This window comes from Rhinolophus sinicus, chromosome X (assembly GCF_036562045.2).
Source record: "Rhinolophus sinicus isolate RSC01 chromosome X, ASM3656204v1, whole genome shotgun sequence".
NCBI lineage: Eukaryota > Metazoa > Chordata > Mammalia > Chiroptera > Rhinolophidae > Rhinolophus > Rhinolophus sinicus.
The window spans coordinates 1,582,161-1,706,283 of record NC_133768.1 but is presented as its reverse complement, the minus strand read 5'-3'; the positions used below and the strand labels follow the sequence as shown (position 1 = coordinate 1,706,283).

At 36.3% G+C, this 124,123-nt stretch overlaps 1 protein-coding gene across 1 annotated transcript; it reads left to right on the top strand.

Moving 5' to 3' along the window:
- Positions 1-24,058: 24,058 nt before the first annotated feature.
- Positions 24,059-115,501, top strand: LOC141569645 (membrane-bound transcription factor site-2 protease-like; the record flags this gene model as incomplete). The annotated part of the gene is made up of 11 exons (XM_074323777.1): positions 24,059-24,146; positions 24,819-24,867; positions 35,028-35,049; positions 44,999-45,102; positions 46,599-46,726; positions 70,186-70,304; positions 71,428-71,608; positions 92,520-92,614; positions 92,980-93,169; positions 103,484-103,559; positions 113,005-115,501. Coding segments are annotated over 11 exons (1,275 nt in total), but the record flags the coding sequence as incomplete, so codon positions are not given.
- Between the last annotated feature and the right edge of the window lie 8,622 nt (positions 115,502-124,123).

Below are 124,123 nucleotides of genomic sequence, written 5' to 3'. Positions count from 1 at the left end.
ATGTAATTGACATATTCTTTGAGTTTAAGGTTTATTTGATACATTTATATATTGCAAAATGATTACCACCATAATATTCGCTAATACTTGCATCATGTCACAATGAGAATATTTAAGATTTAGCAACTTTTAAGTATACAATACAGTATTAAACTATAATCAGTATACAACATGTAAGATCTTTCAAACTTACTCATCTTTTGACTGGAAGTTTGCTCTATGACCAAAATCTCTTTTCCCCACTCTCCAGGTGACCCCATTTTACTCTGTTTCTATGAGTTCTTTTTAAGATTCCACATATAAGTGAGGTCATACTGTATTTGTCTTTCTCTGTCTGATGTCACTTAGGACAAATTACCCTGAAGATCCATTCATATTGTTGTAAATGGCACTATTTCATCTTTTCTTATGGCAGAATAGTATTCCATTGTGTATATATACCACATTTACTTTATCCAATCTTCTATTGAAGGACACTTTGGTTATGTCCATGTATGTCTTCGCCACCATAAATAATGCTGCAGTGAACATACGGGTACATATATCTTTACAGATAATTTTTCCAGAGTTTTTTTGGTAGATAACCCAAAGAGGGATTGCTGGGTTGTATGGTATTTCTAATCTTAGTTTTTTGAGGAAGCTACACACTGTTTTCCATAATAGCTGTAACAATTTATATTCCCATCAGCAGTGTATGGAGGGTTCTTTTTTCTGCACAACCTCTCTAACGCTTGTTATTACTTGTTGTAATCATTGTAACAGTGTGAGGTGGTATATGTCATTGTGGTTTTGATTTTCGTTTCCTTGATGATTAGCAATGTTTACATGTACCTGTTAGCAATTTCTATGTTGTCTTTGGAAAAAAGTCTATTCAGTTCTTCTACCAATCTTTTATTAGATTGTTTGAGTTTTCGCTATTGAGTTGTATGAATTCACATATTCTGGATATTAGCCCCTTATCAGATAAATTGTTTGTAAATATTTTGTTCCATTCCATTTAGATTGGTTTTTCATTTTGTTGATGGTTTCCTTTGCTGTGCAGAAGCTTTTTAATTTGATGTAGTCCCACTTGTTTATTTTGCTTTTATTCTTTGCTTCTGGTGTCAAATCCAAAAAATGATCACCAAAGTGATGTCAAGAAACTGAACCCCTGTTTTCTTCTTGAAATTTTACTGCTTCAGGTCTATATTCAAGTCTTCACTACATTTGGAATTGATTTTTGTGTAAGATGGGGTCCAATTTTTTTATTTTGCAAGTATCCATTTTTCTCAACACAATTTATTGAAGAGACTGTCTTTTTCTTACTGTGTATTCTTAGCTCCTTTTTAAGTAAATTAATTGACTATAGAAACCCATGGATTTATTTCTGTGTTCTCTATTCTGTTCCATTGATCTGTGTGTCTGTTTTTATGCTAATACCATACTGTTTTTATTACTATAGCTTTGTAATATAGCTTGAAATCAGGCAGTGTGATGGTTCCAGGTATGTTCTTGCTTAAAATCACTTTAGCTATTCAGGTTTTTTGTGTGTTTTTTTGTGGTCTCATACAAATTTTATGATTCTTTTATTTCTATTTCTGTGAAAAATGCCTTTGGGATTTTGATAGGGATTGCATTGAATCTGTAGATTGCTTTGGGTAGTATGAGCATTTTAACAGCATTGTTTTAACCATGAACATGGACTATCTTTACCTTTATTTGTATCTTCAATTTCTTTCATCAGTGTCTTACAGTTTACAGTGCATAGATCTTTATATTCTTGGTTAAATTTATTTCTCAGTGTTTTATTCTTTTTGATGTTATTGTAAATGGAATTGTGTTCTTAATTTCTCTTTCTGGTAGTTCACTATAAGTGTATAGAAATGCAGCTGAATTCTATATATTGATTTTTCTATTATGCATCTTTACAGAATTAATTTTGTGGTTCTAACTGTGTGTGTGTGTGTAATCAAGGTTTTCTATATAATATGTCATCTTTAAATAAAGACAATTTTACTTCTTTCTGATTTGAATGTTGTTGTTGTTGTTTTTTAATCCTTTTCTTGCTTAATTGCTCTGGCTGGGCTTCATGTACTATGGCATAAAACTTGCAAGAGAACTCATCCTTGTCTTGTTTCTGAGCTTAGAGGAAAAGACCACTTTGTACTGCTGAGTATATTAGTTGTGAGTTTGTCATATATTACCTTTGTAGTGTTGAGGCATGTTCCTTTTTTTGTTTTAATTAAAATTTATTGGGATGACAGCAGTTAATAAAATCACATAGGTTTCAAGACTTACAATTCTGTAATATCATCTATATATCCACTCTGTGTTCACCACCCAGAGTCAGTTCTCCTTCCATCACCATATATTTGATCCCATTTATCCATATCTATTACCCCTCCACACCATTTACCATTTGGTAACCACTAAACTGTTGTCTGTATCCTCAAGTATGAGGTTTTGCTTATTTGTTTATCTTGTTTCTTTGTTGCTTTCAGTTTTATATCCCATATATCAATGAATTCACACGGTGAGGCATGTTCCCTTTATGTCCAATTTGTTGAGAGTTTTTATCATGAAAGGATGTTGAATTTTGTCATGCTTTTTCTGCATCTAATGGGATAATCATGATTTTTAACCTTCATTTTATTAATGTGGTATGTCATATTTTTGATTTGCAGATGTTGAACTATCCTTGCATCCCTTGAATAAATCCTGCTTGATCCTGGTGTTTTTAATATACTGTTGAATTTGGTTTGCTAATATTTTTTTGAGGATTTTAGTATCTGTGTTCATCAGGGATATTGGCTTGTAATTTACTTATAGTGTTCTTGTCTGATTTTTGTATCAAATTAAGTTTAGAAGTGTTCCCGTCTTTCATTTTTTAAAGCAGTTTGAGAAGAATTGGAGTTAACTGTTTTGTAGTTAAATGTTTTGTAGAACTCATCAGTGAAGGCATCTCATCCTTGACCTGTTTTTGTTAGGAGATTTTTGCTTACTGATTCAATCTACTTAGTAGTAATTGATCTCCATATTTTCTTTTTTTTTTTTTTTCACTTGTGCCCACTATTCTCATTTTTTTTTTAATTTGTTTTTTTTTAATTTATTGGGGTGACAATTGTTAGTAAAATTACATAGATTCCAGGTGTACAATTCTGTATTACATCGTCTATAAATCCCATTGTGTGTTCACCACCCAGAGTCAGTTCTCCTTCCAACACCATATATTTGACCCCCTTACCCTCATCTCCCACCCCCCAACCCCCTTAATCTCCATATTTTCTATTCATGATTCAGTCTTGGAAGATTATATATTTCTAGGAATTTATCATGCTTTTTTTTTTTTTTTTTGGCCATATTGTCTAGTTGTTCACATACAATTGTTCATAGTAGAATTTATGATTCGGTGTATTTGTGTAGTATAAGTTTTAATTCCTCCACTTTCATTTATTATTTTGAGTCCTTTCTTTTTCTTCGTTAATCTAGCTAAAGGTTTGTCAGTTCATCTTTTCAAAACACTAGCTCTTAGTTTCATTGATCTGTGCTATTGTGTTTTCAGTTTTTACTTCATTTACTTCTACTCTGATCTTTATTTCTTTACTTTGCTACCTTTAGGCTTTATTCTTTTCCTAATTCCTTGAGGTTTAAAGATTGGATTGTGTACTTGAGATCTTTCTTGTTTCTTAATGTAGGGTTTTATTGCTATAAACATTCTTAGAACTGCTTTTCTTGTATCCCACAAGTTTTGGAATTCTCATTTATCTCAAGCTGTTTTTTTGACTTCTCTTGCTTTTAACCTATTTCTTATTCAGGATTATATTGTCGAATCTCTACCTATTTGTGAATTTTTCATTTTTCTTCTTGTAATCGATTTCTAGAAGTTTCATACTTTTGTGGTGGGAAAAGATGCTTGATATGATTTAAATCTTCTTAAATTTGTTAAGACTTACTTTGTGGCCTAACATATGATCTGTCCTGGAGAATATTCCATGTGTACTTGAGAAGAATGTATATTCTGCTCAGACTGAGATGGAATGTACTATAATTGTTTCAGTCCGTCTGATCTAACTTGTGGTTTAAGTCCAGTGTTTCCTTATTGATTTTGGATGACCTATCCATTTTTGAAAATGGAGTATTAAAGTCCCCTACTGCTATTTTATTGCCGTTTATTTTTCCTTCAGGTCTGTTAAAAATTTGCTTTATAAATTTGGTGCTCTTATGTTGGGTGCGTAAACATTTACAAGTGTTACATCCTTTTGATGAATTGATCCTTTTATCATTAATAATGATTTTCTTTGTCTCTTCTTATAGTCTTTGGTTTAAAGTCTATTTTTGTCTCATAAAAATATAGATACCTCTTTCTTCTTTTGGCTTCTATTTCCATGGACTGTCTTTTTTTTATTCTTTATTTTTAAATTTATTCAGGTGACAATTGTTAGTAAAATTACATACATTTCAGGTGTACAATTCTGTATTACATCATCTATAAATTCCATTGTGTGTTCACCACCCAGAGTCAGTTCTCCTTCCCTCACCATATATTTGATCCCCCTTACCCTCATCTCCCACCCTCCACACTCCTTACCCTCTGGTAACCACTAAACTATTGTCTGTGTCTATGAGTTTCTGTTTCTCATTTGTTTGTCTTGTTCTTTTGTTGTTTTTGGTTTATATACATTTGCTTGGAGTGTCACTTTCCACACTTTCACTTGAGTCTACACTTGTGCTTTTAGCTGAGATGTGTCTCTTGGAGATAGCATAGGGTTGGATTGTAGGTTTTTGATCCAGTCTGCTACTCAATGCCTCTTTCTTGGTGAGTCAGTCCATTTACATTTAGGGTGATTATTGATAGGTGAGGATTTCCTGTCATTCTATCTTTAGTTTTCTGTTAAAGCTGTGTCTCCATTGTTTCTTTGCCTTTTTGTTGATGTCTACTTTTTTTTTTTTTCTGTTTTTAATTTTTTTATTTTTTTTTTATTTTATTAAATTTATTGGGGTGACAATTGTTAGTAAAATTACATAGATTTCAGGTGTACAATTCTGTATTACATCATCTATAAATTCCATTGTGTGTTCCTCACCCAGAGTCAGTTCTCCTTCCATCACCATATATTCGATCCCCCTTACCTTCATCTCCCACCCCCTACACCCCACCCCCCTTACCCTCTGGTAACCACTAAACTATTGTCTGAGTCTATGAATTTCTGTTTCTCATTTGTTTGTCTTGTTCTTTTGTTGTTTTTGGTTTATATACCACATATCAGTGAAATCACATGGTTCTCTGCTTTTTCTGTCTGAATTATTTCGCTCAGCATTACACTCTCAAGATCCATCCATGTTGTCACAAATGTTCCTATATCATCTGTTCATAACACCGAATAGTATTCCATTGTGTATATATACCACAACTTCTTTATCCATTCATCTATCGAAGGACATTTTGGTTGTTTCCATGTCTTGGCCACCGTAAACAAAGCTGCAATGAACATTGGAGCACACGTGTCTTTATCTCTAAATGTTTTCAGATTTTTTGGGTAGATACCCAGGAGAGGGATTGCTGGGTCATATGGTAATTCTATTCGTAATTTTTTGAGGAACCTCCACACTGCCTTCCATAACGGCTGCACCAGTCTGCATTCCCACCAACAGTGTATGAGGGTTCCTTTTTCTCCACAGCCTCTCCAACATTTGTTACTATTTGTCTTGTTGATGATAGCCATTCTGACTGGGGTGAGGTGATATCTCATTGTGGTTTTGATTTGCATTTCTCTGATGATTAGTGATGTTGAGCATTTTTTCATATGTCTATTTGCCATTTGTATGTCCTCTTTGGAGAAATGTCTCTTCAAGTCCTCTGCCCATTTTTCAATTGGGTTGTTTGTTTTTTTGTTGTTGAGTTGCATGAGTTCCTTGTATATTCTGGATATTAGGCCCTTATCGGAGGCACTGTTTGCAAAAATCTTCTCCCACTCAGTTGGTGGCCTCTTTATTTTGTCAATGGTTTCTTTTGCTGTGCAGAAGCTTTTAAGTTTCATATAGTCCCATTCGTTTATTTTAGCTTTTACTTCCATTGCCTTTGGAGTCAAATTCATGAAATGCTCTTTGAACCCAAGGTCCATAAGTTTAGTACCTATGTTTTCTTCTATGCAGTTTATTGTGTCAGGTCTTATGCTTAAGTCTTTGATCCATTTTGAATTAACTTTGGTACATGGTGACAAATAGCAGTCCAGTTTCATTCTTTTGCACGTGGCTATCCAATTCTCCCAGCACCATTTATTGAAGAGGCTGTCTTTGCTCCATTGTATGTTTTTAGCTTCTTTGTCAAAAATTATCTGTCCATATTTATGTGGTTTTATTTCTGGGTTCTCAATTCTATTCCATTGGTCTATGTGTCTGTTTTTCTGCCAATACCATGCTGTTTTGATTATTGTAGCCCTGTAGTACAAGCCAAAGTCAGGAAGTGTGATACCTCCATTATTGTTCTTTTTCTTAAGATTGCTTTGGCTATTCGGGGTCTTTTGTGGTTCCAAACAAATCTGATGATTTTTTGTTCTATTTCTTTAAAATATGCCATTGGGATTTTGATGGGGATTGCATTGAATCTGTATATTGCTTTGGGTAATATGGCCATTTTAACTATGTTGATTCTTCCAATCCATGAGCACGGAATGTCTTTCCATTTCTTTGTGTCTTCTTCAATTTCTTTCAAAAATGTCTTATAGTTTTCAGCATATAGGTCTTTCACATCCTTGGTTAAGTTTATTCCTAGGTATTTTATTCTTTTTGCTGCAATTGCAAAAGGAATTGTTTTTTGTATTTCTTTTTCTGAGATTTCATTGTTAGTATATAGGAAGGCAATGGACTTTTGTGCGTTGATTTTGTAGCCAGCGTCTTTACTGTATTCATTGATTGTTTCTAATAGCTTTTTGGTGGAGTCTTTAGGGTTTTCTATATATAGCATCATGTCATCTGCAAAGAGTGATAATTTAACTTCTTCATTCCCAATTTGGACGCCTTTTATTTCTTTCTCTTGCCTGATTGCTCTGGTAAGGACTTCCAACACTATGTTGAAAAGCAGAGGTGATAGGGGACAGCCCTGTCGTGTTCCTGAACGTAGAGCAAAGGGCTTCAGTTTTTCTCCATTAATTATGAGATTAGCAGAGGGCTTGTCATATATGGCCTTTATTATGTTAAGGTATTTTCCTTCTATACCCATTTTATTAAGTGTTTTAATCATAAATGGATGTTGTATCTTGCCAAATGCTTTTTCTGCATCAATTGATATAATCATATGATTTTTGTCCTTTATTTTGTTTATGTGATGTATCACATTGATGGATTTGTGCATGTTGAACCATCCTTGTGCCCCGGGGATGAACCCCACTTGGTCGTGATGAATAATCTTTTAATGCATTGTTGTATTCAATTTGCTAGAATATTATTTAGGATTTTTGCATCGGTATTCATCAGAGATATTGGTCTGCAGTTTTCTTTTTTTGTGCTGTCCTTACCAGGTTTTGGTATCAGGGTAATGTTGGCCTCATAAAATGAGTTAGGGAGTACTGTCTCTTCTTCAATTTTTTGGAAGAGTTTGAGCAGGATTGGTATTAGATCCTCTTTGAAGGTTTGGTAGAATTCACTAGTGAAGCCATCTGGTCCCGGACTTATGCTTTTGGGAAGGTTTTGGATCACTGATTCAATTTCGTTACTGGTGATCGGTCTGTTTAGATTTTCCAGTTCTTCATGGTTCAGCCTTGAAGGCTATATGTTTCTAAGAACTTGTCCATTTCTTCTAGGTTGTTGAATTTGGTGGCATATAGTCCTTCATAGTATTCTTGGATGATCCTTTGTATTTCTGTGGTGTCCGTGATAACTTCCCTTTTTCGCTTTCTGATTTTGTTAATCTGTCTTCTCTCTTTTATCTTAGTGAGTCTAGCCAAGGGTTTGTCAATTTTGTTAATCTTTTCAAAGAACCAGCTCTTTGTCACATTAATTTTTTCTATTGTCTTTTTGTTCTCTATTTCATTTAGTTCTGCTCTAATTTTTGTTATTTCCTTTCTTCTGCTGACCTTGGGTTTTACTTGTTCTTCTTTTTCTAGTTCTTTAAGGTGTAACATGAGGTTATTTATTTGGGAGTTTTCTTGTTTCTTGAGATAGGCCTGTAATGAGATAAATTTCCTCTTAAAACTGTTTTCGCTGCATCCCAAAATTTTGGTAGGATGTATTTTCATTGTCATTTGTTTCTATGTATCTTTTGATCTCTCCTCTAATTTCTTCTTTGACCCAGTCCTTCTTTAAAAGTATGTTGTTTAATCTCCATGTATTTGTGTTTTTCCGCTTTTTTGCAGTTGATATCCAATTTCAAAGCCTTGTGATCAGAGAATATGCTTGGTATGATTTCAATCTTCTTAAATTTGTTGAGACTGATTTTATGTCCCAATATATGGTCTATCCTTGAGAATGTTCCATGTACACTAGAAAAGAATGTATAGTCTGATGTTTTAGGATGAAGTGCTCTATAAATGTCAATTATGTCCATTTCATCTAATGTGTCATTTAGGGCTGCTATTTCGTTATTTATTTTCTGTTTGGATGATCTATCCATAGCTGTCAATGATGTATTTAAGTCCCCTAGTATAATTGTGTTTTGGTCAATTTCTCCCTTTAGTTCTGTTAGTAGTTGCTTGGTATATTTCGGTGCTCCTGATTGGGGGCATAAATATTGATGACTGTTATGTCTTCTTGTTGTACAGTCCCCTTCACCATTATGAAATGTCCATCTTTGTCTCTTGTTATCTTTTTCACCTTGAAGTCTGTTTCATCTGATATCATTATGGCTACACCTGATTTTCTCTGGGTACCATTTGCTTGGAGTGTCAATTTCCACCCTTTCACTTTGAGTCTATGCTTGTCCTTGTAGCTGAGATGTGTCTCTTGGAGACAGCATATGGTTGGGTTTAGTTTTTCGATCCAATCTGCTACTCTGTGCCTTTTTATTGGTGAGTTCAATCCATTAACATTTAGGGTGATTATTGATATGTGAGGATTTCCTGTCATTCTATCTTTAGTTTTCTGGTAAGACTGTGTCACTGGTGTTTCTTTGGCTTTTTGTTGTTGTCTATTATTTCTGTGTGGTGGTATTCTATGATGTTTCCTCTGTTTCTTCTTTTGTTATAGTATATATTTCAGTTCTGGATTTTTAAAAATGGTTACCCTTAAGTTTATGTAAAAGAAAGTTTGATATTTAGAGTATTCCATTCTCTTCAGCACGCTTACTTTCTCCATTCCCATATTCCGGTTCAGGCCTTTACTCTCCCCCGTTTTATGTTTTGGTTGCCACAAATTGTCCCTGTTGATGGTGGTCGAATAGCCTCCTTTAGTATTTCTTGTAATGCAGGGCATGTATTAGAAAATTCCCTCAGCTTCTGTATGTCTGGAGAGGTCTTTATTCCTCCTTCATATCTAAAGGATATCTTTGCGGGATATATTATTCTTGGCTCATACTTTCCCTGTTTCAGTAATTTGAATATTTGGTTCCAATCTCTCCTGGCTTGTAGAGTTTCTGCTGAAAAATCTGATGATAATCTAATGGGCTTTCCTTTGTAGGTTACCGTCTTCTTTTCCCTGGCTGTCTTGAAAATTCTTGCTTTGTTGTTGATTTTAGACAACTTGAATACAATGTGCCTTGGAGAAGGCCTGTTGGGATTTGGTAATTAGGTGTTCTATTTACTTCTTGTATTCGAGGATCCAGGTCTGTCCACAAGTTTGGGAAGTCTCATCAACAATTTGTTTGAATATATTCTCTGTTCCCTTCTCTCTTTCTTCTCCTTCTGGTATGCCCGCTATTCTTATATTGCTCTTTATGATGGAGTCAGAAAGTTCTTGTAGAATTCTTTGATTTCTTTTAAGTCTCAAGTCTCTTTCTTCTTCCATCTGTGTAATTTCCAGGTTTCTATCTTCGATGTCACTGATTCTTTCCTCCATCTGGTGAACTCTACTACCTAAGATGCTTAATTCATTCTTTTTTTTTTTTTTTCTTTTTAATAGAAGTGTGGAATCTTTAATGGGGGAATTGACAATCCTATCCATTCCACACTGGTCTGACAATACCTACCATACTGTGTTCAGGTCTGGGCTTCACATTTTTTTTTTTTTTTTAATTAGTTTCAGGTGCACAAGACAAAGCAAAACTTAGACGTTTATCATTTATATCCCTCACACTGTGTGAAACCCCCTCCCCCCATCCACTATCCCTCTGTACGTTCCCAAAACCTCTCACCTTCCCCTTATCCCCACCCCCCCGCCCCTCTAGCAACCCTCTGTTTTTCCTCCATGTTTCCAAAACTGTCTCTGATTAGTTCATTCACTTATTCTTTTCTTTAGATTCCGCATATAAGTGAGATCATATGGTATTTGTCTTTCTCTTTCTGACTTATTTCACTTAACATAATGTTCTCTAGGTCCATCCATGTTGTTGCAAATGGTAAGATTTCTTTCTTCTTTATGGCTGCGTAATACTCCATTTCTTCTATTGAGTTCTTAATCTCCAGAAATTCTATTTGATTCTTTTTTAAAATTTCAATCTCTTTTGTAAAATGCTCATGCTTTTCTTTGATTGTGTTTCTGATTCATTTAACTGTCTATTTGTGTTTTCTTGCATCTCGTTGAGTTTTTTCAGAACTGCAATGTTGAATTCTCTGTCATTTAATTCACATATTTCTGTATCTTTAAGTGCCTTTTTCTGGAGACTTTTCACTTTCTTTCTGAGCTATCTTTTTGCCTTGGTTATTCATGGCAATTACTGATTTATTATTTCTCTTCCTAGACATCTACAGAAGTGGCCTCTGCAACAGGTTGATTGGAAGAGGTATTTCTTTTGCTTTCCAGTACTTGTTGGTAGAATGTTTTATTTCTTTTCTCCAACTGCAGCCAATTTTTATTCTCCCACACAGTAGTGCTATATTATCTCTGCACTATTCCAGCTTGTCACACAATGAGGGGATTCCCTGGGAGACGGTCTTCTCCTCTGTTAATAGTTCGTCTAAGTCACAGTGTCCTGGTGGGTGTGCGGAGAGCCTTTGAAGTTCCAAAGCTCTTCCTGCACCAGATTCAGAGCCCATATGTTTCAGCAGTTCTGTTTACTCCTGCAGGGATCCGCCTAGATAGGTGGGGTCAGGGGCGGGGTTAGTTGTGGAGGGGGCCCAGAGCAATGGCGGCGACCACCACCACTGCCGGTCCTACTTCCAGAGGTCCCTCCCCTTTTCCCGAACTAGTGGGCTGCGAATCTGTATCTGTGGTCCACAGATCTCAGAACAGCAAATATTCTATTCTTTTGATCTGGCACTGCTATTCTGTTTCTATCAGCAGGCAGGTGGGGGCGGGGCGATCTCTGGGAGGGTAGGGAGGGGGCGGCTAGTCTCAGTGCCTAAGGCTTCCGTTCTCTGCCCGGCAGTGAGGGCTTAAACCACCATTTTCAGCCTTCTTCCCTCAGTCTTTTCTCCGCGGTCTCTGCCATGAGCATTGGATTCAGCCATTTTATATGCTGCCCCCTCAACCCTGTTGGCCATAATTGGAGCCCTAGCAGTCCAAGTTCTTCCCTTTCCCCCAGCTGCAGTAGTTCCGGGATGCAGTGAGCTCTGGGCACTGAGCTAGTTCTGCGTCCTGCGCCCCGGGTACTCCGTCTCCGCACTTTTCCTTTCTTCCTCCCCCACTCGCACGATTTGCCGAACTGTAGGTGACTTCAGTAGTGGGCCTGTTCGTCTTGATTCTCTGCTGTGCAGGGAGTCCTTTGTGGAGTTATTGTTGTTCAATTTGTTGTAAATTCCAGGGGAGCTTTACAGAGGCTCACCTGACGCCACCATTTTGATGACGTCCGATGGATGTATTTTCATTCTCATTTATTTCTACGTATCTTTTGTCTCTCCTCTTGTTTCTTCTTTGACCCTGTCATTTTTTAAAAGTATGTTGTTTAATCTCCACATATTTGTGGATTTTTCCGCTTTTTGTAGTTGACATCCAATTTCAAAGCCTTGCGATCAGAGAATATGCTGGGTATGATTTCAATCTTCTTAAATTTGCTCAGGCTTGTTTTATATCCCAATATATGTAGTCTATCCGTCATGTACAATGTGAAAAAATGTATTGTCTGATGATCTAGGATGAAGTGCTCTATAAATATCAATTATGTCCATTTCATCTAATGTGTCATTTGAATCTGATATTTCTTTACTGCTTTTCTGTTTGGATTATCTATCCATAGCTGTCAATGATGTAGGTCCCCTATTATAATTGTGTTTTGGTCATTTTCTCCCTTTAGTTCTGTTAGTAGTTGCTTGGTGTATTTCGGTGCTCCCTGATTGGGGGCATATATATTAACAAGTGTTATGTCTTCTGTTTTGTCACCTTTATCATGAAATGTCCATCTCTATCTCTTGTTACCTTTTTTATCCTGAAGTCTATTTCATCTGATATAGGTATGGTTACACCCACTGTTTTATAGGATACCATTTGCTTTAAGTGTTAATTTCCTCCCATTCACTTTGATTCTATATTTGTTCTTGTAGCTGCGATGTGTGTCTTGGAATCAGCATACGGTTGGGTTTTGTTTTTGCATCCTATATGCTGCTCTGTACCTTCTTATTGGTGAGTTCAGTCCATTTACATTTAGTGTTATTAATGATATTGAAGATTGTCAATATCCATTTTGTCTTTTGTTTTCTGGTATCTCATTGTCTCCATTGTTTCTTTGCCTTTTTATTGCTGCCTGTTATTTTAGTGTGGTGGCATTCTATGATTTTTCACTCTGTTTCTTCCTTTTTTAATGTTATATATATATATATATATATATATATATATATATATATATATATATATATATCATTAATGTTATATATATAACATTATATATATATAATCCATATATGCATATATATTTGGATTATTTTTGAGTGGTTACCACTAAGTTTATGTAAAAGAAAGTTCCATATATACAGTAGCCCTTTTTCTTCAGCATGTTTATCTCCATTCCCCTTTGCAGATTCACACATTTACTGTCTCCCCTTTTATGTTTTGTTGTCATAAGGTATCCCTACTTATGCTGTGAATTGATTTACGAGTTGCAATAGCAGTTTGTGCTTTTCTTCCTTTTTTCCTTTTTTTAAATGTGTTTTTCTTTTACTGTTTATGTTATGTGTAAGTGTATAATGCCCTATTTTGTGACTTGGTTGCCATTTCCTGCTTCCGTCTGTCTGTTCATAATGCTGCTGATTGTTTTGTATTCTTTTGGTTTTTAGTGTCAGGCTGAATAGTCTCCTTCATTATTTCCCATGCATGTTGTGTGTTAGAAAATTTTCTCAGCTGCCGTATGTCTGGAAAAGTCTTTATTCCTCCTTCATATCTAAATAATATCTTTCCAGGATATATTAGTCTTGGCTCATATTTCTCTCTTTCAATAGTTTGAATGTTTGATTCCACTCCCTACTGGCTTATAGAGTTTCTGCTGAAATGTCTGGTGAGATCTAATGAACTGTCCTTTATAGGTTTCTGTTTATCATCTGGCTCCTGGAGAATTCTTTGTTTGTCATCAATTTTTTTGTTTCTTTATTAGACTAAAAAATATAATTTATTTCATAAAGATTAATATTGTTACAATAGGGATGTTAAACATTATTTATAGGTTGTACTTTATAGAATAAATAGAGGTGGGATTGGGGCCATTCCTGCAGCCCTGCATTTCCCAGGAATAAAACCATGTCTACAGTCCAGGCAGGGAGTGCAGCCCTTTGCCTCCAGGAGAGATGCTTTCTCACCCCAAGATTCTGATCACCTCCCCTCAGAGGGCCTGCTAATGGACCTAGCTCAGCTGCCTGGTTGCTGGGGGAAGGTGACCAAAGGGCCCTGGATCATTCAGGAGAGGGGCACCCTGATGTGTCCATGGAAAAAAGCACACGTATACACACATGTATACATGCATGCACATGCGCGCACACACACACAGGCAAACACACCTGAGATGAGAGCACAAACACCCATGTGAGGGCTGCCATGGTTGGTACCTAACCTTCTGCTCTCAAGGTACATGGGCCATGTGGTGTTGCCTGTCAGGCTTCAGTAGGCGAAATCTCAATCCCACCCTGAGGCGGACAGTGTGTGGATGTAGTCACAGTAGCCTAGGCAGATTGACGAAGCAAGGAAACCCTTTCCTGGCTTTTCTTATAAATCTGAACAGTTTGAACGCCTCCCCCCACCCCTCCGCCCAGAAGCCTCCAGATAAGTATTTCTGTGTTCCAGGTCCTAGTACACAATTTCGGGATATCAGATTAGAAATGGTCTCTGGGTGTTTTGTTGTTGTTGTTGTGTGTGATTAATTTTTTTATTAGTTTCAGCTGTACAAAACAATGTCATAGTTAGACATTTCATCCCTCATAGACATTGTATACAGCTGCTACAATTCTATTGACTCTATTTCCTATACTGTACTCCATGTCCTGTGACTACATACCTATTAAATTATAGTTGACATTCAGTATTATTTAGCTTCAGCTTCAGGTGCACAATGCAGTGGTCAGGCATCTACATCATCCCTGAGGTGGTCTCCCTAATAAGACAAGTGTCCATCTGACACTACAAAATGTTTACATTGTTGATTATATTACGCAAACTGTCTTTTGTATACCTGTGACAATACTGTGGCTACCAATTTGTGCTTTCTAATCCCCTTACCTTCCCTCTTATCCCCACTCATCCTCCTATTGAGCAACCCTGTTTTTTCTCTATATCTCTGAGACTATTTCTGTTTAGTTTGCTCATTTATTCTGTTCTTACATTCCATATATAAGTGAGATCATATGGCATTTGCCTTTCTCTGTCTGACTTATTTCACTTAGCATAATTTTCTCTAGGTCCATCCATATCGTTGCAAATGGTAAGATTTCATTCTTCTTTATGACTGAGTAATACTCCATTGTATAAATGTACCACAGTTTCTTAATCCAGTCATCTACTGATGGGCATTTCTGTAGTTTCCATGTCTTGGCTATTGTGAATAGTGCTGCAATAAACATAGGGATGCACATGTTTTTTTGAATTAGTGTTTTGGATTTCTCTGGATAGATACCTAAGAGTGGAATTGCTGAATGTGCCCGATCTCGTCTGTGATTAATTTTTGACTGGTTCAATACAATGTGCCTTGGAGAAGGCCTACTAGGATTAACATAATTAGGTGTTCTGTTTACTTCTTGGATTTGAGAATTCATTTATTTCTACAGATTTGGGAAGCTCTCATCAACTATTTGTTTGAATATTCTCTCTATTCCCGCTCCCTTTCTTCTCCTTCTGGTATACCCATTATTCTTATGTTGCTCTTTCTGATGAAGTCAGAATTCTTGTGGAGTTCTTTCATTTCTTTTAAGTCTCATATCTCTTCTTCCATCTGTGTCATTTCCAGATTTCTATTTTCGATATCACTAATTCTTTCCTCCATTTGATCAGCTCTATTGCATAAGCTGGCTATTTCCTTATTTATTTGTTTTATTGAGTTCTTCCTCTCCAGAAGTTCTGTCTGGTTCTTTTTTAATTTTCAATTTCTTTAGTGAAATATTCATTTTAGTTTTTTTATTGTTTCTGACTTCGTTAAACTGCCTGTGTAGGGAGCTGGAGCATTAAGGGTTAAGAAAATGTAACTACAAGCAGAGGTTGGGAGGATCGCTAAGGGGAACTCCGATAAGCATAAAGAACAAACAGACACCAGCTGTTCTGGGAATGGGACAATATCAAAAAGGTAAAGGCAGTCAGGGTCAAACTTTGAAAAAGCATAACTAATCTGTACTTGCTGCCTCAGCCACTCTATGTAACCTTCTTGTTTCTGTGTGTATAAAAGAAAGCTGGAAAATAAAACAGGTACAGCAGTCTAATTAGAACTGCTCGCCCTCCCGATCCCATCTTTGTCTCTTGTCTATTTTTTTCTCAATCCTCACTCCCCACTTCAGGGACCGTTCGTCTCGTCGGCAGGCTCCGACAAGTGGCGCCCGAACAGGGACCTGAATACTGGGGAATCAGTGAAGGACACCGCTTGCAAATGAGACGCGTCGAATAAGGTTGGTGAAAGCGGTGAGATACCATTGTCGGGAGTAAAATAAAATGGGACAGGGGAACAGTAAAAGGCTGTTTACCCATATGTTAAGGAGCATGCTAAAAACTAGAGGAATTAAAACCAGTGAAGCACAGTTGCTTCGATTCTTAGAGTTTGTAATACAAATATGTCCCTGGTTCCCAGAAGAAGGGACTTTAAACTTAGAAACTTGGGAAAAAGTAAGAGAGCATTTGCAGGGATATTATGATGCTCATGGACCCTCTGAAGTACCAGTAGACACTTTTTCCTTATGGAATTTGGTTAAGGATGTGATCGATCCTAGACATAAAGGAATCAGATACTCTGAAAATGATCAACCCAAACTGGATCCCCCTTGGAAGCAGAGGTGCAAAGATTACAAGCTGCACTCACTTCCCTCTCTGTTCAAATGCAGTTAGTTCAGGCTCGACAGACTGGGCCTTTATTAAAAGCTCAATCAGAATAGAAGCCTAGGTTACAATGAAGCTCTCCTCCAAGTGTAGTTGCAGGGCTAGATCCACTGCCCGAGGCCCCTATCAACAGAAAAAGATTCAAGCCGCCAAGCTGCTAGTACAGGAGCAAGTTAAAAAGGGACACATTGTTCCCTCCAATTCTCCCTGGAATTCTCCCATATTTATTATTAAGAAAAAATCTGGTAGATAGAGATTATGACAAGATTTACAAAAAGTTAATAAAACCATGAAATTAATGGGAGCCTTACAGACAGGCTTGCCCTGTCCTGCAGCCACACCAAAAAACACATATAAAATTGTTTTGGACTGAAAAGATTGTTTTTATACTATACCTTTAAATCCTAATGACTGCCCTAGATTTGCTTTCAGTGTTCCTTCTGTTAATTTACAAATACCTTTTAAGAGATATCATTGGCTAGTGCTACCTCAGAGAATGGCTAATAGCCCTACATGATGTCAAAAATTTGTATCAGCTGCTATAGAACCTACCCGAAGGACATTTTCAGATATTTACATCATCCACTACATGGATGACATACTTCTTGCCCACTCTTGTGAACCAAAGTTGCTTGCTGCTTTTGCTCATTTACAAAAGAAGCTCCACAATTATGGGCTAGTTATAGCCCCAGAAAAAATTCAGCAAGTGCCTCCTTACTCTTATCTGGGATATTGTTTAATGCCTCAGGCCATTGTGCCTCAAAAAATACAAATCCGGCGAGATTGTTTAAAAACATTAAATGATTTCCAAAAGCTACTGGGAGACATTAACTGGATTAGACCTCAGTTGCGGTTGACAACCGGTGAATTACAACCTTTGTTTAAAATATTACGTGGGAAAGCTGATCCTACTTCTCCCCGCGAGATAACATGGGGAAGAGGCTTTGCTTGTATTTCTCCAGGTCCGGAAGAAAAACCTTTGTGAATTCCTGGTCGGTGTTAAACCATACCATGAACAACAGCCCACAGAAGAGAAGACATCTATAGATACCCATCCACGCCCCTAGGGTGTGGGAAAGCTCACTTTCCGCAGCTGCAGAAGGACTTTCCACTTCAGACCCTGTTAAATGGATAAAGACTTTGGGTAGAGGGTTTGCTGGGGATATTGCTATTCTGTTTATTGTTCTGTTTGTTTTACATAGTCCTCAGATGTGGACAAATAGCCCTCCAACGGGCTGTAAATGAAACAACTGCACGTTCTGTGTTTCTCATGCTTCAAAAACAAAAAAGGGGGAGATGTAGTCACACAACAGCCTAGCCGACTGTCCCCCCATGTCTTTCCTTAAGGAAAGAAGAGTCTGTAAGACTGTGCCTTTCTGGAACTCTGTTCCATCCTTGTGTTTACACCTCATGTCTCTCTGTCTGGTCCCCAAAAGATGGTTTGCAGCCAAAGACGGGTAAGATATCTCACGGGAGATACAACCTAAGCCAGGCGGAACCGAGTGGGGACCCCCAATGAGCTGCCTTAGAAGATCCAAAAAGGAGCCTTTCCTCCCCTTCCCCCTGCCTGGGAAAAGCCATTGCTGTCTCTGGCTTTCCTCTCTCACCTGATTGTGAGAGAAGTCATGAGGGCAATGAAGATCAGTTCTCTCCACTTATCTCAACAGAACTGTTACAATATGAGTGACTTGACCCTGAGAAGGTAAGACATCATGGGACTTTATGCTTCGGCTGTTAACAGACAAAGGGTGATTGGAATAAACATTTTTCTGCTATGAGGTATGAGTCTCACAGACCGTGTAAGAAAAAATGTTACTCTTGATCTTATCCAGTTTCATAAAGAGGTCTTGACACTACAAGAGACCTCTCCTTTAAATACTGATATAGATGAGACGCTCAACAAACTTGTCTCTAGCTTTCACAATGTATTTCCATCATACTCTTCAATGCTTCAATTTATGGCCCCCCTTGTAATTCCACTTGTTGTGATCCTCCTGATACTGTGTTTCCTCCCCTGCATCACAAAAGCTGTGATGGGGATAGTCACAGATATTTATGGAGAAATTCACAAAATAAGGCTCCACATGGCTAATAAACCAAAAGCCACTGCCCCTGTCTAACCCCAAAGGAGATCGGTAGCCAATGACGGGTAATGATCAGTAAGCGTTTTTACAACCTAAGACAGGAGTCGATCGCTTTGATGATCGATATCCAATGACGGGTAAGTGAGAATGTCTGTACTGACTACCTAAGCCAGACACGATCTCAAAAAATAAAAATAAAAAAGGGGGATATGTAGGGAGCCGGAGCATTAAGGGTTAAGAAAATGTAACTTCAAGCAGAGTTTGGGAGGATCACTAAGGGGAACTCCGATAAGCATGAAGAACAAACAGACACCTGCTACCCTGGGAATGGGAAAATATCTAAAGGTCTAAGAACAGTCAGGGCCAAACTTTGAGAAAACATAACTAATCTGTACTTGCTGCCTTAGCTGCTTTATGTAACCTTCTTGTTTCTGTGTGTATAAAAGAAAGCTGGAAAATAAAACAGGTGCAGCAGTCTAATTAGAACTGCTCGCCCTCCCGATCCCATCTTTGTCTCTTGTCTATTTTTTTCTCAATCCTCACTCCCCACTTCAGGGACCGTTCATCTCGTCGGCAGGCTCCGACATGCCTGTCTGTGTTTTCTTACGTCTCACTGAATTTTTTCAGAACAGCAATTTTGAATTCTCTGTCATAGAAGTCATGTATTTCCATGTCTTTAAGTTCATTTTCTAGAGACTTTTCATTTTCTTTCTAAGCCGCCTTGTTACCTTGGTTATCTACAGGAGTGGATTCTGCAGCAAGTTGATATGAAGAGGTCTTTCTTTTCTTCCCATTGGATGATGCTAGAATGTTTTATTTTCTTTCCTGCTGCAGCCTTTTATTTTCTCTTACACTGTAGTATTTTATTTTGTCTTGTGCTGTTCCAGCTTCTCACATGATGGCATGTTTCCTGAAGGTGGGCTTTTCCTGAAGCAGGTCTCCAGGGGAGGAAGTGGAAGGTGATAGAGTTCTGAGCTTTTGAAATCCCAGTGCTGCCCCTGCAGTCAGATACAGCGCCGGTGTGTCTCAGTGGCTCTCATTGCTACTGCAGGGATCTGCCCAGAAAAGCGGGGGTAGGGTGCACTGTGAGAGGTGGCTGGTGTGTTTGTGGCTCTGAGCAACGGTGACCATGAGCCCACAGCTCTCTTTCCCCTACAGCTCTTTACCTATCGCTGGAATTAATCACATGTTGTGCATTTGTGACTGTGTGAATGTCATTCCTGTTCTCAGGACTATAGGTTCTATTCTTTATCTGACACTGCAACCATTTCTTCTGGGGCCCACTTCTAACACTGGGAAGGTCATGGGGGAAGTTGACCAGGTTCTGTGTCTTTGTTTTCTATTTTCTGCCTGGCAGTGAGTGCTTAACTGCATTTCTCACCTGTGCCCCAAACACTGGGTTCAGCCATATTATACACTGATCCCTCAAGCAGGATTGTGGGCCACAGGTGGTATGACTGCAGCCACAATATTGCCACAGGGATATGACAGTTTGAGGAATATAATCAATAATGTAAAGATTTTGTAGGGTGGGCACTTGTCTTATTAGGGAGACCACTTCATGGATGGTGCAGATGCCTGACAACTACGCTGTACACCTGAAACTAATATAAAATAATGTTGAATGTCAACTATAATTATATATACATATATATGTATACCTATACATATATATACATACATATATACATACATATATATACATATATATATACATATATATATATATATATATGATGTAAAGTACAGCATAGGTAATAGAGCCAATGGTATTGTAATAGTTATGTACAATGTCAGACGGGTAGTAGATTTGGGGGAGTTACCACTGTGTGAGGGGCATAAATGTATAATCATGATGTTTTATACATCTGAAACAAAAAAAGTAACATAATATAATATAATATAACACCAAAGGTTAAATACAAAGAGAGAATCTTAAAAGCAGCCAAGAGTTACTTATAAAGGAGCTCCCATAAGACCATCAACTGATTTCGCAACAGAAGGTCAGGAGGATTGGCACAAAATAGTCAAAGTAATGAAAACCAGGGAACTACAACCAAGATTACTCTATCCAGCAAATCTATCAGAACCGAAGGGCAGGTAAAGATCTTCCCAGACAGAAAAAGCTAAAGGAGCTTATCACCACCAAACCAGTGGTACTATGAATGTTAGAGGGACTTCATCAAGACAAAAAAAAATTTAAAAATTAAAAATACGAATAATAAAATGGTAATAACTACATATCTATCAACAATTACTATGAATGTAAATGGATTAAATGCTCCAATCAAAAGATGGGGGGCTGAATAGAAAAGAAAACAAGACCCTTACATATGCTGCCTACAAGAGACTCACTTCAGATTGAAAGACACACACAGGCTGAAAGTAAAGTGATAGAAAAGATACTTCATGAACATGGAAACAAACAAAAAAGCTGGGGTAGCAGCACTTATGCCACACATAAACTTTAAAACAAAGACTATAGCAAGAGACAAAGAAGTACCCAGTAATCCCACTTCTGGGTATTTACCCAAGAAATCCAAAATGCTACTTCGAAGGGATGTGTTCATCCACATGTTCACTGCAGCATTATAGCCAAGATATAAAGGCAATGGGCATGTCCCTGAATGGATGAATGGATAAAGAAGAGGTGGTATATATTATAATGGAATATTACTCACCTAAAAAAATGAAATCTTGTCATCTGCAACAAAATGGATGAACGTAGAGGGTATTGTGCTGAATCTAGTAAGTCAGAGAAACACAAATGTCATAAGATTTCACTTATAAGTAGAATCTAAAAATCAATATAAACAAAGAAAACAGACATGAACTCATAGATATAGAGATCATTTTGATAGTTTCCAGATGGGAGGGTGTGGTTGAAAAGGGAGTGAATAAGAAGTACAAATTGGTTGTTACACAGCGGTAATGGAAATGTAGGATATAGCATAAAGAAAATAGTCAATAATACCATAATAACTATGTATGGTGTCACTTGGTATTATATCTCTCAAGGTACTAGATGGGAGGGGGGTTGGGGACAGGGTGAAAAAGGTGAAGGTACTAAGAAATGCAAATTGATAGATATAAAATAGTCATGGGGGTGTAAAGTAAAGCATAGGGAATATAATAAACAATATGGTAATAACTATGTATAGTACCAGTGAGGGGGATCACTTCATAAATTATATAAATTTCTAACCACTGTGCTGTACATCTATAAATAATATAAAATAATAATGAATGTCAAAATAATAAAATGCAAAAAAAGAAAGAAAACAAGACCCTTACATATGCTGCCTGCAAGATACTCACTTCAGATCAAAATACACACAGACTGAAAGTAAAGTGATAGAAAAGGATATTTCATGAAAATGGAAAACAAACAAACAAAAAATCTAGGGTAGCAATACTTATACCAGAGAAAGTAGACTTCAAAACAAAGGTTATAACAAGTGACAAAAAAGGACCCAGTAACCCCACTTATGGGTAATTATCTGAAGAAACCGTATTTCAAGAGGATGTGTGCATTCATATGTTTACTACAGCATTGTTTACAATAGCCACGATGTGGAGGCAGCCAGGGTCAGTGGATGAATGGATAAAGAGTAGATGGTGCATACGTACAATGCAATATTGATTGGCCATGGAAGGGAATGGGTTCTTGCCATCAGCAGTCATACATGAACCTGGAGGGTACTGTGCTGAGTGAAGTCAGATTGCGAAAGAGAGATGCAGTGTGATTTCACTTATATGTGGAATCTAAAGAACAAAATAAACAGACAAACAAAATAGAAACAAACTCATAGATATAGAGAACGTTTTGATGGTGACCAGATGGGAGAAAGGTTGGAAATGGGTGAAAGAGGAGAAGGGATTAAGAAGTACAAATTTGTTTTTACAAAGTAGTCATGTAGTCATGCGGATGAAGGATTTAGCAAAAGAAGATAGTCAATAACATTGTAATAACTATGTATAGTGCTAGGTGGGTGCTAAACTAGTCCGGGGGACCACTTCTTAAATTATATAAATGTCTAACAACTGAATGCTGTACACCTGAAATTAATATAAAATAATATTGAATCTCAATTGTAATTGAAATTTTTAAAAAGGGGTGCAGTAAGGTGAAGGGGAATTAGAGGCTCAAATTTCCAGGTATAAAACAAGTCATGGGATGTAATGTACAGCATGGGGGACATAGTGAATAATATGGTGGTACAGTGATAGCATAGTACAATGTCAGATGGTTGCTGGACTTACGGTGATCACCTCTTTAGGTACATAAATGTTGAATAACTATTGTGTATACCTGAAACTAATGTAACATTGTATGTTAGCTAGATTTTAATAAAAATCTTTAAAAAGGAAAAACTATGATGTACACCTGAAACTAATATTGTGTGTTAGGTATATATTTAATAAAAATCTTAAAAGATATGTCAAATAAAACTGATAAAAAAATATACTGCACAATTGCATTTATATAACCTTTAAAAATTGAAAAAATCTGAGATGAAATAAATAGAAACAATGATAGTAAGTAAAGACCGATTGGATAAGACATGAAGGAATTTACCACAGATTAAAAATGATTCTCTATGTTAACTGGCTGTAACAATGGTGTATAGGTTTACCAATATACATCAAACTGCAGTAACTTTATGCTTTTCACTATTCTTAAAGCATACTACGTGGTAGTACATGAAGGCCACCCAAATAAAAATAAGAATGGTCATTTACTGAGAGCTTGCTATAGCAAAAGTTTGCTACCTTCACTTGTGTTTGGCAGAGGGCTGAAAAGCCTTACAGTGGCAATAAGGCAAAGTTGGGCATCCTATGTGACTGGTTAGGCGTGCGTACTCGCGTTGCTCTGGTTAGTTCTAAATTTGAAGCAGTACAAAACTTAGAGAAGCTGTCGGTTATTAATCTATTAATTTTTACAGGCCCTTCAGAGCTCATTACTATAAGTGTTATTGTTTAGTTTCCTGGGCTGGCTGTTAGAGACAATGAACTGAATTCTTGATAGCAGGCGGACTTTTCCAGCTGGCTGCTGCAGATTGTTGTTCAGAGTGCTATTTTCATATTTTAAAAGAATGAACAAACTAAATAAACAACAAATATTCCAACAAGGTCAGGAAGACAGAGATGGTTAATATTTTAGGTGACCTCGAACCTTCAGAAGATTAAAAATAATAGAATAGTACTCATCACAGCCTAATCAGTGAGCATAGAAAGCAGACAGCCAGGAGCATCAAACCTGGAGAAACCTCTACGTAGTTAATCGCTGGACGATAAATCCACGCCTCTTTTTCAGTACACTCACGTCCGTCCGTGTGTCCCCACACAAAGGGTCCGTAGGGAAACGGCGCCATCGCGGTAAAGAACCGGTGACAGCTTGGTTTCTGCGCAGATATTCCGGCTGTAGGAGTCCTGGACTGGTTTAGTTGCGCATCGCGGGGTGAAGACTTTAACTCTGCCGCCTCCATGATTCCTGTTCCGTTGCTGGTGGTGGTGGTGGGTTGCTGGACTGCGGTCTGCTTAACCGATTTGATGCTGAAGGTGAGGTCTGAGACCCATGAATGCGCCGCACAATGCCAGTCTTCAAGGTCCTGTGTATTGGGAGGCCTGCTCTTCCCCTGCCTGCTTCATTGTAAAGGTGTGACGCAGCGCTTGGCGTTGCAGGCACTGGAGCTTTTGGGATCTATCCAGGAGGCGACTGGGGTGGGTTCGGGAGGGCAGAGTGAGGGAAATAAAATGTTCGCGTAGCAAACGCGTTGTTTTTCCTCATCTTTAAGGTCACAACTCAATAGAGACGCCGGTATTAGAATGAATAAAATCAAGGTGTAATTTAGAGCACTGTTCTCAAGCTTTAATGTGCATAAAATAATCTGGGGTTCCAGTTAAAAGGCAGATTTTAATTTAGCAGGACAGCAGCGGGGTCTAAGGTTCTGCATTTTTAATAAACTCCCAGGTACCACCTTAAATATCAAGTAGACAACTCGTTTTTTAAAAATAAAAAAATACATATTTATTGAGATATCACTGACATAGTATTTAGCTTTACATTTTTAATGTGCACATATTTAATATATACAATTTCATAAGATTTTACGTATTTATAGAACTTTAAAACTGTGCACATCAACATACTAAACATTTCTGTTATCCTCCAAATTTCTTACTGCTTCTTAGTAATCCCTTCACCCAAGCTTTTTATCCCTCCATTTTCAGGCCATCTTTGCTCTGCTTCCTATCTAGTGGACATCTTACAAGATTTTAGGTAAATGGGATTAATGTTATTTGTACTTTTTTGTGGGGGGTGCTGGATTCTTTCAATGATTGGGATTCAATACTTAATTCCATTTTATTGCTGGGTAGTAGTAGACTCTCAGATAGATATACCAATTTATTCTTTCATCTGTTACACATTGGGGTTATTTTCAGTTTTTTGGTAAATGTTTTTGGTGGGCATCATTTTATTATTTTTTTTTTATTTTGGATAAATTCCTAGGAATTTAACTTTATAATAAATTGATAAACTGTTTCCAAAGTGGCTGTACTATTTTAGAATTCTACCAGCAGTGTATTAGAACGCCAATGGTTTTACATGCTCATCAATACTTCGTATGGTAAGTCTTCAATTTTACCTATTCTAATAGGTATATATCGTTATGGTTGTACTTTACGTTTACCTAATGACAAGTGATATTGAGCACCTACTGATATGCTTATTTGCCACTTTATATCTTCTTTGGTCCAATCTTTTGCCCTTTTAAAACAATTAGTTGTTTCATTTTAAGAATGTATTATATTTAACAATTCATTATTTACCTTGCAAGACATTTTTCCACAATCTGTGCCTTGTGTTTTTCTTTTCACAACACTTACTTTTGAAAAGCAGAAGCTTTTTTATTGTGATGAACTTCCATGTATACATTTAGTTTTTGGGTTTTTTAAATAGAGATTATCAGGGTAACAAATGTTAGTAAAGTTACATAGATTTCAGGTGTACAATTCTGTAATACATCATCTATATATCACATTGTGTGTTCACCACCCAGAATCAGTTCTTTTTCCATCATCATGTGTTTGACCCCCTTTACCCTTATCTACCACCACCTTCCCTCTCTTACCCTGGATAACCATTAAACTATTGTCTGTGTCTATGCGTTTTTGTTTCTTCATTTTTTTTGTCTCATTCTTTTGTTGTTTTCAGTTTTATAGACCACATATCAGTGAAATTATATTGTAATTGACTTTGTCTGTCTGACTTATTTCACTTAGCATAATAATCTCTAATGGCACTATTTCATCTTTACTTATGGCAGACTAGTATACCATTGTGTATATATACCACATCTTCTTTATCCAGTCATCTACCGAAGGACACTCTAGTTGTTTCCATGTTTTGGCCATTGTAAATAATGCTGCAATGAACATCGGAGCAAATATATCTTTACAGATAAATGTTTTCAGATTTTTGGGGTAGATACCCAGCAGGGGGATTGCTGGGTCATGTGGTAGTTCTATTCGTAATTTTTTGAGGAACTGCAACACTTCCTTTCAGAGAGGCTGCAGCAGTCTGCATTCCCACCAGCAGTGTATAAGGGTCACTTTTACTACACAGCCTCTCCAGCACTTGTTATTAGTTATCTTGTAGATGATAGCCATTCCAACTGCTGTGAAGTAGTATCTCATTTTGTTTTGTTTTTTCATTTCTCTGATGATTAGTGACATTGAGCACTTTTTCATTTGTCTGTTTGCCATCATTACTTCCTCTTTGGAGAAATGTGTATTCAGGTCCTCTGTCCATTTTTTCATTCAATTGTTTGTGTTTTGGTTGTTTAGTTGTATGAGTTCCTTATATATTTTGGATGTTAGCCCCTCATCAGAGGCGTTGTTTGCAAAAATCTTCTCCCCTTCGGTTGGTTGTCACTTTGTTTTGTTGATGGTTTCTTTTGCTGTGCAGAAGGTTTTTAGTTTGACATAGTCCCATTCATTTATTTTAGTTTTTACTTGCCTTTGAAGTCAAATTCATAAAATGCTCTTTGAACCCAACATCCATAAGTTTAATACGTATGTTTTTCTCTATGTTTCAGATTTTATATTTAAATCTTTGATCCATTTTGAGTTAATTTTGAAACTTGGTGATAGCTAGCAGTCTACTTTCATTCTTTTGCACATGGCTTTCCAATTCTCCCAGCAACATTTATTGAAGGCTGTCTTTTCTCCATTGTATGTTTTTGGCTTTTTGTCAACAACTATTTGTCCATATTTATGTGAGTTTATTTCTCGGTTCTCAATTCTATTCCATGGTCTGTGTATTTTTCTGTCAATACTATACTGTCTTGATTATTGTTGCCCTGGAGTTGAAGCTGAAGTTTGGGAATGTGATATCTCTGGCATTGTTCTTTTTTCGTAGAGTTGCTGTGGCTATTCCAAGTCTTTTTGTGGTTCCATACATTCTGATGATTTTTTTGTTCTATTTATTTTTTTAAAAATGCCATTGGGATTTTGATGGGTATTGCATTAAATCTATATATTGCTTTGGATAATTTGGCCATTTTAACAATGTTGATTCTTCCAATCCATGAGCACGGAATGTCTTTCCATTTCTTTGTGTGTTCTTCAATTTCTTTTAAAAAATGTCTTAAGTTTTCAGTGCATAGGTCTTTCACATCCTTGGTTAAGTTTACTTTAGATATTTTACTCTTTTTGTTGCAATTGCAAATGGAATTGATTTTATAATTTATTTTTCTGAGATTTCATTGTTAATATATAGGAATGCAGTAGACTTTTATACTTTGATTTTGTAGCCAGCAACTTTACTATAGTCGTTTATTATTTCCAATATCTTTTTGGTGGAGTCTTCCTGGTTTTACATATATATATATATATATTGCATCATGTCATCGGCAAACTTTGAAATTTAACTTCTTCACTCCCAATTTGGTTGCCTTTTATTTCTTTCTCTTGCCTGATTCCTCTGGCTAGGACTTCTAATACTATGTTGAAAAGAAGAGGTCATAGGGAACAGCCCTGTCATATTCCTGAACATAGAACAAAAGGCTGCAGTATTTCACCATTAATGATATCAGCTGAGAATTTGTCATATATGGCCTTTATTGTGTTAAACTATTTTCCATCTATATCCATTTTATTGTTTTAATCAGAAATGGATGTTGTATCTTGTCAAATGCTTTTTCTGCATCTATTGACATAACCACATGATTTTTTTCCTTTATTTTGTTTATGTGCTGTGTCATATTGATCGATTTGCATTTGTTAAACCATCCTCATGACCCTGGCGTGAACCCCACTGGTGTGACTTTTAATCTTTTTAATGCATGGTTCCATTCAATTTCCTAGAATTTTGTTTAGGATTTTATGTCTGTATTCATTAGAGATATTGGTCTGTAATGTTCTTTTTTGTGTGTCATCGTTACCCAGTTTTGGTATCAGGGTAATGGTGGCCTCATAAAATGATTCAGGGAGTATTGTCTTGTGTCCAATTTTTTGGAAGAGTTTGAGTAGGACAGGTATTAGTTCCTCTTTGACTGTTTGGTAGAATTCACTAGTGAAGCCATCTGGTTCTGGACTTTTGCTTTTGGGAAGGTTTCGGATGACAGGTTCAATTTCCTTACTGTTGATCGGTCTATTTAGATTTTCCAGTTCTTCGTGATTCAGCATAGGAAAGCTATATGTTTCTGAGAACATGTCCATTTCTTCTAGGTTATTGAATTTTGTGCCATATAATCTTTCACAGTATTCTTGGATAATCTTTCATATTTCTGTGGCATCCATGGTAACTTCTCTTTCATTTCTGATTTTGTTTATTTGTGTCTTTTCTCTTTTTATCTTAGTGAGTCTCGTCAAGAGTTTGTTAATATTATTTGCAAAGAATCAGCTCTGAGTTGCATTAATTGTTTTCTATCGTCTTTTTGTTCGCTATTTCATTTAATTCTGATGTTTTTTTTATTATTTTCTTCCTTTGCTGACTTCTTTAGTTCTTTAAAGTGTAATGTTAGCTGTTTATCTGGGATTTTTCTTGTTTTTTGAAATAGATCTGTAGTGATATAAATTTCCCTCTTATTACTGCTTTCACTGCATCCTAATAATTTATGATAGGATATATTTTCATTCTCACTTATTTCTGTGGTAGGATACATTTTCATTCTTATTTATTTCTGTGTATCTTTTGATCTCTCCTCTTATTTCTTCTTTGATCCAGTCATTAAAGAATGACCCAGTCATTCTTTAAAAGTACGTTGTTTAATCTCCACATATTTGTGGGTTTTTCTTTCTTTTTGCAGTTGACATCCGATTTCAAAGCTTTATGGTCTAAACCTTATGATTTCAATGTTCTTAAATTTGCCGAGGCTTGTTTTATATGTTCTATACTTGAGAATGTTCCCATGTACACTAGAAAATAATGTATAGTCTGATGATCTAGGATGAAGTGCTCTATAAATGTCAGTTATGTCCATTTCACCTAGATGTGTCACTTAGGGTAGATATTTATTTATTTATTTTCTGTTTGGATGATCTATCCATAGCTGTCAATGATGTATTTAGGTACCCTACCAGAATTGTGTTTTTGTCAATTTCTCCTTTTAGTTCTCTTGGTAGTTGCTTTATATATTTAGTGCTCCCTGGTTGGGGGCACGAATATTGATGACTGTTATGTCTTCTTGTTGTATAGTCCCCTTTATCTTATGAAATGCCCATCTTTGTCTCTTACTACCTCTTGTATATACTGAAGTCTTTTTCATCTGATATCAATATATATCTGCTTTTCTCTGAATACCATGTGCTTGGAGTGTCAATTTCCACCCTTTCTCTTTGAAGTCTATATTTGTTTTTGTAGTTGAGATGTGTCTTTTGGTGGTGGCATATGGTTGTGTTTAGTTTTTTGATCCAATCTGCTACTTTATGTCTTTTTATTGATGAGATCAGTCCATTTATATTTACAGTAATTATTGATATATAAGTATTTGCTATCATTCTGTCTCTTGTTTTCTGATTGGATGGTGTGTCCATTGTCTCTTTACCTTTTTGTTGCTGTCTATTATTACAGTGTGGTGGTATTATATGATTTTTTTCTCTGTTTCTCCCTTTTTTATATTAGGTATTTCAGTTCTGGGTTTTTTTGAGTGGTGACAATTAAGTTTGTGTAAGAGAATATTTCATATTTAGAGTATTTCATTTTCTTCAGCATGCTTCCCTTCTCCATTCCCTTTTGCCAGTTCAGACCTTTACTCCTCCCTTTTTATGTTTTTGTTGTCACAAATTATCCCTATTAATGCTGTGGGTTGATTTCTGTGATGCAGTAGCAAGTTGCCTGTTTCCTCTCTTTTTTTTTTAATGTTTTCTTTACTTCTTTACCCTTTACGTTATGTTTAAGAATATAGTGTCCTATTTTGTGTAGGGGTGGCCATTTCCTGCTTTGTCTGTGTGTTTGAATACTACTCATGGTTATGTATTCTTTTGCTTTTTTATTACTGGTCTAATAGCCTCCTTCAATATTACTTGTACTGCAGGTTGTGTATTAGAAAATACAGCCTATGTCTGTCTGGAAAGGTCTTTATTTCTCCTCCATATCTAAAGGATATCTTTGCTGGAAGTATTATTTTGGGCTCATAATTTCTCTCTTTCAATAGTTTGAATATTTGATTCCACCCCCTCCTGCCTTGCAGAGTATCTGCTGAAATATCTGATGATAATCTAATGGGCTTTCCTTTATAGGTTACCATCTTCTTTTCACTGTCTGCCTTGACGATTCTTTCTTGGTCATTAATGTTTGACAGCTTCAGGACAATGTGCCTTGAAGAAGGCCTATTGGGATTGAGGTAATTAGGTGTTCGATTTGCTTCTTGCATTCAGGATCCAGTTCTTTACACAAATTTGGGAAGTTATCATCAACTTTTTGAGTATACTCTTGATACCCTTCTTGCTTTCTTCTTTTTCTGGTATGCCCTTTATTCTTATATTGTTCTTGTAAGTTCTTTCATTTCTTTTAACTCTCAAGTCTCTCTCAGCTTCCATCTGTGTCATTTCCAGATTTCTGTCTTTGATGTCAGTGATTCTTTCCTCCATCCTGTCAGGTCTACTACTTAAACTGGCTATTTCATTCTTCATTGCTTGTATTGAGTTCTTAATCTCCAGAATTTCTTTTGGTTCTTTTTTTAATTGTCAATCTCTTTGGTGAAATGTTCATTTTCCTCTTTGATTGTGTTTCTGAGTTCAGTAAACTGTCTGACTGTGTTTTCTTACATCTTGTTGAGTTTTTTTAAGAACTGTTATGTTGAATTCTCTGTCATTTAAGTCACATATTTCCATGTTTTTAAGTTCATTTCCTGGAGACTTTTGATTTCTGAGCTGACTTGTTACCTTGGTTATTTATGGCAGTTAATGAACTATTGTTTCTCTTCCTGGACATCTGCAGGAGTGGGTTCTGCATCAGGTTGATAGGAAGAGATCTTTCTTTTGCTTTCTAGTATGTGTTGGTGGAATATTTCATTTTCTCTCTGACTGCAGCCTTTTATTCTCTCTCACGCTGTAGTGTTTTGTTTTCTCTGCACTGTTCCGGCTTCTCGCACCATGTGGGGGAGAGGAGGGTGGTTCCCTGGAACTGGGCTTCTCCTCTGTGAGCAGGTCACCTGGGTTTCAGGGCACCATCCATGGGGGGGATGTGGAGAACTTCTAAAGTTCCAAAGCTCTTGCTCCAGTTTTTGGGTCTGTCTGTTCCAATGGCTGTGTTTAACCCTCCAGGGATCTGCCCAGAGGGTTGGGTGCAGGGACTGGGTGGGTTGTGAGAGGTGTCTCTGAGCAATGATAGTGACCACCAGTACAGCCAGTTCTGCACTCCCCCTTTTTCCAGAACTATTAGGGGCACACGTCCTGCAGTTCTCAGAACTGCAAATATTCTGTTCTTTTGATGACAGAATGACACTGCTACTATTCTGCTTCTAGCACTGAGAATGTATGGATGCGGCGAGCATTGGGAGGGTAGGGAAGGGTTGGCTAGGCGTTGTGTCTATGTCTTTCATCCTCTGCTTGGCAGTGAGGGCTTAAACCTATGCTTTCAGCCTTCTTTCCTCAGTCTTTGTTCCGAGGTCGATGCTGTGAGAGTTGGGTTCAGTCGTGTTATATGCTGATCCCTCAGGCAGGATTGTGGGCCATAAGGAGAGCGATAGCAGTCCGAATTCTTACGTGTCCCGACTGCTGTTGCTCAGGAATGCAGGGAGATCAGCACTCCAAGCTTGGTGTGCGTTCTGTGGCCTGTGGGGCGTTCATCTCTGCAGTTCCCTCTTTTCCTCCTCTCCCATTCACCCAATCTACTCACCGTTAGAGAATTTCAATTGTGCATCTCTTAGTCTTGCCTGTCTGGGAGTCCTTTGTGGAATTATAGCTGTTCAATTTGTTGTAATTCCAGGGGAGATTTCAAGAGGCTCACCTTAGACCACCATTTCTATGACATAAATGACCTTAGCAATTTAGTTTGTGGATGGAATTTTTATGTAATCTAGAATTTCAAATTTTTTCTCTTTTGTTTTTTTGTAGAAATTTAATACTTAGATTTTACATTTAACTCGGTGACTCATTTTGAATTATGAAGTTCAAATTATTGTATATGAATATTCAATTTTTGATCTAATAAATGTCCTTGGTCCACTGTATTTCTTTGCACATTTGTCAAAAACTAGTTGTATATATTCATGTGGATTCTTTCATCTCATGCTATTTTAATCCAATAGCTTTTTAATTCTTGAATCCAGGAAGTTCCTCCAATTTTCTTTTTCTCTTCCTCTTCTTTTTCTTCTCCTTCTCCTCTTCTCCTCCTAAGTTATTGTAGCTAGTTGAAGTCCTTTGCATTCTTTTTGAGTTTTGAAATTAGCAGATTTTCTACAGAAATATTCTGATAGGGCTTTTACTTAGATTCTATTCACACAATCACATCAATTTGGGAAGAATTGACACCTTAATATTTGACCTTTGAACTAGATTTATTTCTCCCATTACTTGTCTTCTTTAATTTCTCTCAGTGATATTTTGTAGTTGTCAGTGTATAACTTTTCTCATCTTTTGTCAGTTTCTTCCCTAAATATTTCATAATTTGAATTTCTTCTTACTCGTTACTAGCATATAGAAATACAACTAAATTTTGTATATTGATCTATTTACTGCAGCCTTGCTGAACTTACTATTAGTGCTAGTAGCTTTTTACCTGTTGTATCAGATTTTCTTAATAATCATGTCATTTGCAAACAAATTTACCTTTTCCTTGCCAATCTGTATGACTATTGTTAATTTTTCTTACCTAATTGCAATGGCTAGAATAAGAGTGGTGTGAGTGGATAGCTTTGACTTACTCCTTATTTTGGAGGGAAAGAAACATTGTCTCTTACCATAATGAAGTTAGCCATCAATTTTTTTCATTTTTCCCTCTACTGGTAAAAGAAAGTTGCCTTCGATTTCTGGTTCACTAAGATCCTTTATTTGGAATTGTGGACCCTGAGAAAGAAGATACCTACTAAGAAGGTCTCCTGGTGGCAAACAGGTTATTTTTTCTTCTTCAGTGATCTTTGATAGTAATTGTGTCTCTCATGGAATTGGTCTATACAATCTAAGTTGTCACATGTATTGTCATGAAGTTGGTTTTAATAGCTCATTATTATTTTGATATTTATAGAGTCTGTAGTGATGTCACTGCTCTCATCTGTTATTTTTAGTTTGTGCCCTTAGTCCAACTAGAGGTTTATCAATTTTATTGATCTTCTCAAAAATCAAATTTTAGTTTTATTAATTTTCCACTGTTTTTTCTGTTTTATTGATACCCCTTTGATCTTTATTATTTTCTTTTGCATACTTTGGATTTAATTTGTTCTTCTCTATTTACTTAAGGTGACTTCAGATCTTCTTTTTTAATGTGTGATATATCCCCCTTTAGTACTATGTACTCCCTTAACCCCAAGTACTGCTTTAACAGGATTTTTAAATGCTAATAAAGTGTGCTTTCATTTTTATTCATTTCAAAATTCCTTCTAATTCCCTTTAGACTTCTTTTTTGATCCATAGGTGTGGTAGTCACAATAAGATACCCATGCTCTAGTGTGATTAATTTACTGATGTTGGGTCATTGAGATTATTTTGTATTATCTGGATTGCCACTCTAGTCATAGGAGATCTTAAAAGGACTGTGGTCAGAGAATCTTGTAATGACCTAAGAATGGTCAAAAAAGATGCAACACTGCTGCTTTGGAAGATAGAAGTAAGGACATAATAAAGATAAGGAGAGAAATAATTGAAATACAAAACACATATGCAAGAGAAAATCAGAAAAGCCTAAATTGGTCCTTTTAAAAGATTAAATAACAATAAACTCTCTAGCATGATTGATCAAGAAAAAAAGAAAAGTAGCCAAAAATCAGAATAAAAAAGTAGACATTACTATAGATTCCTTAGGAATTAAATATAATAGGGCTATTATGAACAACTGCTAATACTTTGGAAAATTACATGAAATTGTAAGTTCATTGAGAAACATAACTTACCTAAAGGTTAATAGAAAATGTAATAGGTTATTCTGAACCATAGAAGGATAAGAATTATTAAATCAATAAAGGAAAGAAATTATCACTACATTTTACCATGTTAATAAACGAATAAATATCTCCCAAAACGAAGATAAAATAATATGGGATCAAATATATGGTCATGGAAGGAAAACTGACTCTGGGTGGTGAACACACAATGTGATATATAGATGATATATTACAGAATTGTACTCCTGAAACATATGTAACTTTACTAACAATTGTCACCCCAGTAAACTTTAATTAAAAAAAAAAAAGATGAAATAAAAATGTAAATAATAGAATAAGTAAAAATAATGTCATGTTGACAGAGCCTTTATAAATATTTGAGAACAGAATGAAAACACCAATATGTAAATGAATAAAAGCTATAAGAGTGAACCTAAACAGCATTTTTTTAAGTTGGAAATAACATTCAGCTTCTTCAGCTTTTTTAAGTTGGAAATAACATTCAGTTATCATAGAACTGTAAATTGCTAAAATTATTTAAGTAGGTTAGTGCAAATTCTTCAGTCAGATACCTGAAGTTCAAGTGGGTAGAAGAAGCAGAATTATTGAAATTTTTGCCAATCTTTTGAGGCTATACAGTGTAGCTGATGTATTTCTTAGTATTTGAATGATGAGGAATTGTACATTAATGTGATTTTCCTTTTGACAGGTTCAACTTTGGAATGGTGTTTGGAGTAATTGCCATGTTTAGTTCTTTTGTCATTCTTGGAAAAACACTAATGATGACTTTGGCACAAATGATGGCTGACTCTCCCTCTTCTTCATCCTCTTCCTTCTCTTCTTTTTCTTCTGCCTCTTCCTCTCCTTTATCTTTTTCATCCTCCTCAACTCACAGTGAGCAGGTGCTACAAGTTGTGGTAAGTGCCCTTCTTTTAAAAAGGGAAGTTTAACTATAGATGATAAATGTTACCCTATGTGGTACAACTCCTATTCATAATAAAAATGTCAAAATAAATTATCTCACAGTATTGCAAATTATAAGCTTTAAGATAAGCATTATAGATTTATAGTAAGACTATAGTAAGAATTAATAAAAATTGTTGCAGTGTTAAGTAGCAGTAGAAGAAATGGACCAGTGTTCACACTGCTAGTAATTAGTAATAACCAACTTAATTCATACTGTCTTCTTGATACGTTAAAAGATTGAAACTGGTTCCGGATCAAAATGGCGGCATGAGGTGAGCCGCTGTAAATCTCCCCTGGAATTTACAACTAAGCGAACAACAATAACTCCACAAGGGACTCCCTGCACAGCAGACAGGCTGGATGAAGAGGCACACTATTGAACTCACCTAAAGGTTGGGGAATCGCGCGAGCAGGGGAGGAGGGAAGGGAGAAGTGCGGAGATGGAGCTGCGCTGGCACAGGACGCAGACCTTGCTCAGGGCTCCGAGATCGCTGCATCCCGGAACTACCGCAGCTGCGGGAGAGGGAAGAACTCGGACTGCTAGGGCTCTGCTTATGGCCCACAGGGCTGAGGAGGCAGCATATAACACGGTGGAACCCAACGCTCACGGCAGAGACCTCGGAGAAAAGACTCAGGGAAGAAGGCTGAAAACAGTGGTTTAAGCCCTCACTGCCGAGCAGAGAACGGAAGCCTTAGGCACTGAGACTAGCCACCCGCTCCCTACCCTCCCAGAGCTCGCCCACCCCGACCTGCCTGGTGCTAGAAACAGAACAGTAGCAGTGTCAGATCAAAAGAATAGAATATTTGCTGTTCTGAGATCTGTGGACCGCAGACACAGATTCGCAGCCCACTTAGTTCTGGCAAAAGGGAGGGAGCTGTGGAAGCAGGACCGGCTGTGATGGTGGTCAACATTATTGCTCTGGGCCACCTCTCACAACTCACCCTGCCCTTGACCTCACCTATCTGGGCGGATCCCTGCAGGAGTAAACAGAACTGCTGAAACACCCGCACTCTGATTCTGGAGCTGGAAGAACTTCGGAACATCAAAAGCTCTCCGCATACCCACTGGGACACTGCGACCTGTAACCTAGACGAACTATTAACAGAGGAGAAGCCCGTCTCCCAGGGATTCCCCCCATTGTGTGAGAAGCTGGAATAATGCAGAGATAATATAGCACTACCATATGGGAGAAGAAAAAGAAGCTGCAGTCAGAGAAAAAATAAACCATTCTACCAACAATACTGGAAAACAAAAGAAAGACATCTTCCTATCAAGCTGTTGCAGAAGCCACTCCTGTAGATATCTAGGAAGAGCAATAGTAAATCAGAAATTGCCATGAGTAACCAAGGCAACAAGATAGCTCAGAAAGAAAGTGAAAAGTCTACCGAAAAGGCACTTAAAGATACAGAAATATGTGACTTAAATGACAGAGAATTCAAGAGTGCAGTTCTGAAAAAACTCAACGAGATGCAAGAAAACACAGATAGGCAGTTAAATGAACTCAGAAACACAATCAAAGAACAGCATGAGCATTTTATGAAACAGATTGAAATTTTAAAAAAGAACCAGTAGAATTTCTGGAGATTAAGAACTCAATAGAAGAAATTAAGAATGAAATAAGCATTTTAGGTAGTAGAGTTGACCAGATGGAGGAAAGAATCAGTGACATTGAAGATAGAAACCTGGAAATGACACAGATGGAAGAAGAAAGAGACTTGAGACTTAAAAGAAATGAAAGAACTCTACAAGAACTTTCTGACTCCATCAGAAAGAGCAATATAAGAATAATGGGCATACCAGAAGGAGAAGAAAGAGAGAAGGGAACAGAGAATATATTCAAACAAATTGTCGATGAGAACTTCCCAAACTTGTGGACAGAACTGGACCCTCGAATCCAAGAAGCAAATAGAACACCTAATTACCTCAATCCCAACAGGCCTTCTCCAAGGCACATTGTATTGAAGCTGTCTAAAATCAACGACAAAGAAAGAATCCTCAGGGCAGCCAGAGAAAAGAAGTTGGTAGCTTACAAAGGAAAGCTTATTAGATTATCCTCAGATTTTTCAGCAGAAACTCTACAAGCCAGAAGGGAGTGGAACCAAATATTGAAACTATCGAAAGAGAAATTATGAGCCAAGAATAATATATCCAGCAAAGATATCCTTTAGATATGAAGGAGGAATAAAGACCTTTCCAGACATACAGAAGCTGAGGGAATTTTCTAATACACGACCTGCACTACAAGAAATACTAAAGGAGGCTATTCGACCACCATCAACAGGGACAATTTGTGGCAACCAAAAATTAAAAGGGGGAGTGTAAAGGCCTGAACTGGAAGATGAGAATGGAGAAAGTAAGCGTGCTGAAGAAAATGGAATACTCTAAATATCAAACTTTCTTTTACATAAACTTAAGAGTAACTACTCAAAAACAAATCCAGAACTGAAACATATACTGTAATAAAAGAAGAAACAGAGGAAATATCATAGAATACCACCACACAGAAATAGTAGACAACAACAAAAAGGCAAAGAAACAATGGAGACACAGCCTTACCAGAAAAGTAAAGATAGAATGACAGGAAATCCTCCCATATCAATAATCACCCTAAATGTAAATGGACTGAACTCACCAATAAAAAGGCACAGAGTAGCAGATTGGATCAAAAACTAAACCCAACCATATGCTGTCTCCAAGAGACACATCTCAGCTACAAGGGCAAGCATAGACTCAAAGTGAAAGGGTGGAAATTGACACTCCAAGCAAATGGTACCCAGAGAAAATCAGGTGTAGCCATAATGATATCAGATGAAACAGACTTCACGGTGAAAAAGATAACAAGAGACAAAGATGGACATTTCATAATGGTGAAGGGACTATACAACAAGAAGACATAACAGTCATCAATATTTATGCCCCCAATCAGGGAGCACGAAATATACCAAGCAACTACTAACAGAACTAAAGGGTGAAATTGACCAAAACACAATTATACTAGGGGACTTAAATACATCATTGACAGCTATGGATAGATCATCCAAACAGAAAATAAATAACGAAATAGCAGCCCTAAATGACACATTAGATGAAATGGACATAATTGACATTTATAGAGCACTTCATCCTAAAACATCAGACTATACATTCTTTTCTAGTGTACATGGAACATTCTCAAGGATAGACCATATATTGGGACATAAAATCAGTCTCAACAAATTTAAGAAGATTGAAATCATACCAAGCATATTCTCTGATCACAAGGCTTTGAAATTGGATATCAACTGCAAAAGAAAGCAGGAAAAACACAAATACATGGAGATTAAACAACATACTTTTAAAGAACTGGGTCAAAGAAGAAATTAGAGGAGAGATCAAAAGATACATAGAAACAAATGACAATGAAAATACATCCTACCAAAATTTTGGGATGCAGCGAAAGCAGTTTTAAGAGGGAAATTTATATCATTACAGGCCTATCTCAAGAAACAAGAAAACTCCCAAATAAATAACCTCATGTTACACCTTAAAGAACTAGAAAAAGAAGAACAAGTGAAACCCAAGGTCAGCAGAAGAAAGGAAATAACAAAAATCAGAGCAGAACTAAATGAAATAGAGAACAAAAAGACAATAGAAAAAATTAATGTGACAAAGAGCTGGTTCTTTGAAAAGATTAACAAAATTGACAAACCCTTGGCTAGACTCACTAAGATAAAAAGAGAGAAGACACTAACAAAATCAGAAATGAAAAAGGGGAAGTTATCACGGACACCACAGAAATACAAAGGATCATCCAAGAATACTATGAAGGACTATATGCCACCAAATTCAATAACCTAGAAGAAATGGACAAGTTCTTAGAAACATATAGCCTTCCAAGGCTGAACCATGAAGAACTGGAAAATCTAAACAGACCGATCACCAGTAACAAATTTGAATCAGTCATCCAAAACCTTCCCAAAAGCAACAGTCCGGGACCAGGTGGCTTCATTAGTGAATTCTACCAAACCTTCAAAGATGATCTAATACAAATCCTGTTCAAAGTCTTCCAAAAAATTGAAGATGAGACAGTACTCCCTAACTCATTTTATGAGGCCAACATTACCCTGATACCAAAACCTGGTAAGGACAACACAAAAAGAAAACTACAGACCAATATCTCTGATGAATACAGATGCAAAAATCCTAAACAAAATTCTTGCCAATCGAATACAACAATGCATTAAAAAGATTATTCTTCACGACCAAGAGGGGTTCATCCCTAGGGCACAAGGATGGTTTAACATCCGCAAATCCATCAATGTGATACATCACATAACAAAAAAAAGATAAAAGTCATATGATTATATCAATTGATGCAGAAAAAGCATTTGACAAGATACAACATCCGTTTATGATTAAAAAACTTAATAAAATAGGTATAGAAAGAAAATACCTTAACATAATAAAGGCCATATATATGACAAGCCCTCAGCTAATTTCATAATTAATGGTGAAAAACTGAAGCCATTTGCTCCGCTTTCAGGGACACGACAGAGCTGTCCCCTATTACCTCTACTTTTCAACATAGTGTTGGAAATCCTTGCCAAAGCAATCAGGCAAGAGAAAGAAATAAAAGACATCCAAATTGGGAATGAAGAATTTAAATTATCACTCTTTGCAGATGACATGATGCTATGTATAGAAAACCCTAAAGACTCCACCAAAAAGCTATTAGAAACAATCAACGAATATAGTGAAGTTGCCGGCTACAATATCAACGTACAAAAGTCCATTGTATTCCTATATACTAACAATGAAATCTCAGAAAAATAAATACAAAAAACAATTCCTTTTGCAATTGCAGCAAAAAGAATAAAATACCTAGGAATAAACTTAACCAAGGATGTGAAAGACCTATATGCTGAAAACTATAAGACATTTTTGAAAGAAATTGAAGAAGACACAAAGAAATGGAAAGACATTCCATGCTCATGGATTGGAAGAATCAACATAGTTAAAATGGCCATATTACCCAAAGCAATATACAGATTCAATGCAATCCCCATCAAAATCCCAATGGCATATTTTAAAGAAATAGAACAAAAAATCATCAGATTTGTTTGGAACCACAAAAGACCCCGAATAGCCAAAGCAATCTTAAGAAAAAAGAACAATACTGGAGGTGTCACACTCCCTGACTTCAGCTTGTACTACAGGGCTACAATAATCAAAACAGCATGGTATTGGCAGAAAAACAGACACATAGACCAATGGACTAGAATTGAGAACCCAGAAATAAAACCACAATAATATGGACAGATAATTTTTGACAAAGCTAAAAACATACAATGGAGGATAGACAGCTTTTTCAATAAATGGTGCTTGGAGAATTGGATAGCCACGTGCAAAAGAATGAAACTGGACTGCTATTTGTCACCATGTACCAAAATTAATTCAAAATGGATCAAAGACTTAAGCATAAGACCTGACACAATAAACTGCATAGAAGAAAACATAGGTACTAAACTTATGGACCTTGGGTTCAAAGAGCATTTTATGAATTTGACTCCAAAGGCAATGGAAGTAAAAGCTAAAATAAACGAATGGGACTATATGAAACTTAAAAGCTTCTGCACAGCAAAAGAAACCATCGACAAAATAAAGAGGCAACCAACTGAATGGGAGAAGATTTTTGCAAACAGTGCCTCTGATAAGGGGCTAATATCCAAAATATACAAGGAACTCATGCAACTCAACAACAAAAAAACAAACAACCCAATTGAAAAATGGGCAGAGGACCTGAAGAGACATTTCTCCAAAGAGGACATACAAATGGCAAATAGACATATGAAAAAATGCTCAACATCACTAATCATCAGAGAAATGCAAATAAAAACCACAATGAGATATCACCTCACCCCAGTCAGAATGGCTATCATCAACAAGACAAATAGTAACAAGTGTTGGAGAGGCTGTGGAGAAAAAGGAACCCTCATACACTGTTGGTGGGAATGCAGACTGGTGCAGCCATTATGGAAGGCAGTGTGGAGGTTCCTCCAAAAATTACGAATAGAATTACCATATGACCCAGCAATCCCTCTCCTGGGTATCTACCCAAAAAATCTGAAAACATTTAGAGATAAAGACACATGTGCTCCAATGTTCATTGCAGCTTTGTTTATGGTGGCCAAGACATGGAAACAACCAAAATGTCCTTCGATAGATGAATGGATAAAGAAGTTGTGGTATATATACACAATGGAATACTATTCGGCAGTAAGAAAAGATGAAATAGGAACATTTGTGACAACATGGATGGATCTTGAGAGAATGATGCTAAGCGAAATAAGTCAGACAGAAAAAGCAGAGAACCATGTGATTTCACTGATATGTGGTATATAAACCAAAAACAACAAAAGAACAAGACAAACAAATGAGAAACAAAAACTCATAGACACAGACAATAGTTTAGTGGTTACCAGAGCATAAGGGGGTCAGGGGTGGGAGATGAGGGTAATGGGGATGAAATATATGGTGATGGAAGGAGAACGGACTCTGGGTGGGTGCTGAACACACAATGGGATTTATAGATGATGTAATACAGAATTGTACACCTGAAATCTATGTAATTTCACTAACAATTGTCACCACAATAAATTTGGAAAAAAAAAAGAATTGAAACTATGGAGAAATAAGCCTACTGATTCAAAATCATTGTAATATGTAAATGGCATTTTAGTCCCATGCAAAATGCTTGCCTTTTCTCTTTGTGGTTTTCAGAATTGTAAGTAGTTATTTATTGTTACATAATAAGTCACTTCTAAACTTAGAGGCTGAAAACACAGAGCTTCTGTGAGAAGTCAGAACTTATTCAGTCCTCTTCAAGTTCTCATGATTTTGACCCATCTTCTGCACTGTTATCTGAACACTGCTAGGGTAGGATCTGCTTTGAAGTTTATTTAATGGTTGTTAGCAAAATTTGGTTACTCGAGAATTCATAGACTGAGATGCTCATTTCCTTGTTCATTGTTGACTAGAGAGCATCTTCAGTTTCTTGTCCTGTAAATCTCTCCTTTGGAAACCTGGCTTCATCAGAACTTGTAAGCCACAGGAGAATGCCAGCAAGGTGGAAGCAACACTTTTTTATATCCTAATCACAAAAATGACATTTCATCACTTCTGCCATATTTTCTTTGATAGAAATAAGTCATTGATGCCACTCAAGGAGAAGGAGACTGGAGTCATTCATTGAGGGTCATCTTTGTGTGATGCTTACCATAGAATCTAAACAATGGTATCCTTTTATTTAAAGATATGAGATATGAATGGACATTGTGATTTTGTGGTGTAAATAATAATGTCATAAGTCAAACTAAATTGTAAGCTTTTGTAATAATTCTTTAAAACACATGTGTTTACTTATAGCTATTTTAACACATTTCCAGAGTCTTGAAAGTGTTCTCATATTGGCTAACTTTTACTTCCAGTTTTTACATTTATACTTCCCACTTCAATGAGTCATGGATGTTGTGTTTTATATTAGTTATTAATGTAAAGCACTATTAAATGTTAGTAACAGACTTTTTAAAACTCATCGGTTGTGGCCTCTATTCAGCTAGGTCATGAGGCTATTTAAAAGTTAGTTGAAGAAAACAGATATACCATGAAGAAGGTTTTCCATGGTAGTGATGAAAGTGAACTGGCATCTTAAGTGCTTAACCATAGAGCTGGGAGGACTATCGGTGGAGCTGGGCCCCTTGTTGACTCTGTAGTCGTAACTTCCTGTTAAACTTTGTGGTAACTTCCTGGGAGGAAGGGGCGTTTATTATGCTAATAAATAGCCAAGAATAGAATCTTGGAACCCGGGTATTTTTATTTTTCTTCTTCAAGTTGGTAGCCGGTTGGAGCCCTGGGTTGGAGGTGTGCATTCGTACACCGTGGTGGTGGTATTTGTTTCTTTTTCCTTTTCCCGAATGTGAACTGTTTTTCTTGTGGATTTTTCTGGAGAGGTATTTTTGCCAGTCAACAGTAGTATCTGTCAGTGCCTACAACATTCTCTGTGAAAGGCATCAGAAGAGATGTTTTTTTTCCTTCAGTAAACATTTATTGATGGTACACTAGTCATTTGCTGAAATCTGCTTATATGAGGGGAAAAATCTAATTGTAGCCCTCATGGAGCATTTACTATAAAAAGCTGGTATGATAGTGCTACCTTGGATTTGACACAATGTCCTGTGAGAATAGAAAGAAAGGAGTCTGTGTATGCCTGCCCTTGGAAAAGTATAAAGGGATCTTAAAGAGAAGAATGAGAAGAGTCCACATATGCTGGAAAAAGAAAGTGGAGAAAGAACCCTATAATGTGGAAAGATGGAATAATAATAGTAACAATAAAAACTAGGCAGTGCTTTCTGTGTAAGGATTGTGTCCCTATTTTATTTTATTCTTGCAATAATCCTAAGAAAAGTGTTGTTCTCCTTGTTTTATAGATGAGACTATCAAGGCACAGTGATGTTAAATAATTGCCGGTGGTCACAACTGGTAAGTGGTGGGTCTATCAGTCACCCACCACAGATCTCAGAGTTGGAAATAAACAAATATACTGCATATTTGAGGAAGGGTTAAATTATGTGGTTGTCATTCAGTGCAATATTATGCATACATTAAAAAATAATTAGAATGATTAGTGTAATAACTAGGAAAAGAACTTTTGGAATTACTGGAATTTAGAAAGTGATCCAACCAAGTGGCATTGCTTGAATTTCCTCATCACTTATTTAAGGAGGACAAAGGTAAAACTCTTCTGTTTTACACAAAATGAATACCAATTGAATTAAAATTAAAACAAAATCATAAAAGAGCTTAAAAGAAAAAGGTTACTATTTATATGAAATCAGAATAGGGAAGACATAAACAGAAGTAATGCTAGAAACTGATACATTTGATTTGCCTACATAAAAATTTAACATATTAAAAATAAAGCAACATATTTATAAAATCATATAAGAGAAAAGGTATATGTAATTTATATCAGTGATGACTGATGTGCCTACTTGGCATGATTTATAGAATCATGGTCTTCTAACTGATGGCATAATTGGGAGTGATTATCTTATAGAAAAAATGTTGGCTGTATGAAAAAAAGTACAGTGCAGCTGTTACAATAGCCAACTTCACATGTGTATACAATGATATACACACGCAAGCACTTTAAGAGAATATGTTTGCCAGGGAACTCCCATTTCTTCATAAATGTGCTTAACACAACTATATGTTCCAAATCATTTATATTCTGCTTTAAATTTTAATTTGAATGTAATATCTCTTTGATACTATTTTTCTGCCAGTGGATAAGCTGACAAGATACATAAAATGGAGAGCATTTTGTTCCACTTTATTATATTAGCTTTAATTATCAATTTTATAACTTGGGACTATTAAAATGAACCATTTGGTTAGTGGGATAGGTTTTTCTTTATTATACTGGATAACTACTTTGAGCTTTGTAGTAATAATTTAAAGAAAGATTTAGGAATTTTAATAAGAATTCCAAAATCAGGCTCCTAACACAGAGAGCACATTAGTTACTGACTCCTTCACTGCATTCTGCATTTTTTTGATGCTTTGATAGGCTCTCTAATTATTTCCCATAATGAAGACCTCAGTAAGCTACATTTTTCGTTATTAATCTGGTGTTTGCTGTTCTCTTTAGGTTGGTGGTGTTCTGTTAAAGAGAAACTATCTAGTTCAAAAACCTGACTAGTGTGTTTGCTTTTTATTATGTAGAAAAGGAGAAGCTGAATTGTTATTTATACTACTTTAGATTATGGAACATTCAGCCAGAAGGTTTAATCTTTAATATAGAGTAAACATCATCCTCTCTTTGTGCCCAAGTGTGTTTTTATCATTCTGTCTATGAACAGGTTCCTGGTATCAATATACCCATCAATCAACTGACCTATTTCTTTGCTGCAGTCCTCATTAGTGGTGTTGTACATGAAATTGGACATGGGATAGCAGCTATTAGGTAATGATATTTACCTTTCTATTTATTATACATGCAATAAAGATTTTAATTTGGGAAGGCTTATTATTGAAATATGCTGCATTTGTTTTTATATTTTTCATTTCTTTGGATATTACACAGTGCATAGTCACTGTTGGTACTGGAGGTAGATCTTTTATAGAAAAGATATACCAGAGTATTTAAGACTCTACCCAACTTCTGAAATAGTGATTTTGGAGAGAGCAAGTTATAACTTCTGTGGCCTTCACTGAGAATTACTGTCATAATAACCAGGTGTACTTATAGAAATGTCTTTTATGCTTTGGATGTATGGGCCAAATAAAAGGTTAAGAGTCACTGTTTTGGCAGAGAAGATTTAATCAGAACAAGAGATTATTGACTACCTATAAATCATGATTTTGATAGCGCATATACATCTATGTAGATGTACACAGTAGTTAAGTGGACATCTTTTATTTTCTTTCTCCCCTTTGCTATAACATATTAGCTTTGTGGCTTTTAGGGTTTTCCATATAGAAGCATGATTGATTATTTATAGTTTAATCAGTGAAATCTATTTGTGAAATAATTTGAACAATTTCTGTTAGAATCCTAGCTGCCAAGAAAAGTGATTTTTACAAATGTCTTCCTTTGGACATTCAGAATAAATGACTATAAAACAGTGAAGTGATTTGGGGAGAAGGGGGCAGGTACAGAATACACTGCCTTTATACTTAGTTATGACAATACTATAATTTTCCTCATTTTACACTTCATATTAGGCACTTTTTGTTTTCTTCACAGGATGTTTCCTTCATTTTTTTATTCCTAAATGCTAGTTTTATAAGAACAGTGGCCTTAACCCTTTTTCTTCTCTTCTGCACACTCCTTTCTAGCAAATTACATTCACTTCTATTGCATCTATTAGTTGATAAATTCTATTTCTACCTAAGATCTTTCTCCTGAATTTCATACCATGCATAAAACTTAGCATCTCAATATATACATACATAAGGAACAAAACTGACCCATAAAAAATTGAACTCATCCTCTTTGCCTTCTCACCCCCCAGTATCAGCCTCCTACTTCTTTCCATTGTTTATTAGATGATATTATTTGCCTAACAGAAATCTGGAAGTCATCCATGATTTTGTTAATCTTTCTCACACATTTCAACTCAAATACCAAGTCATACTTTCTAAAACGCATGCACCTTTAAATCTGTCAATTTTTCTCTATTTTACACTTCTGGTCCATTAACTCTTATCTAGCTTATTATAATATCATTGTTTTAAAGAATTAGATTCTACAGGTACCCAAATCTATTTAAATACTGTTAAAAAGTGATGTATATGTGTAAGTATGCTCTAACTTGGTTTTCGTTTGGTTTACCCAGAGAAATACTTTGTTTTTTTAATCAAGAATTTGAATTACAGTAAGAAGTCTTAAGACTGTGTATCCTTAGTTGACAGATGCAATTGCATTAGTAAAAAAATTTTTCTTATGTGATTTTTCAGGGAACAAGTTCGATTTAATGGCTTTGGGATTTTTCTCTTCATTGTTTATCCTGGAGCATTTGTTGATCTTTTCAGTACTCACTTGCAACTTATATCACCAGTACAACAGCTAAGAATATTTTGTGCAGGTAACAGATTTTAAATTATTTTTTAATGTCTATGTATATGTTATTAGTGGTTTTATGGAAAGCATGCTTACAACAAATGAAAATGACATGATTTTTTTGATAAATTCATTTTATTAGACTTCAAGTTGAAAAGGCCAAATTAAAACATTTATTCAGCTTAACCAGCCAAATATAATTAATGAAAATAATTAATCAGCTGAAATGTCATGAAATTTGTATCAAACCAAGGAAAAAAACACCAAGAGAAAATCAAGGAATGAATCAAAATAATTCAGGAATGAAGATGGCAGAATAAGCGAGGATGAGACTTTCTATAATTGTGGCTTGTGCAAAGAAGCAGAAGTACTAAAAAAAATTTAACACATCTAAATACACATAGTATATACATATACTCAATTTAGGTGTTTCATGTCATACAATTGTTGTGGCTATGTAGAGGCTATTGTTTCTATGTCTCATTAAAACCTGAATTTTTCAGGACAGGCAGCTAAGAAGGCAAAATAGATGTTAACTGGGGGCCATAGAGCTTTTCTGGAACTCAGGAAGAAATACTATAATTCTTTTATAGCTCCTATGACCTGCAAGTCTTTCATTTTTATGATGAGGGTATCTTGCAAGAGAATTGGGAGTTATTCCCTACTGGAGTAGCTAAACACATATCTGGTCTGGAAGTTGGAGAAGTTGAAGGAGGGTCTGCAGGATTTGAAAACTGGGTTTAGCTGCTCACCAACCAATCCAGTGACCCAATAGATAACAACAATTGTATGTCTATACAACAGCATTGTTCTTACTTCCTAAACATATATAGATCACAACTATTTCATATTCATCCTTACAAATATTATACAAAATGTCTGTTATGCTAATGCTAAATGAGATCTATGAAGATAATACAATTCTGGATTGTTCTAGTTTAGCTAAGTTGATACAAGACGAAGTCATCATATTCCTGTATCTATCTGAAACAACTAAGATTAAATAAGTGTAGGATTGAATTCTTTAACACATTACATATACAATAAAAGCAACAAAAATGTGTTGTTGGGTCAGAATATCTTATGATTGTATCATGATAAATATCATGATTATTTAAAAAATAGAAATAGCTGGATACTTCTGAATAATAGAACACTCAGAAGCATTCCTACTAAGATGCAGATGACCATGCTCATAAAGAACCAAGTATTACTGGTACTACATGGTAGCCTAGAAGTATTAGTTTAATTAAATAAGAGCAACTATGAGAAGTATAAATATTAGAAAGGAAAGAGTTCTGGAAATATGGCGGTGTGAGGTGAGCCTCTGAAAAGCTCCCCTGGAATTTACAAAGAATCGAACAACAAAAACTCCACAAAGGACTCCCTGCACAGCAGACAGGCAAGACGAAGAGGCCCACTACCGACTGAAATCACCTACACGTGGGAGATTCGCGCGAGTGGGGGGAGGAGGAAACGGAGAAGTACTTGGAGACGGAGCTGCACGGGCGCAGGACGCAGACCTAGCTCAGTGCGCCGAGCTCGCTGCTTCCCGGAACTACCGCAGCTGCGGGAGATCGGACTGCTAGGGCTCCATCAGGGCTCCACAGGGCTGAGGGGACAGCATATAACACGGCTGAACCAACGCTTACGGCAGAGACTTCGGAGAAAAGACTGAGGGAAAAAGGCTGAAAACGGTGGTTTAAGCCCGCACTGCCGAGCAGAGAACGGAGCCTTAGGCACTGAACTAGCCGCCCCCTCCTCCCCTCCCAGAGCTCGCCCCGCCCCAACCTGCCCAGTGCTAGAAGCGAAACAGTAGCAGTGTCAGATCAAAACAACAGAAAATTTGCTATATTTGAGAACTGTGGCCCACAGACACAAATTCACAGCCCAACTAGTTCCGGCAAAGGGGAGAGAGCTGTGGAAGTGGAACCGGCTGTAGTGCTGGTCGCCGCCATTGCTCTGGGACACCTCTCACAGCTCACCCCGCCCCTGGCCCCACCTATCTGGGTGGATCCCTGCAGGAGTAAACAGAACTGCTGACACATGGGCTCTGAATCAGGAGCTGGAAGAGCTTTGGAACATCAAAAGCTCTCCGCATACCCACCAGGACACTGCGCCCTGTGACCTAGACGAACTATTAACAGAGGAGAAGCCCGTCTCCCAGATAATCCCCCCATTGTGAGAGACGCTAGAGTAGTGCAGAGAAAACATAGCACTACCTTGTGAGAGAGGAAAAAAAAAGACTGCAGTCGGAGAAAAAGTAAAACATTCTACCAACAAGTACTGGAAAACAAAAGAAAGACATCATCCTATCAACTTGTTGCAGAAGTCACTCCTCTAGATGTCTAGGAAAAGAAATACTAAACCAGTAATTGCCGTGAATAACCAAGGCAACAAGATAGCTCAGAAGAAAGTGAAAAATCTCCAGAAAAGGCACTTAAAGATACAGAAATATGTGACTTAAATGGACTGAACTCACCAATAAAAAGGCACAGAGTAGCAGATTGGATCAAAAAACTAAACCCAACCATATGCTGTCTCCAAGAGACACACCTCAGCTACAAGGACAAGCATAGACTCAAAGTCAAAGGGTGGAAATTGACACTCCAAGCAAATGGTGCCCACAGAAAAATCAGGTGTAGCCATAATGATATCAGATGAAACAGACTTCAAGGTGAAAAAGATAACAAGAGACAAAGATGGACATTTCATAATGGTGAAGGGGACTGTACAACAAGAAGACATAACAGTCATCAATATTTATGCCCCCAATCAGGGAGCACCGAAATACACCAAGCAACTACTAACAGAACTAAAGGGAGAAATTGACCAAAACACAATTATACTAGGGGACTTAAATACATCATTGACAGCTATGGATAGATCATCCAAACAGAAAATAAATAACGAAATAGTAGCCCTAAATGACACATTAGATGAAATGGACATAATTGACATTTATAGAGCACTTCATCCTAAAACATCAGACTATACATTCTTTTCTAGTGTACATGGAACATTCTCAAGGATAGACCATATATTGGGACATAAAATCAGTCTCAACAAATTTAAGAAGATTGAAATCATACCATGCATATTCTCTGATCACAAGGTTTGAAATTGGATATCAACTGTAAAAAGAAAGCGGGGAAAAACACAAATACATGGATACTAAACAACATACTTTCAAAGAAGGACTGGGTCAAAGAAGAAAGTAGAGGAGAGATCAAAAGATACATAGAAACAAATGACAATGAAAATACATCCTACCGAAATTTTTGGGACGCAGCGAAAGCAGTTTTAAGAGGGAAATTTATCTCATTACAGGCCTATCTCAAGAAACAAGAAAACTCCCAAATAAATAACCTCATGTTACACCTTAAAAAACTAGAAAAAGAAGAACAAGTAAAACCCAAGGTCAGCAGAAGAAAGGAAATAACAAAAATTAGAGCAGAAATAAATGAAATAGAGAACAAAAAGACAATAGAAAAAATTAATGTGACAAAGAGCTGGTTCTTTGAGAAGATAACAAAATTGACAAACCCTTGGCTAGACTTACTAAGATAAAAAGAGAGAGGACACTGCTTAACAAAATCAGAAACGTAAAAGGGGAAGTTATCACGGACACCACAGAAATACAAAGGATCATCCAAGAATACTATGAAGGACTATATGCCACCAAATTCAACAACTTAGAAGAAATGGATAAGTTCTTAGAAACATATAGCCTTCCAAGGCTGAACCATGAAGAACTGGAAAATCTAAACAGACCGATCACCAGTAACGAAATTGAATCAGTCATCCAAAACCTTCCCAAAAGCAAAAGTCCGGGACCAGATGGCTTCACTAGTGAATTCTACCAAACCTTCAAAGAGGATCTAATACCAATGCTGCACAAACTCTTCCAAAAAAATTGAAGAAGAGACAGTACTCCCTAACTCATTTTATGAGGCCAACATTACCCTGATACCAAAACCTGGTAAGGACAGCACAAAAAAAGAAAACTACAGACCAATATCTCTGATGAATACCGATGCAAAAATCCTAAATAAAATTCTAGCAAATCGAACACAACAATGCATTAAAAAGATTATTCATCACGACCAAGTGGGGTTCATCCCCGGGGCACAAGGATGGTTCAACATACGCAAATCCATCAATGTGATACATCACATAAACAAAATAAAGGACAAAAATCATATGATTATATCAATTGATGCAGAAAAAGCATTTGACAAGATACAACATCCATTTATGATTAAAACACTTAATAAAATGGGTATAGAAGGAAAATACCTTAACATAATAAAGGCCATATATGACAAGCCCTCTGCTAATCTCATAATTAATGGAGAAAAACTGAAGCCCTTTGCTCTACGTTCAGGAACACGACAGGGATGTCCCCTATCACCTCTGCTTTTCAACATAGTGTTGGAAGTCCTTGCCAGAGCAATCAGGCAAGAGAAAGAAATAAAAGGCATCCAAATTGGGAATGAAGAAGTTAAATTGTCACTCTTTGCAGATGACATGATGCTATATATAGAAAACCCTAAAGACACCACCAAAAAGCTATTAGAAACAATCAACGAATACAGTAAAGTTGCTGGCTACAAAATCAACGCACAAAAGTCCATTGCCTTCCTATATACAAACAATGAAATCTCAGAAAAAGAAATACAAAAAACAATTCCTTTTGCAATTGCAGCAAAAAGAATAAAATACCTAGGAATAAACTTAACCAAGGATGTGAAAGACCTATATGCCGAAAACTATAAGACTTTTTGAAAGAAACTGAAGAAGACACAAAGAAATGGAAAGACGTTCCGTGCTCATGGATTGGAAGAATCAACATAGTTAAAATGGCCATATTACCCAAAGCAATATACAGATTCAATGCAATCCCCATCAAAATCCCAATGGCATATTTTAAAGAAATAGAACAAAAAATCATCAGATTTGTTTGGAACCACAAAAGACCCCAAATAGCCAAAGCAATTTTAAGAAAAAAGAACAATAATGGAGGTATCACACTTCCTGACTTTGGCTTGTACTACAGGGCTACAATAATCAAAACAGCATGGTATTGGAATAAAAACAGACACATAGACTAATGGAATAGAATTGAGAACCCAGAAATAAAACCCCATAAATATGGACAGATAATTTTTGACAAAGAAGCTAAAAACATACAATGGAGCAAAGACAGCCTCTTCAATAAATGGTGCTGGGAGAATTGGATAGCCCCATGCAAAAGAATGAAACTGGACTGCTATTTGTCACCATGTACCAAAGTTAATTCAAAATGGAACAAAGATTTAAGCATAAGACCTGACACAATAAACTGCATAGAAGAAAACATAGGTACTAAACTTATGGACCTTGGGTTCAAAGAGCATTTTATGAATTTGACTCCAAAGGCAATGGAAGTAAATCTAAAATAAACGAATGGGACTATATGAAACTTAAAAGCTTCTGCACAGCAAAAGAAACCATTGACAAAATAAAGAGGCCACCAACTGAATGGGAGAAGATTTTTGCAAACAGTGCCTCCGATAAGGGGCTAGTATCCAGAATATACAAGGAACACATGCAACTCAACAACAAAAAAACAAACAACCCAATTGAAAAATGGGCAGAGGACTTGAAGAGACATTTCTCCAAAGAGGACATACAAATGGCAAATAGACATATGAAAAAATGCTCAACATCACTAATCATCAGAGAAATGCAAATCAAAACCACAATGAGATATCACCTCACCCCAGTCAGAATGGCTATCATCAACAAGACAAATAGTAACAAATGTTGGAGAGGCTGTGGAGAAAAAGGAACCCTCATACACTGTTGGTGGGAATGCAGACTGGTGCAGCCGTTATGGAAGGCAGTGTGGAGGTTCCTCAAAAAATTACGAATAGAATTGCCATATGACCCAGCAATCCCTCTCCTGGGTATCTACCCAAAAAGTCTGAAAACATTTAGAGATAAAGACACGTGTGCTCCAATGTTCATTGCAGCTTTGTTTACGGTGGCCAAGACATGGAAACAACCAAAATGTCCTTCGATAGATGAATGGATAAAGAAGTTGTGGTATATATACACAATGGAATACTATTCAGCGGTAAGAAAAGATGATATAGGAACATTTGTGACAACATGGATGGATCTTGAGAGAGTAATGCTGAGCAAAACAAGTCAGACAGAAAAAGCAGAGAACCATGTGATTTCACTGATATGTGGTATATAAACCAAAAACAACAAAAGAACAAGACAAACAAACAGAAACTCATAGACACAGACAATAGTTTAGTGGTTACCAGAGGGTAACGGGGGCAGAGGGTGTGGGGTGGGAGATGAGGGTAAGGGGGATTGAATATATGGTGATGGAAGGAGAACTGACTCTGGGTGATGAACACACAATGGGATTTATAGATGATGTAATACAGAATTGTACACCTGAAATCTATGTAATTTTACTAACAATTGTCACCCCAATAAATTTAGTAAAATTAAATTAGAAAGAAATATTAGAAAGAAATATGTGTTTTTCATCTATGACTATATATTTGAGGGCAGTAAAATTAATTTTATCAGAAGTTAAAAATGTAATGAAGAGGCTGGTTACAAATTAATATTTGAAAAACAACAATTTGTCTATGTAAAAATCAATTATGAACTCATAATGAGAAAATGTGAAAGAAAACATTAATAGCAATAAAAATAACATCAAATAATAAATAAAGGAATGGTAATTTGTGATGGGCAGACAACCCATTGACTCTGGTTCTTGATGAGGATGTAAAATCACATGAAAATGAAATTTCACTAAGTGTAAATTTTGTGTTTGATTAATCCTGAATTTTTTTCAGTGTTTTTCTGTACTAATAAAATGGTTCAGTACAGTCCTCAGCGTAGACAAGTGAAGTTGGCTTATATCGTTAAACTACTACAAGGATGAGCAAAATAAAAATTGTAACAGAGATTCCTCAGGTTTACTTGCAACAGATCATTTAAGAAAAATTTGTCTCAATGAAGGAAATATGTGTGCTTTGCCACCCTCAGTGCCACTGAGCCTTGATGGGAACAGCTTAAATACAAAGGAATGATCTGTTGTTGACTGCATGCCTCACACCAGAAATAGGAAAATGCCCAGAGAGTCCAGGATCAGTATGGTTGGTTCATGTATTATTTCTGTGTCTGTTGTTTTAATAATAAGAACATAGTGTGAGGAGAGGTCACCCTCAAGAGAGATGGATATTCAGGGACAGTCATTTGAGCAATCCTAAAAAGACAGAAAGTCTCCACAAGTATGTAGAAGATATAAACAAGAACTGAGTAAATTGTAGATATGAAAAATGCAACAACCAAGATAAAAGATATTCAACTGACTTAGCAGTTGAGCTTCATTATTTTTTTCTAAATGATTGTTCTCCTAAAATTCTATAAAAATTGGTAATTTACTAGTCTCCTTTATATTTCTTTTAATGAAGCTATGAAAGCAAAAGGAAATAATGTGCATATGGTGTATAATCTTGAAGTGGGAAAAGTTTGACACAAGGGAATAATTTAGGAAAATATTGCTAAATTGGACCACACCAATATTTAAGTATCTGTAATTAAAACCCTAATACAAACTAGCCAATAAGCCAAAAGGAAGATTACATATCTGTTACAAAAGAATAGTTTCCTTTTTTATTATTACTAAATTTATTGGACTAACATTGGTTGATAGCATTATATAAATTTCACGTATACAATTCTGTTATATATCTGTGTATTGCATTGTGTGCTCACCACACAAGTCTAGTCTCAGTCACCATATATCGGACCCCCTTTACCAACTTCACTTTCCCCCATTTCTCCTTCCCCTGGTACCCACTATATTCTTGTCTGTGTCTGAGATTTTGTGTTTGTTTGTTTGCTAGGTTTATTGCTCATTTGTTACTTTTTGTCTTATATTGCACATAGGAGTTTCTTCAATGTATAAAGATGCTTATAAATTGGTAAACAGATGCTCCAGTAGAATGGGTAGGAGCAGACAGTTCACAGACAAAAAAATGTAAATAGCCTTTAAGTAAACATGGAAAATGTACAACACTCATAATTAAAGAAATAGAACTCAAAACAATATTATATCACTTCTTACCCAACAGATTAACAAAATAAAATTTGTAGCATTTACTGTCATCTAGAGGCTGGGGAAATGGACATTCTTATATGCTGATATTGGGAACATAATTTAATACAAACTATTAGAAATTTGTCACAACTGAGAAACATTTTCTTCACTTGAGATACAATCCAGTAACACAATTCACAGAGTGTATAAGTCATTGGTTTTGGTACCTGTACAACATTGTACAACCATCACCTCAATTGAATTCCACAACGTCTTTTTCTCTTCATAAATAAACCACATGGACATTAGCACACACCATATTCCCACCCACTGGCAATAATTAATCTGCTTTCTGTCTCCATAAATTTATCTAGTCTGTATATTAATGTAAAGGATTCATATAATATATAACCTTTTGTGTCTAGCTTTCATTTAGTATAATAATGTTCATCCACATTATAATATGTATCAGTGCTTCATTCTTTTTTTTTAATTAGTTTCAGTGTACACAACAATGTAATAGACGTTTATACCCCTCACAAAGTCAGTACTTCATTCTTTTAGGTAGTTGAATAATACTCTGTTGTATAGGTATACCAGTTTGGTTTATATATTCATGTATTGATGGACATTTGGGTCATTTTTACTATTTTGCTATTGTGAAGAGTGCTGTTTGAACATCTGTACATATATTGATTAAATATCTGCTTTTAGTACTTCTAGTTACGTGTCTAGCTAGGCATACAATCTTGCATGTTGTGGATCACAATTTTAATACACATGATTTTGATCAAATCATTTCTAGGTAATGTCTACATCCTCCTGACAGCTTTGTAGTCATTTAGAGAAATTTCAGTGTTAACAGAACTATACATTGCCTTTTTGATTGTTGTAAATGCTACAAAATGATAAATTAAATGATACTTAGTAGGGAACTTGACAAGTAAGTTCATATATTTATCAGATATATGACTCTGTAGCAGATAAAGTAAGTGGAATTGATATAAATGTACAAGGAGGAAAAATGTCCAGAATATGTAAAATGCAAAGCAACTAATAGAATGTAAAAATTTGATACCATTTTGTTTTTTCATTTTATTTTTTATTTGTCTTTTTAAGATTTTTAAAACATATAGCCAACATACAATATTATATTAGTTTCAGTGTATGCAAGGTATGATCAAAGAATATGGTGAATGTTTAAATTTTAAAAAATTATTATAGTAAAAGACACATTGCCATTTAATTCCCTCAAAATACTCCCCCTTGCTTTGAACGCACTTATCCCGTCATTCTTGCCACTTTCTGAAGCAGTTCTGGAAGTCCTCTTTCGTGAGTGTCTTTAGTTGCCCTGTCATGACTACCTTGATGTCCTGAATCAATTCAAAACAATTACTTTTTATGGCCATTTTACTGTGGGGAAGAGCCAGAAGTCACATAGTGCCAGATCCGGTGAATAAGGTAATGAGGACACACCGTAATGTTTTATCTGACACAAATTGCCATGCCAGAAGTGATGTGTAACACAGAGCATTTCCGTTGTGATAAAAAACTATGGTGAATGCTGGTGCTGAGTGACATCCAACGGAAAGGGAAGCAGCGTGTCGAACCTTAGTAACATTGTGTGACGAGTTTCAACTTGTTCTGTATAGTCAGTCGGGTGTGAGCTATGGTTGAGAGAAGGTGTGTTTTAAAGTGTGCTATAAGTCATAGAAACAACGAGTGTCCTTCAATAAATGATTGGATAGAGAAAATATGATACATACAATGGAATACTATTCTTCCATCAGAGAAGATGAAATGCTAAGCGAAATAAGTCAGACAGAAAGAGTCAAGAACCATACGATTTCACTGATATGTGGGCTATATTAATAAAACTGAAAACAACAAAGAAACAAGACAAACAAACAAAAACTCAGACATAGACAATAGTTTAATGGTTACCAGAGAGTAAGGGGGGAGAGAGGTGGTAGATGATGGTTAATGTAATCAAATATATGGTTATAAGAGAACTGACTCAGGGTGGTGAACATAATGTGATATATAGGTGATGTATTACAGAATTATATACCTGAAACCTGTATAAATTTATTAACCATTATCATTCCAATAAACTTTTAATTAAAAATAAATAAAGTATGACATCATTCATCATGACCATGTTCCATGTCACTATTCAATTCTGGTATATGACAATTTCTATAAAATAAAAACATTATGGTGTGTCTTCATCCACCTTATTCACCAGATCTGGCACTGTGTGACTTCTGGCTCTTCCCCAAAGTCAAAATGATTAAGGACATCGAGACAGCCATGACAGCGCAACTAAAGACAGTTAGGAAAGAGGACTTCCAGAACTGCTTCAGAAAGTAGCAAGAATAATGGGATATGTGTGTTCAAAGCAAGGGGGAATATTTTGAGGGGCATTAGCGGCAATGTGTGTTTCACTGTAATAATTTTTTTATTTAAACATTCACTGTATTTATTGATCACGCTTTATAACTCATTTCCTCTCCTGATGTCCCTGGTGTTTTTCAAGCTGCTGTTCCAGTACTGGAGCACAGAGTGAATAAGTCTATCAGTGAATAAGTCTATACATTGGCCCTTTAAGAAAGGAATCTAGGACTTCAGTTACCCTCGTCTCACCCAGCCACAACCTCCAATGGTTTTCACAAACAGAAGTTATGGGAACTTCTTTCCCTGGCAATGAAATCATGGGTTAGGGAGCCTGGTATGGAGCTGGGATTCCTCACTCCTCAGGGGGACCTCCACAGCAGAGATATCCCTCCCAATTTTTAATGGTCATACACGGGAGTGGAACCAGTCCATTCTGCATCCACCTCTCCTACCAGTCTCGAGGTGGCTTCTTCATTTGTTCTTGTTGTAGGGCTTCTGTTCGACTGGACTTAAGGCAGTTTTCAATGATGATTGTTCTGTAGTTCAGTTGTAATTTTGATTTGGTCATGATAGGAGGCATCTTGTTATCTTGATCAAAATATTTTTTTAAATGTATATCTGTAATAGAAAAGTTTGTTTACTTACTGTGTCCTGGGCCTGATCCACTCTGGATTTTTGTAGAACTTAAACATACTGAATTAGAATTAAAGCAATGTGGAGGAACATTTTGCAGTGAAAAATGTATTAGGCAGGATGTCAGTTTGGCTACTATAACAAAAACTAAAGATAACTATGGCTTAAACTCTCAGTAGATGTTCCAAATGTAAATAAGTAGTTCAGTGAGCTGTGATTTTGGGACCCAGACTCTATCTTGTTGAATCTGCTTCTCCCAATGTACAGGTTTTATGTCATGCATTCATGTCTAGCTCCACTTGCCACTATCATAGCGGCATTGTAGCCCAAAGGAAAAAGTTACCCCATCACTTCCATCACTTCCTATGACTATAGTTCATTGTTATGGCCATACTCAAGTTAATGAAGTCTGAGAAATATCTTTAGGTTAAATTTCTATCTTTATAGGAGAATAATTCTCAAGTTGAGAGATCACCCTCTGGGGGATATTTTGATGTGTGAGATGAAGGTGTTTATTGTTGTCTGGTACTTGAGAGTAATTACGGCATTTAATGGCAGAAAACCAGAAGTACTAAAGATCTTGTAATATAATGGACAGATATGTTCAATAAAGAATTGCCCTACGTACAATGCTGGTAATCCAACCCTTGCCACCAGTCACCACTGATCAGTTTGAGAAACATTTCAATACAGTAAGGTAAAAAATGATATTATTGGTATTTAACTAACTCACTCTACCATAGGATGGAAGATTTTAAGAAATGAATGTGTAAACTATAAAATTATGTCTCAGACAACCTCTGTGTGTGTCATTGTGTAGGGTGTGTGTGTGTGTGTGTGTGTGTGTGTGTGTATCTCTAGGCAAATAACCAAGAACCATCTGCGTGTTACTCACCACAATAAATCATCCTTCTGTTATTAGTCATTTTTTTGGTTGTTTGAGTAATTTTTAATACATAATCATCTTTAAACTATTTAAAACAATTTATATATTCAGAATACTTCCTGTTTTACACCCTTGAATAAATAATATATGTGTATGTATTACTCATATGTACGCTGTGGATTGTGGTGCTGGTGGTTGGGGAAGAGTATTTAAGAATTATTAGGTTTACTTTTATAATTTCTATATGTTAATTTTTTTTACAATAGGCATTTTATTTTGTGTCAGACTAAAAACAAAATAAATGGGGTTCCCCCCCATTATTCATAAATGTTGTCCAAAACCAAAACCAAGAAAGTTATATGCCTCACATGGTAACTACTCTTCCTCAAAACTAATCATTTGATACAGAACTGATCTGCTACTTGAATCATCACCTAGCCCACCAGTTTTCTTCCTACTGTATAGAAGATCTTGAGGAGAAAAGGAGAGACTTAGAGTTGTAGATTATTGGACTAGTGGAAATTCAGTAGCTTTATATGCTTTCCTTTTTTTTTTAATACCTGATCTGTTTATTAAAAAGTGACTAGGAACTGAACACACAGTCCAATACATAATATGCAAGGAATTCCAAGAAATCTCACAAATGGTTCAATTTAGTTAAACATATATATATTGAAATAATTTCATAAATATTTATTGAATTTTTATTTTCAAAAAATACAGAGAAAAAAACAGTGCTTGCCTTTAAGAAATTCAGTCTAAAATGTTGGCTAAAGAAGTAATCAAATAATTAAAAGTAATTTGGAAAACATATAACCCAGGACTATGCATTATATTAAAAAGTAATATTGAAGAAGAAATAATAAAATCTACATGTATCAGGAGTAAGGGAAGGTTATTAAAGGATGAAGGTGGATCTCCCCTGTAGACCAGAAAGGGTGTTTCAAGAGAGTAAACAGGAAAATCACTCAGACTAGAGACAGTAGGATGTGTGCACCAAAATTATTCTATATTGCTGTAGAATAATGTTTAATGGAAAATGGAAAACGACAAAGAAAGTGATGAGACAAGTAATGAGTTAACAGGAGTGGTTTCTGAGCTGGCAGGATGGGAGGCAGAGTTAACAGGAATGAGCTAAACATTAACTGTTTGGCTCTGACTCCCCTGGCTAGCACTGCACCTGCAAGCTGACAACAACCTTACATCCATCACAGGTAGGAACAGAATAGTTCCCCATCGCAGCAACCCCCTGCACACTAACAAACACCCATCATAGGTGGGAACAGAATGGTTCTCAATTGCAACAGCAACTCCCTGCAAGCTGATATTTATTATAGATGGGAACGGGACAGTTCTCAGGAGAAGACAATTGTAAGAGCAGCTCCCCTGAAAGCTGACAAGCACCCTACATCCTGCATGGAAAAATATAAAACCCCAACACTCCTTCTCATCCATGCAGCTGTCCCCCATCGGACTCTACCCTGGCCAAACTCCATTTGCCAGTATCTCTCTTATACCACTCTGTCTCTGCAGCTATCCCTATTGGGCTCTGTCCTGGCAAAACTTCCCTTTGCTAGAACTGCTTCTCACTTTCACTTTCAATAAATTTTTGCTTAGTCTTGTAGAGTCTCATTAATTCTTTTACACTCTGCGAATGACCACGGGTTAATTCCACGCCAAAAAAGTGTAATAAAAACATTTAAGTCCTTGCTAAAAAGCTTTAAATCATTAGCAAGTTTATTAGGAGTCTCTAAGTTTGAATGTGTCCCATCAAGGGATTGTATAAGGTAATTATTTGGAATGAATGCCTGAAGAAAAATACTGTTTTATGATTATATTGATCTCATCTAGTTTTCTATTTTTGTATATATTTTATAATTCCTGCAACATAGTTGTTCATGGATATAATTTATAAATAAGGAAACATAAGTGTCTTGAAGGAAGGTGAAGATGATAGTAATAGAAGGTGAAGAATTGTGCAAAATAGGAAGGTAATAAAATCAGGTATTTGCTTTGAAATGATACTTTGAAACACTTAGGATAGAGAAAAAGAGACTAGTTATCATACTAGAAGAGTAATACAGGAGAACTAGCCAGCACCTGGAGTAATTTGGTTTAATAGAGATAGAGATAAAGTATCAGATTCAAGAAATGATTGGGTGGAGGGTGGGAAGGGGGGGAAATGTAACCTTCTTTGAATAATTGGTGAACACATATTAGAAGTCAGATACTGTGGCCTCAGATCGCTCACATAATCCTCATAGCAATGAGTAGGTGATCATTCTTATTTTACTTGTGAGAGCAAGATGAAACTTAGGAAGTTAAAAATTTAATTAAAAGTATATACCTGGAAAGTGGCAAAACTTGACTTTAAACCTGAGTTAGTAAGACTCCAGGGTCAAACTGTTAACCATTTTCAAAAGGGAAATTAGAGGCAGGAAGATGATTCAGAGGAAAGGAGTTGGTGAGAGATGATGATTTACCCAAAGCTTCCCATTTGGCACCTTGATAAATAGTGTTGAGTGGTAATAAAGTACATTATCCAATTGATAAACATTTTCATTCACCTAATGATTTTTACATGCATCAAAAAATCCAGATCATTTAAAAATTCTGTTATATTACTTGTACATCACCAACAATTATGAATTCTGTATTTACTTGTGTCAGATCCATAAAACGGTCAAGAATTCAATAATGTAACAATTGAAATTCTGAAAAAAAAAATCTACATTGGGAAGCACAATCCTAATAAAAATAATTAGAACATAATTTGAGAGATGTATGATTATGTAATAATTTCCAGTTCTTTTGGGGGGGACGTTAGTAATTAATTATAAATTAATAAAAATGTATCAACAGCCTACCAATTTATTGGACCATCATTTTCAAGCATTATGCTACAGCTTTTCTTATTGCTGAACATAAAGACTAAGCAGAATATTGGAGTTATTCCCACTAGCTTTTTTTTTTTTTTTTTTTTTTTTTTTAGAAATTTAGATATTTTCTAATTTTTTAAATTAGTTTCAGGTACACAACACAAAGTAATACTTAGATGTTTAGCATTTATATCCCTCACACTTCCCCCCATCCACTTCCCCCCATCCACTATCCCTCTGACATCGCACAGAGCCATTATATTTCCACTGTCTCTATTCCTAATGCTGTACTCTGCTTCCTGTAACCATATACATACATATATATACATACATATATATATACATACATATATATATTTATATATATATATACATACATATATATATTTATATATATATATATATATATATATATATATATATATATATATATATATATAAATTATAGTTGGCATTCATTATTGTTCAGCTTCAGGTGTACAGTGCAGGAATCAGGCATTTACATCATCCCTGAGGTAGTCTGCCAAATGGGACACGTGTCCATCGGATATCCTACAAAATCTTTCCAACATTATTGATTACATTCCCCAACATAATTTTCAGAACCCCATGGCCATCATGTGGTTACCGACAGTTTTCTAATCCCCTCACCTTCTCCCTTATCCCCACCTGCCCGCCCATCTAGGAACCCTCAGTTTTTCCTCTATGTCTCCAAAACTGTTTCTGATCACTTATTCTTTTCTTTAGATTCCACATATAGGTGAGATTATATGGCATTTGTCTTTCTCCGTCTGACTTATTTCACTTAACATTCTCTAGGTCCATCCATGTTGTTGCAAATGGTAAGATTTCTTTCTTTATGGCTGCGTAATACTCCATTGTATAAATGTATCACGGTTTCTTAATCCAGTCATCTACCGATGGGCATTTCGGTTGTTTCCATGTCTTGGCTATTGTGTATAGTGCTGCAATAAACACAGGAGTGCATAAAGATTTTTGAATTGGAGTTTTGGATTTCTCTGGAGCTACCTAGGAGTGGGATTGATGGATCATAAGGTAGTTCCATGTTTAGATTTTTGAGATACCTCCATACTGTTTTCCATAGTGGCTGCACCAATCTGCATTCCCAACAACAGTGCACAAGCGTTCCCTTTTCTCCACATTTTTGCCAGCACTTGTTGTTTATTGATTTATTGATGATAGCCATTTTGACTGGAGTGAGGTGGTGTTTCATTGTGGTTTTTATTTGCATTTCTCTGTTGGTTAGTGAGGTTGAGCATTTCTTTCTTTTTTTTTTTTTTTTAAATTTATTGAGGTGACAATTGTTAGTAAAATTACATAGATTTCAAGTGTACAATTCTGTATTACATCATCTATAAATCCCATTGTGTGTTCATCACCCAGAGTCAGTTCTCCTTCCATCACCATATATTCGATCCCCCTTACCCTCATCTCCCACCCCCCACCCCCCACCCCCCTTACCCTCTGGCAACCACCAAACCACTGTCTGTGTCTATGAGTTTCTGTTTCTCATTTGTTTGTCTTGTTCTTTTGTTGCTTTTGGTTTATATACCACATACCAGTGAAACCACATGGTTCTCTGCTTTTTCTGTCTGACTTATTTCGCTCAGCATTACACTCTCAAGATCCATCCATGTTGTCACAAATGTTCCTATATCATCTTTTCTTACCACCGAATAGTATTCCATTGTGTATATATACCACAACTTCTTCATCCATTCATCTATCGAAGGACATTTTGGTTGTTTCCATGTCTTGGCCACTGTAAACAAAGCTGCAATGAACATTGGAGCACACTTGTCTTTATCAGTTGAGCATTTCTTAATATGTCTGTTTGCCATCTGTATGTCGTTTTTAGAAAAATGTCTCTTCATGTCCTCTGCCCATTTTTTAATTGGGTTGTTTGTTTTTTTGGAGTTGAGTTGAGTTTATAAATTTGTGATATTAACCCCTTATCAGATATATCATTGGCAAATATCTTTTCCCGTTCAGTAGGGTCCCTTTTTGTTTTATTGATGGTTTCCTTTGCTGTGAAAAAACTTTTTACTTTGATGTAATCCCACATGTTTATTTTTTCTCTGACTTCCCTCGTGTGAGGGGATGTGTCAGTAAAAATCTTTCTCCGGGTAATGTCTGTGAAGTTTCTTCCTATATTTTCTTCTAGGAATTCTATGGTTTCAGATCTTACATTTCAGTCTTTAAGCTATTTTGAATTCATTTTTGTATATGGCGTAAGGAGGTGGTCCAGCTTCATTTTTTTGCATGTGTCTGTCCAGGTTTCCCAACACCATTTATTGAATAGACTGTCTTTACCCCACTGTGCATTCTTGCTTCGATTTCGTAGATTAAATGGCCATATAGGCATGGATTTATTTCTGGACTCTCTATTCTGTTCCATTGATCTATGGGTCTGTTTTTATGCCAGTACCATACTGTTTTGATTACTGTAGCCTTGTAGTATAATTTGATGTCAGGTATTGTTATACCTCCCACTTTGTTCTTATTTCTCAAGATTGCTGAGGCCATCCGGGGTCTTTTATGGTCCCATATAAATTTTCGGATTATATGTTCTATTTCTGTGAAAAACGTCATTGGTAGTTTGATAGGAATTGCGTTTAATCTGTATATTGCCTCAGGCAGTATGGAGATTTTAACTATATTAATTCTTCCTATCCATGAACATGGTATGTGTTTCCATCTATTTGTATCTTCTTTCATTTCTTTCTTCAGTGTCTTATAATTTTCTGAGTACAGATCTTTTACTTCTTTGGTTAAATTTATTCCCAGGCATTTTATAGTCTTTGGAGCAATTGTAAATGGGATTGTTTTTTAATTTCTCCTTCTGATGTTTTATTATGGGTATATACAAATGCAACTGATTTCTGAATATTAATTTCGTATCCTGCTACTTTACTAAATTCATCTATCAGCTCTAATAGTTTCTTGGTGGAGTCTCTAGGTTTTCTATATATTGTATCATGTCATCTGCATATAATGACAATTTTACTTCCTTCTTACCGATTTGGATGCCTTTTATTTCTTTTTCTTGTCTGATTGCTGTGGCTAGACCTTCCAGCACTACATTGAATAGAAGTGGAGAAAGTGGGCAATCTTGCCTTGTTCCTGATCTTAAGGGGAATGATTTTAGCTTTTCCCCATTGAGTATGATGTTAGCTGTGGGTTTATCATATATGGCTTTTATTATGTTGAGATATGATCCCTCTATTCCCACTTTCTTAAGGGTTTTTATCATAAAAGCTGCTGGATTTTATCAAATGCTTTTTCTGCATCTATTGATATGATCATGTGATTTTTATTTTTCATTTTGTTAATGTGGTGTATCACATTAATTGATTTCCAGATGTTGAACCACCCTGGCTGCCGTACCAGGGATGAATCCCACTTGATCATGGCGTATGATCTTTTTAATGTATTGCTGAATTCAGTTCACTAATATTTTGTTGAGGATTTTTGCACCTATATTTATTAGAGATATTGGCCTATAGTTTTCTTTTTTTGTGTTGTCTTTGTCTGATTTGGGGATCAGGGTGATAGTGGCTTCGTAAAAAGTGTGAGGCAGTCTTCCCTCCTGGATTTTTTGGAAGAGCTTGAGGAGAATAGGTGACAATTCTTTTTTGAACGTTTTGTAAAATTCACCTGTAAAGCCATCTGGTCCAGGGCTTTTGTTTGTTGGGAGATTGTTGATTACTGATTCAATTTCCCTGGTGGTAATCAGTCTATTCAGGTTATTTATTTCTTCTTAAGTTAGCCCTGGAAGGTTGTACGCCTCTAGAAAATTGTCCATTTCTTCCAGATTGTCAAATTTGTTGCCATATAGTTGCTCATAGTAATTTCAAATTTTTTTTGTATTTCGCAGTGTCTGTTGTCACTTCTCTTTCATTTCTGATTTTATTAATTTGGGTCCTTTAGCTCTTTTTTTATTCAGTCTGGCTAAAGTTTTGTCGATTTTGTTTATCTTCTCTAAGAACTAACTCTTGGATTCATTGATCTTTTGTATTGTTTTTCTGGTTTCTATTTCATTTGTTTCCCCTCTGATCTTTATTATTTTGTTCCTTGTACTCCCTTTTGGTCTTATTTTGCTGTTCTTTTTCTAGATCGCTTAATTGTGAAGCTAAACTGCTGAGTATTGATGTTTCTTGTTTCTTTAGGTAGGCCTGCAATGCTATGAATTTCCCTCTTAGGACTGCTTTCACAGCATCCCATAGATTTTGAGTCGTCGTGTTTTCATTTTCGTTTGTCTCGCGATATCTTTTGATTTTTTTCCTTGATCTCCTTGTTGACCCATTCATTATTTAGTAACATGTTATTCAGCCTCCATGAATTGGTGTGTCTTCCAGTTTTTTTCCTGTAGTTCATTTCTAATTTCATAACACTGTGGTCAGAGAAGACAATTGGTATGATTTCAATTTTCTTAAATTTATCAAGACTTGTTTTGTGGCTTACATATGGTCTATCTTGGGAAATGTTCCATGTGCACTTGAAAAGCACGTGTATCTGCAGTTTTGGGGTGAAATGCTCTCAAAATATCTATTAAATCCAAGTGGTCCAGTGTGTCATTTAAGGCTGTTGTTTCCATATTGATTTTCTGTCTGGAAGACCTGTCCCTTGTTGTCAGAGGTGTGTTGAAGTCCCCTAGTATGATAGTGTTACTGTTGATCTCTGTCTTTATGTCAGTCAATATCTATTTTATATATTTAGGTGCTCTTATGTTGGGTGCATAAATGTTTAGTAGGGTTATGTCCTCCTGTCACATTGATCCCTTTATTATTATATAGTGTCCATCTTTGTCTTTTAATATATTTTTCATTTTAAAGTCTGTTTTGTCAGAAAAAGTATTACAACTCCAGCTTTTTTCTCATTTCCATTTGCATGAAATATCTTACTCCAATCCTTCACTTTCAGCCTGTGTGTGTCTTTTGATCTGAGGTGACATATACAGCATATATTGTTTTCCATCACTTTAAGTATCTTCTGCCACTCCTTCCTGGCCTTCAGTGTTTCTGCAGAAAAGTCATTTGATAGTCTTATGGGAGTTCCCTTGTATTTAACCCTCTCTCTCTCACTTGCTGCTTTTGGGATTCTCTGTTTGTCTTTAACCTTTGCCATTTTAACTTTAATGTGTCTTGGTGTGGGCCTGTTTGGGTTTATCCTGGTTGGAAGTCTCTGCACTTCCTGGGCTTGTATGTTGGTTTCCTTCATCAGGTTAGGGAAGTTTTTGGATATTATTACTTCAAATATGTTCTCGATCCCTTGCTTCCTGTCTTCACCTTCTGGTATTCCTATGATGCGCATGTTGTTGCGCTTGATGTTATCCCAGAGGTCTCTTAAACCATCTTCATTGTTTTTAATTCTTTTTTCTTTCTATTGTTTTGTTTGGGTGATCTCTGCTAACTTGTCTTCTAAGTCGCTGATTCGATCCTCTGCTTCATCTAACCTGCTGTTAATTCCTTCAAGTGAATTCTTTATTTCAGTAATTGTGTTCTTTAGTTCTAACTGGTTGTTTGTTATGATTTCTACATCCTTCTTTATGTCATATCTAAGCTCCTTAAACATTCTTATCATCAGTGTTCTGAACTCTGTCTCTGATAGGTTGGTTACCTCTGTTTCATTTGGTTCCATTTCTGGAGGTTTCTTCTGTTCTTTTATTTGGGACATGTTTCTTTGTTTCCCCATTCTGGCTGACTCTCTGTGTTTGCTTTGATGTATTAGGTAGATCCCCTAGAGTTCTTAGTTCTTGCTGGGTTATCTTATGTAGTATGTGTCCTTTATATTTGACTTGCACTACTTCGTTCTTCTCTGCGTGTGCTCCAAAGGTGACTCTTGTGTTGTGTATATTGTCCTGTTAAAGAAGATCTTTAATTGCTTTTCGCTTGTGAGTAGGTGGGGTTAACTCCTAGGCTGACTAGTTGTGAGACTGCTCTGCCCACTGCAGGGTGTTCTGCTGCATGAGGGTTGACCACTTAAGTGTGGTTTGTCCTCTGTGGGGTCTTGTGCCTGTAGAGAATTACCTTTGGGTGTGTCACTTGTAGGTCAAACCCAGTAGTACTCTGGTTTGGTTGGAGTTGGCCTCTGGGTATGTTGAATCTTGTGCTTCATAAGTTGGCCCTGGTTTAGGGCAATTTCAGAACAAAGCAAATCACCAAGCACAACAACAATGAAAAAATCAAATACCTTCACATGTAAAAACAACTGACAACCCCCACCCAACACAGGCAAAGATATCAAAGATATAAAGACAAAACTATATAAAACATAAAGCAGTACCAGTCTTGGCTTAAGCCTACAAAGTAATCTCCAGGTTGTCCTCTGTGTATTGTGCAGGCAGAGCCGGTCACCTGGTGCCCAGAGTGACGTTGGGACTACAGAGTTAGATGCGTGGGGCTGAGGGGTCTGGATGGTAGTTTCTACAAAATCAGTGCAGTTTCTGCTCTTGCCTGCACATATGTGCACTGAAAGTAGCACCACTAGCCCTGTGTCCAGTTCTCCTAAGTCTTAGGGCACTTCTTCTGTGTGTGTGTGTGTGTGTGTGTGTGTGTGTGTGTGTGTGTGATTTTGGTGTCATATCCAAACGGAAAATCACTGGAAGACCCATTCAAAGAGTGTCTTTATGTCTTTTTCTATAAATTTTATGGTTTCAGATCTTATCATTTTAAGACTTACAGTTTAAGTCTTTGATCCATTTCAAGTTAATTTTTGAGAGTTCTATAAGATAGGAGTTTGGTTTCATTTTTCTGCAGGTGTTTATCTAGTTTCTCCACCAGTCATATGGTAATTCTGTTCTTAATTTTTTAAAGAACTCCCACACTGCTTTCTATTACAGCTGTACCAATCTGCATTCCCACCAACAGTGTATGAGGGTTCCTTTTTCTCCACAGCCTCTCCAACAATTGTTACTATTTGTCTTGTTGATGATTGCCATTCTGACTGGGGTGAGGTGATATCTCATTGTGGTTTTTATTTGCATTTCTCTGATGATTAGTGATGTTGAGCATTTTTTCATATGTCTATTGGCCATTTGTATGTCCTCTTTGAATGAAGGCAGTGTGGAGGTTCCTCAAAAAATTAGGAATATAATAATCATATGACCCAACAATCCCTCTCCTAGGTATATACCCCAAAAATCTGGAAACATTATTCCGTAAAGATATATGCGTTCTGACTTTCGTTGCAGCTTTATTTATAGTGGCCAAGACATGTAAATAACCGAAGTGTCCTTCAATAGATGATTGGGTAAAGAAGATATTGTGTATATATACACAGTGGAATACTACTCTGCAATAAGAAAGATGAAATAGTGACATTTGCGACATCATGGATGGATCTTGAGGTTATTATGCTAAGCAAACTAAGTCAGACAGAAAAAGTCAAGAACCATATGACTTCACTCATATATGGGATATAAAACTGAAAGCAACAAAAGAACAAAGACAAATAAATAAAGAAACAAAAACTCATAGACAATAGTTTAGTGGTTACCAGAGAGTAAATGGGGAGGGGGGTAGTAGATGAGGGTAAAAGAAATCAAATATATGGTGATGGAAAGAGAACTGACTCTGAGTTGTGAACTCACAATGTGATATATAGATGATGTTTTACACAATTGTACATCTGAAAGTTATGTAACTTTACGAATAATTGTCATGCCAATAAACTTTAATTTAAAAAAAATAAGAAGTTTGGCAAGAAAAAAGAAATAAAAGCAACAAAGAACAAGCCAAACAAAGAAACAAAACTCATAGATACAGACAATAGTTTAGTGGTTACCAGAGGACAAGAGGGGAGGAGGATAGTAGAAGTAAAGAGGATCAAATATATGGTGATGGAAAGAGAACTGACTCTGGGTGGTGAACACACAATGTGATATATAGATGATGTATTACAGAATTGTACACTTGAAAACTATGTAATTTTACTAAATGTTGTCACCGCAATACATTTTCATAAAAAAAGAAAAGAAGAAGCATTGAGACAATTTTAATAAAAATGCCATATAAAAAAGCACATTGTTATTTTATATTTGTGATATACTCGTAAGACATGTACATAAGTTGTTTCACAAGAACTAATCTTGATAATAATTTAACAACTAAGATGAAGCAACCGTTTTTTCCAAGCACCATTTGGGTTTACTCACCACAGTTCAATTTTCAAATTGCTATTAAATTTTGTTTGACTGTATGTAGCCTTGAAGTTTTTCCAAAGATCACTCACTTGTTTAAATTAATGATATATAAATTTTCTGAAATTAGTGATACAGTTAATTGATTATATGACTTCTATTAGTGTTAAATTGTATTAGCATGTGGTCTTCCAAATATGATTGATAATAGTATGCTCATGTTTTAATTTCAGTATTTGAGATAACAGAGGCCTCCCTGTACATCTATCTGTTGCAGCTAATAGGCAGATTTGTCTGCCTCACAACTTTTTGTCACTTTACTAATTTATCACAATGTGCAGTTGTTATGAAGTCCAAATACTTACATCATGCCCTTGGTTTTGCTTATTGCTTTTTTCTCTTTTTACAGGTATCTGGCATAATTTTATTCTTGCACTGATGGGTATTTTAGCTCTTGTTCTCCTCCCTATAATTCTCTTTCCATTTTACTACACTGGAGTCGGGGTGCTTATCACCGAAGTTGCTGAGGTAAATAATAGATTACGTGGATCATTTTTCACCAAATTTGACATAATACTTAGGTCAGGAGCATTTTTTCATTTTTCCAATGTACAGAACACTCAGTTTTTTTCTAAATAAATTATTATTTCTATAATATGTAATTACAATTTCCATAACTACAATTTCTTTTGAACGATTTCAGATCTGACAGTGATTTGAAACACATTGGCTTTTTAAAAATATCATGAAAATTGATTTTGTCCTGAGTTACAAAGATAGTATCAAGATTCTGTACCTTTAGGTTATTGATAAAAATTAATCATTTACCTTTATGTTTTAGTCTTGTTTTTGAGCAAATACATTACTTCTAAGAAAGAAGAAACCTAGGCTTGCTAGCCAGAACATTTAATGTTCTGTTAAAGTTAATGTCTTAAGCTCTATATGTCTCACACTTAGAAGGTAAACTACATCAAGACTTTAATTCAGACAATGGAAACAGAAAAATTACCTGTGAGCAGCAATTAGTGTACATCATTCATATTGCTAGTAGTTTTATCTACATAATTTGGGACTATATTTATATAAGGAATTATCTTATATGAGTGCTTTTACCCTTTTAGGAGGTAGGAAAGTGAAGGCCACATAGAAAAATAATGACTAATTTTATCAATTATATATATATATATATACACATATATTATATACACATATATGTTAAATATATATAACAATAAATAACATATATACTATATATAACAAGAAATATGTTATATATGTTAGGCTATATATGCACACATATACATAGCCTAACACATATATATATGTATGTAACATATATGTATATATGTTACATACATATATATGTGTGTGTGTGTATCTTAGATATATAATATATTTATATAATATATATAAAATAACATTTTATCATTTTATGTTATTAGTCATCAAATTGATTTTTTTTAGTTGTCAGAAATTCAAAATTACAGAATTTTCTAAGATTTATGTCTTGGATTCAGAGCCATTTTGGCTGATTACTGTCTACATTATTCAAAATATCTTACTTAAATATCTCAGTATCTTTATTATTTGCTGAGATTGATCATAGTTTGTCTTCACACATTATCTGATTTCGTTTTGCCCTCCTACCAAGGACTCACCTGCCATTGGACTCAGAGGTCTTTTTGTGGGAGACCTTGTCACCCAGCTACAGGATTGTCCGGTTACTAATGTACAAGATTGGAATGAATGTCTAGATATTATTGCCTATGAACCCCAAATTGGTTACTGCATTAGTGCATCAACTCTTCAGCATTTAAGCTTCCCAGTTAGAGGTATGTGTATTTGCTCAGTAGAATATACTGCTTTAAGCACCAACACTTGCCATTTACTGATCCTTAAAAATGTCTATGGATTTATTTTGTTCTAATCTTTTTTAATTTTATTAAATTTATTGAAATGAAATTGGCTATAAGTTTGAAGTGTACAATTCATATGTGTTTCAAGTGTACAATTCAATACATCATATGTGTATTGCATTGTGTATTCACAACCCAGAGTCCATTCTCCTTCCATCACATATATTTGACCTCTATACCTCTCATCTACCTCCCTCCTACCCCCTTACCCTCTGGTAACCGCTAACTGTTGTCTGTGTCTATGACTTTTTGTTTGTCTTGTTCCTTTGTTACTTTCAGTTTTATATTCCACATATGAGTAAAGTCATATGGTTCTCAACTGTTTCCATCTGACTTATTTTGCTTAGCATGGTAATCTCAAGATCCATCATGTTGTTGCAAACGGCAGTATTTCATCTTTTCTTATGGCCAAGTAATATTCAATCGTGTATAGGTACCACATCTTCTTTATTTTTTCAATCACTACATATGTTTTAATTACAAATAATGAAAGAGGATTAATAGGGATTGGGAAAGTATTCCCTAAGCCCAGACACAGCTGTGGTAAACAGAATGTGAATTCAAACATCTGGAGTACATGTTATGATGAATAGAGATAGGCTATTATTTCCCAAGAATATTATTTGCTGCTGCCATTTTAGTCTAATGAAACACATGGTGCAGTCTACCTATGGTCCAGAATTATTTGTTTTGCTATGGAATCAGGTACAATTTGTAATTTCTGTTTTTGGAACTAATTATTTTAAATTTAGTAACCTTGACATACTGATAAGTATTTTGCACACCATGAGCCATTAATAGCTATCATGGAAAAAAGGACTTGTGATCAAATCAGTGTGGGGTACATTGGACACCAGTTCCCTCTGTTAGAGATTCACCCCATGCATGAGTGTATGTGAAGGCTTCAAGAAGTCTGGAAGTTAAGAAATATGTTGATACTTAGCCCAGATTTCTTCCAAACTTTTCGGATAATGAAGCAGATTTATTTCCCTTACAGAACATTTATATTCTGAAGTGATAGTGTTCTAAGAGAAAAAGATTGGGAACCAACTATTTTAATCTATAATTTAATTTCCCATTGTTTTTTAGAGCCACTTCTTGTTTCTGACATTTTAAATCAAAATAGTTGTATTTATTTCTGTCATTTTGTATAGACTTCTAGTGCTGACTAACTTGAGGATAACTTAGGGAGAGAAATTTGTTATTCTCAGTATGTTGATTCTTGCTTAGTTCAAGACAGTAGAGGCAAATTAAATTTTGTATTTTTATCAACAGTTTTAAAAAGTGTGTTGACTGAGAAATTTACCAATCCAGTAATACATTGATACTAGTGGCTTATTTAAGTACTGTATAGTACTTTTCATTTTTTTCTCTCTCTCTTTCTCTTTTAATTTTAGAATTTACAGAAAAATTGAGATGATATACAGAGAGTTCCCACACACCTGACACCTAGTTTCCCCAATTATTAAAATCTCACATTAGCATGCTACATTTGTCACAATTAGGGAACCAATATTGATACATTGTAATTAACTAAAGTTCATACTTTATTCAGATTTACTTAGTCTTTACCTACTGTCCTTTTTCTGTTTTAGAACCCCATCCATGATACTTTCCTTAGGCTTTTCACGATTATACCTACCTTTGATTTTGATTACTCTGACAATTGTGAGGAGTACTGGTCATTTGACAGAATAGTCGTCCATTGTGGTCTGTCTGATGTTCTCATGATTAAATGAGGGTTATGGGTTTTGGGGATGCAGATCATGAAGGTCAAGTGCCATTCAAAGGTACAATCTATCATGATTTAGGACTGTTGATTGCCTGTTTGAGATATTTTTATTCTGTTTTTTTTATTAGGTCATTAATGTAATAGTTATATATTTACACCCCTCACAAAGTGATAACCCCCCTTCCCCAATCTACTATCCTTCTGACATCGGATATAGCCATTACAGTTCCACCGACTCTATTTCTTATGCTGTACTCCACATCCTGTGAAATATACATATGTAATATATATAATATATTATATATATTATATATATATATATATATATATATTTACAGCTGACATTTACTATTATTCAGCTTCAGGTGTACAATGCAGTGGTCAGGCATCTAAACCATCCATGAAGTTGTTCCCCTAATAAGACGAGTGCCCATCTGACACCCTACAAAATCTTTACAATGTTGTTGATTATATTCCCAAAATTGTCTTTTGTATCCCTGTGGCAATATAATGGTTACCAATCTGTGCTTTGTACAACATCTTCTTTATCCAATCATTTATCAAAGGACACTTCAGTTGTTTGCATGTCTTAGTCACTGTGAATAATGCTGCAGTGAACATAGGGGTACATATAGGTTCATTACATATAAATGTTTTCTAAAGTATATCAGTAAAGTAATAATAGACCCAAACTACTAGACACTCTCCTTGGTAAGTTGATATATATAGAGAGAATCCTGAAGGCAGCAAGAGAAAGACAGAGGGTTACATACAAGGGAACTCCCATAAGACTATCAAATGACTTTTCTACAGGAACATTGAAGGCCAGGAGGGAGTGGCAGGAGATACTCAAAATGATGGAAAACAAAGGCCTACAACCTAGATTGCTTTATCCAGCAAGGCTATCATTTAAAGTTGGTGGAGAGATAAAGAGCTTCCCAGAAAAGAATAAGCTAAAGGAATTGATTACCACCAAGCCAACATTGCAAGAAATACTAAAGGACTTCTGTAAATAGAAGAAAGATGAAAACAATCTAACTACAAATTTTAAAATGGCAATAACTATGTACCTATCAATAATCACTTTAAATGTAAATGTATTAAATGCTCCAAACAAAAGACATAGGGTAGCTGAGTGGATAAGAAAGCAAGACCCATGTATATGCTGTATACAAGAGACCCACCTCAGATCAAAAGACACACACAGGCTGAAAGTGAAGGGTTGGAGTAAGCTATTTCATGCAAATGGAAATGAGAAAAAAGCTGGAGTTGCAATACTTATATCTGACAAAATAGACTTTAAAATGAAGAACATATTAAAAGACAAAGATGGGCACTATATAATAATAAAGGGATCGATCCGACAAGAGGACATAACCCTAGTAAACATCTATGCACCCAACATAGGAGCACCTAAATATATAAAACAGATAGTGACTCACATAAAGACAGAGATCAACAGTAACACTATCATAGTAGGGGACCTCAACACACCTCTGACAACAAGGGACAGGTCTTCCAGACAGAAAATCAATATGGAAACAACAGCCTTAAATGACACATTGGACCACTTGGATTTAATCGATATTTTCAGAGCATTTCACCCATAGCTGCAGAATACACGTTCTTCTCAAGCGCACATGGAACATTTTCCAAGATAGACCATATGTTAGGCCACAAAACAAGTATTGATAAATTTAAGAAAATTGAAATCACACCAATTGTCTTCTCTGACCACAGTGCTATGAAATTAGAAATGAACAACAGGAAAAAAACTGGAAGACACACAAATTCATGGAGGCTGAATAACATGTTACTAAATAATGAATGGGTCAACCAGGAGATCAAGGAAAAAATCAAAAGATATCTCGAGACAAACAAAAATGAAAACACGACCCAAAATCTATGGGATGCCGCGAATGCAGTCCTAAGAGGGAAATTCATAGCATTGCAGGCATACCTAAAGAAACAAGAAACATCACTAATCAACAGTTTACCTTCACATTTAAGGGATCTGGAAAAAGAACAGCAAAATAAGCCCAAAGGGAGCACAACAAAGGAGATAATAAAGATCAGAGCAGAAATAAATGAAATAGAAACCAGAAAAACAATACAAAAGATCAATGAATCCAAGAGTTGGTTCTTAGAAAAGATAAACAAAATGGACAAACCTTTAGCCAGACTCTTTAAAAAAAAGAGAGAGTACGCAAATTAATAAAATCCGAAATGAAAGAGGAGAAGTGACAACAGACACCACAGAAATACATAAAATTTTAAGAAATTACTATGAGAAACTGTATGCCAACAAATTTGACAACCTGGAAGAAATGGACAATTTTCTAGAGGCATACAACCTTCCAAGGCTAACTCAAGAAGAAACAGAAAACCTGAATAGACTGATTACCACCAGGGAAATTGAATCAGTAATCAACAATCTCCCAACAAACAAAAGCCCTGGACCAGATGGCTTTACAGGTGAATTTTACAAAACGTTCAAAAAAGAATTATCACCTATTCTTCTCAAGCTCTTCCAAACAATCCAGAAGGAGGGAAGACTCCCAAACACTTTTTATTAAGCGACTATCACCCTGATCCCAAAATCAGACAAAGACACCACAAAAAAAGTAAACTACAGGCCGATATCTCTAATGAACATAGATGCAAAAATCCTCAACAAAATATAGGCGTACAGAATTCAGCAATACATTGAAAAGATCATACACCATGATCAAGTGGGATACATCCCTGGTACGCAAGGGTAGTTTAACATCTGCAAATCAATTAATGTGATACACCACATTAACAAAATGAAAAATAAAAATCACATGATCATATCGATAGATGCAGAAAAAGCATTTGATAAAATCCAGCAGCCATTTATGATAAAAACCCTTAAGAAAGTGGGAATAGAGGGATCATATCTCAACATAATAGAGGCCATATATGATAAACCCACAGCTAACATCATACTCAATGGGGAAAAGCTAAAACCATTACCCTTAAGATCATGAACAAGGCAAGGTTGCCCACTATCTCGACTTCTATTCAACATAGTGCTGGAAGTTCTAGCCACAGCAATCAGACAAGAAAAAGAAAGAAAAGGCATCCAAATTGGTAAGAAAGAAGTAAAATTGTCATTATATGCAGATGAAATGATACTATATATAGAGAACCCTAAAGACTCCACCAAGAAACTATTAGAGCTGATAGATGAATTTAGTAAAGTAGCAGGATACAAATGTAATATTCAGAAATCAGTTGCATTTGTATATACCAATAATAAAACATCAGAAGGAGAAATATAAAAAACAATTGTAATCCCATTTACAATTACTGCAAAGACTATAAAATACCTGGGAATAAATTTAACCAAAAAAGTAAAAGATCTGTACTCAGAAAATTATAAGACACTGAAGAAAGAAATGAAAGAAGATACAAATAGATGGTAACACATACCATGATCATGGATAGGAAGAATTAATATAGTTAAAATGTCCATACTGCCTAAGGCAATATACATATTCAACGCAATTCCTATCAAACTACCAATGACATTTTTCACAGAAATAGAACATATAATCCTAAAATTTATATGGGACCATAAAAGACCCCGGATAGCCTCAGCAATCTTGAGAAATAAGAACAAAGTGGGAGGTATAACAATACCTGACATCAAATTATACTACAAGCCTACAGTAATCAAAACAGCATGGTACTGGCATGAAAACAGACACATAGATCAATGGAACAGAATAGAGAGTCCAGAAATAAATCCATGCCTATATGGCCATTTAATCTACGACAATGGAAGCAAGAATGTACGGTGGGGTAAAGATAGTCTATTCAGTAAATCGTTCTGGGAAACCTGGACAGACGCATGCAAAAAAATGAAGCTGGACCACCTCCTTACACCATATACAAAAATAAATTCAAAATGGCTTAAAGACTTAAATGTAAGACCTGAAACCATAAAATTTCTAGAAGAAAAGGTAGGAAGAAACTTCACAGACATTACCCGAAGTAAGATTTTTACTGATATATACCCTCGCACAAGGGAAGAGGAAAAATAAACATGTGGGATTACATCAAACTAAAAAGTTTTTTCACAGCAAAGGAAACCATCAATAAAACAAAAAGGGATCCTATTGAATGGGAAAAGATATTTGCCAATGATGTATCTGATAAGGGGTTAATATCACAAATTTATAAAAACTCACTCAACTCAACTCCAAAAAAACAAACAACCCAATTAAAAAATGGGCAGAGGACATGAAGAGACATTTTTCTAAAAAGGACATACAGATGGCAAACAGACATATGAAGAAATGCTCAACCTCACTAACCATCAGATAAATGCAAATAAAAACCACAATGAGATACCACCTCACCCCAGTCAAAATGGCTATCATCAATAAATCAACAAACAAGTGTTGGCGCGGATGTGGAGAAAACGGAACCCTTGTACACTGTTGGTGGGATTGCAGAGTGGTGCAGCCACTATGGAAAACAGTATGGAGGTATCTCAAAAACCTGAAAATGGAACTACCTTATGATCCAGCATTCCCACTCCTAGGTATCTATCTGGAGAAATCCAAAACTCTAATTCAAAAAACTTTATGCACCCGTTTATTGTAGCACTATACACAATAGCCAAGACATGGAAACAACTGAAATGTCCATCGGTAGATGACTGGATTAAGAAACTGTGGTACATTTATACAATGCAGTATTACGCAGCCATAAAGGAGAAAGAAATCTTACCATTTGCTACATGGATGGACCTAGAGAACATTATGTTAAGCGAAATAAATCAGACAGAGAAAGACAAATATGATATGATCTCACTTATATGCGGAATCTAAAGAAAAGAATAAGTGAATGAACTAATCAGAAACAATTTTGGAGACATAGAGGAAAAACTGAGGGTTGCTAGATGGGAGGGTGGTGGGGATAAGGGGGAAGGTGAGGGGATTAGAAAACAGTCAGTAACCACAAGATGGCCATGGGGTTCTGAAAATTAATTTGGGAAATATAATCAATAATGTTGTAAAGATTTGGTAGGGTATCCGATGGACAGTTGTTTCATTAGGGAGACCACCTCAGGGATGATGTAGATGCCTGTTCACTGCATTGTACACCTGAAGCTGAAGCTGAACAATAATGAATGTGAACTACAAGTTTGTATGTATATGTATGTGTATGTGTATAGAAATATACATATAGATAGATAGATAGATAGATATGTATGTATGCATGTATGTGTGTATGTATGTATGTATGTATATGTATGTACTTACAAGCAGCGGAGTACAGCATTAGGAATAGAGACAGTGGAAATGTAATGGCTCCGTGCAATGTCAGAGGGATAGTGGATGAAGAGACGGGGTTCACACATTGTGAGGGATATAAAAGATAAACGTCTAAGTATTACTTTGTCTTGTGCACCTGAAACTAATAAAAAAAAATAATAGAAAAATTTATAACTAAAATTTTCACATAGGATTTCAAACTGACAATAACCAGTCAAACAAAATCAAACATAAGCATTCTACATAATAAATTGCTAACCAAAATTTTCATGGGGATGTTTTTTTCTTAAATTTATTGGGTAACAATGATCAGTAAAATTACATAGATTTCAAGTGCAAAATTCATTAATAAATTATCTGTATATCACATTATATGCTCAACACCTAGAGTAAGTCCCTCTTTACCTTTTTCTACCATCTCCCTTCCCCTGTTACTCTATGGTAACTACTAATCTGCTGTCTGTGTCTATGAGTTTTCGATTCTTTATTTGTCCATCTTTTTTCTTAGGATTGCTTTGACTGTTCGGGGTCTTGTGTGTTTCCATACAAATCTAATGATTTTTTGTTCCATTTCTTTTTAAAAATGCCATTGGGATTTTGATGGGGGTTACATTAAATGTGTATATTGCTTGTGGTAAAACGGCCATTTTCACTATGTTGATTCTTCCAATCCATGAGCACAGAATGTCTTTACATTTCTTTTTGTCTCCTGCAATTCCTTTTCAAAATGTCTTATATTTTTCAGTGTTTGGGTTTCTAACATCCTTTATTATGTTTGTTTATAGGTATTTTATTCCTTTTATTGCGATTGCAAAATAAATATTTTAAAATTTTCTTTTTCTGAAATTCTATTGTCAGTATATAAGAATGAAATGAATTTTTGTATGTTCAGTTAGTAGCCAGTAACTTTACTATATATGTTTATTGTTTCTAATAGCTTTTTGGTGGAGTCTTGAAGATTTTTTATGTAAATAATCTTGTCATCTGAATAAAGTGACAGTTTAACTTCTTTATTCCCAATTCGGATGCTCATATTTCTTTCTCTTATCTGAAGTCCTTCTGGCAAGGACTTCAAACACTATGTTGAAAAGCAGAGGTGATAGGGGACAGCCCTGTGTTGTTCCTGAACATGGGGCAAAAAGCTTCAGTTTTTCACCGTTAATTATGATATTAGCCAAGGGTTTGTCATATATGGCCTTTATTATGTTAAGGTATTTTCCTTCTGTACCCATTTTATTAAGTGTTTAATGAAAAATGGATGTTGTATCTGGCCAAATGCTTTTTCTGCATCTATTGATATGATTTTAACCTTCTATTTGTTTATGTGGTATATCACATTGATTGATTTGTGTATCTTGAACCATCCTGATGCCCCTCAGATGAACCCCACTTGGGCATGATGTATAATCTTTGTAATGCATTGTTGTATCTGATTTTCTAGAATTTTGTTTAGAATTTTGGCATCTGTGTTTATCACAAAAATTGGTGTGTAATTTTGTGTGTGTTTACCAAACCAGGTTACCAGTTTTTGGTATCAAGATAATTTTGCCCTTACCACGTGTTGTGCAGGAGACCCTGCTCGCTCTGCCATTTGTCGTGCGGGGTGGCCTGCGGGGTCTCTGGTCCCACTCCCCACACAAGAACTCAGGATGTGGCTAGGCCAAAAAGGATCAGCCACGGAGCCATAGGTAGGAGAGTCATACCACTATATTCTGTCCGGTGGCCGGGCGAGACACACGCAGTAGTAGCCACACGATCCGCAGTCTTCCGTTCACTTCTCTGCCAAACAATCTCACCTGCTAGTAATCCGCTTCTCTGCAATCTGCAATCCACACTCCGCCGCTTGCTAGCTCAGCCACCATCTTCTTGCTAGCTCACTGGTTACAGCTGACAGCCAACTAGCGACAGCTGATGGCCATCCAATCACAGTTGATGGTCATTTACTACCTGAGTGAGCACCTTTACACGTGAGGCTGAGAGCCTGAAAACTGCACTCCTGACTCTGTCCCCACACCAGGTTTTGTTATCAGGGTAATTTTGGCCTTACCAGGTTTTGGTAACAGAATAATGATGGCCTAATAAAATGAGTTAGTAACTCTTGCCTCTTCTTAATTTTTTGGAAGAATTTTAAGAGGACAGGTGTTAGAAGCTCTTTGAATATTTGATAGAATTCACTAGTGAAGCTATATGGTTCTGGACTTTTGCCTTTAGGAAGGTCTTGGATGACTGATTCAATTTCCTTACTGTTGATTGGTATTTATATTTTCCATTTCTTCATGATTCATGCTATACGTTTCTAAGAACTTCTCCATTTCTTCTATGTTATTCAATTTGGTCGCATATAGACCTTCATAGTATTCTTCTCTAATCCTTTGTATTTCTGTGCTAACTTTGGTTACTTCTGTTTCATTTCTGATTCATTTCTGATTTTGTTTATTTGTATCTTTTCTTCTTTTTTTAATGAGTCTAGCCAAGGCTCTGTCTATTTTATTAATCTTTTCAAAGGAAGAGCTCTCTGTTGCATTATTTTTTTATTGTCTTTTTGTTCTCTATTTAGTTGTGCTTTGATTTTTATTGTATCTTTCCTTCTGCTGACTGGATTTCATTTGTTCTACTTCGTTCTAGTTATTTAAGTTGTTGTTAGGTTATTTATCTGGGGTTTTCTTACTTATTGAGATAGGCATGTAATGATATAAATTTCCCTCGTTATAGCTTTCGCTGCATCACTATAATTTTGGTAAGATGTATTTTCATCCTCATTTGTTTCTATGTATCTTTTGTTTTCTCCTCTTATTTCCTTAATACCCAGTTGTCCATTAAGTGCATGTTGTTTCATCTCCAAATATTTGTGGTGTTTTCCTGCTTTCTTTTTGCATTTGACATCCACTTTTAATACTTATCACAGAAAATGCTCAGTGTGATTACAGTCTTCTTAAATTTGCTGAGGCGAGTTTAGTGTCCCAACATATGGTCTATCCTACAGAGCGTTCCACGTACACTAGAAAAGAATGTATAGTCTGATGTTTTAGGATGAAGTGTTCTATATATGTGAATTATGTCCATTTCATCTAATGTGTCATTTAGGGCTGCTATTTCGTTATTTATTTTCTGTTTTGATGATCTATTCATAGCTGTCAATGATGTATTTAGGTCTTCTACTATAATTGTGTTTTGGTCAATTTCTCCTTTTACTTCTGTTAGTAGTTGCTTTGTGTATTTCAGTGCTCCCTTATTGGGGCATAAATATTGATGACTCTCATGTCTGCTTGTTGTATAGTCCTCTTTAGCTTAATGAAACGTCCGTCTTTATCTCTTGTTACCTTTTTTATCCTTAAGTCACTTTCACCTGATATCAGTAGGGCTACACCTGCCTTTCTCAAAATATCATTGCTAGGAGTGTCAATTTGCACGCCCTTTCAGTTTGAATTTATGTTTTTACTTTTAGCTGAGATGTGTCTCTTGGAGGAAGCATATAACACTGTGCCTTTTTATTAGTGAGTTCAGTAGATTTATATTTAGGGTGACTATTGATATATGAGAATTTCCTGTCATTCTTTCTTTGGTTTTTAGGTAGAATGGTGTCTCCTTTGTTTCTTTGCCATCCTTTTTGCTGTCTATTATTTCAGATTGGTGGTATTCTATGATTTTCCCCCTCTGTTTCTTCTTTCACTGAATCCCAATAATTTTCATAAAGTGTATTTTCATTCTCATTTGTTTCTATATACACTTTGATCTCTCATCTTAATACCATGTAGTTTTATGTCTTCACATTTGTGAGTTCTCCTGCTTCGCTTTTGCAGTTGATATCAAATTTCAAAGCCTTCTGATCAGGGAATATGTATGGTATGATTTCAGTCTTATATTTGGTGAGGTACATTTATGTCCCAATATATGGTCTATCCTTGAGAATGTTCCATGTACACTAGAAAAGAATGCATAGTCTAGTGTTTTTGGATGAAGTGCTCTATATATATGTCAATTATATCCATTTGGTCTAATGTGTCATTTAGGGCTGATATTCGCTTACTGATTTTCGTTTGGATGATCTATCTATAGCTGTCAATGATGTATTTAAGTGCCCTAGTATAATTGTGTTTTGGACAATTTTTCCCTTTAGTTCTGATAGTAGTTGCTTTGTGTATTTTGGTGCTCCCTTATTGGGGACATCTATATTGATAACTGTTATGTTTTCTTGTCATATTGTCTCCTGTATCATTGTGAAATGTCCATCTTCGCCTTTGCCACCTTTTTTATTCTGAAGTCTGTTTCATCTGATGTAAGTATGGTACACCCTCTTTGTTCTGGATACCATTTGCTTGGAGTATTAATTTACATGCTATTACTTTGAGTATATATTTGTCCTTATAGCTGAAACACATCAATTGGAGGCAACATATCTTTGGGTTGTGTTTTTTGATCCAATATGCTACTTTGTGCCTTTTTATTGGTGAATTCAGGCAATTTACGTTTAGGGTGATTATTGCTATATAAGAGGATTTCCTATATCCATTTTGTCTTTTATATTTTGGTATCTCAGTGTCTCCATTGTTTCTTTGCCTTTTTGTTTCTGTCTGTTATTTTTTTCCTGGTCAAATAGCCTCCTTCATTATTTCCTGTAATGCAGGTTGAGAGTTAGAAAATTCCCTCAGCTTCTGTATGTCTGGAAAAGTCTTATTCCTCCTTCATAGCTAAAGGATATCTTTGCTGGGTATTTTTATTCTTGGTTCATAATTTCTCTCTTTCAATCGTTTTAATATGTGATTCCACTCCCTCCTGTCTTGTAGAGTATCTGCTGAAAAATCTGATGATAATCTAATGGGCTTTCCTTTGTAGGTTACTGCTCCTTTTACTGGCTGCTTTGAGAATTCTTTCTTTGTAATATGTATTTGACAGCTTCAGTACAATGTGTTTTGGCAAAGTTTTGTCAGATTGTTGTAATTAGGTGTTCAGTTTGCTTCTTGCATTCGAATAGCCAGTTCTTCCCAGGTGTGGGAAGTTCTCATCAACTATTTGTTTGAATATACTGTCTGTTCCCATCTCCCTCTCCCCTCTTTCTGGTATATCCACTATTCTTATTTTGCTCTTTCAAATGGAGTCAAGAAGTTTTGTAAAAGTTCTTTTATTTCTTTTAACTCTGAAGTCCTTCTCTTCTTTTATCTGTGTTATTTCTAGATTTCTATCTTCAATGTCATTATTTTTTCCATCTGATAAACTATAATCTAACCTGGCTGTTTCATTCTTTGTTTCTCTTACTGAGTTCTTAATCTCCATAATTTCTATTGGTTCTTTTTTAAAGTTTCAATCTCTTTGGGAAAATGTTCATTTTGTTATTTGATTGTGTTCCTGAGTTCATTAAACTATCTATGTGATCTTCCTTTTTGTTACATATTTTCAGAACTGTAATCTTGAATTCCCTGTCATTTAAGTTACATATTTCCATGTCTTCAAGTTCATTTTCTGCTAAGTTTTCATTTTCTTTGTGAGTGGCCCTCTTACCTCGGTTAGTCATAGCCATTAATGAATATTATTTCACTTCCCAGGCTTCTACAGGATTGGATCTTTCAGCAGGGTGATATTAAGAGGTCTGTCTTTTGCTTTCCATTAGTTATAGCTGGAATGTTGTATTTTCTCTCCTACTGTAACCTGTTGTTTTCTCTCATGGTGTAGCATTTTATTTTTTCTTATGCTGTTCTGGTTTCTCATGCTCTCTGTGCAGGTCACCTGGGTTTCAGGGCACCGCCCTCATTGGAGGTAGTGAAGGGTGATAGAATCTGCGCTTCTGAAATCCCAGTGCTTTCCCTGCAACCTGATGCAGAGCCTGTCTATCTCATTGGCTCTGGTTGTCCCTGCAGCGATCTGCCCAGGAAGGTGGGGGAGGGGAGATTGAGAAGCAGGTGGTGCATTTGTGGCTCTGAACAGTGGTGACTGCCAGCCCACAGATGTCTCACCCCTCCAGTCCTTTCCTTATCCTGGAATGTGCATCTGCAACTGTGGGAAAGTAGCTCCAGTTCTCAGAGCTGTAGATATTCTGTTCTTTAACGTTACCCTACTACCATTTATTCTGGAGCCCACTTCTAACACTAGGAGGATAGGCGTGGGGTGAGATTTGGGAGGGTTGTGGGTTAGTTGGCCACACTCTGTGTCTTTGCTTTCTGTTTTTTGCCTGGCAGTGTGAGCTTAAAACATAGTTCCCACCCGGAGTCTCTGCCCTGAACACTGGGCTCAGCCATAGTATATGCTGATCCCTCAGACAGGACTGTGGGCCAAAGTGAGTGAACCTGCAACCTGGATATTTCCTCTCCTGAGACTGCAGTGAGCTCTGGACTGCATCCTGGCGCCCATGGCCTAACATCTCTGCACTTCCTCTTTCCCTTCACCCCTGCTCACCCAATTTTCCCACCTTCAGGTGATTCCATGCACAGATGTCTCAGACATTCTTGTGTGTTGTTTAACTTATCCTTTGTTACATTATAGCTGTTCAGTTTGTTGTAACTTCCAGGGGAGATTTCAAGAAGCACTCCTCACACTGCCATTTTTCGATGTAATTGATGCCGATTTTCTAGTCACATTCTATGGGGATTTTAAAAGACAAGTAGACAGAGTTGGACCAAAATGTATTATGTTGCCAACAATAGTCTCCTGGTGATATATCCAGAGCATTTGAATAGAATCATTTTATGTGGCAAGCATCTTAGAGGAAGTCATTATGGCATCAAAAGATGCCCTTCCCAGTCATCAATGTTGATTTTTTAACTTTTGGCTCTGACTTATTTTGAGACTTTTTAGCCAAAATGAATTACCCTTCCAGTTGTTTCTGTAAAATTCTGGAAGCTCATTTTATTGACTGTATGGGAACATACAAATTTTACCCACAGATTTAAATCTAGAAATGCCTTGGGTGCTTATGTATATCTACTATTTAACAAATATGATTAATAAGCAAGAATAAATGTTAGTATAGTATTGTGTGGGAAAAGTAAAATAGAAAGAACAAACTGAATTTTTTTTTGCAAGTACTATCTTTTTAAAACATTTTTGCAATAACTTTTTAACATGTATTAAAAGTTAAGTAACTAGTATAACTAACCCCCATGGATCTTTTCCCAACTTCAACAATTATCAACATTTTGCCAATATTTTAATGTAATCACCCCAAAATATTCAGAGTATTTTAGAGAAGCCATCATATTATTTTTATACATTAATGTCAGTGTGTATCTTTATTAGATAATGACTTCTTAAAAACATAACCACAGTTTCTTTATCAAATTTTAAAAGATTAACAATAATTTCTGAATCACACATTATATTCAGTTTTATTCCTGCTTATCTTTTTAGAGTTGGCTTGCTTTATTTGGTCGTTGTATATTTTAAGTCTCTTTTCACTTACGACAGTTTCTACTCCTCCCCTCCACTCCCTGTTTTTTTTAAAAGACACATGCCATTTGTTGAAGAAAATGAGTAAAATGAGAAAATGAGTATAAGCTGTATTTGTCTGGTTGCATCTTTCCTCATAATGCTATTATCTGTCTTGCAAATAATCTATAAAATGTTAAATTTAGAAACTTGATTAGACTTATCATCTTTTATTTACTGACTACAAATTTCATATGTAGTCCTCAGTTCTTCCTGTCACATCATTATCAAAAGGCAAATTTGCTTATGTTATTTTTAGTGATATTAGATTATTTAATAGGCAAACCTGATTCTTTGAATGCCTGGTTAACATCTTCCAAACCTTTCAGAAGGCAGAAGGTACTATGTAACTCACAATGTATTTTTCTTTAAGAAAACAATTCATTATTTCACACTTTACATGTTTTATCATTTTCCTGTAGTTCCTGTCAAAATATTAAAAGCTATGTTGAGTTACAGAAGCTAAAGTAACTCATTTATTAATACACTTATCTCTGACAGAAATCATAGTGACTGCAAAATCACTTAACATACGTACTAGGTTTAAACTATAGGCTTAACAACTAGGTCTGTGGACATTTCAGGAAACCATTGTTGTGGACTGAATTATATCCCCTAAAAATTCATATGCTGAAACTCTAACATTCAACGTGATTGTATTTGGATATAGGGCCTATAAGGAGGTCATAAAGGTTAAGAGAGGGCATATCAATGGGGCTTAATCTGAATAGAAGTGAATTGGTATGCTTATAGAAGAGGAAGAGAGATCAGAAGTCTCTCTCTCTCTCTCTCTCTGACATTTGAAAACAAGTAAGAAGGCAAGCATCAATAAGCCAGAAAGTGATAGCATACCAGAACCCAGCCATGCTTGCACTCTGATCTCACACTTCCAGATTCCATAACTAGGAGAAAATTAATTTCTGCTGTTTAAGCCACACAGTTTATGGAATTTTGTTATGGCAGCTAATTGAGAAAGACATCTATTAGTACAGCATTCTACATGTATATTGGCAGCTTTGGTATTGCTTCCTTATCACTAATATGACTATATTTGGGGCCTCTAATGCAATTGGAGATATTCATGTTCAATATGAGTTGTACTCTATACATTCTGAATGTATAACATACATTCAGGATGTATAGGACACATTCAGAATGTCTATTGATTCTTCCTGCCATAGAATTATGAAACTGCTCTGGATTTTAATTTTTCTAATTGTCTTTAAGCTTGGGGTTACCTAAAGTTTAATTATCACCTCCTAAGGTTAAATTGATGCCGTGAATGCCTCCTTGACCTCCCCTTGCAACCTTGAATTGCATTTGCCTGCTGTAATTAATAGAAAGTAGAATTGAATTAATTTTACATGTTGATAAAAATACATTGATATGTAGATTATATGTAACATTCTATATTATTGGTAAGAAGTGTGGGAACAGAGTCCCAGAGAGCAGTGTCCAGGCTCTTGGCCTCGCATGGTAGGGGGGAGGGTGTGGGGGGGGGGGCTGTCTTGGGTGGTGGTCTGCCATTGGCTGTAGCCGGTTGGCCAATTGACTGCTGATGTAAACTGCCATGACTGTATTGATTGGTTGGTTGGATGACAGGCAGAGAAATGTGGACGGTGGATTGTGGATCATGTGGCTACTACTGCATATGTCTCCAACCCAGCCGCCAGAGAGAATATAGTGGTACGGCTCCCCTATCTATGGCTCCATGGGTGTTCCTCTTTGGCCTGAACATATCCTGCATTCTAATGTGGGGAGCAGGAACTAAGACCCTGTGTGATACCCTACATGACACATGGCATAGTGAGCAGGGTTTGGTGTTGGCTGAAACTCTCTGTCAGGTAACGGAGCAGTTTATATGTATGAAAGCTCAGTTTCAGAAGGCTGTGAGGAGCTGCCCCGGGAACAGGAGGCGCAGTCTGCCTGGAAGACTCTAGCCTCCAGATTGTATACCTCCCTCTTAGCCTTAGAAGGCGTCACCTTCCTTTTGGTAATCTGCTGCTGCCTTAGGCTCCGAGGGTTGCGGACATCTTGCACTGAGGCCTCCACCCAATCGGATGCCTGGCATGGCAAGTGGAATTCTAGCCAGGTAGAAATGGCATCTGACTCTGGGCAGGAGGACATGTGGCCCCCACTCAGTGTGTAGCTGCTGTTCTCAGAAGTTGGACCCCCGAGGAGGAGTGGGAGAACATGGATGGCTCTCTGGCCAGTGTGGAGAGGGCCCTGCAGGTTCTAGCTGAACAGTTGCGGGAGGAGGTGAAAGGTACAGCCGGCAGTGTGGGCTGGATGTTCCTCACCACCTTGCGTCGTAACTTAGAGGACGGGCTTAATGAAATAGCTCATGTGCCGAATGAGCAGCTCCAGGGAGAGGCACTGGAAGCATGCTCACCACCCTCCCCAAGTGTTTCCGCAACCCAGACATGTGGTTACAGTGCGACAGTACCAGTACTGCCTGCCAGGAGGACAGGAGGAGATTGGTCATACAGTTTTGGAATTGGAGAAGGCACATATTGTGAGGCCGAGGCACAGTCCCTGTAAGTCCCCAGTTTTGCCTGTCAAGAAGCCAGATGAGACCTAGCGAATGACTGTGGACTATAGGGAGTTAAATGAGGTGACGCCACCTTTGCACGCTGCAGTGCCTTCAATTCACGATTTGATGGATCCTGTGACTGTCCACCTGGGAACGTATCACTATGTAGTGGACTTAGCCAATGCTTTTTCTCCATTGACATTGCACCTGAGTGTCAAGAGCAGTTTGCTTTTACTTGGGAAGGGGCGGCAGTGGACTTTTCAAGTCCTTCCGCAAGGATACTTGCACAGCCCTACTATCTGCCATGGGCTCATGGCCCAGGATTTGGCACAGTGGGATCACCCATCCTCTGTGGCCTTTTTTCACTATGTTTCACTATTTTACTAACATCTGATTCTCTTTTGGATCTAGAGCGAGCAGCTCCATCTCTTTTCTGCCACCTGAAGTCACGTGGCTGGGCGGTGAATGAGAAAAAAGGTCCAAGGCCCTGGCTTATCCGTCAAGTTTTTGGGTGTTGTATGGTCGGGTAAGACAAAGGTCTACCTGAGGCGATAATTGACAAAATACAAGGGTTTCCCCAGCCGACAAAGGTTTCCCAATGGCAGACGTATTTGGGTCTGCTGGTGTATTAGTGGGCGTTTGTAGCCCATTTGGCACAAATGGCAAGGCCCTTGTATCACATGATAAAAAAGGCAAACTCGTGGGATTGGACAGAAGCTATAGAGGAAGTCTTTGTTGCCACAAAACGGGCAGTGCAGCAGGCACAGGCTCTGCAAGTTGTAGACCCTGGTCGCCCGTTTGAAGTTGATGTTCACATAACCCAAGAGGGGTATGGTTGGGGCCTCTGGCAATGGCAAGAGATTCTCCAGTCACCAGTGGGATTGTGGTCCCAATTGTTGAAAGAAGCGAAGTCCACTACTCTCTCATAGAGAAACAGGTGGCTGCTGTTTAGGCAGCCCTAGGGCCACAGAATCCATCACAGGAATCCAAAATGGGTGTGTCACAGACCACCACCCTCGCCAAGTGGGGTGCCTAGTTGGAGCAATGTAGCACCCTTAGTTCAAGCCCTTTGAGCACAGAGCTACAACAGGTCCTGGGGCCTGTGGAGCTTGTAGCCCAGGCTGAGCCAAGTGCTCTGCCTAGAGAGGAGGACTTGGAGCCCTCGCCCTACAGAGAAGGCCAGCACCCAGTACCTGAAGAGGCCTGGTTTACTGATGGTTCTAGCCAAGGAGCTGCAGCCGTTTGGACAGCTGTTTGATGTGCAGCCCAAAACAGACACTATTTGGTTTGATACGGGGACGGGCCAAAGTAGCCAGTGGGCTGAGCTAAGGGCTGTGTGGATGGCTGACATGATCGAACTCTACAACAGCCTTTTGAAGCAAAGCCTCCGGGTGTCAAAACACCCTCCCACGATGTGCGACTGGTCCTCACGTGTATGGGACGTCTTGAGAATCCTGAATGAGAAACCATGGAAGGGAGGGCCCTCACCAGTAGAAGCTCTGCTATATCAAACATCCACTCCCATTCAGTTACAGGTTACCACAAGTGAGACTCTGTTAAAGCCATACTATGACAGAAATGGAAACATTTTGCTGCCAGCACCCGCCTTGAAAGAAGGGGAACGGCAACAATGGATTTGGCCCTGGCAGGTCGAAAGCTCCCACTGTCAGTGTTGGGCCTGATAGCCCCATGGGGGGCTGGTTTGACTCATGATTTACAAGTGACACCAGGGGTGGTGGCTGAGTGGCCACTGCAAATGACTGTGGTATATGGAGGTCCCGATGCTGGGACAATTTTGCGGGGAACCTGTTTGCTCTCACTATGGTCTATTATGGAGTCCCCTGTTCTGTTACATGTTGAAACTACGCAAGGGACCCCAAGCACTGCCATAAAGATCTGGTACCAAAAACCGGGAAAGGTGCCAGTGGCAATGACCCTCCTTTCGCAGCACAAAAAGCTAGCATGTATCCTCCCAGATGGAAGGGATTTGCCATTGTTGGTTCCTAAGACTGCTATTTCTTTCTGCCCGTAGGTGCCTATAGGTTAATACAGCACAGGGCCCCTCGCGGAAGATGCTTGTGACGTAGATTTTGAGGCAAGACCCTGTAGGGGTGGAGTGTGGGGACAGAGTCCCAGAAAGGAGTGTCTAGGCTCTCGGCCTCGCCTGGTAGGTATGCTGGCTCAGGTGGTCGTTGGCCCTTAGCTGTAGCTGGTTGGCCAATTGGCTGCTTATGTAACTGCTGTGACTGTGTTAGTTGGTTGGTTGGCAGGCAGGCAGAAAAGTGGATGCGGATTGCGGATCCTGTGGATCCTACTTTGTGTGTCTCGCCCAGGCTGCCAGCGAGAATATAGTGGCATGACTTCCCTATCTATGGCTCCACTGTTCCTTTTTGCCCTCACCATATCCTACGTTCTTATGTGGGGAGCGGTAGCTGAGACCCCACATGACACCCTGCATGACAGAGTTCAGTCACAACTTTTTCTGTCTGACATGCTTTGCTTAGCATATATGTAAGTCAGACAGAAAAAGTCAAGAACCATATGATTTCACTGATGTGAGATATAAAACTGAAAGAAACAATGGAACAAGATAAAAAATAAACAACTCAGACACAGACAATAGTTCAGTGGTTATCAGAGTGTAAAGGGGGAGGGGAGATTATAGAAGAGGGTAAAAGGGGTCAAATATATGGTAATATAGGGAGAAGTGACTCTGGGTGATGAACACACAATGTGGTACATAGATGATGTGTTATAGAATTGTACACTTGAAACCTATGTAATTTTACTAATCACTGTCACCCCAGTAAATTTTAATTGAAAAAAAAATTGAATCACAAAAACTGATTTATTTGATCATTAGAAAAGATTCTGAAATAATATTTTTTGTCAAAACCAGACCTTCTTAAATTAATAAAGGTGAACAGAAAAATATCAAAGTAGTTCTCACATGGAAACTTAAAATATTAAATCTTTATTGGAAAATTTTGCATGTCAGGGATGTACTTAATCTTATCAGGAAGAGCACTATTATGAATGTGGTTGGAATTATTACCATAGGAAGAATTCTAATGCAAAAATGTGATGTATGATAGTCTAAAAGTCAAATCCAGTATCAGTAAATATGTTCTTTTTGGTTTGCAAGTATATAGTTTTTACTTTAATTTGTTGTCATTGTTCAGAAATTAAGGTTTTCAGATTTCTAGCTTCTCTTGGGAAAAATCTGGCAGTACTGGGCTGCAAGCTGAGTGGTTCAGCTGAACTCTTCAGATAATGGTATAAAGCTCATTCATCATAGTTCTCATAATTTCCAATTGTTGTTTTAATCTGATTCATTTATTTTGTATCTGTATTAACTCCTACAAATATCTGCATTTGCAATCTATGTGCTCACCTGTATCAGTATTATCAAATATTTTACTGACAGTTCAATGTTGTATACAATCCTTGATAAGAAACTCTTATTGTTAATTGTTTAAAAATTATTTCTGATAAGCAGGAACAAAATAAATCTATACATATAATAATGTTGGGTAGGTGGCATATTACACTTAAAAGTAGCTGATTAGTTGACCAACAAGAGGTGATATTGTAAAATCTACTGAGATCCTAGAACTCTAGCCATAGAGATAAGTTTATATGAAGATAACATTATTTCTTGATTAGAAATTGAATGTATTCCTCTTCACAGAACAGCACAAAGAATCAGACTGAACTTGACACATTTGTTTCTGAATTTACATGTTATTTTACTTTTTGTATTTTGCCTTGAAAGCAAAATTATTTAAAATGTACTTCTATGGAACAAATTCTAATATCAACTGTATTTCTTTTTAGCATACAAACGGTTGGATGGTTCCACTGAATGTTGTAACAATCACAGTCTCACAAATGTGTGCTTTTCCTACACAAATAATTTTAATAAGCATTTGGTAAGTTGTGAAACAGTTTTGCTTGTTTTATATAATTATTACAAAATAAGTATATAGAATTAAAATGGAATGTATAAACTTTCTCTTTTATTCTATGTGCTTTATATCATTTATTAAAATCCCTATACATATTTCATATGTTACATTTCTTTGACAATCTTTAGATTTTCACTGTGGTAAGATCTTACTTGGTCAGATCTCACTTGAATCTAATTTGTAGGAAGTACATAAAAATGTCATTTCTTTCAAATAAGCCATATTCGTAATATGCTAGATGACATGAAAAATCTTAAAGAAAAATAAGTTGGATTTTTCTTTTTTGTAAAATTGTTAAGCAACTAATTATTTTTTTTGTTTGTTTATAGCATACATGTCTACCTATCCGGAAGGCAGTCGAAGCCACTCAAGTTTGTAGAACCAATAAAGATTGTAAACAAGGATCCACTTTCTGTACAGTGCCTTCTTTGGAAATTCATACTCGCTTAATTAAAGTGAGACATCCACCTCAAATCGATACGTTGTACATAGGACATCCACTGAATCTTCACTACACAGGTGGGTATTATATTGATAGGCTCACAGAAAATCATCACATATATTCTCAATGCTATAAATTCAGTGCAGATGCTTGCATTGAGTTTATTAATTTGATCACTTACCAATGTTATCTATATCCTCAGACATTAAATGAAATTTAAGCAGTAGGAAAAATGAGTTTGCAAAAGACCGATGCTGTTGAAGCCCATCTCTTCACATGGAAAGTGACATATTTCCCACATAATTTATTTGACTTGGTCACAAATGACAACATTTATTAAATTATATGAAAAATGTTTATTCTGTTTCCCCAAAACAATGGCAAGAGCTGAATGCTCTAGAGAATGCATTCATAAATTTTGTATAAATATAATTTCAAACCTGAGCCACCTAATTCTAATAGAGACAACATGATTGATCTATATGTATAGTATGGTCATATAGCTGAACAGCGTATAATCTAATTCATTTCCTATGAGTTTTTCTGTGTTACTTTATTTTCAGATTAATCCTATTCTTTTTTATATATATTGAAAAATTTTTTAAATAAGTACATTTGCGGTGACAATGGTTAGTAAAGTTACATGGGTTTCAAGTATACAATTCTGTAAAAGATCATCTATGTATTATAGGTGTTCACCACCCAGGGTCAGTTCTCCTTCTGTTACCATATATTTGATCCCTTTTACTATCCCTCTCCCCTCTTACCCTCTGGTAACCACTAAACTATCGTGTCTATCAGTTTTTGTATGAATATACTCTCTGTTCTCTTCTTCTATTTCTGATATGCCCATTTTCTTTTATTTATCTTTCTGATGGACTCACAAAGTTCTTACAGAGTTCTTTCATTTCTTTTAACTCTCAAGTCTCTCTCTTCTTCCATCTCTGTCATTTCCATATTTTTTATTTATTTATTGGGATGACAATTGATAGTAAAATTACATAAATATTAGGTGTACAACTCTGTATTACGTCATCTATAAATCCCATTGTGTGTTCACCACCCAGAGTCAGTTCTCCTTCCATCACCATATATTTGATCCCCCTTACACTCATCTCCCACCTTCCACCCCCCTTACCCTCTGGTAACCACTAAACTATTGTTTGTGTCTATGAGTTTTTGTTTCTCATTTGTTTGTCTTGTTCTTTTGTTGTTTTTGGCTTATAGACCACATATCAGGGAAATCAGATGGTTCTCTGCTTTTTCTGAATGACTTATTTCTCTGAGCATTAAGCTCTCAAGATCCATCCATGTTGTCACAAATGTTCCTATATCATCTTTTCTTACCACCGAATAGTATTCCATTCTATATATATACCACAACTTCTTTATCCATTCATCTTTCGAAGGACATTTTGGTTGTTTCCATGTCTTGGCCACCGTAAACAAAGATGCATTGAACATTGGAGCACACATGTCTTTATGTATAGATGTTTTCAGATTTTTGGGGTAGAGACCCAAGAGAAGGATTACTGGGTCATATGGTAATTCTATTTGTAATTTTTTGAGGAACCTCCACACTGCCTTCCATAACGGCTGCACCAGTCTGCATTCCCACCAACAGTGTATGAGGGTTCCTTTTCTCCACAGCCTCTCCAACACTTGTTACTATTTGTCTTGTTGATGATAGCCATTCTGACTGGGGTGAGGTGATATCTCATTGTGGTTTTGATTTGCATTTCTCTGATGATTAGTGATGTTGAGCATTTTTTCATATGTCTATTTGCCATTTGTATGTCCTCTTTGGAGAAATGTCTCTTCAGGTCCTCTGCCCATTTTTCAATTGGGTTGTTTGTTTTTTTGTTGTTGAGTTGCATGAGTTCCTTGTATATTTTGGACATTAGCCCCTTATCAGAGGCACTGTTTGCAAAAATCTTCTCCCATTCAGCTGCTTGCCTCTTTATTTTGTCAATGGTTTCTTTTGCTGTGCAGAAGCTTTTAAGTTTCATATAGTCCCATTCGTTTCTTTTACCTTTTACTTCCATTGCCTTTGGAGTCAAGTTCATAAAATGCTCTTTGAACCCAAGGTCCATAAGTTTAGTACCTATGTTTTCTTCTATGCAGTTTATTGTGTCAGGTCTTATGCTTAAGTCTTTGATCCATTTTGAATTAACTTTGGTACATGGTGACAAATAGCAGTCCAGTTTCATTCTTTTGCACGTAGCTATCCAATTCTCCCAGCACCATTTATTGAAGAGGCTGTCTTGCTCCATTGTATGTTTTTAGCTTCTTTGTCAAAAATTATCTGTCCATATTTATGTGGTTTGATTTCTGGGTTCTCCATTCTATTCCATTGGTCTATGTGTCTGTTTTTCTGCCAATACCATGCTGTTTTGATTATTGTAGCCCTGTAGTACAAGCCAAAGTCAGGAAGTGTGATACCTCCATTATAGTTCTTTTTCTTAAGATTGCTTTGGCTATTCGGGGTCTTTTGTGGTTCCAAACAAATCTGATGATTTTTTTGTTCTATTTCTTTAAAAAATGCCATTGGGATTTTGATGGGGATTGCATTAAATCTGTATATTGCTTTGGGTAATATGGCCATTTTAACTATGTTGATTCTTCCAATCCATGAGCACGGAATGTCTTTCCATTTCTTTGTGTCTTCTTCAATTTCTTTCAAAAATGTCTTATAGTTTTCAGCATATAGGTCTTTCACATCCTTGGTTAAGTTTATTCCTAGGTATTTTATTCTTTTTGCTGCAATTGCAAAAGGAATTGTTTTTTGTATTTCTTTTTCTCAGATTTCATTGTTAGTATATAGGAATGCAATGGACTTTTCTACGTTGGTTTTGTAGCCAGCAACTTTACTGTATTCATTGATTGTTTCTAATAGTTTTGGTAGAGTCTTTAAGGTTTTCTATATATAGTATCCTGTCATCTGCAAAGAGTGATAATTTAACTTCTTCATTCCCAATTTGGATGCCTGTTATTTCTTTCTCTTGCCTGATTGTTCTGGCAAGGACTTCCAACACTATGTTGAAAAGCATAGGTGATACGGGACAGCCTGTCATGTTCCTGAATGTAGAGCAAAGGGCTTCAATTTTTCACCATTAATTATGAGATTAGCTGAGCATTTGTCACATACAGCTTTTATTATTTTAAGGTATTTTCCTTCTGTACATATCTGATTAAGTGTTTTAATCATAAATGGATGTTGTATCTTGTCAAATGCTTTTTCTGCATCAATTGATATAATCATATGATTTTTGTCTTTTATTTTGTTTATGTGATGTATCACATTGATGGAGTTGCAGATGTTGAACCATCCTTGTGCCCCGAGGATGAACCCCACTTGGTCGTGATGAATTATATTTTTAATGCATTGTTGCATTCGATTTGCTAGCATTTTGTTTAGGATTTTTTTATCTGTATTCATCAGAGATATTGGTCTGTAGTTTTCTTTTCCTGTGTTGTCCTTAACAGGTTTTGTTATCAGGGTAATGTTGACCTCATAAAATGAGTTAGGGAGTACTGTCCCTTCTTCAATTTTTTGGAAGAGTTTGAGCAGGATTGGTATTAGATCCTCTTTGAAGGTTTGGTAGAATTCACTAGTGAAGCCATCTGGTCCCGGACTTTTGCTTTTGGGAAGGTTTTGGATGACTGATTCAATTTCGTTACTGGTGATCGGTCTGTTTAGATTTTCCAGTTCTTCATGGTTCAGCCTTGGAAGGCTATATGTTTCTAAGAACTTGTCCATTTCTTCTAGGTTATTGAATTTGGTGGCATATAGTCCTTCATAGTATTCTTGGATGATCCTTTGTATTTCTGTGGTGTCCATGATAACTTCCCTTTTTTCATTTCTGATTTTGTTAATTAGTGTCTTCTCTCTTTTTATCTTAGTGAGTCTAGCCAAGGGTTTGTCAATTTTGTTAATCTTTTCAAAGAACCAGCTCTTTGTCACATTAATTTTTTCTATTGTCTTTTTGTTCTCTATTTCATTTAGTTCTGCTCTGATTTTTGTTATTTCCTTTCTTCTGCTGACCTTGGGTTTCACTTGTTCTTCTTTTTCTAGTTCTTTAAGGTGTAACATGAGGTTATTTATTTGGGATTTTCTTGTTTCTTGAGATAGGCCTGTAATGATATAAATTTCCTCTTAAAACTGCTTTCGCTGCATCCCAAAATTTTGGTAGGATGTATTTTCATTGTCATTTGTTTCTATGTATCTTTTGATCTCTCCTCTAATTTCTTCTTTGACCCAGTTCTTTAAAAGTATGTTGTTTAATCTCCATGTATTTGTGTTTTTCCTGCTTTCTTTTTGCAGTTGATATCCAATTTCAAAGCCTTGTGATCAGAGAATATGCTTGGTATGATTTCAACCTTCTTAAATTTGTTGAGGTTAGTTTTATGTCCCAATATATGGTCTATCCTTGAGAATGTTCCACGTACACTAGAAAAGAATGTATAGTCTGATGTTTTAGGATGAAGTGCTCTATAAATGTCAATTATGTCCATTTCATCTAATGTGTCATTCAGGGCTGCTATTTCGTTATTTATTTTCTGTTTGGATGATCTATCCATAGCTGTCAACGATGTATTTAAGTCCCCTAGTGTAATTGTGTTTTGGTCAGTTTCTCCCTTTAGTTCTGTTGGTAGTTGCTTGGTATATTTCGGTGCTCCCTGATTGGGGGCATAAATATTGATGACTTTTATGTCTTCTTGTTGTATAGTCCCCTTTATCATTATAAAATGTCCATCTTCATCTCTTGTTACCTTTTTCACCCTGAAGTTTCTTTTGTTTGATATCAGTACAGGTACACCTGATTTTCTCTGGGTACCATTTGCTTGGAGTGTCAATTTCCACCCTTTCACTTTGAGCTTCTGCTTGTCCTTGTAGCTGAGATGCGTCTCTTGGAGACAGCTTTTGGTTGGGTTTAGTTTTTTGTTCCAATCTGATACTCTGTGCCTTTTTATTGGTGAGTTCAGTCCATTTACATTTATGGTGATTATAGATATGTGAGGATTTCCTTTCATCCTATCTTTAGTTTTCTGGTAAGACTGTGTCTCCATTGTTTCTTTGTCTGTTATTTCTGTGTGATGGTATTCTATGATGTTTCCCTCTGTTTCTTCTTTTATTACAGTATATATTTCAGTTCTGGATTTGTTTGAGTGGTTACCTTTAAGTTTATGTAAAAGAAAGTTTGATATTTAGATTATTTCATTTTCTTCAGCACGCTTACTTTCTCCATTCCCATATTCCGGTTCAGGCCTTACTCTTCCCCTTTTTATATTTTGGTTGCCACAAATTGTCCCTATTGATGGGGTCGAATAGCCTCCTTTAGTATTTCTAGTAGTTCAGGTCGTGTGTTAGAAAATTCCCTCAGCTTCTGTATGTCTGGAAAGGTCTTTATTCCTCCTTCATACCTAAAGGATATCTTTGCTGTATATATTATTCTTGGCTCATAATTTCTCTCTTTCAATAGTTTGAATATTTGTTCTACTGCCTCCTGGCTTGTAGAGTTTCTGCTGAAAAATCTGATGATAATCTAATGGGCTTTCCTTGTAGGTTACCATCTTCTTTTGCCTGGCTGCCTTGAGGATTCTCTCTTTGTTGTTGTTTTTAGACAGCTTCAATAAAATTTGCCTTGGAGAAGGCCTTTTGGGATTCAGGTAATTAGGTGTTGTATTTGCTTCCTGGTGGGAAGGGGTAGCTAGTCTCCATGCCTATGTCTTCTGTCCTCTGCCTGGCAGTGAGGGCTTAAACCGCTGTTTTCACCCTCCTTCCCGCAGTCTTTGCGCCAAGGTCCCTGCCGGGAGCGTTGTTTCCTGCCATGTTACATGCTGATCCCTCTGGTGTGACTGTGGGCCTTAAGGATAGCTCTAGTTGTCTGAATTTTTTCTCTCTTGCAATTGTACTAGGTCTGGAATTTAGGGAGCTCCAAGCTCCTGTCCTTGTCCTGCAGCCTGTAGCCTGTGGCCGCAACTCCGCAATTCCTGCCTCCTCCGCTAGCCCAATTTGCCCACCTTAGGATTATTCCAACTGCATGTCTTGGGCTTGCCTGTTTGCTGAGCAGGGAGTCCTTGTGCTTAAGTCTTTGATCCATTTTGAATTAACTTTGGTACATGGTGACAAATAGCAGTCCAGTTTCATTCTTTTGCACGTGGCTATCCAATTCTCCCAGCACCATTTATTGAAGAGGCTGTCTTTGCTCCATTGTACGTTTTTAGCTTCTTTGTCAAAAACTATCTGTCCATATTTATGTGGTTTTATTTCTGGGTTCTCAATTCTATTCCATTGGTCTATGTGTCTGTTTTTCTGCCAATACCATGCTGTTTTGATTATTGTGGCCCTGTAGTACAAACCAAAGTCAGGAAGTGTGATACCTCCATTATAGTTCTTTTTTCTTAAGATTGCTTTGGCTATTCGGGGTCTTTTGTGGTTCCAAACAAATCTGATGATTTTTTGTTCTATTTCTTTAAAATATACCATTGGGATTTTGATGGGGATTGCATTGAATCTGTATATTGCTTTGGGTAATATGGCCATTTTAACTATGTTGATTCTTCCAATCCATGAGCACGGAATGTCTTTCCATTTCTTTGTGTCTTCTTCAATTTCTTTCAAATAAGTCTTATAGTTTTCAGCATATAGGTCTTTCACATCCTTGGTTAAGTTTATTCCTAGGTATTTTATTCTTTTGCTGCAATTGCAAAAGGAATTGTTTTTGTATTTCTTTTCTGAGATTTCATTGTTGATATATAGGAAGGCAATGGACTTTTGTGCGTTGATTTTGTAGCCAGCAACTTTACTGTATTCGTTGATTGTTTCTAATAGCTTTTTGGTGGAGTCTTTAGGGTTTTCTATATATAGCATCATGTCATCTGCAAAGAGTGATAATTTAACTTCTTCATTCCCAATTTGGATGCCTTTTATTTCTTTCTCTTGCCTGATTGCTCTGGCAAGGACTTCCAACACTATGTTGAAAAGCAGAGGTGATAGGGGACATCCCTGTCGTGTTCCTGAACGTAGAGCAAAGGGCTTCAGTTTTTCTCCATTAATTATGAGATTAGCAGAGGGCTTGTCATATATGGCCTTTATTATGTTAAGGTATTTTCCTTCTATACCTATTTTATTAAGTGTTTTAATCATAAATGGATGTTGTATCTTGTCAAATGCTTTTTCTGCATCAATTGATATAATCATATGATTTTTGTCCTTTATTTTGTTTATATGATGTATCACATTGATGGATTTGCGTATGTTGAACCATCCTTGTGCCCCGGGGATGAACCCCACTTGGTCGTGATGAATAATCTTTTTAATGCATTGTTGTATTCGGTTTGCTAGAATTTTATTTAGGATTTTTGCATCTGGGTTGATCAGAGATATCGGTTTGTAGTTCTCATTTTTTGTGTTGTCCTTACCAGGTTTTGGTATCAGGGTAATGTTGGCCTCATAAAATTAGTTGGGGAGTACTGTTTCTTCTTCAATTTTTTGGAAGAGTTTGTGCAGAATTGGTATTAGATCCTCTTTGAAGGTTTGGTAGAATTCACTAGTGAAGCCGTCTGGTCCCGGACTTTTGCTTTTGGGAAGGTTTTGGATGACTGATTCAATTTCATTGCTGGTGATCGGTCTGTTTAGATTTTCCAGTTCTTCATGGTTCAGCCTTGGAAGGCTATATGTTTCTAAGAACTTGTCCATTTCTTCTAGGTTGTTGAATTTGGTGGCATATAGTCCTTCATAGTATTCTTGGATGATCCTTTGTATTTCTGTGGTGTCCGTGATAACTTCCCTTTTACGTTTCTGATTTTGTTAATCAGTGTCTTCTCTCTTTTTATCTTAGTAAGTCTAGCCAAGGGTTTGTCAATTTTGTTAATCTTCTCAAAGAACCAGCTCTTTCTCATGTTAATTTTTTTCAATTGTCTTGTTCTCTATTTCATTTATTTCTGCTCTAATTTTTGTTATTTCCTTTCTTCTGCTGACCTTGGGTTTTACTTGTTCTTCTTTTTCTAGTTCTTTAAGGTGTAACATGAGGTTATTTATTTGGGAGTGTTTTTTTTCCTTGAGATAGGCCTGTAATGGGATAAATTTCCCTCTTAAAACTGCTTTTGCTGCATCCCAAAAATTTTGGTAGGATGTATTTTCATTGTCATTTGTTTCTATGTATCTTTTGATCTCTCCTCTAATTTCTTCTTTTAAGTCTCAAGTCTCTTTCTTCTTCTATCTGTGTAATTTCCAGGTCTCTATCTTCGATGTCACTGATTCTTTCCTCCATCTGGTCAACTCTACTACCTAAGCTGGTTATTTCATTCTTAATTTCTTCTATTGAGTTCTTAATCTCCAGAAATTCTATTTGGTTCTTTTTTAAAATTTCAATCTCTTTCGTAAAATGCTCATGCTGTTCTTTAATTGAGTTTCTGAGTTCCTTTAACTGCCTATCTGTGTTTTCTTGTATCTCGTTGAGTTTTTTCAGAACTGCAGTCTTGAATTCTCTGTCATTTAAGTCACATATATCTGTATCTTTAAGTGCCTTTTCTGGAGATTTTTCACTTTCTTTCTGAGCTATCTTGTTGCCTTGGTTATTCATGGCGATTACTGGTTTACTATTTCTCTTCCTAGACATCTACAGGAGTGACTTCTGCAACAAGTTGATAGGAAGAGGTCTTTCTTTTGTTTTCCAGTACTTGTTGGTAGAACGTTTTACTTTTTCTCCGACTGCAGGCTTTTTTTTTTCCTGTCTCACAAGGTAGTGCTATGTTTTCTCTGCACTATTCCAGCTTCTCACACACTGGGGGGATTCCCTGGGAGATGGGCTTCTCCTCTGTTAATAGTTCGTCTAGGTCACAGGGCGCAGTGTCCTGGTGGGTATGCGGAGAGCTTTTGATGTTCCAAAGCTCTTCCAGCTCCTGATTCAGAGCCCGTATGTTTCAGCAGTTATGTTTACTCCTGTAGGGATCCGCCCAGATAGGTGGGGCCAGGGGCGGGGTGAGCTGTGAGAGGTGGCTCAGAGCAATGGCAGCGACCACCACCACAGCCGGTCCTGCTTCCACAGCTCTCTCCCCTTTGCCGGAACTAGTTGGGCTGTGAATTTGTGATTCTGGGCCACAGTTCTCAAATATAGCAAATTTTCTGTTGTTTTGATCTGACACTGCTACTGTTTTGCTTCTAGCACCGGGCAGGTGTGGGCGGGGCGAGCTCTGGGAGGGTAGGGAGGGGGCGGCTAGTCTCAGTGCCTAAGGCTCCATTCTCTGTTCGGCAGTGAGGGCTTAAACCACCGTTTTCAGCCTTTTTCCCTCAGTCTTTACTCCGAGGTCTCTGCCGTGAGCGTTGTGTTCAGCCGAGGTATATGCTGTCCCCTCAGCCCTGTGGAGCCCTGGCAGAGCCCTAGCAGTCCGAGTTCTTCCCTCACTCGCAGCTGCGGTAGTTTCGGGAAGCAGCGAGCTCGGTGCACTGAGCTAGGTCTGCGTTCTGCGCCCGCGCGGCTCCGTCTCCGCGCACTTCTCCCTTTCCTCCTCCCTCCACTCACGCAAATCTCCCACCTGTAGGTGATTTCAGTCGGTAGTGGGCCTCTTCGTCTTGCCTGTCTGCTGTGCAGGGAGTCCTTTGTGGAGTTTTTGTTGTTCGATTCGTTGTAAATTCCAGGGGAGCTTTACAGAGGCTCACCTCACTCCACCATATTTCCGGAACTCATGTTACTTTTTATAAGGCTTTCAATTCATACAGCCTGTGACACCCTCGTTATTTATTAGTGTGATAGTGTGTGACTCTAGACTACACATATTAAATATAGCCCTGTATTTTTAAAATGTCATCAATTACACTAATTCAAGAGTTTGTTCCATGGGCTCTCTGTAATTAGAAGAGTTTTAACTGTTTGAACAAACACTATGGACAATGGAATCCACAGACTGGAAGAGAGTTTAATAATCCACTGGTCTTAATCCTGTTTAAACAATGAAATAAAAGTGAGACTGGAAATATGTTGGGAGTATAATAATGGGAGTAAATGTGATTTTAAGATTATTCTGCTTTGAAAGGGTAAAAACTCTCGTTGGTGGTAATTCTAGTATATATTTTTTAAGTTATTCTCTGTATTTTGTAGTTGTAATGGGTATACAATCAGTTTTCTCTTACTCTAACCTCAAAATTGAAGTGCGTACTGGAGTCTGAATTTGTGCATTACAATGTTTTGCTAAGTGATCTAGATAATGATTGGGTTTTGTATATAAGCTAGATAGTCTGCTTATGATGTTTGGGAAGGGCTTTGCTCAACATTTTAATTGGCTAACTCAATATTTGATTATTTTTTTGGAAAGTCTGGTTCAGTGTTGATAAAAATTCATAATGCTGTGGCTTATGTGGTATGAATAATATTGTTTTTCTCTTTTAGTGAGCATAACCAGTTTTGTCCCACGTTTCAACTTTCTAAGCATAGATCTGCCTGTGGTTGTGGAGACATTTGTCAAGTATCCTTTCTAGTGTGAAAGTGTTTATAGGATGTCACTTAGACAAAATACTTAACATGTTTTAATGTTTAAAAATTGTAGAATTTGAATAAACTGAACAATTTGGAAGACTTTATTTTTATTGTTTTGAATCTTTATTAATTTCTTAAAACTACAGTTGATGTACAATATTATATTAGTTTCAAGTGTACAACATAATGATTTGTCATTTATATACCTTACAGAGTTATCACAATAAGTCTGGTAATCATCTGTCATTGTAGATAGTTATACAACATCATACACTCTATTCCCTATGCTGTATGTTGTACCCCTGTAACTTATTTTATAGCTGGGATTTTGTATTTTTTAATCCCTTTCCCCTTTTCAGCCTTTTCCTATTCCCCTTTGGCAACCATCAAGTTGTTCTCTGTATCTATGACTTTATTTTTGTTTCATTTAGTTTATTTGTTTTGTTTTTTTCAAGTTTCACATATAAGTGAAATTATATGGTATTTGTCTTTCTCTATCTGACTTATTTCACCCAGTATGATAGCCGCTACGCCCATCCATATTGTAACAAATAGCAAGGTTTTATTTTTTTATCGCTGAGTGATTGTCCACTACAGATATATGTACATATATTTTATAATGGTTAACATTGAAACAATTTGAATAATCCTATAACTTTTTAAAAAATTAAATCACTAACTCTCAAAAACAGAAAATACCAGGCTCATAATGGGTTCACTAATGAAGTCCACCAAACATTAAAGGAAGGAGTTATTCCAATTCTCTGCAATCTCTTATAGAATGTGAAAGCAGAGGAAATGCTTTGTAAGTCATTCAGTGAGGACAGCAATTACCTAATACAAAAGTCAGACAAACAGACAACTTAATAATATGTGTTATCTGCAAGAAATATATATATATATATATATATATATATATATATATATATATATATATATATTTACATATATATGTATATATATTCACATATATATGTATATATATATTTATTTGGTGTAAAAGTAATTGCGGTTTAAAAGGTTAAAAATAATTGTAAAAACTGCAATTACTTTTGCACCAACCTAATATATATTAGGTTGGTGCAAAAGTAATATATATAATATATAGGGTTAGGGATTTATCTATATATATAATATATATTTATATATATTATATGTATTTTATATATTATATATATGTATATACATATATATATAGATAATCTTCTCAATCCGTTAATCTTTTTTATTCAATCCGCTGATCTTTTAATGGGCACTTAGATTGCTTCCATATCTCAGCAATTGTAAGTAATGCTGCATTGAATATAGGGATGTATATGTCTTCTTGAATTATGGTTTTCAGATAAAAACCCAGAAGTGGAATTGCTGGGTCATATGGTCGTTTAATTGTTTATTTTTTGAGGATCCTCCATACTGTTTTCCATAGTGGCTGCACCTATTCACAATCCCACCAACAGTGCATGAGAGTTCCCTTTTCTCCACATCCTCACCTATGCTTGTTATTTGTTGCTGTATTGGTGATAGCAATTCTACAGGAGTGAGGTGGTTATCTCATTGTGCTTTGCATTTGTAAATTTCTTTCCTCAATGATTTGCCAAAAAAAAAATCAAAACCCAAAAATGTTTTGTTTTTATTTTTAATATACCAAAAAAGAAAAATGCCCTGGTTATGTGGCTTTGTTTCAGAGAAATTTTGTGCAATCACCTGATATATTATAGCAAATTAAGTGACTCTCATTGGTCAAAATCCTAAATTTCCTAATATACAAGATCTATTAAGTTTGTGAACTTGTTGAAACAATGTTGCTAACCTTTTTTGATATCACAGAGATTATTCATTATGATTTTGTACCAATGGACAAACAGTTAACCAAGTTTACTATTTGGAATTCCTGAAAACGCTGCATGAAAAAGTTAGACGACCTGAACTTTTTGCCAACAATTCATGGCTCTCGCATCATGTCAATGCACCAGCTCAAATGACACTGTCCATGAGGGAGTTTTCAGCCAGTAAACAACTGTATTGAAACACCCTCCCTACTCACCATTGATCTTGCCCTGAATGACTTCTTACTGCACCCGAAGATAAAGGGAATATTGAAAGGAAGACATTTTGCTGACATTCAGGACATTGAGGTTAATAACGATGACAGCTCTGATGGCCATTGTAGAAAAAGAGTTCCAAAATTGCTTTGAAAGGTGGACTAGGCACTGGCATTGGTGCATAGCTTCCCAAGGGGAGTGCTTCGAAGGTACCTGTAGTTATATTCAGCAGTGAGGTATGTAACTTTTCCTAGGATGAGTTCATGAACTTAATTTTCTGATCCTGTAAGATAATACTTTATATGGATAAAAAAGTATTTTTTTCCTCACTTACATATTTCAGTTCATTTCCCTGATATATCATTAAATATTTAGATTAGGCGTCTACAGACTTTTGTCTCTAAAAGGCAAGATACAAAATATGTTATCTTTTGCAGGCCATATGATCACTTAACATATGTTCAATTCCAAAGTCATCAATGTGAAAGCAGCCATAGACAATATTTGAAACAAAAATAATATGATGTATTGCAGTAATATTTTACTTACAAAAATCAGATGATAGATTAAAGATGGCCTGTGGGCTCTATTTTGTTGATGCCTAATTTAGACATCCTTTTTGGAAGCTCATTAGAGATCACTTTTTATGTGGCAGGCCCATACTTTATCCAAGGAATTTGTGCCTTAATTTTGCTTAAAATTACTAGAGCTATTAAAAAGGAATTTCTACTTTCCAGTCCACATTTAGAAAATGCCACCCCATCCAACCAAAAGCTGAACAAACTGAAAAATCACCACTCTTCATACATCTATCAGATTAGCGAGGTTGCAGGACAATGTTTTTTTTAAAAAAAAATGGAGAAAACAGTTTGGTACAGAAAATCACAAGTTGCTAGAGTGGAATCCCACAAACAGAAACATCCGTGGGAACAAGCTCTAGGTAGGAAAACTGCATTGTAATTTGTGAATTCCTAGAAGCTCAGTGTTGATGATTCAGAGAAGTAAAAAACTTCAAGGACACACAGTCATAGAGGGAAACCATGCTTGTGTGGAAACCATTAACTCTGCTAGGTTCTTACAGTGAAATGGCAGAAAAATCTCCTCCTTCCATCAGAGGGAGAGGAAAAATGACCATTTTCAAATTGGGCAGAGTACTCTGTTCTTAAGGTCTTCCCTCAGAAGAAACTATTTTTACTAGAGTTTAACCTGCTGGGGTTTTATCAGATCCTGAGAAATGACAGTTCCCAACTCCAGCCACCTGTACCCATCCTGTACCCCCTAAAACGACATGAGGAGAAGAGAAGGGAATGAGTGGCACTGGTGAAATTCATAACAGGGCAGAGACTCACCAAAACACTGAGTCCTAATGATAGGAGAACTAAACACGCTCTCCACACAGATTTAACCACCACTTCATTAAAGGCCTATTTACTGTAGTTTTGCATAGTATATCATATCCACCATTAATAAGAAAGCATACTAAAAGGCAAAAACACAATTTGAAGAGTCTAAACAAGCACCAGAATCACAATCAGGTATGGCAGGAATAATGAAATTATCAGATCAGGAATATAACCTATGATTAATATGTTAACATCTTTATGATAAAAGTAGACAAAATATAAGAACTGACGGATAATGTAAACAGAGAAATAGAATTTCTAAAACAAAGAATCAAAGAAATTCTAAAAATCAAAAACATTACAGAAGAAATAAAGCCTTTGAGGGATTCATTATTGAACACAACTGAGAAAAATATCTGAGCTTGAGAATTTGACAATAGAAATTTCCAAACTGAAAAGTAAGGAGAAAAGAAGACTGTGGGAAAAAAGAGAACAGAATATCCAAACACTGAGACCATCACAAAAAGTGTAATACAGGTATAATTAAGGAATACCAGGAAAAGAAACAGCTAGGAGCAGAAGCAATATTGAAGCGATAAACTGACAATTTCCCCTAAAATGTCAGATACTAGACCCCAAATCCAAAAAGTTTAGAACACCAAGCAGGCTAAATTCCAAAAGTCTATCCATAGGCATATTAAAACTGCAGTAAATTAAAAAGAAATCGTGAAAGAAGCCAGAGGACAAAATTACCAATAGAGGAGTATGATAAGAATTATATCCATCTTCTCAGAAATCATTCAAGCAAGCAGAGGGTGCTTGAAATATTTAAAACTCTGAGAGAAGAAACCACTAACATAGAATTCTGCACCCTGTGAAATTGTTTTTCAAAAGTAAAGGAAAAATAAAGACTTTCTCAAACAAAACTGAAATTGTTGCTAGTAGACCTGCCTTGCAAGAAATGTTAAAAGAAGTTCTTCAGAGGAAAGGACGATGATATGTCTGAAATTCAGATCTACATGAAGAAAGGAAGAACATTAGAAATGGATAAGTGAAGGTAAAATTAAAACTTTTATTTTTCTTTATTGATCTAACAGGCAACAGTTTGGTTAAAATAATAGCAACAATATTTTTGGTTATGCATGTGTATGTACAAATGAAATGAAAGAGAAATGAAATGAAAGAGAAATCACAAGAAATGAGAGGGGGGGAATTGTCGCGTCCTGCATGACAAAAGTTGTGGGGAGCAAGGAGGGCGGCGCAGGGTTAAGAAAAGACACTAGACAAGAACAGAGTGCAAGCGGGGCCAAGGGACTCCAGCCTCAAATCGGGCCACTGAATAGCTTTTATTAGTTAAGTGAGGAAGTAAAGGAACTAAAGCTTGTTAATCTCAAGATCTGTGAATCCCATAAATTGTAATAGGAAACTGATTCAAACCAATCACCCTTGCCTGCAGGCAGCAGAACTGAAAGTCTCAGGATGTATGTACCTCCCCAAGGGACAAAACCTTTATATATATATATGAATAGATGGAGAGCACATCATTGAATCATTTTCGCTGCAGGTTGTGGGAAGGAATGCATCCACAGAGGCAGAGGCTCTCCTTAGCCAGGGGAAGGTGGGGGGGGCTGTGTCTACCTCTTTAGACCCCATGAGTCCCCCAGATGGTCCCCACGGGGCTCTGTCTGGCTTGGATTGTCCTCGCATAGGGAATCTTACCCGACATTGACTAACCAGATATCTTTTGGAGCCAAACAGGGAGACAGAAGGTGTAAACACAAAGGTGAAGCAAAGTCCCTGAAGGGATCCTCACAGACTCTCCTTTCTTTAGGGGCAGGTACGAGGAAACAGATGGGTAGGCTGCTGCGTGACAACAGGGAATTTGGAATATTTTGTTATTATAAAGAACTTGTACTACCTGTGAATTAGAATAGGGTTTATTCGAAAGTGGACATGGGTGAGAAAATGTATATTGCAAACTCTAGTACAACCACTTAAATAATAACATTTATGTATATGTATATACATATATACACACATAATATTCTAAGCAAGGAGAAAAATAGAATCATAAAAAAAGCACAAAAGTCAAAAAAATAGTAAAATACAAAAATGGAAACAAGAGTTTTGATTTTGGGTGGTGAACACAATGCAATACGTAGATCATGTATTATAGAATTGTACACTTGAAACCTATATAATTTTATTAACCAATGTCACCCTAATAAATTTAATTTTTAAAAATGATTTTTAGTTAATGTATTATTTCCTAGGAATTAAATGGCTTTAAAATGTAAACAAAGAACAAAGACAATGAATAGAAGACAGTAACAAATGTGATAAATGTCAACTCAAATATATCAGCAATCACTTCAAATGTCAAATATTTAAATATACTAATTAAAAGATTGTTAAACTGGATCAAAAAACAATACATAACTATATGTTGTCTGCAAAAAACCCACTTGAAATATAAAGAAACACACATATTAAAAGTAACAGGATAGAGAAAGACATACCAAGATATAATATTCATTAAAAGAAAGTTGAAATAACTATGTTAATTTTACACAGGGTAGCCTTTAGAGCAAAGAAGTTTATCAGAAGTAAAAAGGGAAATTCATAATGATAAATGGGGCACTATTCCAAGAAGAAATAACAATCAATGTGTATGCATCTAACAACAGTTTAAAATATACAAAGAACAAAATTGACAGAACTAAAAGAGAAAGATAAATCCACTACCATTAGTTGGGCAGTTCAACACCTCTTTATGGACAGGTCCAGCCAGCAGAAAATCAATAAGGAGATAATTGACTCAACAGCACCATCAGTCAACTGGATATAATGGCATCTGCAGGTTATGTTATCCTGCAGCAGCAGAATACACATTCTTCTCATGGAAGATCACGTGGCATGTTTACCAAGATATGTCACATTCTGGACCACAAAACACACCTGAAAGCTAAAAAGGAATAGAAAGCATATAATGTCTGTTCTCAGGCATTAATCCCACAGTGGGATTAATCTAGAAATCAGTAATAAAAATATACTTGAGGATCCCAAAATATGTAGAGATTAAATAAAACTTAAAATTTGGGTAAAGAAGGAAATCTCAAGAGAAATAAACAGACACTATGAACTAAATAAAATTACAACATAATATTTGTGGAATGCAGCAAAAAGAATGCTTATAGGGATATATAAAGAGAAATTTTAAAAAGCCGGGGATTAAGACGTACAAAATGATATTTTTAACAAATGGTGCTAGAACAACAGGATGTCCACATGCAAAAGAAAAAATATCAATCTGGATATAAGCTTTTGATTGTTCACAAAAAATTAACTTAAATGTATTACAGACCTAAATGTAAAGTAAAACATTATAAAATTCCTTTGAAATAAAATATGGAAAATATAAATGATCTTGGGTTTAGAGACAATTTGTTAGATTCAACACCAAAGGTACAATCCATAAAAGAAATAATTGATAACCTAGATTTCGTTGAAATTTAAAACTCCCATAGTTTCCTCAAAATATAGAATTACCATATGACCCAGCAGTCCCTTCCCTGGGTATCCAAAAATATCTGAAAACATTTATCCATAAATACATATGTGCTCTGATGTTCATAGTAGCTGTATTTACGGTGGCCAAGACATGGAAACAAAGTGTCCTTTGGTAGATGATTGGATAAAGAAGTTGTGGTTTATATATACACAATGGCATACTATTTGGCAGTAAGAAAAGATGAAATAGTGCCATTTGCCACAACACAGATGGATCCATGGATGGATGGATCTTGGATGGATTATAATGCTAAGCGAAATAAGTCAGACAGAAAAAGTTGAGAGCCATATGATATGACTCATATGTGGGATATAAAACTGAATGCAACAAAGGAACAAGATAAACAAATTAAACAAACACTCATAGACACAGATGATAGTTTAGTGGTTACCAGAGGGTAAGGGGGGAGGAGGTGGTAGATGAGGAGGTGGTAGATGAGGTAGATCAAATAGTTGGTGTTGGAAGGAAAACTGACTCTGGGTGGTGAACACATAATGTGATATATAGATGATGTATTAAAGAATTGTATACTTGAAACCTATGTAATTTGTTTTTTTGTTTGTTTGTTTTAGTTTCTCTACTTTTATTTTTATACAGCATGAGAGGATTAGATGTTTAATGTCTTTTTGGCAAAGAATAGCAAGGAGTTGATATTACAGAATCTTTTTTTTTTTTTGAGTAAAATTTACTGGGGTGACAATTGTTAGTAAAATTACATAGGTTTCAAGTGTACAATTCTGTAATACATAATCTATATATCACATGTGTGTTCACCACCCAGAGTCAGTTCTCCTTCCATCACCGTATACTTGACCCCATTTACCCTCATCTACAACCCCCACTCCCCTTACCCTCCAGTAACCACTAAACTACTGTCTGTGTCTATGAGTTTTTGTTTGTCTTGTTCCTTTGTTGAAACCTGTGTAATTTTACTAATGATTGTCACCCCAATAAATTTTAATTAAAATAATTTTTTTGAAACTCCCAGTGTCTGAAAGATGATGCCAACAAAATGAGAAGAGAAACTACAGGTTTTAGAAATATTTGCTAAAAATACATTTAATAAAGAACTGTTATGTAAATATTCAAAGAAACTGTAAGAAATTAACAATGTCAACTGGCAAAAACAACTCTCCAGAAAATCCACCAAAAGAGCGGTTGTTTGGAAAAAGAAAAAAGAAACAAAAACCATCACTGCAGTGTGGGAACACACACCTCCAACCCAGGGCTCTAATCGGCTGCCCACGTGAAGAATAGCCGGGTTCCAAGATTGCTATTCTATGTATCAGCATTCTTCCCCTGGTAGTTACCACAAATCAAACAGGCAGTCAGGACCAGAAAGTCAACAAAGGGCCTAGCTGCACCCATAGGCCTCCCATTTCTATGGTTAAGCATCTTAAGATGCCAGTTCACTTCTATCAACAATACAGCTTTAAAATGTCCAAAAATCTAGAAAAGAAGATACAGGATGCAAGTAGCATATGAAAAGGTGCTCCACATCATATATCATCAAGGAAATGCAAGTTAAAACAACAAAGAAATCCCACTAATACACCTATTTGAATGGCTAAAATCGAAAATGCTGAGAACACCAAAAGTTAAAGAGGAAGAGAAACAAACCCTTACTCACTGCAGATAGGAATACAAAGTGGTACAATCACTTTGGAAGACAGTTTGGCAATTTCTTACAAAACAATACCCGCTTACCGAGTGATCCAGAAATTATGCTCCTTAGCATTTATATAAAGTCAAAATATGTTCACAACTTTATTCATAATTCCCAGAACTTGGAATCAATAAAGATGTCTATCAGTAATAAATAAAATAAATATATAAACTTAGATACATGCAGACAATAGAATATAATTCAGTGTTTAAAAGAAATAAACTGCCAAAACATGAAAAGACATGGGGATTTAAATGCACATTACTAAATGAATAAAAGCCTCTCTGAAATGTCTACATACTGTATGATTCCACCTATAAGTTATTATAAAAAAGGCAAAACTATAGACAAAAAATAATAGTTAACAGAGTTTAAAGTGAAGAGTGGGATGAAGAGCGCGAGCCCAGAGGATTTGGGGGACAGTGAAACAATTCTATATGTCATTATACATCTGTCAAGACCTACAGAATGCACACAATGAATCTTCAACTATGGACATAGGGTGATATGATGTGTCATTGTAGGTTCATCTATTATAACAAGTGTAACAAATTGGTGCAGTATAAAGATAATGGGGAAGGTTGTATTGTATGACTAAGCTGTACATCAGAACTGTGTTCTTTCTACTTGATTTTGCTGTGAACCTAAAACTCTAAAAATTAAAGTTTATTAATTTAAAAATACGAAGAAATGACCTGTGCTTTGGGAAGAGATTTTTAAAGAGAAATTAGCTATAATCTTTTTTTTTTTTAATTCACTGAAGTATGGTTTCCACTTTGTTCACATTCTTTTCCTTAACTGAGTTTAACCAGGTATCTGATTTCCCTCTCAGGAGCTCTGGCTATTGTTAATGCAGTGCCCTGCTTTGCTTTGGATGGACAGTGGATTTTAAACTCTTTCCTAGATGCCACCCTTACCTCAGTGATTGGAGACAATGATGTTAAAGATCTGATAGGATTTTTCATCTTACTTGGTGGCAGTGTACTTTTGGCTGCCAATATGACCCTGGGACTCTGGATGGTTACAGCACGATAATATTTGCACTTATCTGACAGAATACCTAAGTTACAATATACTGCTATATAGTGTTACAATATAATATTAATATATGGTATTAAATGCCACTCAATACCTTACAGGTATGAAATATAACATCATTCTGTAAAATTGCACCTTAGCCAGCAACTCTGAGCTCCACACACATCCAGAGTATTGAAACTTTGGGGTTGGAGGTAAACAAAAGAAATGAAAGACATATTTACTGACTACATTCTAGTTTTAAAGACTGAACATACACACTTTGGATGCTTGTGGAACGATTTCTAAACAAGTACAAATTCATATAATGGCATTTTGTTCTGTCTGTATATTGTGTTAAAATAGTGTGAAATGAAGAGAATTTGGTAGAATTAATCAGGAAAAACATTTTGAAAAACATCATTAATCAGACTTTGGCCAAGGGAGACGAGTAAGCAATTTTTTGTCCTGTCACTTCATATTTACCTTTTATAGAAACTATTTTTAAACTTAATTGTGCATTATTTTCTACTCTAAAAACTGATGTCTGATACAGTTAATAAAATTAAAACAATCTGCTAACATGAAAAATATTTGCCAAATGATGCCAAATAAATGAATAAAATAGGAAATAAGACCTATGATTTCATGAGACATGAAATCAAGAGTTTCTCCTTTATGTGCTTCTGCACCCTCATAAAACAGTTAATCTTGACACTTAAAATAAGCTTCATGAAGTGTCTCATGCCTGCAGCATGTGAGATAAGACACATAGAGTTGATCTTCGGAACTAAGCCAGATCCTCTGGAAGTGCACAAGTCTGACTCTTCAGCAGACTGAAGAGTCTGCTTGTTACTATTCTCTATAGAGCTTTCAGACTTGGAAATATTCTACCTTGAAATTTTCTTTTGTGCTACTAAGGCCATATGAGACCCACCTCCTAGATTCCTGATTCAGGAAGTAAGAATCTTAAGCCTTGAGTTATGCTTTGTTCTCATTACTGCTCCCATTAATAAAACACCATGTCCTTGCCTTCCATATGGGCCCATGCAAGACTGTGTAGCACGATGAGAATAGCTACACATGAACACAAACATGGATTTGCCAGATCCTGGGAACAGACTTTTGAGCCCAAAAGAACCTCACATACTTCAAGATCTTTTAAATCTGAGATACAACAATGGGAAATTTGGGAAGTCAATAGACCAGTATGAAGAAATCACTGTAAGAAATGTATGAACATGCTATTTCTGTGATGAAAAATATCTGTTCCTTTCGTACACTCACAGCAGTAACTTCACTAAGTTACAAACATGGAGTTACCTTTTCAGATCATTGACTTTTTTCGAGCTCTTTCATCATCTTTAAGAAGATCCTTTTAGATTTTAGTACAGATTCCTTTTTTAGATTATATATTTTAACATTTTTTTAAAGTAGTTAGCACCAGGCGTGAAACTAGACAAATTAATAGTTTATCCCCGGAAAACAATGGCATTTTTCCTATTATTAGGTGATCATTATGGATCACGTAATAGCATAATTTTTAGGTTTCTTCAGATATATAAGAAAGACATCATTATAAGAGAAATGATATATGTGTTTATCTTTCAACTTGAATATGTATCAGGGACCATCTTTGCATATTGACTACAGTTCATGAGATATAAATGCTTAATAAGTGTGTTTGTGTCAATGATGAGTAGAGTTATTAAATAGAATAGCATGCTCTGTGTAAGTAAATTATAAAATTATTATTGAATATTTACTGTAAACATGTAACAAAATAATTTGGAAAGTTTTTGTGGCCTTGTCAAATTATCTTTTTTATTGAAATAATTCATTTTGATTTCTATAAAACAGTTGGAAAAATAAAATGAATTGTTTTGAAGATTTAAGAAAGTATTACTAACAGTTAAACTTTATTCTTAATGTTCCTACTCTGCATTGTTTACATTTTACCTCCAATCTATAAACAATGTATATATTCTTTTCAGCATTTCAGTCTGAAAAAACATGCAGTTAAACTTGACCTTATGATAAATGCTCTTAAAGGTCATTGTTCTAAGAGTAAACTGTAAATTTGTGCTTTGTGGATATGTGGCTCTCAGCTGTCATTTTGTCCTTAGGTATTTATTTGAATACCCACATACTAATGGTACACAAGTATTTTTTTCTATAGAACATTTGACTGTTCTTTAATTCAGGCCTAAACTTTAACTTGAAGATATCCTCATTAGTAAATTTGATGTTTACCAATAAGGAAAATAAATGTGTTCTAGCATCTTAAGTTTACCATTATCTATGTGGTTGTGCTTTTTAAAATTTGTACTTTTTTGTTTTGTTTCACTTACAGCAAGATCTTAATCGCTTTTGCATTATTGATTCTAAAACTAACATTCAATATTCACTCAAGTAATTCTACTCAAAAGTGTGTTACAGCACAAGAAAAAGATATTTTAAGTGATGTTTGTGTACACTCTCACTACTGTTTTGGAAATGACCTATAAATGCGAGGACTGTCATGTGTTCCTTTCCGTGCCTAAGCGAGATCTTTTGTAAGTTAGTCTATATTTTGGGAACTCTCCAAAAAACTGTATTTTAACTATATCGTTGATGAACTTCTAGTTCAGAACTTCCTTCCTCCTCTTCCACAGTCCACCCTCTATAAACAGATGTCTCTCCTTTACTAATGGCATCTACACAGATAAAATATGCCGAGAATTTGGCACATATCCTGTTAGGTCAACCTGTTTTTCCACATTTGTTCTCTGGTCTCATTCTAACAGTTAGGAACCACAATAGCAGATGACAAATAATAAAAATTTTTATTTTTTTAATGCTTGATCAAACTTCAGTTCATGTGCACTTTAGTAAAATTTAGCTCTTTGAATAAATGAACATGTGATAAAAGAGTGGGAGGAAAGACTATGTTTTCTAATGACTGCATTGACTGCATTTGATAGATATAGATGTGAATGAAATCATCTCCATATTTGTGTCACAGATTTCTTTCATGCTGACCTTTGACCAACCTCACTGTCCTTGGCAAGCATATCAAAGATTTCTAGTTGATGATTATCTATTTTCTTAACATGTAGCCATAAATATTTTTGTTAGTAATCGCTGGAATGGCGTGACAACTAAGCTAAATTAAAAACTGATGATGGTATTGATTATAACAGGTATCTATCACAAGATCACTAGGAGGTATGGGCCCTGGTCATACTGCATTCTTTGTCCCTTTGTCTTGTCGATCTTGTATACGTGACTTACACTATTAAAAACAAACAAAAAAGGGATACTAACGGGTTTGTTAGTTGAGTGTAGTTGGTGCAGAATTGATGAGTCATCTGTTACTCTTCAATCCAATCTTCCCATAAATAAATTACTCTATAATAAATTATCTTATAGTCTACAGACTTATCTGAATTATTAATTCTTCAGTCTGAAGATCCCTTCTTTTCATAGTGGCCATTATGCCTTTACCCTACCATCAGACATGTGTTCTCATTTTACTTCACACTCTTTTAACTACGGGGTAGTTTTCAACACTGAAATAGATATTATTTTTAATGTAAATAAAATATGTAGGTATATTTTTTGTTATAATAGCCTTTTTGAATCAGCAAATTTACTATGTTTTATTTATTTATTTTTTTGAGTTAATTTTTTTTAATTTATTTTTTAAATTTATTGGGGTGACAATTGTTAGTAAAATTACATACATTTCAGGTGTACAATTCTGTATTACATCATCTATAAATCCCATTGTGTGTTCACCACACAGAGTCAGTTTTCCTTCCATCACCATATATTTGATCCCCCTTACCCTCATCTCCCACTCCCCACCCCTTTACCCTCTGGTAACCACTAAACTATTGTCTGTGTCTATGAGTTTCTGTTTCTCATTTGTTTGTCTTGTTCTTTTGTTGTTTTTGGTTTATATACCACATATCAGTGAAATCACATGGTTCTCTGCTTTTTCTGTCTGACTTATTTCGCTCAGCATTACACTCTCAAGAGCCATCCATGTTGTCACAAATGATCCTATATCATCTTTTCTTACTGCCGAATAGTATTCCATTGTGTATATATACCACAGTATCTTTATCCATTCATCTATCGAAGGACGTTTTGGTTGTTTCCATGTCTTGGCCACTGTAAACAAAGCTGCAATGAACATTGGAGCACACGTGTCTTTATGTATAAATGTTTTCAGATTTTTTGGGTAGATACCCAGGAGAGGGATTGCTGGGTCATATGGCAATTCTATTCGTAATTTTTTGAGGAACCTCCACCCTGCCTTCCATAACGGCTGTACCAGTCTGCATTCCCACCAACAGTGTATGAGGGTTCCTTTTTCTCCACAGCCTCTCCAACATTTGTTACTATTTGTCTTGTTGATGATCAACATTCTGACTGGGGTGAGGTGATATCTCATTGTGGTTTTGATTTGCATTTCTCTGATGATTAGTGATGTTGAGCATTTTTTCATATGTCTATTTGCCATTTGTATGTCCTCTTTGGAGAAATGTCTCTTCAGGTCCTCTGCCCATTTTTCAATTGGGTTGTTTGTTTTTTCGTTGTTGAGTTGCATGAATTCCTTGCATATTCTGGATACTAGCCCCTTATCGGAGGCACTGTTTGCAAAAATCTTCTCCCATTCAGTTGGAGGCCTCTTTATTTTGTCGATGGTTTCTTTTGCTGTGCAGAAGCTTTTAAGTTTCATATAGTCCCATTTGTTTCTTTTAGCTTTTACTTCCATTGTCTTTAGAGTCAAATTCATAAAATGCTCTTTAAACCCAAGGTCCATAACTTTAGTACCTATGTTTTCTTCTATGCAGTTTATTGTGTCAGGTCTTATGCTTAAGTCTTTGATCCATTTTGAATTAACTTTGGTACATGGTGACAAATAGCAGTCCAGTTTCATTCTTTTGCACGTGGCTAACCAATTCTCCAGCACCATTTATTGAAGAGACTGTCTTTCCTCCATTGTGTGTTTTTAGCTTCTTTGTCAAAAATTATCTGTCCATATTTATGTGGTTTTATTTCTGGGTTCTCAATTCTATTCCATTGGTCTATGTGTCTGTTTTTCTGCCAATACCATGCTGTTTTGATTATTGTAGCCCTGTAGTACAAGCCAAAGTCAGGAAGTGTGATACCACCATTATAGTTCTTTTTTCTTAAGATTGCTTTGGCTATTCGGGGTCTTTTGTGGTTGCAAACAAATCTGATGATTTTTTTTTCTATTTCTTTAAAAAATGCCATTGGGATTTTGATGGGGATTGCATTGAATCTGTATATTGCTTTGGGTAATATGGCCATTTTAACTATGTTGATTGTTCCAATCCATGAGCACAGAATGTCTTTCCATTTCTTTGTGTCTTCTTCAATTTCTTTCAAAAAAGTCTTATAGTTTTCAGCATATAGGTCTTTCACATCCTTGGTTAAGTTTATTCCTAGGTATTTTATTCTTTTTGCTGCAATTGCAAAAGAATTGTTTTTTATATTTCTTTTTCTGAGATTTCATTGTTAGTATATAGGAAAGCAATGGACTTTTGTATGTTGATTTTTGTAGCCAGCAACTTTACTGTATTTGTTGATTGTTTCTAATAGCTTTTTGGTGGAGTCTTTAGGGTTTTCATATATAGCATCATGTTGTCTGCAAAGAGTGATAATTTAACTTCTTCATTCCCAATTTGGATGCCTTTTATTTCTTTCTCTTGCCTGATTGCTCTGGCAAGGACTTCCAACACTATGTTGAAAAGCAGAGGTGATAGGGGAGATCCCTGTCGTGTTCCTGAACGTAGAGCAAAGGGCTTCAGTTTTTCTCCATTAATTACGAGATTAGCCATTAATTACGAGATTTTACACTTTCTTTCTGACTATCTTGTTGCCTTGGTTATTCATGGCAATTACTGGTTTACTATTTCTCTTCCTAGACATCTGCAGGAGTGACTTCTGCAACAGGCTGAGAGGAAGTGGTCTTGGACTTCCGGAAAAAAAGTGGAGTGAGGTGAGCCTCTGTAAAGCTCCCCTGGAATTTACAACAAATCGAACAACAAAAACTCCACAAAGGACTCCCTGCACAGCAGACAGGCAAGACAAAGAGGCCCACTACCGACTGAAATCACCTACAGGTGGGAGATTCGCGCGAGTGGAGGGAGGAAGAAAGGGAGAAGTGCGCAGAGGGGCAGGCCGCAGACCTACCTCAGTCGAGCTCGCTGCTTCCCAGAACTACCGCAGACAGACCTTTCCAGACATACAGAAGCTGAGGGAATTTTCCAATACACGACCTGCACTACAAGAAATACTAAAGGAGGCTATTCGACCACCATCAACAGGGACAATTTGTGGCAACCAAAACTCAAAGGGGAGAGTAAAGGCCTGAACCGGAATATGGGAATGGAGAAAGTAAGCGTGCTGAAGAAAATGGAATACTCTAATTATCAAACTTTCTTTTACATAAACTTAAGGGTAACCACTCAAAAAAAAATCCAGAACTGAAATATATACTGAAATAAAAGAAGAAACAGAGGGAAACATCATAGAATACCACCACACAGAAATAATAGACAACAACAAAAAGGCAAAGAAACAATGGAGACACAGCCTTACCAGAAAACTAAAGATAGAATGACAGGAAATCCTCACATATCAATAATCTCCCTAAATGTAAATGGACTGAACTCACCAATAAAAAGGCACAGAGTAGCAGATTGGATCAAAAAACTAAACCCAACCATATGCTGTCTCAGCTACAAGGACAAGCATGGACTCAAAGTGAAAGGGTGGAAATTGACACTCCAAGTAAATGGTACCCAGAGAAAATCAGGTGTAGCCATAATGATATCAGATGAAACAGACTTCAAGGTGAAAAAGATAACAAGAGACAAAGATGGACATTTCATAATGGTGAAGGGGACTGTACAACAAGAAGACATAACAGTCATCAATATTTATGCCCCCAATCAGGGAGCACCGAAATACACCAAGCAACTACTAACAGAACTAAAGGGAGAAATTGACCAAAACACAATTATACTAGGGGACTTAAATACATCATTGACAGCTATGGATAGATCATCCAAACAGAAAATAAATAACGAAATAGTAGCCCTAAATGACACATTAGATGAAATGGACATAATTGACATTTATAGAGCACTTCATCCTAAAACATCAGACTATACATTCTTTTCTAGTGTACATGGAACATTCTCAAGGATAGACCATATATTGGGACATAAAATCAGTCTCAACAAATTTAAGAAGATTGAAATCATACCATGCATATTCTCTGATCACAAGGCTTTGAAATTGGATATCAACTGTAAAAAGAAAGCGGGAAAAAACACAAATACATGGAGATTAAACAACATACTTTTAAAGAAGGACTGGGTCAAAGAAGAAATTAGAGGAGAGATCAAAAGATACATAGAAACAAATGACAATGAAAATACATCCTACCAAAATTTTTGGGATGCAGCGAAAGCAGTTTTAAGAGGAAATTTATCTCATTACAGGCCTATCTCAAGAAACAAGAAAACTCCCAAATAAATAACCTCATGTTACACCTTAAAGAACTAGAAAAAGAAGAACAAGTAAAACCCAAGGTCAGCAGAAGAAAGGAAATAACAAAAATTAGAGCAGAACTAAATGAAATAGAGAACAAAAGACAATAGAAAAAATTAATGTGACAAAGAGCTGGTTCTTTGAAAAGATTAACAAAATTGACAAACCCTTGGCTAGACTTACTAAGATAAAAAGAGAAGACACTGATTAACAAAATCAGAAAGCGTAAAAGGGAAGTTATCACGGACACCACAGAAATACAAAGGATCATCCAAGAATACTATGAAGGACTATATGCCACCAAATTCAACAACCTAGAAGAAATGGACAAGTTCTTAGAAACATATAGCCTTCAAGGCTGAACCATGAAGAACTGGAAAATCTAAACAGACCGATCACCAATGTGAAATTGAATCAGTCATCCAAAACCTTCCCAAAAGCAAAAGTCCGGGACCAGATGGCTTCACTAGTGAATTCTACCAAACCTTCAAAGAGGATCTAATACCAATTCTGCACAAACTCTTCCAAAAATTGAAGAAGAGACAGTACTCCCTAACTCATTTTATGAGGCCAACATTACCCTGATACCAAAACCTGGTAAGGACAGCACAAAAAAGAAAACTACAGACCAATATCTCTGATGAATACCGATGCAAAAATCCTAAATAAAATTCTAGCAAATCGAATACAACAATGCATTAAAAGATTATTCATCACGACCAAGTGGGGTTCATCCCGGGGCACAAGGATGGTTCAACATCCACAAATCCATCAATGTGATACATCACATAAACAAAATAAAGGACAAAAATCATATGATTATATCAATTGATGCAGAAAAAGCATTTGACAAGATACAACATCCATTTATGATTAAAACACTTAATAAAATGGGTATAGAAGGAAAATACCTTAACATAATAAAGGCCATATATGACAAGCCCTCTGCTAATCTCATAATTAATGGAGAAAAACTGAAGCCCTTTGCTCTACGTTCAGGAACACGACAGGGATGTCCCCTATCACCTCTGCTTTTCAACATAGTGTTGGAAGTCCTTGCCAGAGCAATCAGGCAAGAGAAAGAAATAAAAGGCATCCAAATTGGGAATGAAGAAGTTAAATTGTCACTCTTTGCAGATGACATGATGCTATATATTGAAAACCCTAAAGACTCCACCAAAAAGCTATTAGAAACAATCAACGAATACAGTAAAGTTGCTGGCTACAAAATCAACGCACAAAAGTCCATTGCCTTCCTATATACTAACAATGAAATCTCAGAAAAAGAAATACAAAAAACAATTCCTTTTGCAATTGCAGCAAAAAGAATAAAATACCTAGGAATAAACTTAACCAAGGATGTGAAAGACCTATATGCTGAAAACTATAAGACATTTTTGAAAGAAATTGAAGAACACACAAAGAAATGGAAAGACATTCCGTGCTCATGGATTGGAAGAATCAACATAGTTAAAATGGCCATATTACCCAAAGCAATATACAGATTTAATGCAATCCCCATCAAAATCCCAATGGCATTTTTTAAAGAAATAGAACAAAAAATCATCAGATTTGTTTGGAACCACTAAAGACCCTGAATAGCCAAAGCAATCTTAAGAAAAAAAAATAATAATGGAGGTATCACACTTCCTGACTTTGGCTTGTACTACAAGGCTACAATTATCAAAACAGCATGGTATTGGCAGAAAACCAGACACATAGACCAATGGAATAGAATTGAGAACCCAGAAATAAAACCACATAAATATGGACAGATAATTTTTGACAAAGAAGCTAAAAACATACAATGGAGCAAAGACAGCCTCTTCAATAAATGGTGCTGGGAGAATTGGATAGCCACGTGCAAAAGAATGAAACTGGACTGCTATTTGTCACCATGTACCAAAGTTAATTCAAAATGGATCAAAGCTTAAGCATAAGACCTGACACAATAAACTGCATAGAAGAAAACATAGGTACTAAACTTATGGACCTTGGGTTCAAAGAGCATTTTATGAACTTGACTCCAAAGGCAATGGAAGTAAAAGCTAAAATAAACGAATGGGACTATATGAAACTTAAAAGCTTCTGCACAGCAAAAGAAACCATTGACAAAATAAAGAGGCCACCAACTGAATGGGAGAAGATTTTTGCAAACAGTGCCTCCGATAAGGGAATAGTATCCAAAATATACAAGGAACTCATGCAACTCAACAACGAAAAAACAACCCAATTGAAAAATGGGCAGAGGACTTGAAGAGACATTTCTCCAAAGAGGACATACAAGTGGCAAATAGACATATGAAAAAATGCTCAACATCACTAATCATCAGAGAAATGCAACTCAAAACCACAATGAGATATCACCTCACCCCAGTCAGAATGGCGATCATCAACAAGACAAATAGTAACAAATGTTGGAGAGGCTGTGGAGAAAAAGGAACCCTCATACACTGTTGGTGGGAATGCAGACTGGTGCAGCCATTATGGAAGGCGGTGTGGAGGTTCCTCAAAAAATTACGAATGGAAGTGGTCTTTATTTTGTTTTCCAGTACTTGTTGGTAGAATGTTTTATTTTTTCTCCAACTGCAGCTTATTTTTCTTCTCCCACACGGTAGTGCTATGTTTTCTCTCCACTATTCCAGCTTCTCACACAATGGGGGTATTCCCTGGGAGACGGGCTTCTCCTCTGTTAATAGTTCATCTAGGTCACAGGGCACAGTGTCCTGGTGGGTATTTGGAGAGCTTTTGATGTTCCAAAGCTCTTCCTGCACCAGATTCAGAGCCCGTATGTTTCAGCAGTTCTGTTTACTCCTGCAGGGATCCACCCAGATAGGTGGGGTCAGGGTCGGGGTGAGTTGTGAGAGGTGGCTCAGAGCAATGGCGGCGACCGCCACCAAAGCCGGTCCTGCTTCCACAGCTCCCTCCCCTTTGCCGGAACTAGTTGAGCTGGGAATCTGTGTCTGCAGTCCACAGTTCTCAGAACAGCAAATATTCTATTCTTTTGATCTGACCCTGCTACTGCTCTGTTCTAGCACCAGATCAGTGGGGCAGGGTGAGCTCTGGAAGGGTAGGGAGGGGTCAGCTAGTCTCAGTGCCTAAGGCTTCTGTTCTCTGCTCGGCTGTGAGGGTTTAAACCACCGCTTTCAGCCTTCTTCCCTCAGTCTTTTCTCCGAGGTCTCTGCTGTGAGTGTCGGGTTCAGCTGAGTTATATGCTGCCCTCTCAGCCCTGTGGGCCATAAAGGGAGCCCTAGCAGTCCGAGTTCTTCCCTCTCCCTCAGCTGCGGTAGTTTCAGGAAGCATCGAGCTCAGAGCACTGAGCTAGGTCTGCGTCCTGCG